We start from the raw sequence: 136,826 nt of genomic DNA, 5'->3' as shown, positions 1-136,826 counted from the left end.
TTGTTTTAGGCTTGAGTGTCTAGTTCTTTGTCACTAATATGTATCCCTTCTTTGTTTAGTTGATGAGATACATCTATCCAGGATGACTGTTGGCAGGATGTGTCCTTTACCCTATGCTAATGTCTTTAGCTTCTGGTTGCTGCTTATGTCTGCTCTCTGGCTTTTGTAACTTCAAGGGATTCACTTGGCCAATGTACCCAGCATCCCTTGCTGTTTGGCCAAATTGGCAATCTGTATTTTAGTAGCCAGGATGCTGCTACACCTGACCTGGGGGGGAACAATTGGTACTTGAACTGGGGAAGCCTGCCAATTCCTCAGGATTGACATCACTCACCCTGATAAGCACAGAATTCACATGAAAAGTGTTAGTATCAGTGAATGGATTAATTTCGAATTTTCATGTTTTTTTAGCCAGGCTACAATGTGGATGCGTTGACGAGAGGTTGATTTGTACTGTTCCTGGTCTGTGACATTCTTCAGGACTGCTGGAATGTTAAAAATGTAAGCAAATGAAAATGTAAAATCCCTGGTGCATGGAGGGGGTGGTGCTGTCTGCAATACGATCCGAGTCACTTGTCAGCACTGGTTATTATTAAACAATGTAACTGTTTAACAGCATTTGCCACTTTTCTCATGTAGCCCTGATGTGTGAGGTGATGTTTGATACCCAGATCATATAGAGTGGGCACCAGTCGCCCATGTAACAAAATCATCGAACCACCATCATGATGTGGTCACATTGCTGATTCCATCTTTGCAACACAGTGAATAGAAATAGCCATAAGTCTAAACTGCTCACAGTTTTCTGTCTTAAATGCACTAACATGGTTTGTGAAGTGGACACCAGTCACTTTCTGGTATCTCATCAGCCAGTCTTTGGTCACCCCAAGCCTCAGTGCTGAATGTCAGTAGATTATTTCACTATGGGTTGGGCTTCACAGTTGAACTTGGTCCTGACCTCATAACCAATCGATAGAAAAATAGAGCTCTTTTGTGGACAGTCAGAGAGAGATGTAGATGCAGACAAGAAGACAGAGATCAAAGGATGCTTGTGAAAAATACGTTAAGTCATACATTGCACAACAAAGAAATAACCGGCATTTGTTGCTTATCCTCCACATGAGCAAAGTCCTAATCCCTCATCCCCACATCGTTGCCTCATCCCCACATCGTTGCCTCATCCCCACACCATCCCCTCATCCACGCTCCATTTCCTCATCCAGCTAATCTTCCCTACAACCATCTACCTGTCCTGAAATGTTGTCATAATCTTTGCTTCATTCACTAACTCAGCCTGCTGCTCAGCAACACAATCCCACATGTCAAAAGGTCTCCTCGCTAACCAACTTTTACATCTAGTTTTCTACCTTTAACTCCTAATTGTAGACATTCAATCATTTCAAACCTTTTGTTTCAATCTACTTTGTTCCTTCCCTTTATAATTCTAAGTGCTTCTATCAAATCGCCCCTTAAGGTTCGGAGGGTTAAGTCTGTCCTGTTCGAATCCCGCCTCAGAGCTGAATACTCTCCCTGTAAGTGTGGATCCAGTGACCGTTATTTCAGAGAATAGCTTGTTGTGCTGGTTGGATGAAGGCTCCTGTATTTGCTGCACTTTTGGGCCAAGGGAATGAGGTCAGGTTCCTGTCAGGAAATGAACAGTGATGCAGTGAGACATTTGGCAACAGTTCAGAAATTGGCCCCAGACAGCCAAGCATTGAGTTGTTTAATAACGGCATAAGTGCTCACTTTTCAGGGCCAGAGATTTCATTTCAAAGAATTTGTTCAAATATTTTTCCAGTGTTAACAGGATCCTTGATCCTCCAGGGAGCTCGCAGTCAAAAAGTGTGGCATTTCTGATGAAGGGCTTATGCCCGAAACATCAATTCTTTTACTCGTCGGATGCTGCCTGACCCATTGTGCTTTTCCAGCGCCATACTTTCCAACTCTGACTTCCAGCATCTGTAGTGTTCATGTTCTCCTCCAGAGAGGTCACCCCTGTAATATGATGGCCTGCTCAGTTTCTGGGCTGCTTGTGGTTGGAATGGGGTAGGTGAGCGCTGTGTGGTTGAGCAAGCAGGGAATGGTGGTTAGGCAAGATGTTACCCAGTGACAACTTCTGCAGAAACAATTGACTCACCTATTGTCCACGTCATGTTTTTGAATATCTTTGTGATACTCATTGTCTACACTCACATGTGGAGAATGGTGTCCTGAACATCTTCACAAAAGGCTGCATGCATTTGTATCCCAGCAACAATCAGGAGAGAAAAGCTGAGAGAAAACAATTGATATTTTTATCACAAGCGATATGCCTGTGCTCAAATCTGTCCCCAGTTCCAAAACACCCTCCCTATATTAACGCTGTAACCTACCCTGTTAGGAAAATAATTTTTACTGCTTTCATCTGAAAAAGGAAGTCAACACTTTAGATATTTTGATGTTTGCCAAAGCTCAAAATCACATTAACTGTTCAAGAAGGACACAGACTCATCGTGAAGCGCTGGCAAGAAGAAACACCAGAGGGGGCTCTAACCCCATCAGTCGTGAGGCAGAACACAAACAGAAAGTGGTTGGGTTTACAAAGGGTTCAATGTATTCACTGGCAACAAGTCAGCTTTTCTTCTGCGATGAACAATTTTTAAGCAAAGCTTATAAACACATTTATAGGGTGTTTGGAATGCAGTTTGTCACCCACACACGTGTAAAAATAGAAAGTAATAACTCGGGTTCTCATCGGTATTCGGGAACAGAAAAGGCAGGTTAACATTTCGAGTGTCAATGTTTCATGAGAATTGAACATATAATACATAATAGAAAGGCATCATTTGGGTATACTGTAAAACCAGAGTTCCTGCCACCCAACCTGGTGATCATTATAGATGCTAAGAGATGTCAGGGCAGGTGTTTACCCAACATCCTGATCAACCTAATTTCCTCTTTTCCTTGGCTGCGCAGCCCTTTGGGATTCCCTGCAATATACATAAAATGATACAGAAGTAGAGATTTTGTTGTTTTATCAGGACATCTGAAAGATGCTGGAGGACATATGCAAATACAATGGTTGAAAAAAGCTGACAGCCTGAAGAGTGGGAACCTTCAGCATAGCTTGGCATTTGTGTTCATTTGATCACACTAGTCTCTCTCACCACGATGCACACAAAAAGATGCTTAAAAGGTAAAATGATAGTTTTCATATTTTCAACAATAAATGCACTAATGAGAATGCTACAATGAATTGCTGTAATGAAGACACAACTGGACGGTGCTTTGGAACATTTTCACTGGAGACAGCATTTAAAAGTAAAAACCTGAATCAAAATTGTGACTGTTCAGAAACAAACCTCCACAGCTGCCAAAACACTTTGTGATACAATAATGGGTACAACAAAAGTGCATTTGTTTTTAAATAGCTTTCATACATTGAAGTTTACCACCTCTTTCCCATTGGAGTATGCTTCAGATTGTGATAACTGTAGGCATGTAGAGCGTTACAAAGTAATAAAGATCTACAAATTTGGACAGTTGTGTTGAACGAGTGCTCATTCTGAAGGCCGCAGCAAAACTTAGTCGTGAGTCCTGTTAGTTTGGAATAACGCAAGAGGGAGTGAATGTATGTTTTCTAACTAAGCTGTTCAGAGACATTATAACACAGGTTGGGATTTGAACATGGGTTTCCTGGCACAGAGGTGGAGACATAATGTCATACTGGGTGACATTCCGGTTTGTTCTTACAACAGGGCAGCTTTGAACAGAGCTCTCTCACCTAAACAGTCTGAGTGACGAGCTACCAGAATGGCTGGCAATGGTGGAATTCAAACCCATACCTTCAAAAGCACTTGAATCTGAACTAAGTTGTCTAATTGCAGCAAACTCTAGTTTCAATGAAACTCATTGTCAATTGAATTCTGTCACATCCCCAGGTTTGATCAAGAAATAAGTTGCTATTGATTATTGGGGATTATTTAACAAGATCTTTATTTTTAGAATGTACACTTTTCAAGCAACTTTATGCATTCTACAGTATTTCTAATTTGCCTCACGTGTTTAGCTGCATGTTACAGGCAGGAACAATGTGTTGTATTTAAATACTTATTTTTGTTTGGGGTGGGAGGAGCTAGTAATTGATAAAGGTCAGCTGCAAAACATCACACAACACCAGGTTATTTATAGTCCAACAGGTTTAATTGGAAGCACATTAGCTTTCAGAGCGATGCTCCTTCATCAGGTGGTTGTGCTCATCAGGTGATGAAGGAGCGTCGCTCCGAAAGCTAGTGTGCTTCCAATTAAACCTGTTGGACTATAACCTGGTGTTGTGTGATTTTTAACTTTGTACACCCCAGTCCAACACCGGCACCTCCAAAACAAAACATCATGTTTACGTAAATGGTGTCATATGCATTTGGTTCAGTTAACATTGACTGATGCGCCATTTGCGCTCAACTTAGAGTGAAAGCCTTCAAGTCAGGTCAACATGAACTCTGTATTCCAGAAAATTACTTGCCGCATCTTATTTTGTATGCCTGTCAGCAGTATCCCGGTTTCTAGAAAATGCAGCTTTCAGTGTTTCCTCAATGCAAGCAAATTGACTTGCAATGCATTACTCTTCTTTCTAAATCTTTTCATGGCATTGCCCACTCCTGTCTGCAGTGATCATGCATTTTACTCAGGCCTCACTGCAACACTGGACAGAAGGTTTCATAAACTCCTTCCTAATCAGACTTACTTCAAAATTACAGAGTTTGAATGAACCTTTCTTTTTAATTATTACCTTCCATAATACCTACGTCCCACTCAGTATCCTCAACTCTCCTATACATTGCACCACTACTTGTATGAAATGGGTTACTACGGTTATTGTGGCAAAACGTAATAAGGTTTGTAGGATAGATTGTGATTCATGCTGGAAAATGCAGAGGAATATGTATGTTGGTGGATCACAAGGTTGATTTAGCAATGCTCCTCCTTTGAGTATATTCTCAGTACTATTTGTCCTCACCCATTAACAAGACCTCAGATGGTAGAGGATGCCAGTGCCCGTGAACTTATACCCCAAAAGCCACAGAGGTCAGCTGAAGATGCTGAGTTTGTATTGATCATCTGAACATGAATAGGTCACTACTTTGTTCCGTGCCTAAATAAAACCTTTTGTGATTTGGTACAGGTCATTGATTGGCACTTTTCAGTAATCAGCTGCATCTCCACAGTTCCTAAAGTGCGGAGCTTCAGAAGTAGTGCATGGCTCCTGGGGAGATTGCAGACCATCAGGAAAATACTAAACTAAAACATAGATCTGCAGATGCTGAAGATCTGATACAAACAAAGACACCTCCTGCACACTTTGTGTCTTGGATGCCAATGAATGCTGGAAAAACTCAGCGAGCCTGGCAGTAGAATTAACATTCCAAGTCCAGTGACCCTTCTGAATACCCTTCTTCTGTGCCAGAGTGGAGACCAACACATCTGTGAGTTTCAACTCAAGCATTGAGGAAGCAAAGGAAGCCACATTAGTTGGAAGCAAGGATACTGCTGACAGATAGGATGCGTGGAACGACTTTCTGGTGTACAGAGTTCATACTGACCTGGCTCCCAGGAGGCCAGAGAGAACATTCCTTGATTGTATGGTGAGAGCAGCAGTGTCATTTAGGTCAACTTGTGCTGAAGCACAATAAGCTTGTAAAAACGACTGTCGGATGTAAAATCAACCTTTGGTATGTGAAGAATTTATATCTTTATGTTAATAAATCACTTCACATCCTGGAGCCGTATGCTTTCAAAATACAGCAGTTGTCTCGGAACGTACAGATATAACACAGCAGGGAAAGGTGACAATAGCAAAATGAATCATCCCTATCAACAAGCACTTGATACACATTGAGGAAAACGAAACATTGATGTGTCTCAGTGATTGATGTTTCTGAACAAAAATGTCTCTCATATGGGATCGACTTCTCACCTTAACTTCTGGTTAAAATCTTTTCTGCTTTTCATTTTAATGATATGATTCATAATGCCTGTAAAATGTCCTCTCTCATTGTGCTGAGATGGCTAATTTCCTAATCATATATACTGTTTTGGCATTTCAAAGTTCATCACCCCATCTCCATGTGATTTCTTTTCACAGCACCTGCAAACAATAACCAGCTAGACATGATCGTATTGGGTGAGCCAATGTGCAAAACCCTCCTGTATTAGACCATCCTGTGCAGCAGGAAACAACTATTGGAGGAAGTCACACTAATTGTAAGAAGTAGAACTGTAAGCAATAGAAATAGACTTTTGCATTAAAGGTAAACAGAAAGCTAAAGTTATAAGCTAAAAACCTTGGTCTGAAACTAATAGAAAACAGAATTGCGGTAGGCAATCAGGGCTGGTAAAATTTACAAGCTGACAATTATTGCCTTGCTCATTCCTGCCATTTAAATGTTTGTTTAAGTATAGAGCAGATGTTTGTGGAATAGTCTGAACAAATAACACCTAACATCTGGCAGACAGCTGGGCTAGGAAATGCCTGAATTAACAAGTGAGTGCACTGGCAGATAACAATGAGGTTAGGTTCTGGTCACAGAATCCTGGGAGAGATAATGGTCTTAGTTTCTCCATTGTTTATGATCAGAGAAGCATCAGTGTTTTCAGTTAGTAAACTTTGAAACTGATATCAACTGCTAGCATCTGCACAAGTACAGTTAAATCCAGACTAATCCATGGTATCCTTTAATCTAACATTTATAAATGGTGTTAATTCGCCATCTAATGTGCATATCCCAATCTTTATTTACTTTTTATCAATTGTACAGAGAGGAAAAGGATAATGACTGCGTTTTACTTTTTGTGTTTTTCATCTATGAGAAATCTTCAATGTGAATGTTTGTTTAAAACGTTTGATGAAATCATACTGAAAGGAACATTGAGGAGGGTGAAATCTCCTCAGGGATGGTTAGATTTTGGTAGGCTGCTTTTACTGATGTGAGCATTACCTCGGTCATTGACCACAAAATCCAGGTCACTATCACCCTTGGAGGATGCAGTTGAGGACATGGCAAAGATTCCAGTATTTAAGCTAGGAGGAAAGGTTAAAGATAATGATGATTAGGAACTACAAGATTTGAAGGAAATCAACTCAATTAATAAAGGAAAATTGATCATTGCGGACGCTGGGCGTAATTACATTTTCCTACATCATCAATAAGTGTCTTTTTAATAATAGTTACATTTCCAGTAACTGACTGAAAGGATCACAAAATGCCCAGAATTAAGACTTTTACTGTAACAAAAAAATTGTCACAAATTGTGTTTCACTAAAATATATTCCAAACCACAGCAATGCTGCCCATTAACTTTTAAAATGACCAATAAAATCTCTCTCGGTGGTTATACTATAAACTATCCTGAAGTGGATGCTTTATTCTCCAGAACATGCTCAATGTGATTTTTACTTTAGACCTGGCTTCGTTTATTTTCCTTTACCAATCTGATAATTCCTGAGTCGAGAATTGACTTTCATGGTGAGGAACAAAAGACCCTTCCTTGTAGTTAAATCTATACAAATCTTCCAGCCCCGTTTAATAGAACATTGGACAATACAGCGCAGAACAGGCCCTTTGGCCCAAGATGCTGCGCCAACCTGTGAACTAACCTAAGCCCATCCCCCTACACTATCCATGTGCTTATCCAAGGATTGTTTAAATCTCCCTCATGTGGCTGTATTAACTACATTGGCAGGCAGGGCATTCCGCGCCCTTACCAGTCTTGAGTAAAGAACCTGCCTCTGACATCTCTCTTAAATCTATCATCCTCAATTTGTAGCTATGCCCCCTCGTACAAAGTGACATCATCATCCTAGGAAAAAGACTCTCACTGTCTACCCTATCTTATCCTCTGATCATCTTGTATGACTCGATCAAATCCCCTCTTAACCTTTTTCTTTTCAATGAGAACAGACCCAGGTCTCTCAGCCTTTCCTCATAAGACCTTTCCTCCAGACTAGGCAACATCCTGGTAAATCTCCTCTGTATCTTTTCCAATGCTTCCACATTCTTCCTGTAATGGGGCGACCAGAACTAAACACAATATTCCAAGTGTGGGCGCACTATCGTTTTGTACAGTTGCATTACAGCTCCGGAAGGCGAAAGTGGGCACTGCAGATGCTGGAGATTAGAGTCAAGATTAGAGTTGTGCTGGAAAAGCACAGCAGGTCAGGCAGCATCCAATGAGCAGGAGAATTGATGTTTCGGGCAAAAGCCCTTCATCAGGAATTCCTGAAGAAGGTCTTATGTCCGAAACATCGATTCTCCTGCTCCTCAGATGCTGTCTGACCTGCCGTGCTTTTCCAGCACTACTCTAATATTGACTATTGATTACAGCTCCGGAACTCAATCCCTCTACCAATAAAACCTAACACACCGTATGCCTTCTTAACAGCACTATCAACCTGGGTGGCAACTTTCAGGACTCTACGTACATGGACTCCAAGATCCCTCTGCACATGCACACTACCAAGAATCTTTCCATTAACCCAATATTCTGCCTTCCTGTTATTCTTCCCAAAGTGAATCACCTCACATTTATCTGCATTGAACTCCATTTGCCACCTCTCTGCCCAATTCTGCAATTTATCCAAGTCCCCCTGCAACATTTTTCCACACTGACCACTACTCCACCGACGTTAGTGTCATCTGCAAACTTACTAAGCCAGCCACCTACATCCACGTCTAAGTCATTTATAAAAATGACAAACAGCAGTGGTCCCAAAACAGATCCTTGTGGCACACCACTAGTAACTGGACTCCAGGCTGACTATTTTCTGTCAACTACCACTCGCTGCCTTCTTACGAAAAGCCAGTTTCTAATCCAAACTGCTAAATCACCCTCAATCCCATGCCTCTGCATTTTCTCCAACCGCTTACCATGTGGAACCTTATCAAAGGCTTTACTGAAGTCCATGTACACCACATCAACTGCCTGACCCTCATCCACATGTTTGGTCACCTTCTCAAAAACCTCTGAGGTGACAAAATCATGTTGACTATCTGCAATCAAATTGTTGCTTGCTAGAAGATTATAAACCCTATCTCCCATAATCCTTTCCTTCCACAGACATAAGGCTCACTGATCTATAATTACCTAGGTCATCTCTACAGCCCTTATTGAACAAGGGCACAATATTTGCAATCCTCCAGTCCTCTGGTACTAAACCTGTAGACAATGACGACTCAAGGATCAAAGCCAAAGACTCCAACACCACCTCCCGAGCTTCCCAGAGAATTCTCAGATAAATCCCATCTGGCCCAAGGGACTTATCAATTCTAGAAAGAGTGAAAATAGACAATACCTCTTCCTCACTAACCTTGATCCTTTCTAGTCTAATATCACGTATCTCATTCTTCTCCTCTACTACTTCTTTTCCTGAGAAATATTCATTTAGCACCTCTCCGATCTCCACAGGATCCACACACAACTTCCCACTTCTGTCTTTGACTGGCCCTATTCCTACCCTAGTCATCCTTTTATTCATCACATACCAATAGAAAGCTTTAGGGTTCTCCTTTATTCTACCTGCTAAAGGATGCTCACGTCCTCTCTTTGCTCTTTTAATCTTCACAATTGTGGTCTCATCAATATGAGTTCGAGCTCCCACTGCATTCTATTTGGCATACAGCACAAACAATGTTGCCCTATTTCTCTGCTCTCTCTCTGGTTCTTGCACACTGCACAAGTTTATCATGTGCAGTGATTTTCTTTATGGAAAATCCACAGCCTGATCTACAATGCCTTTTTGAGGCAAAAGAGTCTACAGGAAGACAATCTCTATCCTTCTATCCAAGTAGATATGCTGCACTCCAAACTCTTGCATTTAAATTACCAGGTCAAAGTACATATGCTTACAAAATCTAATGTTTCTAACATTCCCCAAGTCTAATTTTCTTATTCTTCATGCGAAGCAGGTATCGCTGACTGGTCTAGCACTTACTTCCCAGCCCTAGTTGGCATTGAGAAGGTGGGGGTGAGCTGGCCTCCTGAATAGCTGCTGAGTGGTTTCATTCAGTTTCGTTCCTCGGTTAAGACTTTCTAGTGGTTGGCAGAACGGAGTGACTTGCTAAAAACCAAAAGAACTGGAATAGAAATTGCTGGAAAAGCTCAGCAGGTCTGGCAGCATCTATGACGGGAAATCAGAGTTAGTATTTCTGGTCCGAGGAGGAGGAAAGGTCACTGGACCTGAAACATTAACTCTGATTTCTCTTTACAGATGCTACCAGACCTGCTGAGCTTTTCCAGCAACTTCTGTTTTCATTGGAGTGACTTGCCAGCCCACTTCAGAGGCAAGCACATTGCTGGAGAATCACATGTAGGCAGCCACAGCAGGTAGGGACAGAAAATTTTCCTTCCCTCCAGTACATCAGTGAACTGGGAGCCAGTTGGCTCAGTGGGATGGATGGTTGGTTAGTTTGCGTGACACAGTATTGCCAACAATGTGGGTTCCACTCCTGTACCACCAGAGGTTACCATGAAGACCACTCCTTCCCAAAGTTACACCTCACATGGGGTGTGGTGACCCTCAGATTAAACCAACAGCTGTCATCTCTCTCACTAACTTCGGAGAGTCACCTTTAATCTGCTAGGACTTTATGATAACAACTTTGTGTTTTAGTGATCCACAAGAGTTTTTATGATGGTAGACAATGGTTTTAGTCATCATATTTTTATTAAATTCAAATTTCATCACCAGAGATGGTGGGATTTGAATCAGAGGCTCCAGGAATTAGATTTTTCTGGATTTCTTGCCCAGTGATAATACCATCACACAACTGCTTCAGTAGGATTCAGAAGAGGTTGAGTGACTCCACAGTAAGATGGAGGAATGAAAATGATCACCAAACATAACAATCCTGTAAAGCTTGTATCTGTAACAGAAGAACCAGAGAGGGTATGGAGGCAGGTATTATAGATTAGGGCAGATAAACAAGAGGTGTATATCCGAAATGTAGAAAACAGGAGCAGGAAGAAGCTATTCAGCCCTTTAAGTCTGCTCTGCTATTCAATATGATCATGACTGGTCATCCAACTCAATACCCTATTCCTCCTTTCTCCCCAAGCCCTTTGATCCCTTTAGCCCTAAGAACTGTATCAAACTCTTTCTTGTAAACATTCAAATGTTTTTGTGGCAGAGAATTCCACAGGCTTGCCACTCTGCATGAAGAAATAGCCTATCCTCTACCAGAGGCAGTGGCCCCTGGTTCTAATCATCCCAGTCATCAGGAACATCCTTTGTGTGTTTACTGTGTAGTCCTGCGAGCATGTTCTAACTGATTTGATCTTTCTTTCTACAGCAGTCTTGCCATTCCAGGAATTTGTCTGGTAAATATTCATTGTACTCCCTCTGTAGTCAAAATATCCTTCCTCTGGTAAGGAGGCCAAAATTACAAATAATCCCCAGGTGTGGTCTAACCAAAATCTGAATAACTGCCGCAAGACATCTCTGCTCCTGTAATTTTTTTCATTACGAAAGCCAACATTCCTGTTTTCTTCACCTACATGCTTAATCTCAGTGACTGGTGTACAAGGACACCAGGGTCTCATCATACATATTTCCCAGTCTATTGCTACCCAGATAAAAATCTGCCTTCCTGTTTTCAATACTGAAGTTTACAAAAGTGTTGAAAGAGAATGCAATGAGAAATGTGGTCAAATTCTGATTAATGGAGACTTGGATCTTCAACAAAAATAGGATAATATCTAAAAATGATGCTCCTATTCATTTTGGCAAGCCCATAAATACAAAGTACTTCTAAAACCTGATCCAATTGATCATTCCCAATCATGCTCTGGACAGCTAATCAGCACACAACTCTAATAATAACCATCCCACATTGTAATAGTTTGGTTGCCACATTTAAAAGATTACTTACCAAACACGAGTGAGTGCAGATCAACTTTGAAAGTGCGCACAATTGCAATCACATTTTCGTCTCCATCTTATTATTTTGTTGAGCAAAATCACTCGCCTATGATTGGAATTGTTGGTGTGACTCTTCTTTAACAATAGTCATTGCTTTTCCAGGCTTCCTTCACATTTGCTTTTTGCAATTTTCTTTTTCATGAAAAATCCATCAAAAACTTTGCCTAAGTCAGGTTACCTGTTTTATTAGAACATACCACAATATGTCCTCTGCTGGTGGTGTGCACAAGGTGGAAAATAAGTTAACGTAATTCCTTACTGAAGAAAATTGAAACTAAGTTCATATGGGACGCGGATAATTTTGATCTTCTAATAGAAGCGATGTCATTTGAAGTGCTGCGCTGCAATCTGACACCTAGCATTGCTGTGGTGACAAAGATATTACTTAACTTTAATGCTAGAACAAAGGACCGCACCCACCCACACAGTGAAATTTGGGGCTATTTTGTTTTGGACCTTTTCCAGCAACAACCAGCAACTTCACAATGACCACTTTCTACCTCATCATTCAGGTGAACTGCCTGCCATGGGCTGATGGGTTCACAATAATGACAATAGAAATGACTTAATGATTAGAAAATTAGCCAGGGACATGTCTCTGAGGTAAGTAAAAGCCTCCAGGATACTAAGCATATCCCAATTGTACAAAAGTATTGTAGTCATCAGTTGATTTAGTTTTATGGATGAAAACCATGTATAAGTACATATGGCGGGGAGGGAGATGGGGGAGGTGATGGTGACTATGTCCAAACTCCAAAATGCCTTGGAATCCATCACAGTCACTCTGGTACTTACATCAAATAAATCTGAACTTATCGCATAGGGATCAGTTTTGTGCTCACGCTAAACTGGCAAACACCACACAGAAGCCAAAATGACTGTGGTTTCTGGTCTGGGACCACGTAACAGGAATGGAAAATTATTCAAACCCATGTCATAAACATAGCTTACTTTATAAGCACATTTAATAAATGTATTAGCTGATCCTCTGCCACATTGCACATAGGATCGTGTTTTATAATAGGAGTTTTATTGATAAAATCTGGCACAGAAACATTGCGATTTGGAGCATCAGAATGGTCACCACTCAAACCTTTTCATAAATAGCTTTGCTTGTTGGATTAAATAGATATTTTGGAATTTTTTTTATTTTGGGGAGAGGATCAGGAACCAGCTAAATATAACTCTCCCTTAAATAGCTAGATTAGAATCCTTCATTGTTGTACATTATGAATGGTTAGAAGGTACGTACATGATTTGATCAGTCTTAAGTCAACACAAGCAGTGATAAAATTATATATTGATGACGACATTTTGCACTAGGGCTTCCTTTTCATCAGTCATGAACTGTACCTGTCTCAGATGTGATCTATCTCCACCTGGATCATAAGGCATCCTTTGTAAGATAAAGTTTTCTTGGTTGTATCCCTGTTTGATGCAATTGCACAACAAAACAGTTGTGTACACTATCAAACTTGGCATCTTCATGGCAATAATAGAAATTCCAAACAAGCTTTAAAAGACAAAATTTTAGAATAGCAATGTTTGAAATATTGTTACAGTTATTACTGTTGCACGTCTTCCAAGACAGACTGGTTTTTCTTCTACAGGTCTTGTTTTGGTAAGTAATGAAGAAAAAAAAGGTTCATGTAAGTTCTAGGGTGAAGAAAGATGCAAACATCCAACCTCAATAACTTGCAGCCTCTACATAGCTTAATTAATACCTCTCTTTAAGAAGGTAATAGGGAAACCAAACTTTGATACATGGAAGCAATAGTTGGGGGGGGGGGGGGGGGGGGTAAGATGCCCTGATTACAACCTGAAGGTCTGCATCAAGGTTTGTTTGTTAATGATCCTCTGAGCCATGTGGAAGGAAGTGGCTTCTGCATGAATGGATCAAGTTGTTTTGTGTCTATTGGCTCAGAGGATCATTAACAAACAATCCTGGATGCAGACCTTCAGGTTGTAATCAGGACCCCATGGTCATTGTTGACTTAGATTTAAGTTTTAAGCCAAGAGCTGTCTATGAGTTTGAGGTTTGAAAACAATGTCTCATTTTTCTATTCTTTGCCTCCATTATACCAACAACCAATAGGCAGGGTCGTGCAATGACATTTGAGGCAGAGTGAAAAAGATACCATCTCAAAAACAGGTCCAAGGATCATTGTCATTACCATTTCAATTTCTGTCCAACAGCTCTGCACTTCCCTACAGTGTTAGGCCTTCAATTTGGGAGTTTCGCATCTGTCAAATCCTAATTTCCATCTATCCTGTTGCAATGCCCAAACCACAGTATAGCAGGAATAATGAACTGTCTTAAAAATAATCTGAAAGAAATAAATTTCATCTCTGCAAATCCAAAGATCTGTTGTTGTGAAATATTGCAAATTCACCGACAAAGCTACAGTTTCAATATTCCATGAGAAGTTACCATTCATTCAATTTTCTTTGGGAGGTGGTGGTAATCATTAAGGGAAAAAGGAAGCAAGAAAATCTAACCATAGAAAAGCAAAATGCATAACATTTACTTCCCTGGAATCTAGGGCAAGGGAATTGGTCAAAATGAAAGCATTTTTCACAAACCTATTTTTCTCATGTTTTTAATTCCATCCCTCATAATTATAAGGCATACAGTCTGTAACTTGATAATTGAAGGTTACTTGGCTGTAGCTGGGATTTATGAGGAGCTAATATCAACACAGGTGGAATTGCTCACTTTGTTGGGTCGCTTGCTTCATTAAAGATATTTGCAGTCTAGCAGTCTTCTGATTGTTATTCTGATTGCAACAATGTGTTGGAAGGACTTCAGTGATCCACCTTATTGCAGATGTTGCTTCACTGAAAGTATCTTGCAACGACTGTCAGTTCTTTAAATATCACTGATGCTGCTCTCTTCACAGATGGAAAGCATGTAATTTGACATTGGAGTCATCATTAAGTCCAAATTTTTCAAGTTGGGAAGTACTAACTTTATTCAACATCTGTAGAAACTTTAAAAAATCAAAACACACTTTACAATGTTTCATTGCACGTTTTCCCCTTGACTGTACTTACTGCCTATATGTTACATGCTTTATAAGGAATCAAGTTAGTGGAATACAATCTCCAACCAATGACCTTAAAATTGTGGAACTGTTGATTAGCCTCAGTTAATACTTTGCATGATAAACTAAATGTCTGTCACAACTAATTTGCAGAGTTATTAGTTAAAGCTTGATGGTTACACACTCTTCTCAAAGTAAAAACGATAAGGATTCAAAATACTTTTTTTTTTAGATTACTTAGTGTGGAAACAGGCCCTTCAGCCCAACAAGTCCACACCGACCCGCAGAAGCGTAACCCACCCATACCCCTACATTTACCCCTTTAACCTAACACTACGGGCAATTTAGCATGGCCAATTCACCTGACCCGCACATTTTTGGATTGTGGGAGGAAACCCACGCAGACACGGGGAGAACGTGCAAACTCCACACAGTCAGTCGCCTGAGTCGGGAATTGAACCCGGGTCTCTGGCGCTGTGAGGCAGCAGTGCTAACCACTGTGCCACCCACTTCTTCACTGAGAATATCCCGTTTTGTCAGAATTGAAATGATTTACCAGCTTGCGTTAAACAAAGTTCCACCTGTCTTCTAAAGTGGATATTTTCAAACAGTAGAGTTCTCCCACATTGCCTTGCCAATAATAATCTCCTCAACCAACATCTCAAAAGCCACTTACTCTTTGTTACATTGCTGTTTGTGTAATCTTACTGTGTGAAAACTGGATTTGTAACAGTACCTTTTATAAAAAAGGGAACTCCTTCTCACTGGCTGCAGAGTGGTTTGGAAAATCTGGAGGGTGATACATATGCTTGTGTCTTTCCCCTTTTTAAACTAGCAACCTCACTTAGGCCCAAACTGGCAAAGCAGCAGCATCACAAAACATGCTTCTTGGGGGTCTTCTACTTTAGCACTTCAAACTGGAATAGAATTAATGCCTTATACACAAGGCGGGTAAATTTATTAAACAAGGAGGAACATTGAGACATTCATGTTTATCAGATTTACCATGTTTATTTCAACAACTGAAAATCAAACCCACAAATTCAAATAAAATCTATAAAATTCTACAACAATTTTAATGCAATAAAGAAAATAGTTGAAGTGTAACTATTTAAATACATTGCACAATTCCATACAAGTCCATAAGCAAATTGCTTAGAAAATCAACACAAAGAACAAAATTCTATTTCACATGTAGGTAAACATTGTGATGTTCGGAACATTGCATTGCTAGTTGCTTCTTGCTGTAATTCCTATTGATTTTGTAATACCGAATAAGACTCAAATCTCACTTGACAGTTTGATTCTCCTGGAATGACAGATCAAACAGGGAATCAGGCCTGTGGTAAAAACAATGACTGCAGATGCTGGAAACCAGATTCTGGATCAGTGGTGCTGGAAGAGCACAGCAGTTCAGGCAGCATCCAACGAGCAGCGAGATCGACGTTTCGGGCAAAAGCCCTTCATCAGGAATAAAGGCAGAGAGCCTGAAGCGTGGAGAGATAAGCTAGAGGAGGGTGGGGGTGGGGAGAAAGTAGCATAGAGTACAATAGGTGAGTGGGGGAGGGGATGAAGGTGATAGGTCAGGGAGGAGAGGGTGGAGTGGATAGGTGGAAAAGGAGCTAGGCAGGTCGGACAAGTCCGGACAAGTCATGGAGAAAGTGAGGTCTGCAGACGCTGGAGATCAAAGCTGAAACTTTATTGCTGGAACAGCACAGCAGGTCAGACAGCATCTAGGGAAAAGGAGATTCGACGTTTCGGGCACATGCCCTTCCTCAGGAAGTCATGGGGACAGTGCTGAGCTGGAAGTTTGAAACTAGGATGAGGTGGGGGAAGGGGAAATAAGGAAACTGTTGAAGTCCACATTGACGCCCTGGGGTTGAAGTGTTCCGAGGTGGAAGATGACCTATCACCTTCATCCCCTCCCCCACTCACCCATTGTACTCTATGCTACTTTCTCCCCACCCCCACCCTCCTCTAACTTATCTCTCCACGCTTCAGGCTTACTGCCTTTATTCCTGATGAAGGGCTTTTGCCTGAAACGTCGATTTCGCTGCTCGTTGGATGCTGCCTGAACTGCTGTGCTCTTCCAGCACCACTGATCCAGAATCGGGCCTGTGGGTTTGCTAAAGGTTTCCAATATCAACACTCCTAAAGCGCATTCTCATTAGCATGAGATGTGTCTATCCAATGGATGCAACGAAGATGCCCAATTATTGCAAACAGGGTTGCAACTGTTTTATTTTGGATAAATTGGAAACATGATAATTTACATAGAATTTTTGCCTTCTCATATGCCTACAAACCTTTAACTGAACAGATGTGCATATTCAAAAACCATCTGTTCTGCACCCTTATCCTGTCTTTCATTCCTTAGTCCAGTTACTTTCCACTTTATTTGTATTATAATTTGTACTGGTACTTTGTACCTTCAGACCTCCAAGATTATGATCACCCAATCACCTTTCTAACACTTGATCCCTCTCTAAGGCCCTTTTTACATGCATGGTTTTTGTTCAGGATTTGATCATTGGCACTCTGGCATTAATCATCCTTAGTGCTGTTTCAAGGCTGTCTATTTACATACTCCATCTGATGTATGGATTGTCAGAAATGTTGTGCAAGTGTCAAAGTGTGAAATGAAACGGAGCCATCCATTGAAATTATGTGAATCTTGCAAACATGACCTCTGTTCCTTCAAGAAACTTGGTTAAAACTACCGCAAGAGCCACAAGAGAAAGCAAAGAAAAAAGTAACTTCTCATTAGATTACACATTGTTATGCACAGGACGACAAAGAAACAGATTTACGCTGCCAGTTTGTAAAAGGCTGTAACACTTCCATTAACATTTCTCAACTTCATTCTTGAGTGAATGCCTTTTAGCATGAATAGACTATCATTACAAAGGCACAAGGTCAAACTTCAGGGCAGTTCAATGACTTGAATTGCTTTTTTTCAGTGGCGTGGGTTTCATGGTCAAATAGAAGGAACATTTCCTAAGCAGACACAAGGTAGGTCAAAGGGCACTGCTTCCTTTTTTATATTGCACCCCAGTTTCTAGTGTCCTCAGGCCTAGAAACAAACATAGCAATAAAGATACAAGCAGGCCCCGAAGTCTATCTGCTTGTCCTAAACCTGTTGCTATTTAGTGGCGATGACTCTCTAATGATTCCATTGAGGAATGGCATCTGGCCCCCTGCTCAGTGCTTCTAAATAGTCATATGTAAACCCAGTATTGAACTGCACTTTCAATTGGATTCCATCTGTGTCTATGCAAAAATTGCCAATTGTGCCCCAGGCACAGTGTTTGCCAGGACATTATGTTGGGGTTCAGACTTGCATCCTTCTGTCTGGAGAAATGCACTTGGCAGTGAACAATCTGTGAAATAGAAAGAATCAAGACACTTCTCTTCTAATTCTGTCCTAATATTCCGGGATAGAAATTTTAACAGTATGATAAAACATAGTTCAGATTTGTCTTGAAGATGACATTTATAAATAGGAACAAGGAACAAAACCTGTCACCCATGCAAACACCTGGGTTCAAATCTTGCCCAGAGAGGGAAAACTTCTTCATTGGAAATTCATGGTCAAGTGAAGGGGATTTTGATACAAATCAGTCAACTCTCAACAGAAGAGGCTTACAATTATTTATAGAAAATGCTTCCAACATTAAAGCAAATAAAGTATTGGAAATACACAACTACTGGTCACCAGCCAAAAATGAGGGTGCCCCAATGCTGACTCAGGTGATATGCATATCCTGCTTTTATTGATCAATTTTTGCCATTCATAAATTTTACTTTCAATCCTACAAAATTTAAAACCTATCCATATCCAGAGATGAATATAGCAAGATTTTCATTGGTGTATGCTGAACAAATGCAAATTCTGAAGTTGTGTATAGGTTATACTTGTAACTCAAAGAGGAAGTATGTTAGAAGTGTTCACTGTTGTGGGAAATTCTTCCTTTTATGATGGCATTGCTAAATTATAAGGAGTATTTTACTTTGTCAAAAAATTGTTAGTGGATTGAATTCATGGAGATCTTTAAATTTCCTCTCGATTGTGAATAAAAATTCCCATGGGATTACTTGAAGTGGGTGATGGAGAAGTTCTCTTGCTTGACCAATATTTATCCTTCAATCAATATTACTAAAAATAGATCATGGCAAATGTGGGACATTGCTGTACAGAAATTATCATAATAGAGAGCAACACAGCAGCCAGTTATCACACTTAAGGTACTTCACATGTTGTGAAATGCTTTGGGAACATCCTGAGAACACTAAAGGCACTACTAAAATGTCCTTGCTTTCTACTAAATGTTTGTACGATTTTTCAGTTTCTGGAATTCTACATCTTCAGTACATTTTTTTTGAAGTTCTATTCTGTAACCAGAAAAACAAATTTATGTAGAAACAAATGTTATTTTCTCAAGAAAGGCAAATTGGAATCAGTGGAACAAAATTACAAAACATAATCACTTCTTGAGTGCAACAATTCAACATCAATGCATCGCCTGGTGCATTTTCTAGATTTGCTTTCATCACACTGAACAATAAGAACCAAAAGAAATAGAATATGATTCAACAATAATCTCAGCAAATAGAAGACTGAAAGGGTGTATTAAAATCATTTGTGTGCAATTTCTGCAAACTTAGCCCACAGTATAAGTGCATAGATGGAAGGGAGAGAAAGAAATGTTTAAAAATTCTGTTAACAGAAATTTACACTCTTTTCAATAATAACCAGATTATTCTTGAGAAGGAAGAAACACAAATTTGCCATCATATCTCAAAAATAACTCAAAGTTCTTCTCCCATAATGAATTATGTTTAGCTGTTCTATAAAAACACAGCTTGTTTGTGAGCACAAATCAAAATGAATAGCAGTTAATACGGAACCTTGCTAAAACCATGCTTTAGCGCCAAATAGTGCAGGTATTAGTCCTACTTACCTTAATAACATTTAAAAAATGTTGAAGGGTATTGACACTTTCATAGAGTATTAGTGGTTAACAAAAGATTGTTGAATAAGTTAATCTGTATTACTCTATAACTTTCACATTGCTCAACAAGAATGTGTTGCTGCTTTTAAATAACCGGAGTAAGATTACATTTTCTGATGTGCTCTTAGAAATTGCAATTGCCCTAGCAGAAACGGAAACAGTCTACAACATTATCCAAACAGAAGTGCACATCATCGATAAATTGTGCTTTTATCAAGATGCAGAATTAATTTGGTTGGCATGTGGACATCTAAAAGGGAAGTGTAAAAGACATCAGGATAGGAGTGACAGTGAAGTTCTCAGTACACTACAAACCATTATAAGGCATAAAATATATTTTGGGTTTCTGCTTTATAGTTATAATTGATGGTCTGATACACAGATAGCTAAAAATACTTTCCCTTATTTATTGTAGTAAAGCGGGCAAAGGCACAAAAGAAAAAAAAATTAATTGGACATTCTCTTCAGCTAGATTCACATGATATCTTGACACTGCACCCCATGTTGGCTTACAAATTCCAATCAAATCTAAGCTTTATTATTTGTTAAAACTTAATTAAAATAAGCGTTTAGAATGAAGACCCTCTGGCCAGGACTTCAAAGTTAACGAAGATGTATTCTGCTATTAAACTTCCCTTGAAACTAGTTGGAGCATATTTATGTATTGAGATTTTAAAACCAGCTTTATATTATGTTAATGCTACATCTGCCAGAGTGCAAATCCTCCATAACTAATGGTATTCATGGACTGATGCAGTCGTTTTAAAAACTAATTTATGTGAATAATATTTTCAGTTTACCTTAGTTTCATTTACGAATAAAGTTTGCTACCAATATTAACAGAACAGAGAGGAAGTTCAAAATTAAATATTCACTAGAATAAGGAACAAAATCACTGATATCTTGTTCAATAATTGAAAGTTCCAAGCAAGACTCCAGTCATTACCACAAATGTGAACTAGACCGTATTGCTGTGCTTAAACTGGGATTTATTTGGTAAAAGCACATTTATACTAAAGTGCTTGTTTAGATTAGATTCCCTACAGTGTGGAAACAAGCCCTTCGGCCCAAAACACCCGCACCAATTTTCCGAAGAGTAACCCACCCAGACCCATTCCCCCACCCTATTTTTACCCTAACTAATGCACCTAACACTATGGCCAATTCACCTGACTTGCACATCTTTTGGATTGTGGGAGAAAACTGAAGCATCCAAAGGTAACCCACAGGGAGAACGTGTAAACTCCACACAGACAATCGCCCGAGGCTGGAATCGATTCCCAGTCCCTGGTGCTGTGACGCTGCAGTGCTAACCACTGAGGCACCGTGCCGCCCTTAACGCTCAAAATTCTTCAAACTGCCCCAAGATCGCACATGCACTTTTATATACAATTGGGATTTTAAGGGCATCTTTATCTGGCTTTTAAAATCACAAGATTTAAAAAGATCGATACTATAGATCATGGGCAAGTGAATGCCAGTTCTACTATGCTGAAGACAGATGTTTGTTATAATAGAACAACTCAAATCCTTGCCTCTAATCTTTAGCAACAAGTTTCAAAATAACGATCTTGCATTGGCAGGCTAGTCAAAGACAGGCAAAACTCTCCTCATTCACTTTGTATCTAACTTTTGAGGTTATATGCTAAGAAAAAAGACATAGCTCAACAGTCTCCTAACAACAGAGTTTTTGACAGGTCTAACTTCTTAAAAAACAGTAAAGTGCACTTACAGACTGCACCTTAGAATTGCAGTTCCAAACACAATGCCATGGTGAAATGTTGAAGCCAATGAGGATATTGCAACTGTGAAAAAAGCTTTTAATAAAAAAATTGTTTCAAATAATTAACTCACAGTATTCTTGTTATAAAGGCCAAATTGCATGTTCAATCATGAATATAGCAATATTAGACAAAACCTCACAAAAACAAAATAAAATTACCAGTATACGTCCATGATCTATTGCAATTCATCCTCCAACATGCAGTGAAAACAAGAAAATTCCTATTACAAGGTATTCAGCATGCAACTTTTAACCTGTGTAATAGAGATTAAAATGTGTTGCAGTGAAATGCTCAAAGTCAAAACCACAAAGTAACAAAGGAAAGACAGCATTTATTTTACTGATGGTTATTTATGTTTCTTAAAAACCTCATCTAGTTGCCCAATTATTAGAAAAAGTTGTCAAACTGGCCTTGAGATAATACCAATGCAACATTGTTGAAATTAGTCTCAACTAGTCAAACTGCTACTAACTCATGCTTGTCATTGCATTCATATTTACAAATTGAATGTCAATGCTTGATGTTTGAATGCCATTTAATGCACTGCAGCACGGAAATGATTTGCAGCTGAACCGAGCACAGGAAATGAAGTTGAAGGACCTTTATCCAACTAATGTTAAATTAAACCCTCTTTCTTATTATCCTAAACTTTGTCAAGGAGACTTGGAAAAAGAGATCTTGCATAAGTAGGTTATTCAAACGCAAACAGCATCTAAACATCATTTTGCCTAGCCTAAAATTTGCCAAAATACTCTTTGCAGTGCCAACATAAACCTTCAACAGATAGGAGTGTTTCCTCCGAGTTGGGGAACACTTCAGTGGTCCAGGACATTCGACCTCGGACCTTCAGATGACCATCCTCCAAGGCGGACTTCGGGACAGGCAGCAGTGAAAAGTGGCCGAGCAGAGGCTGATAGCTAAGTTCCATACCCATAGGAAGGGCCTCAACCGGGACTTTGGGTTCATGTCACACTACAGGTGACCACCATTGCACTATACACACACACACACACACACACACACACACACACACACACAGTCACTCCAATACACACACATACACACGACACACATATACACAGACACTCACACTCCCTCCCACAGGCATCCTCTCAGAGACTTAGATGACTCTACAATTCTGCGCACACACATACACACTCTCACAAACACTTCCAAACACCCACCCCAGACACTCACGCACTCTCACACGTGCACCCCCTCACAGACTTAAGACACTCTACACTCACTACATACACATATACACTCTCTCTCACACTCAACCCCCAACCCAGACAGACACAGACAAACACACATGCGCACACATATTTTGTGGGGCGAATTCGTACTTGCAGAGTTACATTATACTTTGCTCAAAAACTGGATGAATTCACGTAAAACACTGATCTCACTTTTTAGATTAGAATCAGTCTAAACATTATAGCACAGACAGAGAACATGGGGGCTGACACCAACATATTGTCTGGCTAATACCAATTGTTACAGTTAACTTGAGAATGTAGTTTTTAAAAAAACAGTTTTGTGATTTACACATGAAAGAAATGAAACTATCATGGTATTCAACAGATGAAAGACTCAACAGACACACAAGGTATTTGTCAATGTATAATTTCAGTTACACACACTAAATGTTTGCTCTAAATTCTATGCCTTACAATTGTGTCCTCCACAATCACCTGATGAAGGAGTGTCGCTCTGAAAGCTAGTGTGCTTCCAATTAACCTGTTGGACTATAACCTGGTGTTGTGTGATTTTTAACTTTGTACACCCCAGTCCAGGGGTGGGGAACCTGCAGCCTTAAGGCCAATTGCGGCCTTCAAGGCCACTGTGTGTGGCCTTTTGAATGAATCCAAATTTTGCAACATGCACGATAAATGCTTTCTTGCTTTTCAACCACTTATTGCTGCGAATCTACATTCTCCTACTTAACCAAAATCAAGACGCCCTTAAGTTCAGAGATGACAGATACCCATCTAGAGGATCAGCTAAAACTGCAGACCTCCATGTTGCAACCAAATATTCAAATTCTTTCCTACAAAAAGCAGTCACAAAGTCATTAAAAGGTTAGTTAACTTTAGAATTAACTTTTTTTTTCATTTTTTTAAGTTAGTTAGTACATAGTAGTTAGAGTTTTACAAAATAATGTGAACGTTGAAGAATATATAATTTGAAATTTCTTGGATGCTGCCTTATTAGATTAGAACTAACATAATGCAGCCTTCCAACATGAAAAGGTTCCCCACCTCTGCCCCAGTCCAACACTGGCATCTCCAAATCATAACATAGACCTTAAGTGCTATTCCTAAATCCGTACCATGTACAAAAAGCTATTCAAATTACAAGTGTCCTAAAGTTCAGATCTTATCATCATATCCTACTTCTCCAGCGCATCATTCAGACGTAGATTTAATAATGAAACTGCTAATCGTGAGATAATGGAGTTATGTTGTCTTTGGCCTTCATTACAGACAGTAGGATTGATGTAATAAGTAAAAATGAGAAGAGACATCCATAAAATGTCACACCGAAAAGAAAGCCAAGTATCAGCAGACCAAGGGCACCCCAAGATATTCTAGGGACTGAAGTCTGACTACAGCATTTTAAAGCTACTGTTTTCCTTCTTTTAAGTAGAAAACATCAAATAAATTGTTAAATGCCGGTAAATCTTGAGAATTGTAATAATTTCATAACGTGATGGGGGCTCACTATTTGCACAAGTTATATTTTCAAGCAGGTAAAATTCAGATTGTAAACATTAATCAATCATCACCCAGATACACAGACAGGTAGAATAATTGATTGCTATCAGGAGCTGGCTGTCTGGATGTCAACTGTATACTGCCTATACTTAAGTTTTCAAGGCACTCATCACCTGATGAGATTTTTTTGTGGTATTAGCAATTCTAACAATAATGCTAAAAGCTTTTCAGTTATCAATTCTTTCCCTCCCCTTTCCTAGATTCCTTATGCACAGCAATAGCATTAACTAATGCATCTATAAACAGATGTTTGCACTATGTTATACAATCTCATAAGGCTAACCTGACAGCCTTGAAAACCAGGGACTGAGAATCATAATCAGTTCTCAAATCTTAAAACAGAGATTCAAATGAATGAGTTTCCTTCTCAAGTTGGAAGCAGCAGCAACAGTGGAGCATTATATATATTTTGAACTTAGTCAAAGAGACCCTGTACCATAAAGACTGCTGCTGGCATGCTGATAGTGACTAAATACAAATGCACTCAACTGTCTTCAGTTTAGTAACTACTGACTTGACCAAACTGTGGTTCATTCTACATGACAGAAAAAAAACATTACTGGATACAGCATAAATTGCATACTTTTGTTACTATAAAATATACTCAAATTAAATTACCATTATAATATCTGACAGAATTTGTGAAACAATTTTGCAGGAGACAATAATTCAAAAATGTAAATTAGTTTCGACTGGATTTCAGCCTTTCCCGTCAATAATCACAATTGTGCACAGGGCTTTGGTTTCCTCACCGCAAAGTTGACCAGTACTGAGTCAAGGGAAAATCACATCTGGAGAATGGAATTGTGTACAGCTTAGTTTCAACTCCAGAGGCAGCAATCTTTTGATTCAAGTGGCAATAGGACTGGTGAGAGTTAAATAAAATCAGTATAGAACAGACATCAATTTGTTTAAAAGAAAAATGGAACCTGGCTATTCTCATGCTGATGTACATCATTCAAAAGGGATAATTATTTCTGTTAACACAAGCTGGTTAGTTTTTCTTTTAAGATACATTGATTTCCTAATAGCTCTACAGAAACTGTTAAATTAAAGTTTTAACTTGAGAATCTTTGATATGAGCTAAGTTGACTCTCTCACCAATATCCTATTGAGGAAGCATTGGAACTCCAAGTCATAATTGGATGTTGAACAAAATCTCATACTCATCCACGGTCATTGGCTGACTAGAATACAATTGTTCTTGGAATGGACAATGAAGGAATGGAAAGAGATGGACCACAAGTTGATCAACAATGGCTCTCCCAATTTTCATCTGTGTGGCACAGATGCGGCACAGTGGCTTAGTGGTTAGCACTGCTGCCTCACAGCACCAGGGTCCCAGGTTCGATTCCAGCCTCCGGTGACTGTCTGTGTGGAGCTTGCACTTTCTCCCTGTGTCTGCGTGGGTTTCCTCTGGGTGCTCCGGTTTCTTCCCACAGTCCAAAGATGTGCAGGTTAGATGAATTAGCCATGCCAAATTGCCCCATAGTATTAGGTCAATTAGTCAGAGGGAAATGGGTCTGGGAGGATTACGTTGGGCCAAAGGGCCCGTTTCCACACTGTAGGGAATCTAATCTAAATGATGCTCCCTCACATTTTCCTGGCAGCAAATACATTCTTAAACCTATGAGTCCATTCCACAATATTAGGTGTTGAGTAGAGTGCAAAAACTGTGGCAGTATGATCAGAAAAGTGGAAGGCAATGTTTTATTTCCAATATCCTTGGAGTCTAGACACCAACTGGAGCATTTCCTATTATTGCTTCCCTAGTCAAAATCACTTAACTCTGTACAGATCATGAATAACTTGAGAAACAGTTTTATAATAGTGACAAGAAATAGGCTTTAAGAACTAATTAATGTTTCAACTAATTTCCCTGCAATTTACGCCAACTCTCAATTGTTTACTTTGAACATATTAAATGGTTGTGCATATACAAATTCCACCAGACAATATAGAACAGTCACCTGACCTAAAAGGATTCACAATTAACTTTGCACTTGCTGGAATGGCTGAGAAGGTATCAGGTTCTCAGTGGAATGATCTCGACACAGGTCAGCATTTATAACCAGAGTAAAAAAAACATTTTTAAAATGATTTTTAAATAAGTGCAGATCAAGTCCAAATTTATGCTCATGGGTCAGTTGCACTTTCCATATTTGAAAAAAATACAAAACAAGTAGAAATACATGGATGTAAGTGGAAATTACTGGGGGTTTTTTTTGCAAAATTATTTCCATAGACATTCCATTGTGTCTGCTTTGAAAAGCTAAAATAGTGGTGATCAAGCACCACAGTAGTAAACACTCAGATTTGAGACTTATTCCAGAGGCAACTTGCATCACACCTGCAGATCATCCAGCTTAATATTGTTTCTGGAATACATATAGACAGCTCTTGTGATGCAGTGGTAGTGTCCCTACTGTTGAGCCAGAAAGCTCAAGTTCAAGTCCCACCAAATCCTCAAGATTTTCAAAACACATCTGAACAGGATGTTTACAATATCTACCTGGAGTACCTTTCCCAGAGGGGCAAACAGAAGTACTAAAATGATGTTGCAAGAGTTCCCCCAACCATACCTCCAAGTGAGAGTTCTAAATTTTGTTTCTCTAAAAAGACAAAAACCAGAGAAAGTCTTCTCTTTGCAAATGTATTTATTTTTTTTTAAACTCAAGCACTTTGCTGCACTTAGTCTGATCAAATGACCAAAACTGAATCTCTTGGTAGGGCAGAAAAATAAACACCTTTTGTCATAAATTAAAAAAATGTAATAGAAGGCACAATTTTTTTTGAAACAAATGAGCTCTTGCAAAGACACGTTTAACTTCTGGAAACCCTATATGTAGCTCATTTGCTCCAAACCTACTGATATCAGCTATTCCTTGGTAAGAGTAACTGTTGTCCCCCGTCTAATAACTACGCTGTTGTGCAAACACAGTGAGTCATCATTTTGTGTGTGCTCCAAGTTGCTTTTGGTGGAGATAGGCATAGAAAAGGGCGTTGCAATCATATTTAAACCTTTGTGATAAAAGAGTTTGATTCTGCTGGTTGAACTACATTAATAGCAGGGATTAGTTTTAAGGTAGTCAAACCCAGGTCAGGAATGTAATAATGATAAGGGCTAAATGATCAGAGTTTTGACACACAGGATTTGTGCAAAGGTTAATCGCTGTAGTCTGAGCAACTCTGGTCTCCAGCTGCCGTACAATGGGGCTTGTTTTTCTCCCAGTGACAGATGGCATTTGTGTATTCTATTATAAGCTTATCCATCCAAGTTAAAGGTTTTGGGAAGAGTACTGCTCCTTCAAAGAATCCAAGGTGGCCACCATGTAGAGTTAACACAAACATGACGTTTTCTTTTTTCTCTGAAAGGAAAATAAGAGAACGTAGTTATAAATTGCCAACTATTCAGAGAACTGAATGTACATCAGTAAACATTAATTATTGCTAGTTCAAAGAAATGCAATCTTGATTCTTTGTTTGCTCATATAAAGAACCATTAAAGCTTCACATCAGATCTATAATTTCCTTGATAGTTCAGTTGGTAAGTGAAGTATGTCAATTGATTAGTGAAGAATGGAGCCACATTGAAAGATTATTGTAGTTGAATTGATTGGCCTCAGTCCAAGGAAGGGTAAAGTTGCTACAACTAGCCCCACTGACCAACGACTGAGGAAGAGAGAGAGGGAGCATGCAAAGGGTGAAAGTGAGGGTCAGAGAAGGCATAACAGGACTGGACTGGCGGCAAGAAATAAGCCAGAAGTTCTTGATCAATACCCACTGACATAAAAGTGTGCATGTTAGACAAGGTCACAGTGAGACCTTGTTTTGATATCCACGCCACAACAGTCAGAAGTTGCAATCCGGTTAAAGATGCACTTAAAAATTCAATTTATACTAATTAAACAAAACATACACTTTGCACAGCTATTTAATTAATGCATCGGATTCATCTGAAACTGTGATAACCCACAAAACATTTTTATTCAACTATAAGCTTGTTTTAGCTCATGAATACATCCACTTTAGAGGATAAGGATAAAGGACAAGTCAGTAAGTGCAGTGTATTTGTTCAGGAGATGGCGCCGTAGCCAAATATTTACCCAGCAGCACCTGCTGTCCAGCTCATTAAACTGCAGCATGGCTTTATGGTCAATTGGCATACTGTGAGTACAAGGTAACCAAACAAACATCAGAGAGCTTCAGATCTCTGCACTGCTGAATGGCTTTTTCACTACACAGGCCACGTTTTCTTGTACATAACAGGAAATCAACAGCTTGACTGATGAAGCTGAGAAGCTTCAATGTCTTTTATGGTGCTTCTGCCCCAAAGGAAGGTTTATATTTACATCAAGCAAAATTAAATCAGTAGATGAAAGATCCAACCAAAAGAGTAAAACTATTTTCCACTAACTTTTAGCAAGGATGAAAATACATGTTTGTGCTACACATGCCAAAGTGTTTTATCCACTAGTTTTCTATAGACCTAATATATCTCAATATGTATCAAATCTATTTCAAACTTCCAGTTTGGGAAATTTTAGCTTACTGCTTTAGAGCAATCATTGATATAAAAAAATGGCAATTATGATACATATTATTATACATATAATAATTTCAGAATTAGAGATTGTCCCATTGTTATATTGGAGAGAAAAACAACACAGATTTTACTATGGTCACTAAACTCACATCAAACCATTGGCTAGGAACACCTGGTCTTACTGCCTCACTATACGTCACACTCTAGACAGTGTTCAGAGTGGAAAAATATATTAATTTTTGTGTTAAAGCAATACTATTTATTATGTTAAGACTGCTCCTTATTTCACAAATATATTGGCAGGTTTTCAAATTCATAAAACTCTTTCAGTTCTGACAAGTGGAAGAGAGCATTCATGTATTTGAATTGATCGTCTGCACCTTTTTAAAAAAGTCAGCCTGCACAGCCAATGGAGGTATACCCTTATGTCAAACATATGTGACTCTCCTCCAGGTATATTTACAGTTCTCTTGATAGTGAAATCTGTTGCGACCAAATGACTCTGTATATCTATCACTGCAGTCTAAATCGGTTTTGTCAATAATCTTTGCACATTTAAGTATTATTTGTAATAAATCCTTTAATCTTTATTGGCTGAAGAATCATGGCTGACTTAAAACCCACAACTTGAAATCTATATAACTGGACATACCATCACTGATTAAAATTAAAACGTATTATCAGTGGAGGAATTGGAAAACAGTATACAGGAATTGATGCACCCCCTCATAACCTCTTAACCTTCTAAGTTTAGGAGAATACAAATTAAGTGTCCATAGGTAGTCTTGAATTTAATCTTTTAAAACCAACATCATTCTGATGAATTTGGTCCAAGGCCAATCAACATTCCTGAAACAAAAAAAACTGCTGCAGCAATCAGCAGGTCTAGCAGCATCTATGGAGAGAAAGCAAACAATATTTTGAGTCCAACGATCCTTCTTCAGAACTAACTGTACCTAGTTAAAAGATATGTATGCTGAAATTTGGTGCTCAAAGTTAAACGCAGTACTCCACATGTAATATGAACGAGTTTGAGTTGCTGCAGTGCATCTTGTAGTTGGTAAACACTACTGCCATTGTGTATCAGCAATAGAGGTGGTGAATGCTGAGGTATTAGATGGAGTAGCAAACAAATGACAAGCTTTCAGTGTTGTAACAGTTGCACTCATCCAGTTAAGTGAAGGGTACTCCTCACTTGTGCCTTGCAGTTAGTGATTAGCTTTGAGTTGTTAGGAAGGATGTTGCTCACTGGAGAATTCCCAGCCTCCGCTCTAGAGACCCAGTGTTTGTACGATTGGTTCAATTCAGTTTCTGGTCAATGCTAACAGCTATAATTTTGATATTGGGGATTCAGTGATGGCAATACCATTGAATGCCAATAGTTGACAACAGCTATTGCCTGCATGGTACAAATGTCACTTGCAGTCCAAGTCTGAAAGTTGTCCTTTTCTTCTGCATTTGGACATGGACTGCTTCAGCGTTGGACATTGAGAGATCATCAGCAAATGAACCCACCTCTAATGTTTTGATGGAAGGAAGGCTATTAATAAAGCAGATGTATTTAGATTAGAAGATTAGATTAGAATCCCTACAGCATGGAAACAGGCCCTTCAGCCCAACAAGGCCACACTGACCCTCCGAAGAGTAACCCACCCAGACCCATTTCCCTCCGACTAACGCACCTAACCTATGGGCAATTTAGCATGGCCAATTCACCTGACCTGCACATCTTTGTGATTGTGGGGGGAAACCAGAGTACCCGGAGGAAACCCACGCAGACACAGGGAGAATGTGCAAACTCCACACAGACAGTCGCCCAAGGCTGGAATCGAACCTGGGACCTTGGTGCTGTGAGGCAGCAGTGCTAACCATTGGACTACCCTGTTCTTTCATAGATTTTGCTGTCATTACCAAGAAAATATCCCAATGATTTTCTCAGATCCAACCCTGACACCTTTCTATTCTGAATTCTGTATTAGTTTTACCTGCTCAGTTAGTCTTTCTATCTTTAATAATAAGTCACAGGGTCATGGTTTGTTATTTAGATGGGAGGAGGAAGTTGCCTGCAAGTTTGGCTATACATGTCTAGCCCTTCATCAAATGTATGAATAGGTATTGTGATAAGTTATGGCCACAAGACTAGTCCCAAAGAGACCACCTGTCACATTCTGCCAAAGAAGCGTCCCTGTATCTCAATTTGTCAACTATCTCCTAGCCTGTGCCTGCAAGTTATCTTCAATTCTTCGCTTAGCAATTTTTGACAACAATCTTTTGTGCAAAACCTCTGCAAATTCCTTCTGGAAGCCCGTACTTACAACCTCTACCAATTGCAACAAAAGATTCAACTAAATTAGTCAGACATAATTGATCCTACAGAAGTCTATGTTGATTATTTTCCATCAGTTATATTGTCTATAATGCTGGATTCCAGTTACTTTATCAGGTGTGTTTTTAGTTTACTGGTTAGACATTTGCTTCCTTAAATATTGGAATGACATTGACAATTTTTTAAACTCAAGAGGCACAATTTAGAATTAACAGTATAATTTCCTTAATCTATTATTTTAGCACTTTTCAGTGTTCACTTTCCTGCTTTCCTCCCAAATCTCACCTGAAACAACTCTTATATAAAATTACCAACACATACAAAACCATTTTACATTCATGCTAAATCAACAGTTGAACCACCAGAGTCAGGTCATGATCCCACTCCTGAAAGTATCTGCAGTTCATTCAGGTTCAATTAAGGATATCTTCACTTCATAATCTTATAAAGAGGTTTTTATTTCAGTGCTTCATGAAAACAGACATGACCATCTGTGCTCTGAAAATACTTCAAATTGATTAACAATCAGCAGAGCTCTGCTTGTGTCCAATGTGTGATTCACAGCTCTTGGTATAATTCTGGCTTTGCTAGCTGCATGGTACTCTGTGCAGCTATCAGGCTCAGACTTATTGTCTAATCTATTGTAATCATAGTACAAACAGACACTCAACCAATGACAAAGAATTGAACAAATTCATCCCATCTGTGCAGAAGGAAAGATTTCATGGCTGCCAAACTTCTCTGGTATTCAGGAGTACACACCTAATCAATTTAACTGCAGTCCAGAACTCTCATAGTTCAGAGGTATGCACCATGCTGATCTTGCAGATCAATCTGTGACAGTTGTGCAAGAAACTTTCCCATAAAGTAGTTGTATATCAAACAAGGTTTTAAAATATTTTTAAAAAGTGGCTTACTGCATATATCATTCCTTCCTACTAGTGCCCTGTATCAAATCATGTTCCAGATCAAGTCACCCAAGGCGTTGCTATAGTCTCCTAGTTGACCTGGTCACAGACTGAATTTAGTGAGAATGACCAAGACTGGCTACTTAAAGTTCTGCTTGATGTCTAATTTATAGGATAATAGTCAAACCATACAGTTTAATTTTCTGCTCAGCTGCATTCCTTCAGGCATTGTTCATTAGCAGAATTTAACATAGATGCAAAACATAATTGATGCTGGGTGTCAAAAAAGTAGAACAGTAAAACACAAATGCAGGTTTAAGAATGGCACAACCGTCTTTAGTTTTATCAAGCAAAAGCCGCGAGCGATGGATAGGTTACAGGGACAGGTATGTAATGTTAGAATTATGTCAAATGTGAATATGACAAGTGCAGATAAACTGCTTTCACGTTGCACAACACCACAGGCTCCCAGCAGAGGTCTTGCACAGTTGGTAGCAATACAGAATATAAACTTGCCAGATTTCAGGAGCTAGACTGCACTTCTGAACAAAATAAAAGCAACAATAAGTCTAATGCAATTTTAAAACTGCAAACAATTTGTTTTTTCACAATCCTCAAAAATGACAGAATTTTAAAATATAAACTGAATCAGAATCAGGCGGTATTAAATTATTTGGCACTAATGTTTAAACAATGTAATGTCAAGCATTTCTAATTTGTTAGGTAGAAAGTACTTGCATAATAAAGGTAAAATTGCCATAGCCTTACCAGACCATAGAGCTGTTTTCTAAGAGTTACTGATGGTGGTTTTAACCTGAGGGTCACATCGCCTCAGGTGAGGGAAAGGTTGAGAAGGAGTGCCCTCATGGCAACCTCAACATTATGGGAGTTAAAACCGTGCTGTTGGCATCACTCTGCATCCCAAAGCTATCCAGTCAATTAAGCTAATGACTCCTCTACTAGTCATTAAAAAGAGAGTAGTAGTTTGCTGTTTGTTTCTAACATATAAAAGGTAGAATTATTAAACTCACCTGCAAGTGAACGGGGAATGGTCAACAAGCTTTCGTGTACTAGGGGATCATCAGAAGCATTCACTAGTAGAAGAGGAACCTGGATCTGCATTAGCAGGTAAAACAGTCATTACATTGCAAACAGATGCCATATACTGACAGAAATAGCAAAGTCAAGCCTTTTAAATACTCCAATTCCAACTGTTTCCTTGCGCAAAGAAATTGCATTATCTTGACCATTTCCTTGAATCTTACTCCAAGTATTCTTACTATACAAACATTTCAGAAATGCTTAATAGCAGGTTTGTTAATGTCTTATTACATTCACTGTATATTTATCTCCTCTTCCTTCCTATAGTTCTACCAAACCCAACCAAAAATATGAATTTTAGTAAAGCCAAATGGTGAATGCTTGAAGATTGTTTTTACTTTATGTCCCTTAGCTATGGAAAACATCCAGCATGCTCAATCTTCTTTAGATAAATTTCTGTTGTCCTGACAGCACATTCTGCGCATAGTACCAGATGTTACAAATCCACATAGATGGGAATAATTTGAGAGAAGACAAACACAGCACTTTAAAGTGAACTAGCCTGTACAATATCTTCTTCTGTTTATGAATAGAAATATGCCAAAATAATCCTAGTATTAATGCATAGTGTTTGAAGAAAAACACAAAAAAAATGCTGTAACTATTTTAAATGACTGATGGAGAATTCACAACTTTCCACCTTCAATACTATGTGTAGATGCTTAAAATGCATCAAGCTCAACTTGGTATCAACAAAGTTGTGGTACACACCCATGGATTAACCTAGATATATTTTGTAAAATACAGATAAAAATAATTGAATGTGGGGAAAACACAGTCTCTTCCCCAACAGCCACGGTAGACGTTTTCACAGGAAGACATGTAGCACTGAATACTTCATCCTCCTGAAGGATATAAATCTCAAGTCCAAAAATATGCTGGAGAGGGACAGATTTGCTTGGATTACTATACAAAACTAGGGAAGGTCTTAATAGTCCTTCTTGCTATGTGTCTCAAAATATAGAGTGGATTTTCAATTTTACATCTCAAAACAAAGAATCTGCACATCTATAATACAATATATTCTTGACGCTAATTATGCTTTGTCGTCATGGCAATGGTTTTAGGCAATGTTAAGCCCTTTTCGATTTCATTAATTTGCACTTTAACAATACAATTCAATAACAATTTGTATTTATCAATGAAACAAGTTTGTCGGATTCCGTTGTTCAAAACGATTTTTCCTTTGAATCTACTTCCATTAAGCTTCAAGGCCTCAAGGACAAACAGCCCTGATGTGGATTCTCCTGCAATTCATTTCAAGTGGAGTAATACAACTCTACGTAGGGAAATAGAAAGCAGTGCTTGATATTTGAATGCACACAAGGCCATTTCCAGCAATGTCAATTGACCACATACCATGTCGCTTGTAGTGACATCTGCTTTTTACAGTCTTTTTAAAAGTGGGTAAAGTTATTACAAACCACTTTGCAATAATTTGTAAAGAAATGGATTATAATTCAAACCTAAATTAAGCTGACTTACATTGTGAAGATAGTGCATACAGCTTTCTTTCTCATAATATTCTTTCAGTGTGTCATACCCATGGAATTTTCTGAAACAGATAGATATTACGGTAAATCCAAAATGTATTTTGGATAAGCTCAAAGGAAAACGTTTTAAAGCTAAACACTCAGTACAATCAAAATATGCATACTGTATAACTATCTTGAAAACACACAATATAAATACAATGAATTACTAAAGCATATCAATTTAACACTTTTTCACTGCCACAATCCATGTATTTGCTAGAACAAAGGTTAAGAGGTGACCAAAGAAAAATATTAAAATTATGACCGCAGATTTTATTGTGAAACCTTATTTCCACAAACTAACAAACCCTTTAGGATTATTGCAACATGCAAGTGGAGGGTTAGAAAGACTTATAAGACCATAAGAAACAGGGACAGGAGAAGACCATTCAGCCCTCTCGAGCCTGCTCAACTATTCAATAGGATCATGACTGATCCAACATTCCTCATGTCCACTTTTCTGGACTTTCCCAGTAACCCATGATTCCCTACTTCTCAATAATCTATCCATCTCAGCCTTAAATGTAAACAGGCATTCTACCACCATGGCCCTCTGTGGCAAGGAGTTCCTCCTCAACTCAGTTGTAAACTGATGCCCCTTTATTCGGACCTCTGGTTCTCGACTCTTCCGTGAGGGAAAACATCCTCTCAGCATTTACTGTGTCAAGCCCCTTAAGAATCCTATACCCTTCAAAGAGATCATCTTTTCTTGCTCTAAACTCCAGCAAGTAGAGTCCCAACACGGTTAAGCCTTTGCTTGCAAGACGATCTCTCCATGAGGTTATCCTAGCGAATCTTCTTTGAACTGTCTCCAGTGAAAAGATATGTTTCTAAATAAGGGGATCCAAACTGCTCATAGTACTCCAGATATGGCCTTACCAACATCTTGTACAGTTGCACTGAGTCTTCCCTACTCAAATATTCTAAACCCCACCCTCCCCCTGCCGAGACAAGTTCCACCATTCCATTAGGCCTTCCTGATTACCTGCTGCACCCGTGTGTTACCTTTCTGTGAGGTCTGCAGATGCTGGTGATTAGAGTTGAGAGTGTGTTGCTGGAAAAGCACAGCAGGTCAGGCAGCATCCAAGGAGTAGGAAAATCGGCGTTTTGGGCCAGACCCCTTCTTCAGGAATGCTGAATTCCGAGGAATGACAGCAGGATAAATATCTGAGGAGCAGGGCTGGACCGAGGTCATTTTGAGTAGTGACAGCAGTAGAAACAGGGTGAAGAACAGTGAACCTTTGGCTGAACAGCAGCAAGATGGAGCTGAAACTAGGGGTGGACCTCAGTAAATGGTGTCTCAAATGAAAACGTGACACAGGCCTTTCTGCTCTGGAGCCAGATTTGCAGACTGAGTAGTTTCTGGACAGAGATAAAGTACTGATGTTTTGTAGTTGTAGACTGCTAGGGATAAAGAACGGGAGTGAGAGACCCGGGTTTGGTGATGAGTGGATAATGCTGTGTAATCAGCTCTTGGACTGTTATCAGTCATTGAGAAGGTTGATTTATTCAATAAGATTTGAAATAGCAGGAGACCTCAACCCTGTTGAATGCTCCTCCTGCAATATGTCGGAAATTAGGGACACTTAGTGTCCATGGTGACTATTTATGCAGTAAGTACATTTAGCTGCAGCTCCTCACTTGCGACATAGAATGCCTGAAACTATGGATGGACTGACTATGGAGCATCCATGAGGCTGAGAATGTTGTGGACAGCATGTTTAGCGAGGTGGTCACATCCCTATATTGGCTACACAGACAGAAGAGTTCGGTGACCACTAGGAAGACAAGTAAGTGCGGGCAGGCAATGTAAGAGTCCCCTGTAGCAATGCCCCTCTCCAACAGGTATACTTTCTTGGATAGCTTGGAGGGCCTTTCAGGTGGGCCTCTCAGGGGAATCAGTAGCACCATGACTGGCACTGTAGTTCAGCATGAAGGGTAGAAGGGAAGCAGTAGTGATAGGGGACTCAATGGTTACGGGCACAGACAGACATTTTGTAACTGTGTGTTAGACTCCAGGATAGTGTGTTGCCTTCCTGATGCCTGAGTAAGCATGTCTTTCTGCGGGCAAGTGACTTTCTGAAGTGGAAGATTGAGAAGCCAGAGGTTGCAGTCCATATTGGCACTAAGAGAGATTTGATCTGTTGCGATTGTAACTTAGTCAGCCAGGTTGACACCATACAATGAGCTGTTCCCTGACTGGACCAGATTAATAACCCCAATCAGGATGCCCTGGCTGACAGATACAAACAGACATCCTGATTCTCTGGGAATTATCTCTGATAAGCTTGTACCATAGTCAAGGACTTTCCATATGTAAATAAAGTTTTCAAGATCCTGCAAGGGAGTTCAGGGAGTGAAGTAGAAAGTTGAAAAGCAGGACCTCTGGGGTTGCAATCTCAGGATTAATTCCTAAGTGCCGATGAGGCTAGGAATAGAAAGACAGTACAGTTAAATACATGACTAAAGAGCTGGAGTAGGGGGTTGGTCTTCAAGTACGTGGACCATAGAGATGTTTTCTGGGGCAGTTGGGATCTGTACAAGAAGGGCAAGTTGCACCTAAACTGGAGGGGCACCAATATCCTGCTACTCGGGAGGGTTTAAACTAGTGTGGCAGGGCGTGGAACCAGAGCAGTAGGTCAGCAAGTAACATGGCAGAGGAGCCATCAGAGATGAAGGCCAGTGAGATTCAGAGGAAGAACAGATTGCAAGTGAAGGACTGGCAGTCTAAGGTATATTTTATTTAAGATGAGGGGTACGACAGGTAAAGCAGATGAACTTACAGCTTGGATTAATACCTATACCTGTGATATTGTATATACTACAGAGATTTGGTTGAGAGAGGGACAAGATTGGCACTTAATGTTCTGGGATTTAGATGCTTTAGGTAAGATAGACAGGGATGCAAAAGAAGTGAGGTGATGCATTACTGGTAAGGGAGAATATCACAGCTGTAGAGGGAGGACACCTTGGAGGGCTTGCCCAAAGTTGCCATTTTGGTAGATGAAAGGGCAAATATGATGGGGTAATACTTTAGGCTTCCCAACAGCCAGCAAGTCAAGGAGGTACAGATACGTAAGCAGATTATGGAAAATTGTAAAAACAACAGAATTCTTATGGTAGGGATTTTAACCTCCCCAATATTAACCGGCACTTACTTAGTACCAGGGCTTGGATGGGGAGGAATTTGTCATGCATGTCCTGGGTAGTTTTTTGAGTCAGTATGCAAATAATCCAAGTAGGGAAGGTGCTATACTCGACCTGGTTTTCAGGGAATGAGCCCAACCAAGTGATCAAAGTTTCAGTAGCAGAGCATCTTGGGAACAGTGGCCATAATTCTATACATTTTAAATTACTTTTAGACAAAGGTAAGAGCAGTCCTTGGATGAAAGTATTAACTGGGGGAAGGCTAACTACCACAATCTAAGGAAAGAACCGGGGAATGTTGATTTGGGGTGGTTGTACAAGGGTAAATCCACATTTGCACCAGATTAAACTGTTTACAGTTCTGGTTGCTGCACTACCAGAAGGATGTGGAGGCTTTGGCCAGCATACAGAAACCAATTACCAGGATATGGCCTGGTTTGGAGGGTATTAGCTATGATGAGAGATTGGACAAACTTTGTTTGTATTCACTTAAATGTTAAAGGATGAGGGGTGACCAGATAGAAATTTACAAAAGTATGAAAAGCATAGATTGAATGGATAGTCAGTCTTTTTCCTCAGCATAGAAATACTGGTGGACATGGGTTTAAGGTAAAAGGGGGTAAGTGTAAAGATGTCAGAAGCAAGTTTTTTTTAAAACAGAGGGTGTTAAGTGCCTGGAATGCACTGCTAGAGCTGGTGAAGGAGGCAATTACGACTGCAACTTCTAAGAGGCATGTTGACATATATATAAATAGACGGGGAACAGAAGGCTATGGACTGCATAGAGGCAATAAGTTTTTAATTTAGAAAGGCATATGTTGGCACAATTTTGGTCGGCTGAAGGGTATGTTCCTGTGCTGTTGTGTTCTTCAGAATCTAACTTGGAGATCCAACTTGTATTCTTGGAAAATTACAAAAATTACAACCAATGCTATTTGTAAAGATGTCCTCTTTTAAGATCCTAGCATACAGACCAGAGGGTCAGGGGACTTACTTGCTTTTTGCCCCATCAGTTTGTCTAATATTATTTTGTTAATGGTGGTTATAGTACCTAATTTTTCCCCAGTATTCTTCAGTAATAATGGAATGTTTGAAGAACCTCCCAACGTAAAGAATGTTAAATAAAATGTTTAACTCCTCTACTATTTCCTTGTTTCCTAAAACGGTCTCCCCAGACTCATTTTTTAAGGGGATTATGTTCACTAGGACCTCTCTCTACCAATTTAAATATTTAAAGAAGTTCTTATTGCCAGTTTTTATATTTCTTGTTAGTTTGCCTCGCAGTTTATTTTCTTTGTCTTTATTTTCTTTTTAGTCCTCCTTTGATGGATTTGGAATTTGTCCTGAAGATTGGAATAATCAATGACTTTGGCTTCCTTGTATGTCTTTTCTTTCACCTTAATACGCTCAACTTCCTTGGTTCGCCATGGTTGATTTATCTCTCTCTTAGAATCTTTCCTCCTTACTGGGATGTACTTTTGCTGAGAGTCATGAATTACCTCCTTAAATATCTGTTACTGCCTTTTGCTGACCATTTTTGCTGACCTATCTGCCCAGTTCACTTTAGGTAACTGTATCCTCATTTCATTATAAATCCCTTTATTTAAGTAAAGACAATTGTTTCTGACCTAAGTTTTTCACTCTCAAACTAAGTATTAACTTCTGTCATGTCATGATACATGTTGTTGAAAAAAAAATTCTATTTTATAGTGTCTTTACTCAGTAAACATGCTGGTGTGCTGCACAGAAGTGCTATCAAACAAAATTTGACACTAGGTCACACAAGGAAATATTTGGATAGTCCAAAAGCCTTGTTAAACAAGTAGACGAATGCTTTAAAAGGAAAAGTGATTTGGAAGGAAGGTCTAAAGCTCAGCGGCTCAGTAGTTGAAAGTATTTCTGCTAATGGTGGTCTGTTTAAAAATCAGCAAATACAAACACGGTGGCTCAGTGGTAAGCACTGCTGCCTCACGGCGCCAGAGACCCGGGTTCAACTCCTGCTTCAGGCGACTGCCTGTGTGGAGTTTGCGCATTCTCCCAGTGTCTGCTTGGGTTTTCTCTGGGTGCTCTGATTTCCTCCCACAGTCCAAAAACTGCGCAGGTTAGGTGGACTGGCCATGTTAAATTGCCCGTAGTGTTAGGTGAAGGGGTATATGTAGGGGAATGGTCTGGGTGGGTTGCGCTTCGGCAGGTCAGTGATGACTTGTTGGGCCGAAGGGCCTGTTTCCACACTAAGTAATCTAATCTAATCTAAAAACAAGACTGGATTTTGAGAATCACAGAAATTTTGAGAGATTGCAGATCTGGCACAGACCATAGGCATAAAGAGGTGCAAGATCACAGAGAGATGTGAAAAAAGTATGAAGATTTTAAAATTGAGGTGCAACTGGAACTAGGCCAATACAAGTCAGGGAGGTGATAGGCGAATACGATTTGACACAAGATAGGACGTAGGTAGTAGAGTTTTGGCTGTGCTCCTGTTGAGAGTTAGAAACATGGTAGAAGAATACACAGTCAAGCCTAGAGGTAAAAGACACAGATGAGGGTTTCAGCAAAAAACTGAGGCTGACGCAGGACAGTCAGGCAATGTGGTACAGGTGATATAGTAGTAAATCTTGGTGACGGCATTGATATGTGGTAAGAAGTTCATCTTGGGGCCAAATAAAGAATAAAGGATGGAAAAAAAATCAACCTTATAAAGTCACCAGGAGAGTGGTTAGAGAATAAATTTGTGTCAGGAATCATAGACATAGCTTAGGTTTTTCTAGATTCATTACACTGTGCTCTCTGTCAGCAACACACTTATGTTAAACAATTTTTTGTCCTTCTAAGTTAAATTATCACCATGAGTTGTGCAGTATTTCTTCAAAGTGAATTTTAGACACATGCATAAATTTCCTGCCTCCAACCCCTCCTTTTTAATTTTTTTATGTTAAATAACTATGATTGTAGTTCACCCAATTGCTAAGCTCCAATACTACAAACACCCTCCTGAATTCATCAGGCCTCTACTCAGACCTCTTGACTATATCACATTTAGAAGAAAGCTCACAAAAAAAAAGCATAGGTAAAGCACTTATGTTTTTGATTTCTATTAACCAAAACACTTCCACAGGAAAAAAAATTGTATAATTGAAACGATTTTGAATTAACACAAAATGGAGAAAAAGATGATTTGTTCTGAAAACAGCCAAACAAGCAACTCTGAGGAAACATCCTCGCAAATGTTTATGGATTTAAATAGAGTAATCTGTTAAACACAAGTACATTTTAAAAAAAGGCATGGACCATCAGATCTCTAGCACCTTTCAACATGGTGATACCAGGAAACCTTTTGAAACACCACTAGAGACAAAAAAAAAGCTGCCTATTCAGGATTGGAAAGAGCAATGCCAATGACACACTAGGGAAGTCTTCAGATCTTCACTGAAAAGGACTTGGGATCTTTTATTTCCATCTAAATAGTGTTATTTGAGTACAGCTGCTGTGATAAATCAGCATTTCCGCAATGCTTTGCTGCTGTGTTAACTCAGAATAAAAAAATTAAACTCTTAGCTGGAAACCACAACTTCTAAGAAGCAATACTGCTCACACAAACTAAGATGGCAGACTACTACTTACCTCATGATGTTATCATCGATATGCATCAGGGAAGTTGCTGTATAAAGTTTGCTAAGGTCTACATCTGCCAGAGAATTTGGAGCTTTGCATTCATTTTCTCCAAATAAAATTTTTCTGCAACATATAGAATGCAAACACAAATCAAAATGTTACCCATTTCTTACTAATATCGACCAATACCAATTGACAGAGAATCTTGCATTATGAGAAGGAGACCCAGGAAAACACATGCACTATTCCTTAGTATTATACTGAACTTGAAAATCTTAATTCAGTTGCTCTCTCCACAGATGCCACCTGCTGAGTTTCTGCAGCACTTACTGTTTTTATTTCAGATTTCCAGCTTGCCTCTATTCTATCCCTTGATGTAGTACGCTTATATAATTGAGCATTAACAGCAATATCTACATTAAAATAGTTAAGATAAACATCGGCCCCACATAGTTTATGGAAACAAGTCATACAACCCACATAGATGAAAAATGCAAGAATGAACAAAGTAAGCCAATATTCCTCATCTTCACTCTGCGGAATTCTGATCTGCTAAATTCAAAGTAATTGCGACCCAGAGTATTTTATACGGAAGCTAAAACTACAGTGCTAAGAGGACTTCAGGAGAGTAACAGGAGCACAACTATAGATTTCGCAGATGCCATGAAATATTGGCTCGAGAAACTGTAGGATATGCATTTTTTATTTTAGTACTGGTTTCTATGGCAAAGTTATCTTCTACCTACTATTAGCAATGCATCAATAGAAAGGCAACATTCTAAGTCTAAAAAAAAAGTTCAAAAAATACAAAAAAAGTTGCCTTGACCAAACAACAAGTGTTACTTTTACTACATATGGTTAGGAGTGCTAGCAACCCCCAGGCAACAAGGATACCAGTACCAAAGTAAACTTTCCTGGGTCAATGACTAAGCAATATGTAAGTGTTAATTTTAGCAAATCCAACATATTTGCTTTGACATTATTGATTTACTAAGACCTGTAATACAAGGACCCAGGGAACTACAATGATAGACAGCAAAATATTAAATCAGTTTACATTTTCAAGTGCGCACTTTAATAGATGAAGAGCTACATTAAGTTAGATTAAGAAACCACACACAGGTGCATTAGAAAGTAAGAATGAAAAGAATTAAAGTAAATGGTTTCTTATGCCTCAAATAGGTTAAAGATTGGTCATTACAATTAGAGTTTATCTGGTCAGTCTTTTCTCTAAAGAAATTTCTGAATACTCTGCAACTCTTATTAATTAGAATATATTGAATAATCACAATAAACATACAAATAACCAACATAAATGTAACATAATCACCTGTGAAATAAAATAATCTTTTTCATGTTGTCTGCCATCAGGAAGTTGTAAAACCTCCGGCATTGATCCCATTGGAGGAATGTTTCTTGTGCCCTAAGCAAAAGAAATTATTTTAGGCAAGAGAACATGATATCAGAATATAAAGCACAAGTTAAGCTACTGTTCAAACCTGTATATAACATTGAGTTAGAGTTCAGAATTCCAAAGGTAAAACAAAAAGCAGTAATAACTTATCACCACTACGCTTGCTCAAGACATGAATCCCACATCAGGAAATTCTTGAAAATACCGGAGACAGACAAGTAGCAGCTTCTTGTTCAGTCGGCACCAGTTTCTAGCCTTCAAACTCTCTCCCTCACATACTTATTCTACTGATTCTAATGTTAACATTAGCAGTCCAAGTGCGTTGCACCTTGTAAACTGTATTATTTCAAAATTATCATCCAGTATTCACTTGCAACTAATTCTTTCTGGAAGCTTAAAAACTATGGAACCCTTTTCATATCATCCTTTCCCACACTACTCTAGCCCTTCCCCACATAGTATACAGGAAATGTGACCTGCAGATTTGCATTATTTTGTCACTAGAATTCCATTAATCTCATTTTTTTTGACACAGGTGGTGTACTGCATAACGATTGACCATCAATATAGCACAGTACTGGGAGTATCACAACAGGCTTAATAAAACTCAGTAAAAGGTAAAAACAATGACTGCAGAAGCTGGAAACCAGATTCTGGATTAGTGCTGCTGGAAGAGCACAGCAGTTCAGGCAGCATCCGAGGAGAAGTTAGGTTCAGTAGGTACACTCACTAAATGCCTTGCAACAGCTCCTCTATAAATAGTCACAATTGCTGTAATTGTCTAAGAATGTGCAAGTGAAAAAATAAATTAAAATATCTCGTTAATTGATTAATGATGTAGCAGTGATTTTCATAATTAACCAAAAAAAAAGTTTTATTTGAGGTAAGTACCTAATGAAACCAACAGAAGGCTGTTCAAAACTTCACACCCTCCCCACATGACATAAATCTGGCAGTGGTCAAAAGTCAGACAACAGAGGTTCATATGCGGCCTCTGAAGTAGAGTCATAGAGATGTACAGCATGGAAACGGACCCTTCGCTCCACACTATCCATGCCGACCAGATATCCCAACCCAATCTAGTCCCACCTGCCAGCACCAGGCCCATATCCCTCCAAACCCTTCCTATTCATATACCCATCCAAATGGTTGCAATGGTACCATCCTCCACCACTTCCTCTGGCAGCTCAGTCCATATCCACACCACCGTGTGTGAAAAAGTTGCCCCTTAGGTCTCTTATATCTTTCCCCTCTCACCCCAAACCCTCGAGTTCTGGACTCCCCGACCCAAGGGAAGAGACTTTGCCTATTGACCCTATTCATGTCCTTCATAATTTTATAAACCTCTATAAAGGTCACCCCCTCAGCCTCCGACGCTCCAGGGAAAACAGCCTCAGCCTGTTCAGCCTCTCCCTGTAGCTCAAATCCACCAATCCTGGCAACATCCTTGTAGATCTTTTTTGAATCCTTTCAAGTTTCACAACATCTTTCCGATAGGAAGGAGACCAGAATTGCACGCAATATTCCAACAGTGGCCTAAGCTAATGCTCTGTACAGCCGCGACATGACCTCCCAACTCCTGTACTCAATACTCTGACCAATAAAAAATAGCATACCAAACGCCTTCTTCACTATCCTATATACCTGCGACTCCAATTTCAAGGAGCTATGAACCTGCACTTTAAGGTCTCTTTGTTCAGCAACACTCCCGAGGACCTTACCATTAAGTGTATAAGTCCTGCTAAGATTTGCTTTCCCAAAATGCAGCACCTCGCATTTTTCTGAATTAAACTCCATCTGCTAATTCTCAGCCCATTGGCCCATCTGATCCAGATCCTGTTGTAATCGGAGGTAACCCTCTTCGCTGTCCACTACACCTCCAATTTTGGTGTTATCTGCAAACTTACTAACTCTACCTCTTATGCTCGCAACCTAATCATTTATGTAAATGACAAAAAGTAGAGGGCCCAGCACCGATCCTTGCGACACTCCACTGGTCACAGGCCTCCAGTCTGAAAAACAACCCTCCAACACCACCCTCTGTCTTCTACCTTTGAGCCAGTTCTGTATCCAAATGGCTAGTTCTCTTTGTATTCCATGAGATCTAACCTTGCTAATCGGTCTCCCCTGGGGAACCTTGTCGAACGCCGTACTGAAGTCCAAATAGATCACATCTACCACTCTGCCCTCATCAATCCTCTTTGTTACTTCTTCAAAAAACTCAATCAAGTTTGTGAGACATGATTTCCCACCCACAAAGCCATGCTGACTATCCCTAATCAGTCCTTGCCTTTCCAAATACATGTACATCCTGTCCCTCAGGAGTCCCTCCAACAACTTGCCCACCACCGACATCAGGCTCACTGGTCTATAGTTCCCTGGCTTGTCCTTACCACCCTTCTTAAACAGTGGCACCACGTTTGCCAACCTCCTGTCTTCCGGCACCTCACCTGTGACTATCAATGATACAAATATCTCAGCAAGAGGCCCAGCAATCACTTCTCTAGCTTCCCACAGAGTTCTTGGGTACATCTGATCAGGTCCTGGGGAGTTATCCACCTTTAACCGTTTCAAGACATCCAGCACTTCCTCCTCTGTAATCTGGACATTTTGCAAGATGTCACCATCTATTTCCCTACAGTCTATATCTTCCATATCCTTTTCCACAGTAAATACGGATGCAAAATACTCATTTAGTATCTCCCCATTTTCTGTGGTTCCACATAAAGGCCACTTTGTTAATCTTTGAAGGGCCCTATTCTCTCCCTAGCTATCCTTTTGTCCTTTACGTATTTGTAAAAACCCTTTGGAATCTCCTTATTTCTCTTTGCCAAAGCTTTCTCATGTCCCCGTTTTGCCCTCCTGATTTCCCTCTTAAGTATACTCCTACTTCCTTTATACTCTAAGGATTTACTCGATCTATCTTGTCTATATGTGACATATACTTCCATCTTTTTCTTAACCAAACCCTCAATTTCTTTAGTCATCCAGCATTCCCTATACCTACTAGCCTTTCCTTTTACCCTGACAGGAATATACTTTCTCTGGATTCTCGTTATCTCATTTCTGAAGGCTTCTCATTTTCCAGCCATCCCTTTACCTGCGAACATCTGCCCCTGATCAGCTTTCAAAAGTTCATGCGTAATACTGTCAAAATTGGACTTTACCCAATTTAGAACTTCGACTTTTAGATCTGATCTATCCTTTTCCATCACTACTTTAAATCTAAGAGAATTATGGTTAATGGTCCCAAAGTGCTCCCCCACTGACATCTCAGTCACCTGCCCTGCCTTATTTCCCAAGAGTAGGTCAAGTTTTGCCCCTTCTCTAGTAGGTACGTCCACATACTGAATCAGAAAATTGTCTTGTCCGCACTTAACAAATTCCTCTCCATCTAAACCTTTAATATTATGGTAGTCCCAGTCGATGTTTGGAAAGTTAAAATCTCCTACCATAACCATCCTATTATTCTTACAGATAGCTGAGATTTCCTTACAAGTTTGTTTCTCAATTTCCCTCTGACTATTAGGGGGTCTATAATACAATCCCGATAATGTGATCATCCTTTTCTTATTTCTCAGTTCCACACAAATAACTTCCCTGGATGTATTTCTGGGAATATCCTCCCTCAGCACAGCTGTAATGCTATCCCTTATCAAAAATGCCACTCCCCCTCCTCTCTTGCCTCCCTTTCTATCCTTCCTGTAGCATTTGTAGCCTGGAACATTCAGCTGCCAGTCCTGCCCATCCCTGAGCCATGTTTCTGTCATTGCTATGATATCCCAGTCCCATGTTCCTAACCATGCCCCGAGTTCATCTGCCTTCCCCGTTCGGCCCCTTGCATTGAAATAAATGCAGTTTAATTTATTAGTCCTACCTTGTCCCTGCTTGCCCTGACTGTTTGACTCGCTTCTGTTCTCAACTGTACCAGTCTCAGATTGATCTCTTTCCTCACTATCTCCCTGGATCCCACCCCCCCCACCTTACTAGTTTAATTCCTCCCGAACAGCTCTCGCAAATTTCCCTGCCAGTATATTAGTCCCCTTCCAATTTAGGTGCAATCCGTCTTTCTTGTACAGGTCACTTCTCCCCCAAAAGAGATTCCAATGATCCAAAAATGTGAATCCTTCTCCCATACACCAGCTCCTCAGCCATGCATTCATCTGCTCTATCCTCCTATTCCTGCCCTCACTCGCTCATAGCACTGGGAGTAATCCAGATATTACTACCTTTGAGGATCTCCTTTTTAAATTTCTGCCTGACTCTCTGTAATCTCCCTTCAGAATCTCAACTTTTTTCCTTCCTATGTCGTTGGTTCCAATATGGACAATGACTTCTTGCTGGCCCCTCTCCTCCGTGAGAACATTCTGCACCCTCTGGGACATCCTTTATCCTGGCACCAGGGAAGCAACACACCATTCTACTTTTTTGCTGCTGGCCACAGAAACATCTGTCTGTACCTCGGACTACAGAATTCCCTAACACAATTGATTTCTTGGAAACCGATGTACACCTCATTGCATTAGAGCCAGTCTCAATACCAGAAACTTGGCTATTCATGCTACGTTCCCCTGAGAATCCATCACCCCCTACATTTTCCAAAACAGCATACTGTTTGAAATGGGTATATCCACAAAAGATTCCTGCACTAGGTGCCTACCTCTCTTACCTTTCCTGGAGTTAACCCATCTATGTGACTGTATTGGAGACTTTCCACCTTCCTATAAGTGCCATCCATCATATACTGCTGCTGTTGCAAATTCCTCAATGCTTCTAACTGTGTCTCAAACCGATCCATATGATCTGATAAGATTCGTATCCAATAGCATTTATGGCAGATATAATCCGCAGTAACACTTAAACTCTTACCTTGGGAAAAATTACTTCTACAAACCACGATTTAAAATCCATTCATTCTCGGAAACCTTCCCATTTACAAGCTTTTCCTTATTTACTCAATCACTCTCAAGACTGTTCAGATTACCCTACAGGGATGGATCTGTATTTCTATACATGAAGCCAATTTTGGTGATTGGAAAGTTTCAAAAGGGGTCAACATTTCCATCTGCATTCGGTCAGTGCCCGACCTTTGGTTTTATCCCAATCTATAGAAAGTCAATTACCACAGAATAGAATCCACCTTGTAGCAACGACTCTTGTTCATAATGATTTTGAGTTCATAATTATAGGTGTCAACCCAGAAACATTTATAATTCTGGAACAGTGTGGAGACTGAGTAAAGGTGTTATCACTGTTCTGCATCAAGCAATCTAGCTACTTAAGTGTAATGCGTTAGTCTCCAAGTTTTGTTGAAACAAAAGGAAATAAACTCTGCTTTTAGGTACATTTTGATATAATATTTTCCATGTAAACACAAGAGAACTACAGTCTAAAGTTAAAATTATGTAATCCAACATGAAACAGAAACCTTATTCTCAAGTTGTGCCCCTAGTATATGAATGTTTGTTAAACCAGTCATTATATTTTAATACAATGTTAAATGATTTTTTTCCCCCTGCTAATCTTCTGACTTGTGACATTGAATTGTTCTGTCTACCTACAAGGGCAAACGGGGGCATCAACTTAATGCTCTTCAAAAAGACAGTGCCCTTGAAAGTTCTTTTTTTATTTCACATGTGGGACATGGGCATCACTGGTTGGTTGCTCCTGAGCTGGTGGTGGTGAGATACCTTCTTGAACCACTGCAATTCACATGTTATAGGTTGATCCATAATGCCCTCAGGGAGGGAATTCCATTAATTTGATCCAGCAATAGCAAAGGAACGGCAATATATTTCCAAATCAAGATGGAATGTGGCTTGACTAGGAACTTGCAGATGGTGGTATTTACATAAAATTGCTACCCTTGTCCTTCTAGGTGGAAGTAGTCATGAGTTTGGCTGATGTTGTCTCAGGACCTTCAGTGAATTTCTTCAGGGTATCTCATAGATAGTACACATTTCTGCCAATGAGCATTGGTGGAGGAGGGAGCAGATACTTGTGAATATGGTGCCAGTCAAGCAGGCTGCTTTCTACTAGATGGTGTCAAGCTTCTTGTTGCACCCATCCAGTCAAGTGGGAGTATTCCATCACACTCCTGACTTGTGCCTTGTAGATGGTGGCAGACTTTGCAGAGTCACAGAGGGGCGTTACTCGCCACAGTATTCCTAGCCTCTGACTTGCTCGTGTAGCCACTGTTCGGCAAGTCCAGTTGAGTTTTCGGTCAATGTTGATAGCGGGGGGGGGGGTTCTGTGATGGCAACATCCTTGATTGTTACGTTAAATTGGTTAAATTGTCTTTTATTGGAGGTGTTCATTGCCTGGCGTGTGTGTGTTGGGAATGTAACTTCTCACTTGTCAGCTCAAGCAAATGTGCCAACACAATGGCATCATGTTGGACAGTGGATGCCAACAGAACGAGCTGGCAGGAGAGGTAAGCTTATAAATTGCATAATTCAAGAAAGCACATGGGTGGCACTGCAGAAGGAGATTGCTGATGAACATGCCCTATATTTGAATACCAGCCTTTAGAAACCATACTGGTCTTCCTCTGGAGGCAGTTTTCTCATTTTAAACAGGAGCATTGTAGAGAATGAGCAATAAGTAATCAGGACAAATCTATTTCAAGACTGTATGTGCTTTGCAAAAACAACAGATTTGCAGTATTTCCAGCTAGTCACATACCACACCATGCTATTCCTCCCACCTGCACTATTCCAGTTTTAGCCTATTCTCAAGTTGCCAGCCCTGGTTAAGTGACATTATGTTGTTCATATGAACTTTTTTTAACCTATTCCTTGCTCATTTCCTTATGTCACCCCTTATAACCCTGTCTTGTTTCCCTGATCCCAGGCAAAGGACCCAGCTGGATTGCCAGTATATTTATATCAAACAGATGTTGTATTTGCTTATCTGGAGTGGTTCTGGAAGCCGGGTTGAGCGCATGTACGACCACTGACCCATGGCTGGCACAAGAACAAAACTGGCAAAAGTTTGGTACTAGTTAGCAAGAATTTGAGATGACTAATATATTAAAGTGGAAATCATACATGGAGTTAAATATTGACCATAATCTGAGAAAACCGGGGGTAATTTGTCTTGAACATACACCTTACTGATACTTTAAAGGAATACTAGTGTAAAGAATGAAAAATTCCAGTTTTACAAGGTGTATGGATGAGCAAAAGAGAAAGCAATGCCTAAAATACCACGTCTGAACAAAACTGAAACTGTACAAACATGTATATTATTAGAGCTGAAGAGTGGGGTGCTGTAAAAGCTCAGCTGATCACATAGCATCAGAGGAGGAGAATTGACATATCAGGCATAAACCCTTCATCAGGAATTAGGCTTGTGGGCCAAAGGGGCTGAGAGATAAATGGGAGAGGAGGTGGGGCTAGGGGATGGTAGCTGCAAATGAGATAGGCAGATGAAAGTGGAAGTGATAGGTCAGAGTGGAGGGTGAACACATAGATGGGAAGGAAAATGGACAGATAGGACCATTCAAGAGGGCGATTGTCATGAAGACTGGGACTGGGATAAGGTTGGGGGGAATGGAGAAACTGGTGAAATTCACATTGATTTCACCAGATTCCCCAATTCCCTTTCCCCCCACCTTATTCCAATCCCAACCTTCAACATGTCACCACCTTCTTGAACAGTCCTACCTGTCCATCTTCCTTGCCACCTATCTGATCCACCCTCCTCACTGACCTATCACTTCCACCCCCACCTTCATCTGCGTATCGCATTCCCAGCTACCATCCCCAGCCCCACCCCCCACTCCCATTTATCTCTCAGCCTCACCGGCTCACAAGCGTCATTCCTAATGAAGGGCTTATGCCCGAAATGTCAATTCTCCTGCTCCTCGGATGATGTGATCAGCTGTGTTTTTCCAGCACCACACGGTTTGACTCTGATCTCCAGAATCTGCAGTCCTCACTTTCTCCACGTATATTATTACAGGCCAAGCAAATGCACAGGAAGAAAGTTTTATTACATTGTTATAAAGCACTGAATTATGTTGAAATAAAGTTAAAGCCAAGTATAATAGACCAACTGTTCAATAAAGATACGAGCTACAAAAGTGCTATTGCTTGGTTTTCATATTGAATCACAAAAGTGCTGTAAGCAGGTATTTCCCCAGGAATTCATCAAGTTTAAAGTCAACGATTACAAATTAGAGGGACAAACCACTCCTTTATAATGTCTAATCTTTCCTTGTACAAATGAAGGTAGTTTCTCAGTGTAACGGCAACCCATTCAACATGCATCACAGGAGAGGAAAAAAAATGATCTTGGGAACAAAATCACAGGCATATATGGATTTCAAGGATGCAGTTCACTCATGCAATCACTAGAGGTCACATCCTGCTTTGCATGATACTGTGCTGAGCAAAAATCTCTAGGAAAAATGAATAGGAGGTAACAGCTAGGAAGTATCCCAACCTGAAAAATTTCAGTACGACTATTGGCTAAAATGCAGCAAGTTAAATTCAAGGAATAAAAAGTCAGCACTTTAAGAATCTGAGGGGTAAAGAAACAAAGTTTCAAGTGGAGAACTTAGTTGGCATTACTGAGAAGAGGAGAATGGGACCTGGATGTTTTGGCAATAGTCGAATGAGAAATAAAATTCTTATGTTGTATAATAAAAGGTTATTCTTAGTTTAATAAAGATTTGCATGTTTGAGACACAAGTTGACATCATGTCTTCTGAATTCTATCAGATGACTTTATTTTAGCAGTACATTGTCATTGTTTCCTTGGAGGAACAAAGGTGGAGAGAAGTCATTATAGATACAGTTATACAAGATTGGGAGGGACACAGTGGACAGGAAATTTTTTTTTCCCCATTCAGTAAATGCATCAATAACCAAGCAGAATAGATTTAAGACACGAGGCAGAAGGCCAAATGGAGAAGTTGAGGATAACTTTTTTTCAGAGGGTGGGGGAAGTCTGCAATTCTCTGCCTGAAAGGGTGGCTGAGTCTGAAACTGTCAAATCATTTAAGCAACGTTTACATATTCACTTGCATTACCATAGCCTCCAGGGCTCTGGGCCAAAAGCTGCAAATTGTGATTCGTATTGCCAGATCCTGGTTAACTGGCATGGACACAATAGGCCAAATAGCTCTTTCTATGCTGTAAATGTCTATCAGTTTTCATCAAAGGAAAGCAATCAATCATTGTATGATATAATATATGCAAAGTCAGAGTTTTTGCTTTCTGGCCCAAAGAATTACTGTACCACCATGATTCCCCACTGTACACTTTCTAAAGTTAAATCACCTAATTTGCTGCTTTCATGTGGATCAACCACAAAGTCAATACCTTTGTCACTTTCATACAGGCTAAGTAACTCCTAGTTGCCACGTAAAATATTGTCTCAACCAAATTCAATTAAGCTTCTGATGAATCAAATAATCTTAAATACAACAATCCACAACACTCCAAGGAACAGCTGGGATGTAACTTTAAATTAAGTGTCACCTCAGCAGGGATTGAAGGTTAGTGCTGAAACATAATTCTACTTGTTCTATACTTGTCTTAAATTAACAAGCGTTCATTTCATGCCTCACTTTGAGTGAAATAAACACAGTTTAATTAGTTGGTATTCACCATCTCCCTTTTCTACATTAAGACATGGCTTGTCTCAGTGTTTTGGTCCCGCACTAGTGTTAAATACCGAAATAACACACATTCAGTGGAAAGACTCAATCAGAAGGACTGAATTGAAGCCTCAATCTAACAGCGTCTGATATTTCAGTCCAATAGTAGGTGCATTACTTTGCAGGAGTAATCAGAATTCAAAGTTTGAATGTTGCCTGACAGTTCCAAATTGTAAAAGACGCCACTGTTCACATATGACAAATTATTGTGAGATGCAACGATGGTCATTTAAGGAGTCATCATTTGGCACGTGGTAAAATCTCTCAGAACAATTTGAAATAGTGTATTGTGTTAGTTGAGAGAACAATGTGGTCACCAAAGCAGGATAACCATCTTTGTGAAAGAGCAGCAGAGAATCTTTTAACATCTACTGCAACAGGAATACAGTTTAGCATATCAATGAAAGAACTGCACTGAAGTTGCAGCCAAAATTGTGAGAGACACATAAACCTGAACCTTCTGAATGCAAAACATGTATGTTCCAGGATACAAATGCTACAGGAAGGATAGAAAGGGAGGCAAAAGAGGAGGGGGAGTGGCATTTTTGATAAGGGATAACATTGCAGCTGTGCTAAGGGAGGATATTCCTGGAAATTCATCCAGGGAAGTTATTTGGGTGGAACTGAGAAATAAGAAAGGGATGATCACATTATTGGGATTCTATTATAGACCCCCCCAATAGTCAGAGGGAAATTGAGAAATAAACCTGTAAGGACATCTCAGCGATCTGTAAGAATAATAGGGTAGTTATGGTAGGGGATTTTAACTTTCCAAACAACGATGGGACTGCCATAGTGTTAAAGGTTTAGATGGAGAGGAATTTCTTAAGTGTGTACAAGACAATTTTCTGATTCATTATGTGGATTGTACCTACTAGAGAAGGTGCAAAACTTGACCTACTCTTGGGAAATAAGGCAGGGCAGATGTCTGAGGTGTCAGTGGGGGAACACTTTGGGGCCAGTGACCATAATTCTATTCGTTTTAAAATAGTGATGGAAAAGGATAGACCAGATCTAAAAGTTGAAGTTCTAAATTGGAGAAAGGCCAATTTTGATAGTATTAGGCAAGAACTTTCGAAAGCTGATTGGAGGCAGATGTTCACAGGTAAAGGGATGGCTGGAAAATGGGAAGCCTTCAGAAATGAGATAACAAGAATCCAGAGAAAGTATATTCCTGTCAGGGTGAAAGGGAAGGCTTGTAACTATAGGGAATGCTGGATGACTAAAGAAATTGAGGGATTGGTTAAGAAAAAGAAGGAAGCATATGTCAGGTACAAACAGGATAGATCGAGTGAATCCTTAGAAGAGTATAAAGAAAGTAGGAGCATACTTAAGAGGGAAATCAGGAGGGCAAAACGGGGACATGAGATAGCTTTGGCAAATACAATTAAGGAGAATCCAAAGGGGTTTTACAAATATATTAAGGACAAAAGGGTAACTAGGGAGAGAAAAGGGCCCCACAAAGATCAGCAAGACGGCCTTTGTGTGGAGGCACAGAAAACCGGGGAGATACTAAATGAATATTTTGCATCAGTATTTACTGTGGAAAAGGATATGGAAGATATAGACTGTAGGGAAATAGATGGTGACATCTTGCAAAATGTCCAAATTACAGAGGAGGAAGTGCTGGATGTCTTGAAACGGTTAAAGGTGGATAAATCCCCAGGATCTGATCAGGTGTACCCGAGAACTCTGTGGGAAGCTAGAGAAGTGATTGCTGGGCCTCTTGCTGAGATATTTGTATCATTGATAATCACAGGTGAGGTGCCGGAAGACTGGAGGTTGGCAAACGTGGTGCCACTGTTTAAGAAGGGTGGTAAGGACAAGCCAGGGAACTATAGACCAGTGAGCCTGATGTCGGTGGTGGGCAAGTTGTTGGAGGGAATCCTGAGGGACAGGATGTACATGTATTTGGAAAGGCAAGGACTGATTAGGGATAGTCAACATGGCTTTGTGCATGGGAAATCATGTCTCACAAACTTGATTGAGTTTTTTGATGAAGTAACAAAGAAGATTGATGAGGGCAGAGCAGTAGATGTGATCTATATGGACTTCAGTAAGGCGTTCGACAAGGTTCCCCATGGGAGACTGATTAGCAAGGTTAGATCTCATGGAATACAAAGAGAACTAGCCATTTGGATACAGAACTGGCCCAAAGGTAGAAGACAGAGGGTGGTGGTGGAGGGTTGTTTTTCAGACTGGAGGCCTGTGACCAGTGGAGTGCCACAAGGATCGGTGCTGGGCCCTCTACTTTTTGTCATTTACATAAATGATTTGGATGCAAGATAAGAGGTACAGTTAGTAAGTTTGCAGATGACACCAAAATTAGAGGTGTAGTGGACACCGAAAAGGATTACCTCAGATTACAACAGGATCTTGACCAGATGGGCCAATGTGCTGAGAAGTGGCAGATGGAGTTTAATTCAGATAAATGCGAGGTGCTGCATTTTGGAAAAGCAAATCTTTGCAGGACTTATACACTTAATGGTAAGGTCCTAGGGAGTGTTGCTGAACAAAGAGACCTTGGAGTGCAGGTTCATAGATCCTTGAAAGTGGAGTCGCAGGTAGATAGGATAGTGAAGGAGGTGTTTGGTATGCTTTCCTTTATTGGTCAGATTAGAGTACAGGAGTTGGGAGGTCATGTTGCGGCTGTACAGGACATTGGTTTGGCCACTGTTGGAATATTGCGTGCAATTCTGGTCTCCTTCCTATTGCAAAGATGTTGTGAAACTTGAAAGGGTTCAGAAAAGATTTACAAGGATGTTGCCAGGGTTGGAGGATCTGAGCTATAGGGAGAGGCTGAACAGGCTGGGGCTGTTTTCCCTGGAGCGCCGGAGGCTGAGGTGTGACCTCACAGAGGTTTACAAAATTATGAAGGTCATGGATAGGATAAATAGGCAAAGTCTTTTCCCTGGGGTTGGGGAGTCCAGAACTAGATGGCATAGGTTTAGGGTGAGAGGGGAAAGATATAAAAGAGACATAAGGGGCAACTTTTTCACAGATGGTGGTTAAGTGTATGGAATGATCTGCCAACGGATGTGGTGGAGGCTGGTACAATTGCAACATTTAAGAGGCATTTGGATGGGTATATGAATAGGAAGGGATTGGAGGGATATGGGCTGAGTGCTGGCAGGTGGGCCTAGATTGGGTTGGAATATCTGGTCGGCATGGACGGGTTGGATGAAGGGTCTGTTTCCATGCTGTACATCTCTATGACTCTATAAATACAGAGGAACCTCAATTAGCTGAACAACACAGGCGGGAAGTATTTTGTTCGGGTAATCAAATGCCTGATAATGATTTAGTCAAGCGTTGTGATATCGCTATCTTGTCCGAAAAATCCGAAATTCGGATAAATGCAAATTAGGCATGGACTGTTGCAACAAGTCAGTTGGATGGACCAAATGTTAACATTATATTTTATATCTTGACAAAACATCCATTGAACTTACCACTACTGAGACAGAAATATCTGTACAATCAGGAGACACTAGACAGAACATCTATTAATCATTCCTGATGAAGGGCTTTTACCCAAAACATTGATTGCTCCTCAGATGCTGCCTGACCTGCTCTAATCTAGAACATCTAGCTCAGTTCTAGTACCCAAAGTAACAAAGCTACTTTACTGCTAAATAAAGGAAAGGAATGGGACTTGCAATGCAAGTGTTGATACAGAATTAGTTGCCTTGCATAATCCTTGTTTTATTCCATCTTCAAATTTTTTTTGAGGACAATTACAAAGGATCTTATATCTAATTGAAAAAGAAATCTAGGAGTAAAGGCTCAGAAAGAGAAAGGGAGAACAACAACAGAAATTGTATCTTAAATTACTGCACTTTTCAGATACACAGAACAAACACTAAAATTGCAAATACCACAAATCTGAGGAATGTTAATCTGAATTGAGCAGACTATAAATCTGCAATACTCCAACGATTAAAAAAAATTACTTTGGATCCTCCTATCTGCACTATCTTAATACACTTTGTCATTCCTATTGTTACATTTACGATTTTTATAACATAATACTGCTTTAGGGCTGTTGTTTTAATTTTCGATCTTTGAAGGGAATAAGTTATCAGTTCTGAAGTCTGCTCAACAGTTAAGCCTGTGAGTGGTTTGACTGCTAAAGATCAAAAGGAGATTCAGATTGCTTTGCTGGGACAGTATCCACATTCAGATTCAATGGCAAAAATTTAGAGTTTCTTAAATTATGAGGAGACCTCAAGTTTCCCAATGCTCCAGAATGTTCTTATACGCATTGGATTTGATCCAATTTACCTCTTCCCTTTAGAAGTGAAGACAGTTAAATAACAATTCTACCCGAATCCATGTTAATGCGATTCACACGGTAATGGGGAAGAGGGTACCGGAACACATTTTAAAATCGGGTTATAAACTGCCATTATAATAAATGAACATCACAGTTCAAAAGATTTCTGTGCACAGAGAGAAAAGGCTCCTTGGTTATGTGTTTATCATAACCAGGTGCAGGAGAAAGACTGCCTATAGTTGAAGATGCACGTTTTGTAATGTTCTGAGGAGTCAGGGAGATTTGCTCTGGCATGGCCAGGCAGAAGAATAATCAGAACAAGAGTCATGTGAACAGGTGGAATGAAGGAACCCATTAGAAGTTGAAGCAACTGCTCAGATGACTGCAAATCTGTGGAGAGTAAGAATACAAGAGGAATGAGCCAAAAGGTCTGGGTTCAACAACGACTCGTTCCAAAGATAGATCCTCATGTCTGAAACAGGTTGATTAAAAATATCTACAAGGGAAATGCCACTTACTGCAGTTAAAATATGAACTACAGAAAAAAATATGCTCAGTCAAGTGCAATGTCATTTGTTACAGTAAAAATGCTTTAAAATGTGAAATCTTGATGAGTCATTGTTTTGGTTAATAAGTGGAATATTGAATTTTTAAAAGTAGTTATCAATTTCAGATATATTGGAATAAAATGCTTCCACAACACATTATATGCCAGAACTTTCAACTGTGAAACACTTCACTAGTCTTAGCTCCCTCTATCAGCTTGCTCAACATCCAAACACCCGGTCACTTTCCAACCAGGAATTTTCTATTCTACTCAACCTCAGAGCATCCAATAAAATGTTTGGCTTTCTGCAAGGTTTTGCAAAAAAAAAAAGCAAAACGTACCTGTAATAAACATAAAACCAAATGTGAAATGCAAAAGTAATGTACATTTTCTCTGCTGGCCAGTTAATTTATAATCAAAACAAAGGTTTCAAAAGAATCATCGTCTGTCATTTTTGCCACCAGCCTGATGTCACCACCAAACACATTTTCCTCTCCTCTGTCAACACTGCCATTCCTCTGTTACACTCTGGTCCACCAAACTATCACCCTCAACCTCCCATAGCGATTGAACACTTGCTCTTTCACCTCCTCCCTCGTTACAATCCATGGCTTAAAAACATGGAGGTAAAGCAACATTTACTTCTGCTTCTTTCAAATCTAGTTTATTGCACTGATTACCCACAATATGATCTCCTCTTCACAAGCAGATCAAATGCAGAATACCTCCACTTAGTCCACAAACATGACCAGAACTTCTGATATCTTTTCATTTTCAATATATCACCTTGCTCCCATACTTATGCTTCTGTCCTAGTTGTCCTGTTGTGTTTCTCTGTGAAGACAAACTCAAGCAGAAGGAACATCATTTCATTTTCTGTTCAGATACTTTACATACTTCTGAACTCAACATTTAATTCAACTTCAGATCAAAACTGTATCGTGTATTTGATTCACACCTGCTCAGAGAGAGTCTGGTTTTCTTGGCTTTGCTTTCAGCAGAACCGACCTATGTTCTGCAATTAACATCTATTATGAACCTCTTCCTCCTCTATGACTAGTACCGCTCACTTTACCTTTTGTTTTGACATTTGTGATCTCTAATCTCTTGTTGCCGTCTAAGTTTCTCTCACCTTTTCATCAGTTTCACTTGCTTCTCCCCATCTTTCTCTACTGAATAAACCTAGTCACTTCTCTCTTTTGTTCTGAATAAAACTCATATTAAACCTGAAACATCAATGTTTTCTCCTTCCACAGATGCTGCGAAACTTGCTCAGCTTTCCCAGCATTTTACTTTTATTCAAGTTAATTTATAACTTCAGTGTTCTTATCTGAGGTTCTATTGCAATATCTAATCAGTAGTGTAAAGTCTTTAATTTAGTCCTAAGTGTCTAAGACACGCTGACGCTAAATATACTGTCTTTAACTACAGTTCTTTGATTTACCAAAAACTTTGAATGCCAAGCATTGCTCATTTTTGATTACAGACAGCAATTTTATTTACGGGCTAAGAAGTAATGTTAAAAAATTGATCCAACACAACATAGGAGTTCTGGTAGACCAATTAACTAGAACTTACGAATTTGCAACTTATGAATCTTCATAACTTGCTGAATGAGCCTTTTAAACAACTAACTGATAAAGTCTGGAAAAATTGATGTTTAAAGTATTACAATTTAGAGCAAGCAGTCGTTCGAATTTAACAGTTTACATAAATTTGGATTCCTATGAAAAATACATATTTTAAACGTTTGTTTCTTTTCCCCCTCCTCCTAAAAGGAAATACGTTGTAATTCCAGAGTGCTGGAAGCCACATGGTTCTTTCTATTCATTATGACTGGCCTTAAATACAAGTGTAAACTTGCTATTCAACAGTGTAGAGCACCAAAGCGAGCCCTGATCTTTTACTTACCTGGTATCTTCAGAGTCCTGTCATACAAGAGGCTTGTTTTGTTTTCTTAAATTCTTAGTTATTCAGTTATAGCCAGGAAATCACTTGCAGAGGCTTATTTTCTCATTCACCATTTGGTCTAGTGTTTTTCCAAAGATCTATTCTTGGCTCCCTACTATTTCTCAAATACATGTTGCTTCTCCTCATAACATCATCCAAAAATAAATAGCTTCCACATGTCTGCTGATGACACCCAGTTCTACCTTATCATCAACTTTGTACACCCCTCCACTGCTTTTCAAATTGCCAAGACCTCCTGTCTGAAATGCAGTAATAATAAAATGTTTACTTAAACTAAATTTTGGAAAGATCAAAGCCATTGGCTTTAGTGTCTTTTACAATTTGTTTCTTAGTTATGAATTCTACCCCTTCGTCAGCAACAGGGCAAGGCTGAAACAGATTGTTCATAATCTTAGTTCCTAATGGACTGCCAGAAGAGCTTCTGGATCTATGCTGCCACTTCAACAACTTATTTCCATCTCTGTAAACTGGCAAATAAGCCCCATCTCCTCCAAACATTCACCAGCGCCCGATCCCAAGTCACATTTTACCCTCCATAAACTCAATCCAAAATATTGCTACCCATATTCTAATACTGCCCATTACCCTATGCTAACTGACCTACACAGTCTTCCAGCCAATCAATATCTTGAGTTTAAAATTTTTATTTAAGAATACTTCTATGGCTTCATTCCTTCTCATCAGCAAGTTCCTCCAGCTTTGCAGGTCTCCAAAATACCTGCCCATCACTTTGAATTCTGGCTTCTTAAGCACCCCAATTTTAATTCCTCAAATCACTGTTGCTATTCCTTTAGGTGACATAGCCTAAGACCTTGAATTTCCCCTCTAAATCTCCAACTCTTTCCTCCAAGATACTTCTTAAAACCTAACGTCTTGGTGGGCTTTTGGTCATGTGACCCAATATCTCATCTGATTTGATGCCAAATTTCATTCAATAACTGTACAATCACTTTTTTAAAAAGAAAATCACTCATAGAACGTGGGTTTATATACCCAGAGAGCAACTGAGATTGATTGCCATGGTGATATTAAAACTCATATCCCTAGAACATTAACCTGGAGTTCTGAATGACCATTACACTTTTGTGCTCTCTCTAAGTCAATGGTCAGAGATTAAATGCTACTTTGGCTGAACATTTGACATAGTAAACATTTGGTTTAGTACCACACCATATTGAATATTTAGCTTTGCTGAATCAATTTAACACTTCAAACTAGATTTTTTGCAATAAAGAAATGAATAGATATATATTTCATTTTGAAAAACTCACCGCAGTGCACTATAGCCTTGGCAGACACTAATGCAACAAAGAACCTTCTCTTGATTGGCTCGATTCTCTCCAAGATATTTGCAAACAATGTTTCCACCAAGACTAAAACCCACAACCACCAGCTGGGTCTGAGGAAAGGTTTTCTTTATGTAATTTACCATGGCACCAAACTCCCACGTACAACCTATAAAAAAAAATTCAGTTAATTTTCAAAGCACCAAAATAATTGAAAGAAGAGCAGATTTTAAAGTAATTTGTATGAACATTTAAACTCCTATTCATTCTATTCCACCTCAGTTATTTTATAGATTCTGCTAGCTGCACACTGTGCAATTTAGAAACTTAAACGGTATTCTGAAGTTTAGAAACATAATTCAAGGAAACCCATTCACTGTCAGTTATAATACTATTCAACTTGGGAATTCGCTTTTTTCAGGGGATTTTGGCTCTGCTTATTACAGATGACCAATAAATAAACTCATACCATCAGCAGCATTTGTTCAATCTTTCAACATTGTTCTAATATTGGAAGCCACACAGAATGCCCCAGTTTGCAGACCAGCTCTTACCACATTATTCTTGAGCAAATATTTTCCCTGTTAGTAATGGCATTCAAAGAGTTATTACTCAAGATTGAAGCCTGTGCTGCTGATAAAGGGCAGATCCAAAGTTTAGGAGAAAGTGAGGACTGCAGATACTGGAGCTCAGAGTCAAGACTGTAGTGGTGGAAATGCACAGCAGGTCAGGCAGCATCCAAGGAGCAGGAGAATCGACATTGAGCATAAGCTCTTCATCAGGTCTGAGACTTGTGGGTCAGGGATGAGAGATAAATGGGTGGGGGTGGGGTTCAGGAGCAGGTAGCTGAAGGTGGGGGAGAAGGCGATAGCTCAGACAGGGGAATGATCTTTCTATAGTAATGTACACACAGTAATTAGCCACAGTCCACCATAAGTAATTGTTTTCTTGGTTAGATAGGGAAAAGTGACATGCGGCTGAGGGGGTACCACTATGCATCGAGCACAAGCAAATAAAGGAGGTGGTTGTCCATGAACTATCATAACTGACCAAAGATGGAGGATGGGAAAAATTTCTGGCTGTAAGAGCTGCTCCTTTTTGTTTTTAAAAAGAGGTATTTTAGGTGCTGGAGGTGATTTCCTTGAACTCCAGGAGCAGCAATTACTGTTTGATATACTGTTGCATTGTTTTGGAACTTTGGAAAAAAAAGTCAAAACAACAGCAGTTTTAAAAAGGAGAAAACCAGACAAAGGAAGTACATGGTGAGGACAGTGCAGGGGAGAGAGGGGGAGGGGGAAGAGAAGAGGGGGGAGAAGAGAGGTGGGGGGGGGGGGAGGAGAGAAGAGGTGGGGGGGGGGAGGAGAGAAGAGGTGGGGGGGGGGAGGAGAGAAGAGGTGGGGGGGGGGAGGAGAGAAGAGGTGGGGGGGGGGAGGAGAGAAGAGGTGGGGGGGGGAGGAGAGAAGAGGTGGGGGGGAGAGGTGGGGGGGGGGAGAGGTGGGGGGGGGGAGAGGTGGGGGGGGGGAGAGGTGGGGGGGGGAGAGGTGGGGGGGGGGAGAGGTGGGGGGGGGGAGAGGTGGGGGGGGAGAGAGGTGGGGGGGGGAGAGAGGTGGGGGGGGGAGAGAGGTGGGGGGGGGAGAGGTGGGGGGGGGGAGAGGTGGGGGGGGGGAGAGGTGGCGGGGGGAGAGGTGGCGGGGGGAGAGGTGGCGGGGGGAGAGGTGGCGGGGGGAGAGGTGGCGGGGGGAGAGGTGGCGGGGGGAGAGGTGGCGGGGGGAGAGGTGGCGGGGGGAGAGGTGGCGGGGGGAGAGGTGGCGGGGGGAGAGGTGGCGGGGGGAGAGGTGGCGGGGGGAGAGGTGGCGGGGGGAGAGGTGGCGGGGGGAGAGGTGGCGGGGGGAGAGGTGGCGGGGGGAGAGGTGGCGGGGGGAGAGGTGGCGGGGGGAGAGGTGGCGGGGGGAGAGGTGGCGGGGGGAGAGGTGGCGGGGGGAGAGGTGGCGGGGGGAGAGGTGGCGGGGGGAGAGGTGGCGGGGGGGAGAGGTGGCGGGGGGAGAGGTGGCGGGGGGAGAGGTGGCGGGGGGAGAGGTGGCGGGGGGAGAGGTGGCGGGGGGAGAGGTGGCGGGGGGAGAGGTGGCGGGGGGAGAGGTGGCGGGGGGAGAGGTGGCGGGGGGAGAGGTGGCGGGGGGAGAGGTGGCGGGGGGAGAGGTGGCGGGGGGAGAGGTGGCGGGGGGAGAGGTGGCGGGGGGAGAGGTGGCGGGGGGAGAGGTGGCGGGGGGAGAGGTGGCGGGGGGAGAGGTGGCGGGGGGAGAGGTGGCGGGGGGAGAGGTGGCGGGGGGAGAGGTGGCGGGGGGAGAGGTGGCGGGGGGAGAGGTGGCGGGGGGAGAGGTGGCGGGGGGAGAGGTGGCGGGGGGAGAGGTGGCGGGGGGAGAGGTGGCGGGGGGAGAGGTGGCGGGGGGAGAGGTGGCGGGGGGAGAGGTGGCGGGGGGAGAGGTGGCGGGGGGAGAGGTGGCGGGGGGAGAGGTGGCGGGGGGAGAGGTGGCGGGGGGAGAGGTGGCGGGGGGAGAGGTGGCGGGGGGAGAGGTGGCGGGGGGAGAGGTGGCGGGGGGAGAGGTGGCGGGGGGAGAGGTGGCGGGGGGAGAGGTGGCGGGGGGAGAGGTGGCGGGGGGAGAGGTGGCGGGGGGAGAGGTGGCGGGGGGAGAGGTGGCGGGGGGAGAGGTGGCGGGGGGAGAGGTGGCGGGGGGAGAGGTGGCGGGGGGAGAGGTGGCGGGGGGAGAGGTGGCGGGGGGAGAGGTGGCGGGGGGAGAGGTGGCGGGGGGAGAGGTGGCGGGGGGAGAGGTGGCGGGGGGAGAGGTGGCGGGGGGAGAGGTGGCGGGGGGAGAGGTGGCGGGGGGAGAGGTGGCGGGGGGAGAGGTGGCGGGGGGAGAGGTGGCGGGGGGAGAGGTGGCGGGGGGAGAGGTGGCGGGGGGAGAGGTGGCGGGGGGAGAGGTGGCGGGGGGAGAGGTGGCGGGGGGAGAGGTGGCGGGGGGAGAGGTGGCGGGGGGAGAGGTGGCGGGGGGAGAGGTGGCGGGGGGAGAGGTGGCGGGGGGAGAGGTGGCGGGGGGAGAGGTGGCGGGGGGAGAGGTGGCGGGGGGAGAGGTGGCGGGGGGAGAGGTGGCGGGGGGAGAGGTGGCGGGGGGAGAGGTGGCGGGGGGAGAGGTGGCGGGGGGAGAGGTGGCGGGGGGAGAGGTGGCGGGGGGAGAGGTGGCGGGGGGAGAGGTGGCGGGGGGAGAGGTGGCGGGGGGAGAGGTGGCGGGGGGAGAGGTGGCGGGGGGAGAGGTGGCGGGGGGAGAGGTGGCGGGGGGAGAGGTGGCGGGGGGAGAGGTGGCGGGGGGAGAGGTGGCGGGGGGAGAGGTGGCGGGGGGAGAGGTGGCGGGGGGAGAGGTGGCGGGGGGAGAGGTGGCGGGGGGAGAGGAGGCGGGGGGAGAGGTGGCGGGGGGAGAGGTGGCGGGGGGAGAGGAGGCGGGGGGAGAGGTGGCGGGGGAGAGGTGGCGGGGGGAGAGGTGGCGGGGGGAGAGGTGGCGGGGGGAGAGGTGGCGGGGGGAGAGGTGGCGGGGGGAGAGGTGGCGGGGGGAGAGGTGGCGGGGGGAGAGGTGGCGGGGGGAGAGGTGGCGGGGGGAGAGGTGGCGGGGGGAGAGGTGGCGGGGGGAGAGGTGGCGGGGGGAGAGATGGCGGGGGGAGAGGTGGCGGGGGGAGAGGTGGCGGGGGGAGAGGTGGCGGGGGGAGAGGTGGCGGGGGGAGAGGTGGCGGGGGGAGAGGTGGCGGGGGGAGAGGTGGCGGGGGGAGAGGTGGCGGGGGGAGAGGTGGCGGGGGGAGAGGTGGCGGGGGGAGAGGTGGCGGGGGGAGAGGTGGCGGGGGGAGAGGTGGCGGGGGGAGAGGTGGCGGGGGGAGAGGTGGCGGGGGGAGAGGTGGCGGGGGGAGAGGTGGCGGGGGGAGAGGTGGCGGGGGGAGAGGTGGCGGGGGGAGAGGTGGCGGGGGGAGAGGTGGCGGGGGGAGAGGTGGCGGGGGGAGAGGTGGCGGGGGGAGAGGTGGCGGGGGGAGAGGTGGCGGGGGGAGAGGTGGCGGGGGGAGAGGTGGCGGGGGGAGAGGTGGCGGGGGGAGAGGTGGCGGGGGGAGAGGTGGCGGGGGGAGAGGTGGCGGGGGGAGAGGTGGCGGGGGGAGAGGTGGCGGGGGGAGAGGTGGCGGGGGGAGAGGTGGCGGGGGGAGAGGTGGCGGGGGGAGAGGTGGCGGGGGGAGAGGTGGCGGGGGGAGAGGTGGCGGGGGGAGAGGTGGCGGGGGGAGAGGTGGCGGGGGGAGAGGTGGCGGGGGGAGAGGTGGCGGGGGGAGAGGTGGCGGGGGGAGAGGTGGCGGGGGGAGAGGTGGCGGGGGGAGAGGTGGCGGGGGGAGAGGTGGCGGGGGGAGAGGTGGCGGGGGGAGAGGTGGCGGGGGGAGAGGTGGCGGGGGGAGAGGTGGCGGGGGGAGAGGTGGCGGGGGGAGAGGTGGCGGGGGGAGAGGTGGCGGGGGGAGAGGTGGCGGGGGGAGAGGTGGCGGGGGGAGAGGTGGCGGGGGGAGAGGTGGCGGGGGGAGAGGTGGCGGGGGGAGAGGTGGCGGGGGGAGAGGTGGCGGGGGGAGAGGTGGCGGGGGGAGAGGTGGCGGGGGGAGAGGTGGCGGGGGGAGAGGTGGCGGGGGGAGAGGTGGCGGGGGGAGAGGTGGCGGGGGGAGAGGTGGCGGGGGGAGAGGTGGCGGGGGGAGAGGAGGCGGGGGGAGAGGTGGCGGGGGGAGAGGAGGCGGGGGGAGAGGAGGCGGGGGGAGAGGAGGCGGGGGGAGAGGAGGCGGGGGGAGAGGAGGCGGGGGGAGAGGAGGCGGGGGGAGAGGAGGCGGGGGGAGAGGAGGCGGGGGGAGAAGAGGCGGGGGGAGAAGAGGCGGGGGGAGAAGAGGCGGGGGGAGAAGAGGCGGGGGGAGAAGAGGCGGGGGGAGAAGAGGCGGGGGGAGAAGAGGCGGGGGGAGAAGAGGCGGGGGGAGAAGAGGCGGGGGGAGAAGAGGCGGGGGGAGAAGAGGCGGGGGGAGAAGAGGCGGGGGGAGAAGAGGCGGGGGGAGAAGAGGCGGGGGGAGAAGAGGCGGGGGGAGAAGAGGCGGGGGGAGAAGAGGCGGGGGGAGAAGAGGCGGGGGGAGAAGAGGCGGGGGGAGAAGAGGCGGGGGGAGAAGAGGCGGGGGGAGAAGAGGCGGGGGGAGAAGAGGCGGGGGGAGAAGAGGCGGGGGGAGAAGAGGCGGGGGGAGAAGAGGCGGGGGGAGAAGAGGCGGGGGGAGAAGAGGCGGGGGGAGAAGAGGCGGGGGGAGAAGAGGCGGGGGGAGAAGAGGCGGGGGGAGAAGAGGCGGGGGGAGAAGAGGCGGGGGGAGAAGAGGCGGGGGGAGAAGAGGCGGGGGGAGAAGAGGCGGGGGGAGAAGAGGCGGGGGGAGAAGAGGCGGGGGGAGAAGAGGCGGGGGGAGAAGAGGCGGGGGGAGAAGAGGCGGGGGGAGAAGAGGCGGGGGGAGAAGAGGCGGGGGGAGAAGAGGCGGGGGGAGAAGAGGCGGGGGGAGAAGAGGCGGGGGGAGAAGAGGCGGGGGGAGAGAGAGCCTTCACAGTTACTGCCTTTGCTGCTTTTGAATTCATGTGTCACTGGACATCGGAGTGCATCTGGGAAAATTAACAAATAGAATCAGATAAGTTAATTGTTGTTTTAAGTCTGTCCAAGAGAAAGGCTGTATTAGTGATTACAGTGGGTTCTTTCTTGATTATATGTTTTTGGAAATAAGTCTCTTGATTAAACTTAAAATATAAGCCATCGCTATTAATTTAATCTGGTGCAGTGTTTTGTAGAGGAATAAGAGGGTGTTATTTTTTCTGGGTCTGTAGATTGTGAAGGAGCAAAAGTGGCCTTTGCAGTGATATGTACTTCTTGTCAGATGTGGGAGTTTAAAGAGAGTTTAAGAGTTACTGCGAATTATATCTGCCATAAATGCTGTTGGATGCGAATCTTATCAGATCGAGTGGATCGGTTGGAGAGACAGATAGAAGCGATGAGGAATTTGCAACAGCAACAGTATGTGATGGATGGCACTTATAGGAAGGGGGGGTGGGGGGGGGGGGGAAGTCTCAGATACAGTCACATAGATGGATTAACTCCAGGAAGGGTAAGAGAGGTAGGCAGCTAGTGCAGGAGTCTTTTGTGGATATACCCATTTCAAACAGGTATGCTCTTAAAAAATTGGAGGGGGTGATGGATTCTCAGGGGAATATGGCACAAACAGCCAAGTTTCTGGTATTGAGAGGGTCTCTAATGCAACGAGGGGTACGTCGGCTTCCAAGAGGTCAGTTGTGTTCGGGGATTCTGTAGTCCGAGGTACAGACAGACATTTCTGTGGCCGGCAGAAATAAAGCAGAATTGTGTGTTGTTTCCCTGGTGCCAGGATCAAGGATGTCTCAGAGAGGGTGCAGAACGTTCTCACGGGGGAGAGGGGCCAGCAGGAGGTCATTGCCCACATTGGAACCAATGACATAGGAAGGGAAAAGGTTGAGATTCTGAAGGGACATTAGAGAGAGAGTTGGGTAGAAATTTAAAAAGGAGGTCCTCAAGGGTAGTAATATCTGGATTACTCCCAGAGCTGAGGAGCTGGTGTATGAGAGAAAGATTCACATTTTTGGAACATTGGAATCTCTTTTGGGGTAGAAGTGACCTGCACAAGGACAGATTGCACCTAAATTGGACGCGGACTAATATACTGGCAGGAACTTTGCTAGAACTGCTGTGGAGGATTTAAACTAATAAGGTGGGGGGGGGTGCACGGGGGAGGTGGGACCCAGGAACACAGTGAGCAAAGAGATCAGAGACTGGTACAGTTGAGAACACAGCTGAGTCAAACAGTCAGGGCAGGCAGGGACAAGGTAGGACTAATACATTAAACTGCATTTATTTCAATGCAAGGGGCCGAACAGGAAAGGCAGATGAACTCAGGGCATGGTTAGGAACATGGGACTGGGATATCATAGCAATTACAGAAACATGGCTCAGGAATGGACAGGACTGGAAGCTTAATGTTCCAGGCTACAAATGATATAGGAAGGATAGAAAGGGAGGCAAGAGAGGAGGAGGAGTGGCATTTTTGATAAGGGATAGCATTACAGCTGTGCTAAGGGAGGATATTCCCAGAAATACATCCAGGGACGTTATTTGGGTGGAACTGAGAAATAAGAAAGGGATGATCACATTATTGGGATTTTATTATAGACCCCCCCCAATAGTCAGAGGGAAATTGAGAAACAAACTTGGAAGGAGATCTCAATTATCTGTAAGAATAATAGGGTATTTATGGTAGGAGATTTTAACTTTCCAAACATTGAGTGGGACTGCCATAGTGTTAAAGGTTTAGATGGAGAGGAATTTCTTAAGTGTGTACAAGACAATTTTCTGATTCAGTATGTGGACGTACCTACTAGAGAAGGTGCAAAACTTGACCTACTCTTGGGAAATAAGGCAGGGCAGATGTCTGAGGTGTCAGTGGGGGAGCACTTTGGGGTCAGTGACCATAATTCTATTTGTTTTAAAATAGTGCTGGAAAAGGATAGACCAGATCTAAAAGTTGAAGTTTGAAACTGAAGAAAGGCCAATTTTGACAGTATTAGGCAAGAACTTTTGAAAGCTGATTGAGGGCAGATGTTCACAGGTAAAGGGATGGCTGGAAAATGGGAAGCCTTCAGATATGAGATAACGAGAATCCAGTGAAAGTATATTCCTGTCAGGGTGAAAGGAAAGGTTGGGAGGTATAGGGAATGCTGGATGACTAAAGAAATTGAGGGATTGGTTAAGAAAAAGAAGGAAGCATATGTCAGATATAGACAGGATAGATCGAGTGAATCCTTAGAAGAGTATAAAGGAAATAGGAGTATACTTAAGAGGGAAACCAGGAGGGCAAAAAGGGGACATGAGATAGCATTGGCAAAGAGAAATAAGGAGAATCCAAAGGATTTTTACAAATATATTAAGGACAAAAGGGTAACTAGGGAGAGAATAGCACCCCTCAAAGATCAGCAAGACAGCCTTTGTGGGGAGCCACAGAAAATCGAGGAGATACTAAATTAATATTTTGCATAAGTATTTACTGTGGAAAAGGATATGGAAGATAAAGACTAGAGGGAAATAGACGGTGACATCTTGCAAAATGTCCAAATTACAGAGGAGGAAGTGCTGGATGTCTTGAAACGGTTAAAAGTGGATAAATCCCCAGGACCTGACCGGGTGTACCCGAGAACTCTGTGGGAAGCTAGAGAAGTGATTACTGGGCATCTTGCGGAGATATTTGTATCATCGATAGTCACAGGTGAAGTGCCGGAAGACTGGAGGTTGGCAAACGTGGTGCTACTGTTGAAGAAGGGTGGTAAAGACAAGCCAGGGAACTATAAACCAGTGAGCCTGACCTCAGTGGTGGGCAAGTTGTTGGAGGGAATCCTGAGGGACAGGATGTACATGAATTTGGAAAGGCAAGGACTGATTAGGGATAGTCAACATGGCTTTGTGCATGGGAAATCATGTCTCACAAAGTTTTTTGAAGTAGTAACAAAGAGGATTGATGAGGGCAGAGCAGTAGATGTGATCTATATGGGCTTCAGTAAGGTGTTCGACAAGGTCCCCCATGGGAGACTGATTAGCAAGGTTAGATCCCATGGAATACAGGGAGAACTAGCCATTTGGATACAGAACTGGCTCAAAGGTAGAAGACAGAGGGTGGTGGTGGAGAGTTGTTTTTCAGACTGGAGGCCTGTGACAAGTGGAGTGCCACAAGGATCGGTGTGGGTCCTCTACCTTTTGTCATTTACATAAATGATTTGGATGTGAGCATAAGATGTACAGTTAGTAAGTTTGCAGATGACACCAAAATTAGAGGTGTAGTGGACAGCGAAGAGGGTTACCTCCGATTACAACAGGATCTGGACCAGATGGGCCAATGGGCTGAGAAATGGCAGATGGAGTTTAATTTAGATAAATGCGAGGTGCTGCATTTTGGGCAAGCAAATCTTAGCAGGACTTATACACTTAATGGTAAGGTCCTAGGGAGTGTTGCTGAATAGAGACCTTGGAGTGCAGGTTCATAGCTCCTTGAAAGTGGAGTCGCAGGTTGAGAGGATTGTGAAGTAGGCGTTTGTATGCTTTTCCTTTATTGGTCAGAGTATTGAGTACAGGAGTTGGGAGGTCATGTTGCGGCTATACAGGACATTGGTTAGGCCACTGTTGGAATATTGCGTGCAATTCTGGTCTCCTTCCTATCGCAAAGATGTTGTGAAACTTGAAAAGGTTCAGAAAAGATTTACAAGGATGTTGCCCAGGTTGGAAGATTTGAGCTGTAGGGAGAGGCTGAACTGCTGGGGCTGTTTTCCCTGGAGCGTCGGAGGTTGAGGGGTGACTTTATAGAGGTTTACAAAATTATGAGGGGCATGGATAGGATAAATAGACAAAGTCTTTTCCCCAGCATCGGGGAGTCCAGAACTAGAGGTCATAGGTTTAGGGTGAGAGGGAAAAGATATAAAAGAGGTCTAAGGGGCAACTTTTTCATGCAGAGTGTGGTACTTGTATGCAATGAGCTGCCAGAGGATGTGATGGAGGCTGGTACAATTGCAACATTTAAGAGGCATTTGGATGGGTATATGAATAGGGTTTGGAGGGATATAGGCCGGGTGCTGGCAGGTGGGACTAGATTGGATTGGGATATCTGGTTGGCATGGACAGTTGGACCGAAGGGTCTGTTTCCATGCTGTACATTTCTATGACTCTTACTGACATGTGATTGAACCCATTCTATTGGTATAATTGTGCATCATATTATAGCTAACCAATACTAAATTGTAATAAATACATTTGTGTTAGTGTGGAATAAAGAAAAAATTGACCATGCACTTCAGGCAATTTTGTTCCAGTCACAAACAGTGCACGTGAACCACAATTTTTACAGATTGCAATGGAAACTAAATTCCTTTTGAATCTTTTTGAAGTTAACAAAACATTGAAGAAATACATATACAACTATAAAGCATATTATGACATGCACAAACTATTCATTTGACTACTCGAGAAAGTCTACTCTAGAGAAAGCCTTTTCAATTTCAAAATGAATACCCAGAACAGATTAGTCAAGTTTCCAGACATCTGTGCAAGCCTGCCAAGCTGCCTTGGTGCAGAGTGCCTTATCACATCGATAGTAAAAGTGTTTCACATTATCATTTTCACCCTTACAATGGTGACAATCATAAGAAATGAAAATACCCTCATAAAGCAATGAGGATCAATTTGTTTTGGCATATATAGAGAATATAATTGAACTGAAAGTGGTATTGAAATGTCTCCCTGTTTTTTGCTCAATTGGGTTATTGCATTCATGCAGAGTTGATAGTACTGATAGTCACAAACAATTTATTATGGGACAACTGGTCTGGTAGAAATCATGCAAAAACAGCCCTCAAGATATCCACACATCTTTAGTAAGACCTTTCTTTTGAAATAATTAGATTAAGAATTTAGCCAAAGCCCTTGGAGCAGGACACCAGGCTAAGAGATAAAAGGACAACCAAACACCAATGTTAATTGTAGAGTTGAAAGCGTAACAGAGGAAAAGCAGGCTAAAGCTAGGGCTGCAGATGCTTAGTTCCTTGAAAGTGGAGTTGCAGGTCGATAGGGTGGCGAGGGTGGTGTTTGACACATTTACCATCATTACTACGTGCATTGAGTAAAGGAGTTGGGATGTCTTGTTGCGGCTATACAGGGCATTATTTAAGCCACTTTTGGGATACTGTGTTCAATTCTGGTCTGTCTGCTTTGGAAAGAATTGTTGAACTTGAAAGGTTTCAAGAAAGTTTTAAGGATAGTGCCTGGTCTGGTGGGTTTGAGAGGTCGAATAGGCCGGGGATGTTTGAAGGCTAAGGGGTGACTTTTTAAAGATGTATAAAATCATGAGGGGCATGGAGAGGGTCAATAGCCAAAATCTTTTTCCCAGGAGTCGAAAACTGAAGTGTACAGTTTTAAGGTGAGAGGGAAAGATTTAAAAAGGGACCTAAGGGGCAACGTTTTCATGCAGAGGGTGGCACATGTATGGAATGAGCTGCCAGAGCAAGTGGTAGAGAAGTGTTCAATTACAACATTTAAAAATCATCTGGATGGGTACATGAATAGGAAGGGTTTAGAGGGAAATGAGCCAAATGCTTGGAAAAGGGACAAGATCAGTTTAGGATATCTAGTTGGTTGGCATGCATAAGTTGGACTGGCCAGTCTGTTTCCATGCTGTAAAACTCTGAGGAGCTCAAACATTTTGAGATATTACGAGTAGGAACAATACCCTCCGTGCCTTTTCTTTAATGCTACCCATGCGCTCAACTATCATTGCAGAAGGAATTACCAAGAAAAGTTATGCTTACATTTTACTCCCATCCCCGAAAGCAATAGCAGGCAATTCTCAATACGATGTCAAGAGAACCAAGAATAAACTTAAGAATGTTAGTTCAGCCAATTCCTAGATATTGGAAAAATAAAGTGCACTGGACCTCGAGACATGGATTCCACGGAACACTGGTCTGTCTATTTTTATGCCACATTTATTTCAATCTTTTGAATATACTTACGATGTTGCACAATTTCACAAATTATTAGTATCTTACTTAAGTAACTATTTTAGAGTCATAGAGCCATACAACATGAAAGCAGACCCTTCAGTCCAACTAGTCCCAAACTAAATTAGTCTCACTTGCCTGTATGTGGTCCATACCCCTCCAAACCCTTCCTATTCATGCACTAATCCAAATGTCTTTTAAATGTTGTCACTGTATCTTCTTGAACAATGTACAATTGACAGTGACTGAAGAGTTATCTAAAAACTAATCTGCTGCAAGAAAAACTGCTTAAATGGGCATCTGTTCTAAATTAACAACATCATCAAGGGGGTCTGATGACAAACTATTCAAGGCTTTGTATTGTATATTAGAGTCTTACAATTATCCAGAAGCTTTGTATCATAGAAATGAAAACAGCAAACGTGCAACGAGTTCCCAATTGCTAATTTTGATTAAAGAAATTTCATTTGATCCAATACTCATCCATCAGCTCTCTGTTTCTCTGCTGCATATTTACACTTACCAGTTCTCCTAACATCTGTAATAGAAATATGTACATTATTGTGGAGGTGTAGAGATGGGGGTATGCAGTTGAGAATTTAAAATATCTGAAAATAAGAAGTTGAAGGTGGTAGGGGTTGGGAGAGGGCCCACATTGGAACAGCATTGTAACTTCAAAGACACAACTTCTCTTCTCTAATTCTAATCAGAAGGTCCACTGAACACATCAGAATCACATCAATATAATTATTCACCTGTTAAGAGACATTTGATTAGATTTGCCAAATACCAATCTGGACAGAGTATAAACAGGTTACTGAAATGTAAATGTTTGTTCTTAAAAAATCAGAACAGAGTACTAAGTCATTTGCAGGAGACAAAAGCAGCTGGCAGGACTTTGAAATGCAGAAATATATGCAGAAAACGAAGTAAAAATTAAATATGCTTCAGGCACAAAAGATAGAGCATCACTCTTCCAATCAAGTGCTTTGCTCCACATGCAAGCTAATATATTTAGGCCATTTCATTGCCAGCGGTTATTGACCATTTGGTTAGGAAAGAATACAAAGCTGAACACTGATCTTGTTTTTTTATTATTTATGTTAAGTTGGTCCCAGCAGTGCAGAAGGATAAAAACTGATGAGTTGAAACTTGAACAACCGACCAATGTTAGTCCTTCAAAAATTAATAATTGAACTTAACATCAAACTAAAGTTCAAACAGATGAGAAACTATGGGGGGTTTTCAATTAGTGAGGTATTGCCAGTATTGGAAGCATTAACTAGATAGCTCCAGCACTTGATGATAAATTACACCTCAAGTAGCATCAAAAATTCAAATGTTCTTGGACCTTCACAGTTGTCAAAGGTTGAGAATACATAGGGTGTTTTACTTTAAGTAAACATTGTTTACAAGATGTGGGCATCACTTGGAAGGACAGCAGTTTCAGTCAGTGCTGCATGAGCTCGCAAAACTCCAACAGCAGTGTCTCTGCCATCGACTCCAAATCCAATGGGGAAGTGGTCAAACAAACAGTAGTGACCTTCTTTAAGTCAGGTTCACAAACATTCAGGCAAAATTAATCTGAAGCGAACTTTGACATACTGAACTATATTCAGATGGCTGAAAATCTTCTCCCCTGCCAGGTCTTTTTATCCTCAACTTTCAAACTGCCAACATTCCAGGGAGGATAAACAAAAGTCACACCATTAAGCTCTCCTCAAAGTTCAGCAGCATTGACCTTAAATAACTAGGAGGAGCTTGCTGACAATCATTGAGAATGGTGACAACTGCGTAAAGCTGCATCATGTTTTGAATCCCATGTCTTAATAATGAAACAGTCAAGCAACAGAGAAGGAAACAAAAGAAAGCAAATCTTGTACTCCAGATCCCACTGTCACAAGGGATATCGTGCCCAGAGTAACCAACCATCTCAGATTTTGAGAGCTCATCCCATATTTGAGGTGGATGCCACAGGTTCTCTTTTGTCAGGATGTTGTTTATCCCTTCTTTTTAATTGCCAAGTTGCTCATATATTCGGTACACACCTACTCTCAAAGATTCAGCGATTTGTTATCACGCCATCCCCAAACCTCTGGCCATATGGCCTCATATGCACATGTCCTTAAATTCTCTCCACCCTCTCCCTGTCCAGCAATGAAAAAGAATACTGGTCATGCTGATCCCGCTGCGTGCGCCCAAAGTTTGCAAGTTGAGAACTGATCCAGTCATACAAAGGACCCATGACAGAACATGCATACTAGAAGAGGTCATCCTCGAATCAATGGACCACCACCAAATATACAGTACATCCAAAAAGTTGTTAGGCAGTCAGTTCCAGGATTTTTATCCACTGACAATTAACACACAGTAATATTTCCAAGTGAAGGTATGTGAACTGGATGAGAATTTGCAATTGGGTGTGCTTCACTGTTGCCCTATTTTTCTACGCAAGAGAGATTGCGAGATACCTATGGAGATTAGCATTTCATAAACTGTTGAGGTATATGCTTTGGCTTTAAAGACATGCCATCTTTCAGACAAGTTCAAATTTGGCAGTAATTGTATCCTCAACTCTTTCAAGAATCAACAAAACACTTAGGTTTGGAGTATCATTGCCTTCTTACAATTGTATTCTACTCATGGTCACACCAGACATTTACCACGTTGGCAAAATTTCAAACAATCATGATCTCACTTTAAACAGTGAAAGTTTATGTACAAGGTTTAGATTTTGGGTTAAATTATGCCTCAAAAAGAAAAATTGAGGAGCCCAAGTGAAGAGCCAAGCATCAGAATATAGGACAATACATTTAAAAAGATAGTAAGAGAAAGGAGCAACTGGTACTAGCTAAGTAGTAGATATTGAGAATCTTGCGTGGTAAAAAAAATCACATGGTTTACATTGCTTGAGCCAGACATCCGCCACAGCAATCCTAAACAAATGAACCAGATCCCTTCTGTCTATTTCTTTTTAATTACTAATGCTATAAATATTTACTAATTCTTGAAAAGATGCACTATTCTCAGCTTATTTACCCTATAAAATACATGATCCTTTTCTCAAAAAATCTTTTATTAAATCATCTCCAAAGTCTTTATTGCAGTAGAAATAGTTACAGTATTTCAAGATTGTCCTCAACTACTTTCAATCCCTGGAAAGTATACGCTGAAAACTTTGTAGTTTTAGTATTGTTTGCACAAAACTACCTTAAAACTGTTCAATCTTATCTGCCTAATAATTGGTGTGTACAAATTTACAATTATCCTGATGTTATCGAGTTGTACACCAGTTTTATCAAACCTAAAATGCTGTTCATGCTTATATCCACCTGTAATTCCACTTCCAAAGAGTTTTGAAATCAACCTCACGATTTCTTGCTGTCTATGCCCTTTTCATTTCCACTCATTTCCCTCTCAAAATGAGTAACCTTATTTTCTTTGCAAAATTATATTGTAATTACGTCTTTCTAATGTCCAGTCCTTGTCCTCATTTTCCGAACTCCTTACTTTTGTGCTAGCAACCAAGCTTGGGCTTTAAAAGGCTGTAGGATTGTAGCATTCTTCTGGGAAAGAATAAAATAAAATTAGAGCAGCAGATTAGATTTCTGCGATGAGTCTTAGTTTCAACACGAATGCAAGGAGGATTAAGAACATACAGCAAAGAAAACAAATTCAGAACATGCAGAAGAGAAGCATAACAGCAATACCATTCAATATAGGTATAAACAAGGAAGAGAGATTGTGGTAACACCTTTAGTGTATTTGCTCGGGGGGAGCAAAAAAACAACCACATGTTGAAGGATACATGTCCTGCATGGAGTAGAGCCTCCAAAGACAATTTTCTATTAGAAGAGGCATTGTCAACAAAGCACCCACTCTCCCTCATGACCGAAGTTCAAAGGTCAATCTCTTTTTAATTCAATAGTGTCAGATACCAAAATTTTGTGCCAACTTGTCATCAGACCTTCAGTTACCTCTGGTCTCAGGTATCTTCATCGCAATTAAAAACACAGAAAAAAAAGAGACAGAGGTCACTTTTCTCCATTTGCTCATCACTCACCTTGAATTGGGATTCAAATTAGAAACTGAACTATCATAATACAAGCACACAATTGACGGTCCATTGGGCATAAATTCTAGGGATTGCCTTCAGTTTGGCAATCTTGAAAAGTTGACTATGATTTTTAGGAACAAGTAATGTAGCCAGAGCTTTTGTCAACTCTTTCAATGCAAAGCATTATGGACTCCTTGCTGTGCAGCAAGATTCTACACAAAAATACTGAACCAATAGAAATGGGCATTAAATTCACTGCTACTATCTTATTGCATTCCATTATACCATTTCTAATTGTTAACATTCAAAAGCTCCAGCTTTCCTGCTTCAGCTGTCCAAAGTGCAGCCTACAAATTAAACACAGCCAGTTAAATTCTTCCCAAAAGAGGCTAACCAAAGAAAAAAAACATAATTCTAAAAAAATGCAAACACGAACTAAAGTTTATGCTTATTGTGTAACTCCTTTTATAAGGCAATACATATATAATTAATTAATTGTGAAGGTAGCACTTTGAATACTTGCTAAAGGCGATCTCTGAACACTAATAAACAAATTTATGACAATGATAAACAGTTTCTCCCCTCTGTACTTGCTCAGACACACCTCTGGTACTTCCTCCATTCTATGTGTAGTATAAACCTGTACAATTGAACACAGTGAGATTATTCTACTAGGGAAGAGGTCAGAGCAATTGTCTCTGCCAATGTCAGAACATTTCTAATCTACTCAAACTTTCAGAAGATGGAATTTCCAGCAGGACAGCAGTCAGCTTAATGACTTGAGGCTGATGTTCTCAGTTTTATTGCACTGACAGGGACCAGTTATAGCATCCTGACTCAGCTGAAATCATCTCGCCCCGAACTGATTTGGGATAGAAATTTTAAACTTTCAAATATATTAATTCTACACTGGAAATTATCCGAGTCACTGGCAAGCTACAGCCGAGATTCAGGCCACGTTTTTAGAACTTAGAATTCAAGCAAATCACCCCTCGTCTTCTGCTTCAATGCCTTTGTCACAGCTTCTAGTCAGTAATGTTGCTCCAAGCATACAACAGCAGTCCCTATCTACAGTGTGCAGTTGTGTTTGATTTGCCAGAGAAGCAGGTAAAAGCTAGAAATGGTGGTGAACAGCAAATCAACTTGGTCAGGAAAATGGGAACTGAAAAGATAGGAGAATCCAGGATTTGGGAAGGAGAGTAGAAAGGAAGGAAGGGAGGGAACGGCACCAGTGTGAACCACAGCAGGAGAAAGTGGGGATGCAAGGTAAGTAGGGAAGAGAAGAGAGTTATTCCATCAACTGGCAAGAAAAGGGATGGCTTCCTCTTTCAAAAATCTATTTCGTTAAATCAAGCTTTAATGGCAAAGAATACAAGTTCACAAACACTCCACCTGCAAGGAATGGAAATTAGCAGCAAATTTTAATCATTGGATGTGGCACTTCTGTTGAATTACAGGAAATAGATTTATAGAATCCTTATTGTGCATAAAGAGACCATTCAGCCCATCGAGTCTGCATTCCACCCGGACTCTCAATGCCCATTCCATCCTGCAACCCCACATATGATTTTTACCATAACTAACCCAACTAACTTACACCTCCCTGGACAGTACAAGGCAATTTTTAGCATGGCTGATCCAACTGACCTGCATATCACTGGATCATGCAGGAAACCAAATTGTCCAGAGGAAAACCATGCAGACGCAGGGAAAACATGCAAAATCCACACACACAGTCACCCAATGCTGGAATCGAATCTAGGTCTTTGACACTACAAGGCAGTAGTCCTAGCCAAGGTGCCACAATAACACAAATCATTAAGACTTATGTTTTTTCCAATATGGTCTACAAACTTCATTTTAGCAGTACTCTCAGCTTAGTACAAGATTAAATGGGATATTAGAATTATAATAAATGTAGCCTGACAAATGCAATGATCTACTAAAAAGATTTAATTAGCTCAGCATTTTTACTGCACTATATTTATTTTATGCACAATCCAAGTAACAGAACCTGGTATCAAAATCCCGTGTAAAATTCAAATAGGAATTAACATCACATTGGTGGGAAAAATAGCACCAGAACAACATAACCTTGTGTTCACTACAGGAATTTTCTCAATAAAACCGGGCTCTCAGCTACAAAACCACCATGCAGAAAATCACAATAAAAAACTTTAAACATCACTGAAGGGAAGCAGCCAGAGATTCTCAACAGCTTACGAAAAGCCTCTTCACATTCTATCCACACCAACAAATAACAGAATACGTGCTACTGGTGAATTACAAAATCTACTAGCTGGTTGCATTTCACCAAAGTTGACGAGATCAACTTTGTTGAAAGAAGTGGCATCCAGTTATCTGTGATAGCATCAGAAGGTCTTAATGGTGAATACGCTCAGAAGTGGCAGCTCGGACCACTTTAGTAAGCTAAAGTCATAATATAAATGCCAACGTTTGTTGCTATTGACATGAAGGAACAGTGAAATAACTCATTTTCAATGGAATGGAAAATTCAATTTACATAGATGAATGCTTGGACAAAATGTTTCACACATACTGTTTTATGGTTATGTCCATTAGTTTTGTATACCTCAAGATCATTGTGTAAAACATTTCTCTCCTAAACAAAAAGAAAATCAGGATGGAAACTTCCTTACCGTATGTAAACATACGAGGAGAGGTGAGCTCAATATTCGGCAACGCGCCAAGATGATTAAGAACAGCACATCGGTAGCCATGCTTCTGCGCATAGTCGACAAATGTTCGGATATACTGCTTTTCACTGTGATTAGCTATCCCAGGACAAATCACCATAGTAATGTCCTCTAGCAAACATAGGAATGCAGCAACATGAGATTATATACAGTGAATTTTATTTAAATGTCATTTCACAATCATTTTATCCAACGTATCAATTCTTAACAGATTTTATTATTTCAACCACAAATGTCTCTTTTAATTCTACACTAATTTAGTTCCAATGTTCCTTCTCTAAACCTTATTTGGACCTGGACACCCGTCAAAGGTGAATAATTCCGCAATTGCAGCACCATTGTATGAAAATATTCTGCTCTACTTCCCTCACCTCAAGGAGACAGAGATGGTCTAATGACATTTTTGTCAGAGACCCAGGTAATGTTCTGGGAACCTTGGTTCAAATCTTGCCAAGGTAGATGGTGGAATTTCACTGCAATAAATCTCCGGATTTAAGAGTTTGATGGTGACCGTGAAACCATTGCTGACTGTTAGAAAAACTGATCTGCTTCATTAATGGTCTTCAGGGAAGGAAACTGCCATCATTACCTGGTATGGTCTCCAGAGGTTGACTCTCAACTGCCCTCTGGCCAATGAAACAGGTGTACTTAGCCAGTGAAGCCCACAACTAATGAATGAATTAAAATATCTCAATAGCTTGGTCTCAAAAATAATTTGAGATGAGTAATAAATGTTGGTCTTGTCAGCAGTTTATGAATGAAAGAAGAAAAAACCCAATTTTAAATATGTGTTCTTGATATTTGACAGAGCAATGAAAAAAAAATCAGTCTGCATCAACTTTACCAATTTCTTTTGCACCCTTGCAAGACCTAATGTTAGACTTTGCTTTCTATGGCATATAAACCCAAGTTAATTACATTTCTCTTCTAATTGAATGTTCTGCTTTCATTATTAAACTTTTGATTATTCATGAACATTAGCACCTTGATTAGGTGACCAGAACAGTATACAGTTGTTTAGGTGGGGCCTGGACTTATGCAGCACTACACGAGGCTAACATGCACATTTTGTTTTCCTATAAGGGCAACACCAGTGAACAGATTACTGTCCTTCACCCAATGACCCTATGTGAACTGTTCACAAGAATTACTGGACAAAAACCAGGAGGAGAATCTCATGCCCTTTGCTACTGCTGCAAAGATCAACTAACAAAAATAGAATTTGAACATTTCATTTTCCTGCCTTTGCATACACATACAAAAGGCAGTGCTATGTAAGCTTAATTGAAGTAATCTTTGCCAATTTTCCCATTCATTTCACTTACCTCCAGTGTTATGCTCTGCCAAAGGCTCAAAAAGATCCCATGTCGCAGTCGCTCCATCAGGCATAGAGAGATATTTGCGGAGACCATAAGGATGAGGAGAGCTTACACGCCCCATTTTACCATATAATGCTGTCTGTACATGTCCACTCTTGCCCCAGATCAGGGGTGGGATATATCTATTAATTAAAGCATATTTCAAAAAACCTTTAGTTATATAATTGTATGTATCAACAAGTCACTTCAAAAGCATTTTATTCCCTCACCCTGCTTCCTTCTATTAGAATTTCTACCGTTCCCCATCTATCATCCAAACCAAACCCAAAGACTCTGACAGGGTGCGAATCATACTTTTAAGAAAAAGCTTCCTATTGATCTGAAACCCTCCTCCCATCACAGCAGCTTGACTGAAAACACAAACTAACACAAAAAACAATCACTAAAACACTGCATATACATTCTTAACATTTACATTTCTTCAGTTTCCACTCACTCAGTTTTTAAATTAATCTTAAAACCCTTCTTTTCCTGTTGGTTACACTACGTTATGCATTGGAAGACCAAACCCAGGATAATGCGCAATGTTTTAGTACATTTATTTAAAGAGGATGTGGAGATGGTGCAGAGACAGTTCACTAGGTTGACTTCTCAGATGAAGAGGTGGACTTATTGGGAAGGCTGGCAGATTGGGCCCATATACCATGGAGTTTAGAGGAACTCAAAGCATTTAAAAGACAAAATTCTGAGGGGAATTGAGGGGTAGATACTGAGATGATGCAGAAACCTAAAACTGGGGCACAGTTTAAACATAATCGATCAACCACTTAAAACCAATAGTGGGAGAATCTTCTCTCATATGGTCAACCTTTGGAATTCATTGTCCTAGAGAGTTGTGGGCGCCCAGTCTCTGAAGATATTCGGACCAGAAATAGACAGATTCTGTATCTATAGGGGAATAAAGGGAAAGTAGAATTGCACCAAGATTAGATCAAATGCCTTGTCACATTGATTACTCATTTCACTGGCAAAGTTTTCATCCATTTAGAGTCATAGAGATGTACAGCATGGAAACAGACCCTTCGGTCCAACCCGTCCATGCCGACCAGATATCCCACCCCAATCTAGTCCTACCTGCCAGCACCCGGCCTATATCCCTTATTCATATATCCATTCAGATGCCTTTTAAATGGGGCAATTGCACTAGCCTCCACACTTCCTCTGGTAGCTCATTCCATACATGTACCATCCTCAGTGTGAAAAAGTTGTCCATTACGTCTCTTTTATATCTTTCCCCTCTCACCCTAAACCAATGCCCTCTAGTTGTGGACTCTTCCACCCCAGGGAAAGGACTGGGTCTATGTACCCTATCCATGCCCCTCAATTTTATAAACCTCTATAAAGGTCACCGTTCAGCCTCTGACACTGCAGGGAAAATAGCCCCAGCCTATTCAACCTCTCCCTATAGCTCAAATCCTCCAACCCTGGCAACATCTGTGAGAATCTTTCTGAACCCTTGCAAGTTTCACAACATCTTTCCAATAGGAAGGAGACCAGAATAGCATGCAATATTCCAAAAGTCCTGTACAGCTGCAACATGACCTCCCAACTCCTGTACTCAATACTCTGACCAATAAAGGAAAGCATACCAAATGCCCACTTCACTATTCTATCTACCTGCGACTCCACTTTCAAGGAGCTATGAACCTGCACTCCAAGGTCTCTCTGTTCAGCAACACTCCCTAGAACCTTACCATTTAGTGTATAAATCCTGCTAAGACTAGCTTTCCCAAAATGCAGTACCTCGCATTTATCTGAATTAAACTCCATCTGCCACTTCTCAGCCCATTGGCCCATCTGATCAAGATACCGTTGTAATCTGAGGTAACCAATTTGGTGTCATCTGCAAACTTATTAACTATACCTCTTATGCTCACATCCAAATCATTTATATAAATGTTGAAAAGTAGCGGACCAAGCACTGATGCTTGTGGCACACCACTGGTCACAGGCCTCCAGTCTGAAAAACAACCCTCCACCACCACCCTCTATCTTCTACCTTTGAGCCAGTTCTGTATCCAAATGGCTAGTTCTCCCTGTATTCAATGAGATCTAACCATGCTAATCAGTCTCCCACGGGGAACCTTGTCAAGCGCTTTACTGAAGTCCACAAAGATCACGGCTGTCGCTCTGCCCTCATCAATCCTCTTTGTTACTTCTTCAAAAAAATCAAGTTTGAGAGACATGATTTCCCACACACAAAGCCATGTTGACTATGCCTAATCAGTCCTTGCCTTTCCAAATACATGTACATCCAATCGCTCAGGATTCCCCCCAACAACTTGCCCACCACTGACGTCAGGCTCACTGGTTTATAGTTCCCGCTTGTCCTTACCACCCTTCTTAACCAGTGGCACCATGTTAGCCAACCTCCAGCCTTCCGGCACCTCACCTGATACAAATATCTCAGTAAGAGGCCCAGTAATCATTTCCCTAGCTTCCCACAGAGTTCAAGGGTGCACCTGATCAGGTCCCTGGGGATTTATCTGCTTTCAAGACATCCAGCACTTAGTCTGTAATATGGACATTTTTCAAGATGTCACCATCTATTTCCCTACAGTCTATATCTTCCATGTCCTTTTCCACAGTAAATACTGATGCTAAATACTCATTTAGTATCTCCTACGACTCCACACAAAGGCCGCCTTGCTGATCTATGAGGGGCCCTATTCTCTCTCTAGTTACCCTTTTGTCCTTAATGTAATTATAAAAACCTTTTGGGTTCTCCTTAACACTATTTGCCAAAGCTATCTCATGTCCCCTTTTTGCCCTCCTGATTTCCCTCTTAAGTATACTCCTACTGCCTTTATACTCTAAGGATTCGCTCGATCTATCCTGTCTATACCTGACATATGCTTCCTTCTTTTTCTTAACCAAACCCTCAATTTCTATAGTCGTCCAGCATTCCCTATAGCTACCAGTCTTTCCTTTCACCCTGACAGGAATATACTTTCTCTGGATTCTTGTTATCTCATTTCTGAAGGGGCTTCCCATTTTCCAGCTGTCCCTTTACCTGCGAACATCTGCCCCCAATCAGCTTTTGAAAGTTTTTGCCTAATACCATCAAAATTGGTCTTTCTCCAATTTAGAGCTTCAACTTTTAGATCTGGGCTATCCTTTTCCATCACTATTTTAAATCTAATAGAATTATGGTCGCTGGCCCCAAAGTGCTCCCCCACTGACACCTCAGTCACCTGCTCTGCCTTATTTCCCAAGAGCAAGTCAAGTTTTGCACCTTCTCTAGTAGGTACATCCACATACTGAATCAGAAAATTTTCTAGACATACTTAGCAAATTTCTCTCCATCTAAACCTTCAACACTGTGGCAGTCCCAGTCTATGTTTGGAAAGTTAAAATCCCCGACCACAACCACCCTATTATTCTTACAGATAGCTTAGATCTCCTTACAAACTTGCTTCTCAATTTCCCTCTGACTATTAGGGGGTCTACAATATAATCCCAATAAGGTGATCATCCCTTTATTTCTCAGTTCCACCCAAATAACTTGCTTGGATGTATTTCCAGGAATATCCTTTTGCAGTACAACTGCAACGCTATCCCTCATCAAAAATGCCACTCCCCTCCTCTCTTGCTTCCCTTTCTATCCTTCCTGTAGCATTTGTATCCCGGAACATTAATCTGCCAGCCCTGTCCATCCCTGAGCCATGTTTCTATAACTGCTATGATATCCCAGTCCCATGTTCCTAACCATGCCCTGGATTCATCTGCCTTCCCTGTTTGGCCCCTTGCATTGAAATAAATGTAGTTTCATTTATCAGTCCTACCCTGTTCTCTGCTTTGTCTCTGCCTGCCCTGACTGTTTGACTCACCTCTGTTCTCAACTGTACCAGTCTCAGATTGATCTCTTTGCTCACTATCTGCCTGGGTCTCACCTTCCCATCATACTTGTTTAAATCCTCCCCATGTTGTATGCCCAGCTGTTGCTGGTCCACAAAACATCTTTTTATCATTTTCCACAAAGCACTTCAAACTCACATTATCTATAAACCAAAACCACAAAGCAGTTCAAACCCATTGAACAAAGAGTCAAAAGATTGTCGATTCTCCAGAGAATTCCCTTTATTATTCGGCTTAAAGACATGGTAAGCTACAATGAAGCTGAAAAGAAATTCTCTACCAGTATTGCCATTTTCCAGGCATTGTTTGTGTGCAATGTATATAATATTCAAATGTTTGCTTTGTGGAAGCCATGGCGACAGATATAGTGACTTATATGAAGGATTCCTTTCATTTGGCTTGAAGTACAGAGATTCCTTGACATATTGGCCTTTCAATGTATTGTATCAGGAAGATTTTCCCCATGGATGTAAAACAATCAAGTCACAACATACTTAGGATAGAACTTGGTCTTCAACTCAATGACAACAAATTAAAAAGCATTTTTTGAACTCTAGATGAAATGACTAACAAAGTCTTCTACGCATTAGGTTTTAAATAATTTTCTAGAAATATCTTCAAATACAACTTTGATTGCACTCAGTACAAAAGGCTGAACATCAATAAATCACATTATATGAAAGATTAGAATCAAGCAGTAGTATCCAATGCTGTTTGTCGAATCAATTTGAATTCAGGTCATGCAAACACTGTACATCAGACTATTTTAGAGCTTGTAATTGCTCGTCTTTGGGAGTTTTTAATTTGTGTTATACTGTGAGGACATTATCCTTTTCTGCACTAAATAATAAATGTTACATTGCATACTGTTGACAGAAGCAATGCAATTAACCTTAATTTAAAACACAAGTACAGTGCTGTCATCAGTTAGGTACATACTCTAATTTCCGTCCAGTGTAAAGTAAAGCAGGGTTGACACATTACATTGCTGACTTTTTTTTATATTTCATTCCTGGACAACACAGGTGTAGTTAACCACTTATGAACGCAGATTCAACTGCAATATTAGGAGAGACCTGATCATTTGATGGCTGTATAAGATTAGAAAAAAAACAAAATGTAAAGCTTGAACGAAGTAAACATGGACTAATATAAAGAATGGCTCTGCAACCCGTCATGTACTCAGTCATACAGCATGGAAACAGACTCTTCAGTCCAAACGGTCTATGCTGACCATAATCCCAAACAAAACTAGTCCCACCTGTCTGTGCCTGGCCCATACCCCTCCCAACATTTCATATTTATAAACATTGTAAGTGGACCCAAATCTACCACTTCCTCAGGAAGTTCATTCCACACATGAAAAAAAATGGCCCTCATGTTTTTTTTAAATTCTCCTTCTCTCTCCTTAAAAATATGCCCCTTTATCTTGAAAACCCCCATCCTCGGGAAAAGACACCTGCCATTCACATTATCTACACCCTTTAGGATTTTATAGATCTCCAGTGAAAAAAGTCCCAGTCTACCCAGCTTCTTCTTTTCACTCAAACCCTCCATTCCCAGCAACATCCTGGTAATTCTCTTCTGAACCCTCTCCAGGGCGACTAGAACTTGCTGTAGTGCAATCGTCTATTATGATAGATATATTTGTTTAATTAATGTGGTCAACTAAGCAAAATCAGAAAATGCTAGATATATTTGGTTAGCACCTTAAAAAGATGGAAAACTTTGTAGGTTGAGACTGAGCTTTGAATTGTGTATTGCATTATTTTCTATTCTTAAAAAGGTGATTTTTTTTTTCCCAGTTATATCAAATGCTTCATCAGAATGCATCATTTCCAATGACAGAAAATAATTAAGTCACCAGTAATTCACGGCCAATTGCAACAGAAACAACACAGCACAAATTAAAAATTGGCTAGTAAATTACTATAATAATTACACAATTTATGCTGTCAAGGGTTAAGTCACTAAGAGCAGCATTAAAATGTCATTTGTCAAATAGTATGAGATTTAAAGAAAAAAGGGAAAGCTCTTCAATTACAACATGATTTTGAGCTTAAACAGGAAATACTCTGGTTCATGGTAAAATACACAATCAGCACATAAAGTTAATGACAAAGGATATTAAAAATTCAGCCAGCCATGTGGGACTGTTAACAGTACTCAAAGATCACAAAGTTCAGTGACCTGTCTCCCCTTTTCCGAAAATGAACATAATCGGGGCAGAGGGTGAACAGGAAAACAAGGTTTCAGATTTTACAAGGCATCAGGTTAAATTGCAGCATAACTGGACCTTTACTTTCACAAACTTAGAAAGTTAAGTTTGCAGTATGTCACAGAAAATTGAGGACCTGCGTATTTCGCATGGTCTTAGAATGGAAAGAATAGGCACCTTTAGGAGAACATCAGGCTGATCTTTACCAGAAACCAGCTGCGTCAATTTTAGAGAGTTTCACAGAATTTTCTTCCCAGACCTTAATGTGTTTTCTCAAATAATCTTCCCATTCTCACCTTATTGCCTATGCACCACACCTCTATGATGCCCCGTTTGCTGTATTCTCCCATTCCCCATAGGTGGCAACTCCCTGATGGCATTAGTGCCATCTTTGACACATCTAGGGCAAATGATAGCTACCCTGTGCAGTTCCTACGGACTGCCAGATTGATGGCAGGGGATGGATGCTGTTACTGTCCATGGAACAGGATGGTGATGTTCAAGATAAAGCACTGGAGGAGCAAGCAGATGTTGCCAAATTACTGTTCTGACTTTCATGTTGGAAATTGTTGCCATCTAATTTCTACCTGCGGATGAGGAGAATAAAAAACTGTGTACCAATGAGGTGAAACAATCTAACATTTATGACATGAATGCATGCAAAAAGGCCCTTCGCAACACATAGTGGAAATCTCATCTTGCCATTCAATACTTGACTTTCTATTTTGTTCCTGGATGTCAGGAATCTCCCGACATCAGATCTCATGCAATTCATCCAACTTTTTCAACAACGCCCAAGATGTTCAGCGGCTAGCAAGACTCTGCCCATTATATTTCTCAGGATTTAAAGAATGAAAATTGGCTCCTCCATTACGTGAATTATGGAGAACACAGGTGTTATTATTTAAAAATTAAAGCACACCAGTGTGCAATCTAAACAGGGTGATTACAAAATATCCAGACCCTGCTAGAAAATGAGAATGTATTATTGGTCATGATTAAGCTCATATTTAAGGGAAGACTGACATTAAAATTAAAATCACAGATGATCATGAGACAAACCCACTCTTGGGTTTTAGTGAAATCCACAGTTACAGATTTGGTCCACTTAATCATGGATCATTTATACAGCATTTTGCTCTCTGCATTTGTAGAATTACAAGTCAACCATTACTAACTAGCACTATTTGAAATGGTGAATGAACGATACATTGCAAGAATATATATGGAATTTTACAAACAGTTTGTAGTACCAAAAAATAAAACTTAGGAATTTATGCCAAATCACTTGCATTATTCACCCAGGTTTGTTCAACCCAGACTCTGAGCTATGATTGCATTTTCAATTGTCAGTTATTGCTCACGTATTTAAGGTACAATAATATGAATTCATCTCGAATATATTTTTTTGCAACCATAATAAGTCTGGGAAAGCAGTTTAAAACACCTAATTATCTCTGCCTTTTTTGCAAATTACATAAAACAAAATCCATCACTAATTACGAAAGCCATCATGAAAAAGAAAATGTTTCCCTCTTTGGCAGATTCAGTTAAACCTTCTTATTTCACTTTTCATCTGGTCCAAAACTTGGGAAGCCAGATTTCCCAACAGGAACTAATCTTGTTATCATAGCACACACATTTCTGACACAATTACAGACCTGATTAGGAGGAATTAATCTCTTCATGAAGACATTGCAGTAATTTTTCCACTACATTTCACCAATACCAGACAGTATCCCATGGGGCAGTTGGAAACCAACATTTGCATGCATAATTATCTTCATGACTTGGCTAATATAGGCTGACCCACTACCAAATTTAATTTTTTTTCCTCAACCACTGTATTTTTATGCAAATGTAGTCCTCAAAACACAATTTTAGGTTGTGGCGTTATTTATGACACAGGAGGCTATTTGGCTTAATATCAATTGAACTGTTTTAAAGACTGGCATTTACACAATTTGTGTTTGTCAGGAAGACTAAAGTTTTACATATATTCTGTGTTACTTTGGGCACTACTACAGCAAGTTAAGTATTTCACAGCCATTTTGCATGCAGGGGAGGTGATGGCCTGGTGGTACTTTTGCTGGACTATCAATCCAGAAACTCAATCAATGCTCTGGGGACTCAGATTTGAATACCACCATGGCAATGGAATCAGAATTCAATAAAATATCTGGAATGAAAAAAATCTAATGATGACCATGAAACCACTGCCCATTATCAGAAAAAAAAATCCTCATCTGCTCTACTCTACTGCAAAGTCCTCCTTGCTAACATCTAGGGGTTAGTGTCAAAACTGGGAGAGTTGCCTCTCAAGCTAGTGAAGCAAAAGCCTGACACTGTTATACTCACAGAATCATATCTTAAAGAAAATGTCTCAGGCTACACTCTCAATCCCTGGATATGTCCTGTCCCACCTGCAGGACAGACTCAACAGAAGTAGTAGCATAGTGGCATGCAGTCAGGATGAAATTGCATTGAGAGTCCTCAACAGTGACTCCAGACTCCATTAAGTCCCATGGTATCAGGCTAAATACGGGGAACATCCTAATGATTACCATGCATTGTCCTCCCTCAGATGATGCATCAATACTCCTCCATATTGGAGGAAACACTGAGGGTGGGAGGTTGCAGAATTTACTCGACATAGGTGGATTTCAATGTCCACTAGCAGTACTGATAGAGTTAGTCAGGGCATGCTTCCTTACTGACCTTCCTCCCATGATTGCAATGTCCAACACTGTGCGAAACTCATCAGGTACTGAAGCAGTTCATGTTCAAATGTAACAAGGCCTGGACAATATCCAGGCTTGAACTGGCAAGTAACAAATGCCAGGCAAAGACCATCTCCAATAAGAGACAATCTATTGCAAACCCTTGACATTCAATTGTGTTACCATTGCTGAATCCGGAACTATCAATATCCCGGCAGTTACCATTGGCCAGAAACTCAACTGGATTTGCCATATGAATACAGTGACAACACAAGCACATCTGAGGCTAGGAGTACTGCAGACAGTAACTCCCCTCATACCTCAACATCTGTCTACTATTTACAAGGCATGGAAAACTCCCCACCTACCTGGATGAGTGCTGTTTCAACATTCAAGCAGCATGACAACTTCCAGGACACTGCAGCTGGATTGACTAGCATCATATCCGTAAACAAACTCTCTTTACCAAAATCCTTATGATCAGCAGCATCGACAAGGTGCACAGCTGCAATTCACCAAAAGTTCTTCAGCAACACCTTCCATACTCATAACCACTTCTATCTAAAAGCCCAAGGGCAGCAGATACATACGAACACCAGCACCAGCAAGTTCCTCTCAAAGTCACTCGCCACCCTCTCTTAGAAATATTGCTGTTCTTCCACTGTTGCTGGGTCAATATCTTGGAATTCCCTCCCTGATGGCATTGAGAGTCTACCTACAGCAGTTCATGATCTGCAGCAGTTCAAGAAGAAAGCTCACCACCACTCTCTCATGGACAACTAAGGACAGGTAATAAATGCTGGCCAGCTAATCCCATGAGTACATTTAAAAAAAACAAATAGTCTAATTACATTTTAATGAAATGATTAATTTGCCTGATCCTGAAGGCAATGGTTGAGCAAATAATGTTGATGACAATACAGAACACCCCCTTCAGAAATCTATCCAAAAGTAAACGGGCACATTCGGCCTTAGTTTACCTGCCTCAAGAATAAAACTTCTGACAGTCCTCATCACTTAATAATCTACAAAATAAAATTATGCAGATTATGAGCTCAAATTGTAGACTGGATTCTGACTTCACATAAATGCAATACACATACAGATTAACTTAAGAAAAAGAAACTTTGAAATTGTTTCTGGAGCACAATATGTTAGATTTTTGATTTGGAAGGGAGTCAAGGATTATTGGCAAACAGGCAAGTGGAGTTAAGGCCATAGATAAGCAAGTTGACATGGAGTCAGATGTACAACTAGGAAACAGACCCTTCGGTGCAACCCGTCCATGCCGACCAGATATCCCAACCTAATCTAGTCCCACCTGTCAGCAGTTAGCCCAGATCCCTCAACTCTTCCTATTCATATACCCATCCAGATGCCTTTTAAATGTTGCAATTGTACTAGCCTCCACCACTTCCTCTGGCATCTCATTCCATACAGGCACCACCCTCTGCATGAACAAGTTGCCCCATAGGTCTCTCTTTTATATCTTCCCCTCTCACCTTAAACCTAAACCTATGCCCTCGTTCTGAACTCCCCCACCCCAAGGAAAAGACTGGGCCTATTTATCCTATCCATACCCTTCATGATTTTAAAAACCTCTATTTGGTCACCCCTCAGCCTTCGACACTCCAGGGAAAACAGCCTGAGCCTATTCAACCTCAAGTTTCACAACATCCTCCCGATAGGAAGGAGACCAGATCTGTATGCAACATTCCAAAAAACCAATGTCCTGTACAGCTGCAACATGACCTCCCAACTCCTCTACTCAATACTCTGACCAATAAAAGAAAGCATACCAAACGCCTTTTTCACTATCCTATCAACCTGTGACTCCACTTTCAGGGAGCTAAGAACCTGCACTCCGAGGTCTTTGTTCAGCAACACTCCCTCGGACCTTACCGTTAAGGTATATAAATGCTGCTAAGATTTGCTTTCCAAAAATGCAGCACCTCGCATTTATCAAAATTAAACTCCATCTGCCACTCCTCAGCCCACTGGCCCATCTGATCAAGATCCTGTTGTAATCTGAGGTAACCTTCTTCGCTGTCCACTACACCTCCAATTTTGGTGTCATCTGTAAACTTACTAACTGTACCTATGTTTATATTCGGATAATTTATATAAATGATGAAAAATAGTGGACCCAGCAACAAACCTGTGGCACACCATTCGTCACAGGCCTCCAGTCTGAAAAACAACCCTCCACCACCACCCTCTGGCTTCTACCTTTGAGCCAGTTCTGTATCCAAATGGCTAGTCCCCACCGTATTCCATGAGATATAACCTTGCTAACCCGTCTCGCAAAAGGAACCTTGTCGAATGCTTCCCAATGTCCTAATCCAGTTCCTATTTCATTGGGTCTTACAGTCAATAAACCCAAGTGACTACACTGCATTTTGATTCAGGCTATACTGAAGCTCAAAAATTACACACATTACACACTAGCTTCAGCTATACTCTACACAAATAAACATCACACAAACATTGCCTATTGAAACCATTACATCATTCACACAGACAATGGTTCCACAGCATTTTCTGTTATTAACATCTGAAAAAAATGCAGACAGTAAAGAAAAACAACATTATAGATAATTTCAATTTGGATGCCAAATTAATCGATTATCAACTGTGTATGAAATGCTAGATTAGAGTTTTGCTGGTGAATCAGTGTGTAAGCAAACAATGTAGCACACTCATTTAAACTACATATTCAAGAAGATCCCACCTCACACCTGTGCTGAATTAACTAATCTAATTTATTTATTAGATGTATACATGAGGTATACTTGTTTTTGAAAGAAAAAAATTCTTATCTCTAAATACAGAGCAGCCAGTAAAACAAAATGGTAGATGTAATAAGTTATGACCTTGTATGCTATTCAATGTATTTTACTGATGATTTAAACATTTCAAGAAGGCTCTCTTAAGCCACCATTTTAAAAGCAAATATTTATATAAACTCTAATGTAATACAAACAAAGTAACTGTGTACATAAGGTTCACTGAACCATCAACATCACCAATGCAAATAGTGGCTGGCTGCAAGAGAGAAAAATCAATGGGAGGGGCACCACCTCTGAAAGACAGACTTGAATTCTGATAGTGCCTTTCATGTACTCTGGACATCAAAATTGCTGCAAAACCAAAGTAACCTTTTGAAGTAAAGGCAAAAGACAAGGCTCCACTACCAGGAAATTAGATAAATTACCAGTTAAACTATGTCAGCTGAGACACACACATTGCCTAGGATACTGGGAGGATTGAAATATTAAACTAGATTTATATACTCAAATCCAAAGTACAGCAAATTCAAAGCTGAATCATCTATATAACAATCCAATCTGAGACATCATTGGGCAGGTTGCTTTGTCATTAATGCAGTGTCCCACCCTGCAGCCAAGAGTAAACACAAGATTTCTGGTCAAGAATTCAAAACATCTGAACCACATCCATAAATGGTTTCATACAATACTCGAGGGGTTTTACTGGCTGTCCAGTTGTATTAAACACCACTACTGCTATTGTACTGCAGAATGTCCATCATTCTTCTGAATTTCAAGTCTAATTAAAAATAAAATTTAAGAATCTTTCCGAAGTATTTCACTGAAACAAACTGCTACACTAGCTTTCAAACTAACTCAACTCAAATTTCCTTCACAACTCTCCGTAGTTACAGATTTTCATTCAAAATAAAAAGAAAATGTAAAAGATTATCACAATTCTTTTGAGAGTGGAGGATTGAAGTTCCTGAGCCCAGATATGCAAGTTGAATCCATCCAACATATCCAATCCACCAAAGCCTCTCCTGTTAGGCCAACATGGTCCATATTTACTTAGTAAAGGCTAACTACATGCCAATGGTAGCCTCAATATACTCTTTCTAAAACAATCAACTGTATGGTTAATCCTTTCATGGTCTTGTTGCTCTTTATTACTAAGTTTCTCCATTCCTACAACATTTCAAGAGTTCTCGTCTCTTGCTCATGCTCCAGTGCCTTTGCTTCACCTTCAGAAGCATGACTTCAACTTTTCAGCTCTATTCTCTGGATATCCCCTCTCTAACTTCTCCACATTTAAAGAACATTACTAAAATTGATTTCTTTGTCCGAGCTTTTAGTCAAGATCTTACAATTGCTTTGACTTGGAGTCATTTCCAGAAATAGCCTAAAGAAAGTTGAGTGAAACAGCTAAACTCAACAGAACAGCAATTGCTTTCAAAAAATGATACAGCATGAAGTTGCAGCTACAATTTACCACATTAAGTTCCTTACGTTAGTCTTCCATGAGATGAATATATTAAATGAAGGTCAGGTACTTTGGCCAAGGAAGGGAAGAACATTGGAAAACTGCTGGAGCCTAGGGTTCTCACATTTTGCATACAAAATCACATATAGTATCCCATTTACTTTATAGTATTGACTGTGACAACAGCATCAATGTTCAAACCTTCCTTGGGAGTGATTTAAGGATAAAATAGTAAATTCAACTATTGTGTTGAATTTACACATTTAATTTCAATACAGTGTGACAGCTCATACTGTATAGTTTTTACATTGCTCATCTGTTAGAATAAGCATTTGTAAGATTACAAGAAACCATATAAAAAGGTACTTATGGTGTGAAAACATAAGTTGATAAAGTATGGGTTAGATTGATAAAACTCCTGTGTCAGAGTCCAAAGAATGAGAATGAACACGTAAACAGGACTGTTACACCAGTGCCATGTTGAGTGTGCTGCCCTGTTAAAGTACCACACTACAGATGAAATGCTGAGCTAAATGTTCCTGCTCTCAGTGGAAGATTGCTTGGTGCTATGCAAAAGTTTGCACTGTGGCTGGCATAACTATCAAGCTATTCCATCACAGCAACAAATCATTCATCTAATTGCAGGTTAAGAAACCTTGCTATGCAATAAATACCTCTGAGTATTTGCTGCCAAGTGCTTTCTTTTGTTGAGTTAATAATCCAAAGGGCAATAAGCCCTGGTGTAAGTATACCATTAATAAGATATTTCAGTTTCCCATCTCAATTTAAGGGAAATTTCTTAAACAGCATCTTCAATTGTCTATTTTTTGTTGAGTAATTTTGTCTCTGCCTCTACAACACACATTTCTTTAAACATACATAATTTAAAATTTAAAAGTTGAAGCATCCACAAAGTTTAAAAAAAAACACCCAGGATTAAACCTATGATGATCTAATTGACAACAAAGCCCAGAACAGATAACACCAGTGAGAGAACTTGCATCACCAGAGACAACAGGCCAAATGGATTACTTCTACATCAAATGTATCAAAATTAAAAAGATCAGATATAAAACTGAGTAAAACATAATTTGGAATTCAATTCATAGCTGCAGAGTTTAAAATTAAAATTGAGTAACAAAGCAAAAGAGAGATACATGCTATGAGTGCCACAAATCTGAAATAAAAATTGACAATGCTGGCCAGATAAAGACAATTTCTCCTGCTGTGTATGTGCAACATTTATGTTTTCACTAAGATCTATAAATAGATCATATTCAACACTGAAAAATCCTGCATTACATATTTCTCCACCAAAATGCCAATGATCCTCAAAAATGTAAAACCAAAGTCCCTCACATAAACATGAATCATTACAACATTGAACTCTGCCCTGGAGCAGAGCTGAAATTAGAGCAGTTGAGATGCTGAGTCACTGTCATGATAACAGAATTCTACAAACAGACAGTCAACCATGGTTACAGAATTACTGATTCATATAGCATGGAAACAGACCATTCAGTCTAACTAGTCTATGACGGCCATAATCCCAAACGAAACTAGTCCCACCTCCCTGTGCTGGGCCCACATCCCTGAAAACAATTCTTATTCATGTACATATCCAAGTGCCTTTTAAATATTGTAACTACCTGTGTACAACACTTCCTTTGGAAATTCATTCCATATACAAACCATTGTGTGAAAAAAATGTCTCTTGTCATCTTAAAAATATGGCCCACAGTCTTAATTTCCCACCCGAGGGAAAAGACACCTATCAATCATCTTATCTATACCCCTCATGATTTTATAAACCTCTAAGATCACCCCTCAACCTCCCAACACTGCATTAAAACAAAGTCCCAGTCTATCCAGCTTCTCCTTATAACTCAAACTATCTGTGCCTGGCAACATCATGGTAAATCACTTGTGAACCCTCTCCAGCTTAATTATATCCTTCCTGTAAACAGGGCAACCATAACTGGACACAGTACTCCAGAAGACACTCACCAATGTCTTGGACAACTCCAACATGACTTCCCAACTCCTATACTCAAAGGTTTGAGCAATGAAGGCAAGCATGCGGAGGTGGATAGGACCCTTAGCCATGCCTGACCCATCATCCGCACTTCTGCCTTACTCCTTTCCTTCCCTCGCACAATAACGATAGAGTTCCCCTGTACTCACTTACCACCCCACCAGCCTGCACATCCAAAAGTTTGTAAGTCACCATTTCCCTCACCTTCATCGGGATGCCACAACAAGATACATGTGCATATTACACAGGTGGTGCTGGACATGTTAAAACACAAAAGGTGGATAAATTCCCAGGACCTGATCAGGTGTACTTGGAATGTTATGGGAAGCTGGGGAAGCGATTGCTGGGCCCCTTGTTGAGATATTTGAATCATCCATAGTCAAAGTGTGGTGCCGAAACACTGCAGTTCGGCTAACGTGGTGGCACTATTTAAGAAAAGTGGTAAGGAAAAGCCAGGGAACTATAGACCAGTGAGCCTGACATCAGTAGTGGGCAAGTTGTTGGAGGGAATCCTGAGGGATAAGATTTACAATTTTAGGAAGGGCAGGGACTGATTAGGGATAGTCAACATGACTCTGTGCATGGGAAAGTGTGTATGAATAACTTGATTGAGTTATTTTAAGAAGTAACAAAGAGGATTCACGAGGGCAGAGCGGTGGATGCGATCGTTATGGACTTCAGTAAGGCATTCGACAAGGTTCCACATGGTACAAGATTACATCACATGGAATACAGGGAGATCTAGCCATTTGGATATAGAACTGGCTTGAAGGCAGAAAACAGAGAGTGGTGGTGTAGGTTGCTTTTCAGAATGGAGGCCTGTAATCAGCGGTGCGCCACAAAGATCAGTGCTTGGTCCACTGCTTTTCACCATTTATATAAATGATTCAAATGTGAACATAGGAAGTGTAGTTAGTAAGTTTGCAGATGACACCAAAATTGGAGGTGCAGCGGACAGCGAAGAAGGCTACTTTGGATTACAATGGGACCTTGAGCAGATGGGCCAATCGGCGGAGGAGTGGCTGATGGAGTTTAATTTAGAAAAATCTGAGCTGCTGTATTTAGGAAAGGCAAATCAGGGCAGGACTTGTACACTTAAGGGTAATGGTATTGGGGTGTGATGCAGAACAAAGAAACCTTGGAGTGCAGGTTCATAGTTCCTCAAAAGTGGAGTCCCAGGTGGACAGGATAGTGAAGGCAGCATTGGTATGCTTGCAATTGTTGGTCAGTGCATTGAGTACTGGAGTTGGGAGGTCATGTTGCAGCTGTCCAGGACATTGGTAAGGGCACTTTTGGAATACAGCGTCCAATTCTGGTCTGCTTGCTATAGCAAGAATGTTATGAAAGTTGGAAAAAGTTCAAAAAGATTTACAAGGATATTGTCAGGGTTGGAGGGTTTGAGCTATAGGGAAAGGCTGAATAGGCTACGGGATTTTCCCTGGAATGCCAGAGGCTGAGGGGTGACCTTATAGAGGTTTATAAAATCATGAGGGGCATGGGTTGGGTCAATAAAGTTTTTTTTTCCCCCTAGGGTGGGGGATTCCAAAACTGGAGGGCATAGATTAAGGTGAGAGGGAAAAAATTTAAAAGGGACCTAAGGAGCAACTTTTTTTTTTAAAAACACAGAGGGTGATGAGTGTATGGAATGAACTTCCAGAGGAAGTGGAAGAGGCTGGTACAATTACAACATTTAAAAGGCATTTGAATTGGTATATGAATTATACCAATTCATAGACCACCATGGGCAGCACGGTGCTGCCTCACAGCACCAGGGTCTCAGGTTCGATTCCAGCCTCGGGCAACTGTCTGTGTCAAGTTTGCACATTCTCCTAGTGTCCAAAGATGTGCAGGTCAGGTGAATTGGCCATGCTAAATTGCCCATAGTGTGAGGTGCATTAGTCTGAGGGAAATGGGTCTGGGTGGGTTACTCTTCGGAGGGTCGGTATGGACTGGTTGGGCAGAAGGGCCTGTTTCCACACAGTAAGGAATCTAATCATGAGTAGGAATGGTTTAGAGTGATATTGGCCAAATACTGGCAAATGGGACTAGATTAATTTCAGATATCTGGTCTGCATGGATGAGTTGGACTGAAGGGTCTGATTCTAGCTATACAGCTCTATGGCAGTATTCAGTGACAATACTGCTCCTTTAACAAGGTTATTAGGTCTTTGGGTTATTTTTTTGAGAGACTTCGTAAAGACAGAGGTGCCGAAATGTCTGAACTGGCTACATTAATAATAGCTAACAGATGCTGCCAAAGTCAACACTCAGGAAAGGTTTTCCGTTTTTTAAAAAAATACTTGTACAATGATAGAGGAGTGACCAGTTCTCCCAGTTCCGGGTTTTGTCTCGTTTTGGGTTAGTTTTTAGTTGGGAACCCAAAGAAACAGCCCCATGCTGATCCTCTCTCGGAGACATCTCTCTCTTTTAAGAGCCTGTGTTTGACTTTACCTTTTTGCCCTTTGTTAAGTTGCGTCATTGTGTCGGTTCGGTTTTGAAATAGTTATGCTATTCTAAATTTGGTTTTCTTTTGTGTGCGTGTTTTTGAAAACAGTAGTTTGACTAGCTGCATTACTCCTGGAAATATTCATCTGCTTAAAACATATAGAAAAGTTAGGTTCTGGGTTACTTTCATAAAATATTTTGAGGGGGTTTGGCGTGGTCCATAACAATTCACCTCCCCTCCTTCATTAACATTCTGCAGGGACCATTCCCTCGACGATACCATCATCCATTCCTCCTCCATTTCCGACACCAATCTACACCCCATTGGCATCTTCCCACACAATCACAGAAGGCGTACCATCTGCCCATTCATCTACTCTTTCCTCACTACCCAAATACCTGCTAGGCAAAGCAATTTACCTGTACTTCATTCAATGTCATTTACTGCACTCACTGTTCACAGTGGGGTCTCCTCTAGACTGGGTGACACCTTTGCAGAATAGCTACATTCTATCTACAAAAATGACCCTGAGCTTCCAGTTACCTGCCATTTCAACAGACCGCTGTGTTCCTACATCATCATATCTGTTGTAAGCCTGCTGCAAGTGTTTCAACAAGACTCAGCGGAAGCTCAAAGAACAGCACCTCTATTTTCACTTGGGGATCCAGCAGCCAGTAGGACTCAGCATCGAGTTCAATAATTTTAAAACCAGATTCTGTCCTTCCATGTTTTAGGCTTTCTTCCCCACCATTTATTGCCCATCTTTAAATGCCCAGAAGGTCATTAAGAGTCAACTTTATTACTGAGAGTCTTGAGTCACATGTAGGGAAGAGCAGGTAAATACAAGTTACCTTCCCTAAATGAATACTGTAACTCATAATTTAGTTTATTTTATGAAATAAAGGACAGCTACAGCCCACATAAGTGGAGGTAGTCACAAAGGGGAGAGAGCAGACTGGAGTTTGTACTGAACTATGAAATGCAATAAGTAGTTGTCAAAGACAGAATGACTCTGCCAAATCTCGCACTTTTTTTTCTTTAGAAGTTGCCTATTTCTTCAGCATGTGCGATGCATATCCCCTCATGGGCATATGGCATATCTTTCCAGCTGTGTTCAACATTACAGATTAACCAAAAACACAGACTGCATTGGTTCAAGGAGGCAGCTGACCATTGCCTATGCAATTAGGGAAAGTAGTTAAGTGCAATAAATGCTAGCATTGGTATTGACGCACACATTATATGATTAAATAAAATTAGCATTACAAAAATAATAGTGGCCTCAATTTTTAAAATCTGTATAATTGAAGAAGTTTTGTTCAAGTCAAAATTTCACCCAATGCCTCACTAGTATGCAAGGATATAAAACCACTAAATTGTCTTTTCTTCAAAAATAGCCTTTCTTCTCTTTACACATTTTGTGCACCAATTATGAACATAGTCATGTGACATGCTGTCACTGTAACCTCAAATATGGTTGGTACAGCCTTTAAGGGTTAGTGCAAAGATTCACAAAGGTAATGAGTAAAGGTGGATCATTTACACAGGTTGGAGAGGTGAAAAGGAATTTCCCTTTAGGGTGTAAGTTTGCTCGCTGAGCTGTAGGTATGATATCCAGACGTTTCATTACCTGTTTAGGTAACATCATCAGTGGCGACCTCCAAGTGAACATAGAACAATACAGCACAGAACAGGCCCTTTGGCCCACGATGTTGTGCCGAACATTTGTCCTAGCTTAAGCACCCATCCATGTACCTATCCAATTGCCGCTTAAAGGTCACCAAAGATTCTGACTCTACCACTCCCACAGGCAGCGCATTCCATGCCCCCACCACTCTCTGGGTAAAGAACCCACCCCTGACATCTCCCCTATACCTTCCACCCTTCACCTTAAATTTATGTCCCTTGTAACACTAGCGAAGCTGTTGTCTCCTGCTTTCTATTTATGTTTGTCCTGGATGGGGTTCCTGGGGTTTGTGGTGATGTCATTTCCTGTTCGTTTTCTGAGGGTTTGATAGATAGTGTCTAGATCTGTGTGTTTGTTTATGGCGTTGTGATTGGAGTGCCAGGCCTCTAGGAATTCTCTGGCATGTCCTTGCTTAGCCTATCCCAGGATAGATGTGTTGTCCCAGTCGAAATGGTGTTTTTTTTTTCCTCCGTGTGTAGGGCTACGAGGGAGAGAGGGTCGTGTCTTTTTGTGGCTAGCTGGTGTGGCAGTCTGCCACAAACACTACGTAGGACAAATAAGAAGCAAGATAGCCACCAGGATATATGAACACCAGCTAGCCACAAATAGACAGGATCCTCTCTGCCTCGTAGCCCTACACACGGAGGAAAAAAACCCACCATTTCGACTGGGACAACACAACACATCTATCCTGGGACAGTCAAAGCAAAGACATGCCAGTGAATTCCTAGAGGCCTGGCACTTCAACCACAACGCCATAAACAAACACACAGATCTAAATACCATCTATCATCCCCTTGGAAAATGAACAGGAAATGACATCACCACAAACCCCAGGAACACCATCCAGGAAAAACATATAAACAGAAAGCAGGAGACAACAGCTTCGCTTCACTTCACTTGGAGGTCGCCACGATGATGTTACCTAGCCAGGTAATGAACGTCTGGATATCAAACCTACAGTTTAGCGAGCAAACCTACACCCTAAACCTCAACCTGAGCTACAAACCTTCACAAACCTTGCAGGAATTTCCCTCTCAGCAAAGAGAAAGTTGTAAGTAACATATACATTTTATGTACATAAATACACACACACATATAGAATATATATGAGTCAGTTGCATGAGCACCGATGTAGGAATAAGATTTCCAATTTGCTTCATACGAAAAAAATAGCAATTTGGGGAACTTGATAAAGGATTTTTCTTGCATCAATGGCAAACAAATGCCCAATTATAGTGTGAAAGGTCAAAACCTTTAGCCACATAGTTCTCATTAAACTTATAAACAAATGGAACTGAAGGATTTAGAAAGGAAGTCACTTGTTGAGTCTGATAATAATGCAAGGTCTGGAATTTTAAGACAATAGACTGTCCTTACAAATGAACAGATGTGCCTTGTTTTGACTAAGTCTCTTTCTTAAAAAGAAATAGAATGTTTAACACAGAGGAACTGCATTATTTTGGATGAAATTTGATGATGTATTGAGGGGTTATCATGTGCTAGGTTTGAATTAACTGGAAGTGCTTTTTGTTTATCCATAGGAAATGATGGTTCTGTTAGCTGAACACAAGAAAGTCTATAACCAACAAACATACACAAAGAATGTTAAAATCATTTCAGTACATGCACAGTGTTATGCCATGGTTCAACTCCAAAGAGAACAAGTAACTGAGCTACAGGCTAGGGAAAGTGGAGAACTTTTTTTTCCAAAAGAAAAGTCATTGTTCCATAGTTTCCAAAAAAACCGTCACTGCCCATCATGTGAAACATTTATATCAAAAGTGGTTTACACCTGACCAAAAGACAGAGCTGCATGAATAAACCTGTTAACCTCCCTAAGCATATTATCCTCAACATAGTGCTGTTCACTACTGACCAATGTTGAAAGAATTCAGTACAGGAGCTCTATTTATGGACAAATCTAAACCAGATGGTTGATATTTTTCAAATATTCAATTTTAATCCAAGCAGGTTTCTTTCAATTATTTTAAAGAAAGCTTTATTTTTTAAGAAATCAAAAAAGGCTCCCCTCTATCCAGTGGTAACAAGTTTCAGTCAGTCTCACAATAATCATCCACAATAATTGAAATCAAAAAGTGGAGCTGTATAAATCCAAAGGGCAGAATTTGTTTAGTTTCTTTGAAATAAATGTTGGCTGGACTGCAACAACAGTTTGAATATTAAGAATAAATTACTGGCATTATGACTTTGTAGAGTATCATTACATTAGTCAAATTACAGTTGTTCTTATTTTTAAAAACAGATCAGCTGAAAGGCTTGGAGAAAACATTGTATTTCAATAAAGTTTATATAGAACAAAAAAAAGAGTATGTCAAAATGATTTCAAAAACCAGAGATTTGCATCATCCTTTTTTGTCAAGGAGAGGAGAATATAATGGATTTTTCCATTTAGATTTTCTTTAAAAAGTAAAGAAAATGCATAAGAAACAAAATCCAAATTGATTTACTAAGTTCAAATTTGTTTAAGTAAAAAGGATGGCACCAGAAACAGCTATTAAAAGTAAGTTTTGAATAAAAGAGGCTTTGTCCAATATCAAAGCTGATTTTATATCTTTAACAATCTAAGTGGTACGAGTCAGAAAAGCTCCTCCAGACCACAAGAAACTAATGTCCTCCCTTTCTGTTCTCATCTGCCACAGCCTAACTATTAACATTTCAACTATTAACAACTCAAATTTCAAAATCAACTAGTTAACAATACATTAATCTGTGCTTTTTAAATGCCAGATATACCATCTTAGCTATTTTATAGTTAAACTTACACAGCCTATTCAGCCTCTCCCTATTGCTCAAATTCTCCTGCGCTGGCAACACCCTTACAAAACTTTTCTGAACCCTTTCATGTTTCACAATATCCTTCCGATAGGAAGGAGAGACCAAAACTGCACGCTATATTCCAAAAGTGGCCTAATCAACGTTCTGTACAGCCGCAACATGACCTCCCAACTCCTTTACTCAATACTCTGACCAATAACGCAAAGCATACCAAATGCCTTCTTCACTATCTTATCCTCCTGCGACTCTACTTTCAAGGAACTATGAACCTGCACTCCAAGGTCTTTTTGTTCAGCAATACTCCCTCCGACCTTACCATCAGCTGATGCAAAATACTTGTTTAATATCTTCTGCGGGTTCACACAAAGGCTGCCTTGCTGATCTTTGAGGGGGCCCTATTCTCTCCCTAGTTACCCTTTTGTCCTGAAATGTATTTACAAAAACCCTTTGGATTCTCCTTAACTTTATTTGCCAAAGCTATCTCATGTCTCCTTTATACCCTCCTGATTTCCCTCTTAAGTATACTCCTATTGCCTTAATATTCTAAGGATTCTCTCAATCTCTCTTGCCTATACCGGACATATGCTTCCATCTTTTTCTTAACCAAAACCTCAATTTCTCTAGTCATCCAGCATTCCCTACACCTACCAACCTTTCCTTTCACTCTAACAAGGATATACTATCTCTGGACTCTCATTATCTCATTTCTGAAGGCTTCCCATTTTCCAGCTGTCCCTTTACCTGTGAACATCTGCCCCCAATCAGCTTTTGAAAGTTCTTGCCTCATAGCATCAAAATTAGCCTTCCTTCAATTTAGAGCTTCAACTTTTAGATCCGGTCTCTCCTTTTTCATCACTATTTTAAAACTAATAGAATTATGGTCACTGGCCCCAAAGTGCTCCCCCACCGGCATCTCAGTCACCTACCCTGCTTTATTTCCCAAGAGTAGGTCACGTTTTGCACCTTCTCTAGTAGGTACATCCACATACTAAATCAGAAAAGTTTCTTGTATACACTTAAATTCCTCTCCATCTAAACCCTTCACGCTAAGCCAGTCCCAGTTTATGTATGGAAAGTTAAAACCCCTATCATAACCATCCTATTATTCTTACAGAGAACTGAAATCTCCTTACAAATTTGTTTCTCAGTTTCCCACTGACTATTAGGTGGGTCTATAATACAATCCCAATAAGGTGACCATCCCTTTCCTATTTCTCAGTTCCACCCAAATAACTTGCCTGGATGAATATCCTCCCTCAGTACAGCTGCAATGCTATCCCTTATCAAAAACGCCACTCCCCCTCCTCTCTTGACCCCTTTCATCCCAACCTATTTAGCCTTTGTTCATAAAGCAATCCCTCCATACCAGTGAACTGTCTCTGTCAGGGTGAGCTTGCAAATTTATTACAAAATTGGCTTCACGACAGGAGACAAAGTGGTGGTGGAGGGTTGTTTATTGGACTGGAGACCTGTTACCTGCAGTGTTCCACAGGATTGGTCCACTTTTTGTCATTTAAAAAAATGATTTAGATGAGAACATAGAAGGCATAGTTAGTAAGTTTGCTGATGGCACCAAAATTGATGGTATTGCAGACAGTGAAGATTACAAAGGAGGTCTTGATAAATTGGGTCAATGGGCTGAGGAATCGCAGATGGAGTTTAATTTGGATAAGTGTGAGGTATCACATTTTGGTAAGAACAAACAAATGAAAAGTAGCGCCTTGGGTAGTATTGCAGAGCAGAGACCTAGGAGTTCAGGTACCTAATTCTTTGAAGTTAGCATCACATCTCTATGACTCTACATAGACAAGATGGTTAAGGCATTTAGCACACTTGCCTTCATTGCCCAAACCTTTGAGCACAGGAGTTGGGGCATCATGTTGTGTTGTACAGGACATTGGTGAGACCGCTTCTGGAATACCGTGTGCAGTTCTGGTCACCCTGTTATAGGAAGGATATTATTAAGCTGAAGAGGGTTCAGAAAGTACTTACCAGGATGTTGCTAGGAACAGTGTTTAAGTTATAAGGAGAAGCTGGATAGGCTGGGACTTTTTTCCCCTTGAGCATAGGAGGTTGAGGGGTGACCTTATGCATGTTTATAAAATCACGAGGGGTATAGATAAGGTGAATGGCGGGTGTCTTTACCCTGGAATGGGGATTTCAAGACTAGGGCATATTTTTAAGGTGATGGTGGTGAGGAGAAAGATTTTAAAAAACTCAAGAGATGAGGGACAATGTTTTTTTAAACATAAAAAGTATTGTGGGTGTGAGATGAACTTCCAGAGGAAGTGGTGGAGGAGGATACAGTTCCAATATTTAAAAGACATCTGGATAAGTTCATGAATTAGAAAGGTTTGGTCCAAACGCAGTCAGGTGGGACTGGTTTAGATTGGGATTACAGTTAGTGCGGACTTGTTGGACTGAAGGGTCTATTTCCATATTATATGACTTTATAATTGCCTCCAGTGAAATGATACCTTTCCTTAAATAAAGGGTTCAAAACTGTTCAGAGTACTCCAGAAATGATCTCATCAGCACCAGTACAAGAGAAATAATTTTTACAAAAAAATGTGGAGTGCAATAATTGAAAATGACTTCCAATCAACTTAGCATCTATGTGCAAAATTTCCACAAAAATTGAAACCATTGAAGCGATTGATAAGTTAATGTTAAAATAGAAGTTTGGGAAAACCTCAGCAGGTCTGGGGGGAGAGACAGAGTTAACGTTTCAAGTCCAATAACTTTACTTGGGATGTAGAAGAGAAAAAACATGCACCTATGAGTCTTCAAAATGGCATTGTACACTACCTTTTGAATTCAAAATGCAGATAACACAAGATTAAATATCAGCTGTCAATCAACAGGAAACTGATTCAATACCATATCACAAATGTTGAGAACCAGACACAAACTGGAGTCCTAGAATCTGAATTACAAGACGAATATGAAAACGGCTTAACAGTCAACTTGACCAAAAAAGAAAATTATTCACTTCTATCAATTCTTCCAACACACAAGCAAAAACAATTTGTTTGAGCAAAAATGTTGGAAAGACGCAGCAGGTAAAGACAACAGTTCTGATGAAGAGTAATAGCTGCAATATTAACATTCTTCATTTTCTAAAGATGTTAACTAACCTGCTAACAACCACATTATCTGTTTTGGTTTCATCATTCCTACATTTGCACTATTTTACATATTGTTACAATTGAGTTTGAATAAAATTCATTGTTTAGTTAATAACTACACATCACATTGCTATCCTCAGTAATACATGTATCTCTTTCCTATCCACTAACTGCTGGAAAGCAATTTGTTTACTTACTCTTTGGTCAGCAGTGAGCATGACTTCAGCAAGAATCGTGAGAGTGCGTTATCCTGGAAAGTCAGCTCTGGAGGAGCAGTTGGACTCTTAAGATTGAGACATCTTACAATGATGTATAGCACTGCAGCGACTGCAGCCAGCTTCATCCCATCAAACATTGCTGGCATTTCAGGCGCAATCCTTACACCCTCGGAGTCTGCCATTGTTGCCTACAAGTATTTAAAAAGATAAAATTGATTAAGTATAAATATCATTAAAACAAGAGCTCGTTGCTGTGGAGATCATGAGGCTTTAACTACGACAAACTTGCCCAACTCAAACCAGCTCAGTCGATTCCAAAACAGCCACAGAAAGGAGTTGGTGGAAATACAGAGAAGAAATGGGAAAATATGCAGTTGACTAATATTGATGTCAAGAATAGATTGGGAGAGGAGTTGGGCAAGCACAAAGATGGAGCTACAATGCAGTTAGACTAAAATGTTCACGTTCCATTATGCATGCAGTATGTCTGTTGTGAAAAGGTGCACATGCAATCTGTTTGTTTGTAACTTAGAGAGAATGGGGGATGGGGGAAGGTTTGCAGAGTCCTTTATACATCATATGCAGTTGTAGTAAATCATGATAGTGGACAACTAAACAACTGAAATGGAGCAGGCTCAATGAGGGGAGATGCCAAGTACATTACTGCGAAACATATGCCCTTGGTTTAGCATCCATCTTCAGCAGAAATGCCAAGGAGATGATCCATCTAGGCCTCCTCCCAAAGTCCCCAGCTTCACATTCATTCCACATGATGTCAAGAAAAGACAAGATATTGGATACTGAAAAGGCGTTGGACAGTGACAATTCTCTGCCAATATTACCAAAGATCTATAATATGGAAATAGCCATGCCCTTAGCCAAGCTATTCCTGTTCTGTTACAACACAGACAAGGTAAAAATTGTCTGGGTATGTACTATACACAAAAGGCTGGACAAATCCAACCCAGCCAATTATTTGCTTGTCTACCCTCATCCATCTGCAAGATGAGAGAGATCAACAGTACTATCAAGTGCACTTGCAAAGGAGTCATCTAATCAATGCTGCTCACTTTGGATACCACCAGGGTCACTGAAATCATTATAGCCTTGGTCTAAACATAGATGAAACAGCTGAACACCATAGAAGCAAGTGACCAGTCTTTCGATCAAAGCAGCATCTGACCTGGTAGAACATCAAAAAGCTCGAGCAAACTAAAATCAATGAGAATCATGCAAAAGGTCTACATTGGTTGGAGACATATCTAGTACAAATGAAGGCAATTGTGGTAGAGTCAGAGAGATGTACAGCATGGAAACAGACCCTTTGGTCCAACTTGTCCACGCTGACCAGACACCCCAATCTGACTTAGTCCCATTTGCCAACATCCCTCTTCCACATGCTTTATAAATGTTGTAACTGTACGTGCCTCCACCACTTCCTCTGGCAGCTCATTCCATATATGCACCAGCTTCTGCCTGAAAAGGTTACCCCTCAGATTTCTTAAATCTTTCCCCTCTCACATTAAATCTACGCCCTCTAGTTTTGGCCCGAGGTAAAAGCCCTTGACTATTCACCCTTTGTCCCTCATGATTTTATAAACCTCTATAACATCACCCCTCAGCCTCCGAAGCTCCAAGGAAAACGTTCTAGCCTACTAGCCTCTCCCTAAAACTCAAGTCCCAGCAACATCCTTGTGAATCTCTTCTGCACCCTCTCAATCACCCCTATAGAAGGCTGACATGGTGGCTCAATGATTAGCACTGCTACATCACAGCACCAGGTACCTGGATTCGATTCCAGCCTTGGGCAACTGTCTCTGTGGAGTTTCCACAATCTCCCAGTGTCTGCGTGGATTTCCTCCAGGTGCCCCGGTTTCCTCCCACAGTCCAAACCTGTGCAAGTTAGGTAGTTTGGCCATGCTAAATTGCCCATAATGTTCAGGGACGTGTAAGTTAGGAGCATTAGTCAGGGAAAATGTAGGCGAATGGTTCTGGTTGTGTTACTCTTCAGAAGGTTGTTGTGGACTTGTTGGGCCAAATGGCCTGTTTCCACACTGTAGGGATTCTACGATTCTATCTCAGTTTCAGGCCATCATTGCAGGGGTTCCTCAGAGTAGATATTTCTAAGTAACCTGCTCCGAGATATTATTACACACATCTGGAGCAGGTGAGTTCAGGCCTCCTGGCCCAGTAGTAAGGGCATTATCACTGCATCACAAAGGCCCTTCTTGAATTCTTCAGTATACTAGACATCTCAGATACTGATGCAGTGTGTGTTAATATGCCGCAAGATCTGAACGATATCCAGGCTTGGGTCATAAGTGGCAAGTAACATTCACATCATACAAGTGCCAAAAAAAAACCCATCTCCAACAAGGGAGAATTTAACCATTATTTTGACATTCAATTGATAGCTGTTTTCATTCGATTTCTGGTCAATGGTAACCCCTAGGATATTGATAGTGGGAGATTTAACAATAGCAATCCAATTGAATGTCAAATGATGGTTAAATTCTCCCTTATTGGAGGCAGTTATATTTTGGCACTTGTGAGATGTGAATGTGGGTCATAAGCCATGAATTATGTGGTGAGGAACTGAACTCCTGTCTCCCAAAGTCTGTCCACCATCTACAAGGTGAGTTTGACAGAATACTACTCACTTGCCTAGATAGGTGCAGATTCAAAACTACTGAAGAATTTTGATACCATCCAGGACAAAGCATGATTTGAAGACAACAGACAATTAAGGTATTTTTCAATGTATAATTTCAGTTACATCACACTGTAAACTTTTGCTATAAATTCTGTGTCTTACAATTGTGTCCTCCACAACCACCTGATGAAGGAGCGGCGCTCCGAAAGCTAGTGTGCTTCCAATTAAACCTGTTGGACTATAACCTGGTGTTGTGTGATTTTTAACTCTGGACAAAGCAGACTGCTTGATTGGCACATGTCCACCACCTTCAAAATTCAATTCCCTCCCCACTAAACGCACAATGAAGGCTTCATGCACTATGATTCCTTTGAGAACATCTTGTAACCTCTGACCTCAACCAGTAAGAAGGACAAAGACGACAGATACATGGATACATCACCACCTGCAATTTCCCCTCAAGACACACATCATCCTTACTTGGAACTATTACTGTTTCTTTACCATTATAGAGTGTCTTAGGGATATAACAGCACGGAAACAGACCCTTTGGTCCAACTCATCCATGTCAACTAGATATTCTAACCTAACCTAGTCCCATTTGCCAGCATTTATTGATTCAAAACCTACAGCTCCCTCCTAAGCTGCACAGAGTTCTTACACCTGCAAGGGCTGCAGTGCTTCAAAAAGACTGCTCACCACCACATTCCTCAGAGCAATTAGGGATAGGCAATAAATGTTGGGCTAACCAGCACTACCCACGAATGAGTTTAAAAAAAAATCTTAAATTCCTGATTGAAAGCAGCACTTTGGAAATTAAAAGATGACATAAACCACTTTTTGCCCACATACCTTTAGGAGATAGATTTTAGAGTCATAGAGATGTACAGCATGGAAACAGACCCTTCGGTCCAACCCGTCCATGCCGACCAGATATCCCAACCCAATCTAGTCCCACTTACCAGCACCCGGCCCATATCCCTCCAAACCCTTCCTATTCATATACCCATCTTAAATGTTGCAATTGTACCAGCTTCCACCACTTCCTCTGGCAGCTCATTCCATACATGTACCACCCTCTGCGTGAAAAAGTTGCCCCTTTAGGTCTCTTTTATATCTTTCACCTTTCACCCAGATTAATATGAAAGAATTTGAACTTTTGTTCAATTTGGAGTTACCAAACCAGCATTTCATAAATTTCTCTCCCTTCTTATTCAACTCTTTTCAGTTTTGGTGTCCCGCATGAGGGACTTTGCTCCTTCATCTGATTTTCTCAAGTGAACCACAAGAATAGAAACTGTCCCAAGCAGATCCACATCCACTTTTGAGAGAATGTCAAGAATGGGTTAATCTTAAAATCAATTTATCTAAATTTCTAGCAACCCCCTTCCATATTCAGTACAAACGTAAAAGAAAATTAAGGATTTGACAGAACTTATAAATTTCGTTATTTACTCTTGTAAAAACAAAATTTCAGTAGTCATGTTAATTCAGTTCCGGCAACAAGGTTCAGTTCTTGAACTCTGAACCTAAAATCAAGCAAAAGCTATATTACTTCATATCTAAACCAAAAATGCAAATGTATGCTAACTGTAGAAAATTCTCTAACACGGAGGTTAAAAATACCTGTGAATTACCGAATCGGATCAAGGTATCCTCACCCATTTTAAATTTTAGACAATGGCTGTGGTTCAGCTTCAGATTTAAATAAACTGCAAATTAAGTTACGTCTTTTGTTTTTGTGACCACCTTCCTATTGACTTTACATTGGATATTTTCTAAAGCTAAAGCGAGCAAAGTTGCTGAAAACCCTTTAACAATCCAGTGGGTTGAAAGTGCTGGCCTAATCCAGCACTTATGGGTGGCACGGTGGCTCAGTGGTAAGCACTGCTACCTCACAGCACCAGGGTCCCAGGTTTGATTCCAGCCTTGGGCAACTGCCCGTGTGAATTTTGCACATTCGCCCCGTGTCTATGTGGGTTTCCTCCGGGTGCTCCAGTTTCCTCCCACGATCCAAAGGGTCAGGTGAATTGGCCATGCTAAATTGCCCATAGGGTTAGGTGCATTAGTCAGAGGGAAACAGGTCTGGGTGGGTTACTCTTCGGAGGATCGGTGTGGACTGGTTGGGCCGAAAGGCCTGTTTCCACACAGTAGGAAATCTAATCTAATGCAGAATTGCTTTCTTCTTCTTGCCATGAATATTCCTAAATTTTGTTCTAGAAAAATGTCCCAAGGTATTTTAAAGTTCAGGTCACACTAAAGTGGCAAGAGTATTATGGGAATTGGTTGAAAGCACTATTGATAAAAGGCTGGAATTAAAAGGGGGATTTTCAAAAGTGTGGTGAAACCTCTTAAGACAAAAGGTTAAAAGAGGCAGTTGCATAGTGCTGAGGCAAGATATCTAAAAAACACTGCCATTGATTATACACCAGAAAGAATAAGGTACATGTCTAAGATGGGATTTGTCAGTTCAAGGGTCTGAAAGACAATGCATTATTAAAAAGGAGTGTTGGCAGTTGTAAACAATTTTTTAAAAATGGCTTGCCACAACATTTATTCTTTATGCAAAGACCTTGCAAACCAACAAAAATTCAACCACAGGCTTTAAACAAACCTAACACACTTTGGTTAAACTCTGAATGATCAACATGGTTCTTACACACTCCTTTCCATTGGTGTGGTCATCATTTAGAGCAGCTTACCTCACCCATGTCACAACTTGACTGCATCAATGGAGACAGTTAAACATGATTCATACATTACACAGTGTTTGCTGATACTGAGAATAAACTTATATTATTTGATCAGCTCTACAGTCAGGCTATTAAATGGACAAATGGAAATTAAACTAAATAATTTTTTAAGAATTGCGAGCCCGTAACAAATCTGAATGTCAACTGCAATCTCAGAAGAAGGAACACTGAATGCAAAGTATGTTGCACACTGACACCAGTTTCTTAAATGTGTCCACGTCTCAAAGAAAACACATGAGGTGGGAGGATAGACATAAGTGAAATATGCTTTCATACTCAAATTTTTAAAAGCAGTTTTTATGATATATATTCAACACTAGTTTTTAATGTCAGCAGACAGACTGGTCTCCATTTGTTGATTTCTTAAGGAAAGATTTTCTTCTCAAAATTAATAGCTTCTGCCAACATCAGTTGCTTTGTCACAAGTACAGAATATAATAAAACCATAAAATTAGAGCAGAGAAAATGTCACGCAGCTCTTACCTTCCATGCTAACAATTGGAGCAGCCTAATATAAATCTTTCAAACAAACACATCCTTTAAAATTCTTTTTCAAACACTTACTAATAATACAATACATAAAATTAATACGAATACGAGACACTAATTGCCATTTCAGATAAACACTGCATGATTTAGACAGCCTTTTGTCTGAAAATATTTCAACTTCCTCCTTCATTGTTCAACATAATTACTAATCGACATTTGTCAAATAGTCCAACCAAACTTACACAATCACCATTTCAAAATCATTCACAGATTTTGAAATCCTTTTGATAATTGTTCACAGCAAAAGACCATTTAAGTTAGAGCAATAGAATCTTAAAACAGCAATGTATTAAAATCTTTATAATACCATAAGATGCAGAAGCAAAAGTAGGCCATTTAGCCCATCAAGTCTGCTCCACTATTCAATGAGATCATGGCTGATCTGATAAGCCTCAAGTCTACTTTCCTGCCTTTTCCCTATAACCCTTAAATCCCTTACTGATTTATCCCGTGCAGTAATCTATGAAAATTCGACAGGCCAAGAACTATTTAAAGTAAAAATAAACAACTTTATTTCCTAAAGTATGACAGAGAATAATTAACTAACAACTCCTTCCTCGAGCCTATCTTTTACCTTTCCTTTTATAATACCAGCCTGATAAAACCCCGGATTAAGATTTACAAAACAAAACTTCTCAAAACCAGACCGCTTTCAGTCTTCTCTGGATTCCTGTCGTCTTTTCTTCTTCTTGTGGATTCTGCTTCACAGATTACTGATCGATAAAGGTACCTTTAAGAAAGCTTTCTTTTGGGCAGTCTCTACATGCTGGTGGTTTGACAGTTCTCCTCCCAACTGTTCCCTGGTCTTATACCCTCAAAGCATCAGATTGTGTCATTGGCTTTTAAGACTGTCAATATACTAAATTCAAACTGGATTGGAGATAGGTTTTTTTGGGGGGTATAATTTAAACTGATTGGCCTAATTCGTATCTTTTTTTCTCCAGGCAACCAGCTACCCTAGCTACCCCAGAAGCTGGACCACATGTTACATTATATCTTATTCAGAACATTTAGTGCTGTCAGGTCATTCTGCTTGCTTTTAACCCTCTTAAAAAAAAGGTACAAAACACCCACATCTTCAAAACAAACAAGTGGTAATTTATGAAATACCTTCTGAAAATCCAAAAGTTATAACCAATGTTTCCCCTTTTATCTATCCTGTTTTTTAATTTGTAAAACAATTCTAGTAACTCCATTTCATGACTTCCTCTTTATAAAAGATACTGACTCTACTTGATCATATTATGCATTTTAAATGCTCTGCTATTACATCCTTTATAATAAATTCTGGTCTATACTTTTTTTTTGTTTCCTTCCCTTTTAAACCTTTTTTTCAATAATCAAGCTGTTCAGAGATGTTGCTACAGGTAGGATGTTACCACTGCATCACAATAGTTCTCTTTTTAAATGAAGATGCTACATTGGCAATTTTTGAATCCTCTGCAACTTTTCCAGAATCCAAGGAAGATTATCACCTGTGCAACAACTATCTCTGTAGCTACTTCCTTTAATATTCCAGAGGGCTAACTCATCAGGTCCAGGCAACTTAATTGTCTTTAGCCCTAGTATTTTCCCTAACACGTTTTCCACCGTGTTTGTTGTGTTTATTTCTCCTCCTCCTTTTGCCCCTCAATTATTTAGTAATTTTGGAAGAATACCGAGAAGTATTTATTAGGTTTCCCTGCCAATTTCTGCTTCCCCATCACTCCTTCCCCAATTCTAAGAGGAGTATGTTCACTTTATTAGATTTTTAATAGATTCTGTACAGCATGGAAATAGGCCCTTTGGCCCAACAAGTCCAAATCAAACTTCTGAAGAGTAACCCAAACCCCTACATTTACTTAACTACATATGACTAACGCACCTAACACTATGGGCAATTTAGCATGGCCAATTCACCTGGCCTGGACATCTTTTGGATTGTGGGAGGAAACTGGAGCACCCAGAGGAAACCCACGCAGACAAGGGGAGAATGGGCAAATTCCACACAGGCTGGAATAGAGTCTTGGTCCCTGTGAGGCAGCAGTGATAACCATTGAGCCACCATATTTCTCTCTTCCCTTTTATATATTGAAAAGAAGCTCATGCTGTCTGCCTTGATATTACTTGCAAGTGTACCCTCAAAGTTTAACTTCTCCCTCTTTATTCTTTTTGTTTTTATTTGGCTTTTAAAACTCTCAATCCTCAGACTTACCACTAATCTATGCCACATTGTAGGTTTTTCCTTGCAATTTAATGCTATCCTCAACTTTCCAAGCTAACAATAGTTGGCCAATTCTTTTCAGTTCACTATGAACTGTTTTCTTTAACTTTTGCCATTGTTCCTCAACCTTCTTTGCTAATAAACTCTCTTCCCAGTCTACTTTTGCCAACTTTACCTCAAATTTTTGGAATTACCCTTACTCAGACTTCTGTTTAGATGTCTTTATACAGACGTATTTAAGGCTAGCACAGTCATTTCTGATCCAAGTTGCTCCCTCTGTCTCTCTAAATTATACTTTGTTGTGGTCACTGTTTCCTAGAGGATCTTTTTCTCTGACATTTATTTAGACTGCTTTATTAGACATCAGATTAAAAATGAGATTAGAGTGGTGCTAGAAAAGCACAGTCAGGCAGCATCAAAGGAGCAGGAAAATCGACGTTTCGGGCAGGAGCCCTTCAGTAGGAATGAGGGGTCAGATTCAAAGTGGTCTGATCCCTGGTTGGATCACAACATACCACTCCAGGAAACTGTCCCAAATACATTCCATAAATCGTTCTTCATGGCTACCTCTGCCAATGTGACTATTCCAAGTTACATGAAGATTTAAGTCACCCATGATTAATATACATACTGTCACTATCTCTAGATTTTATTCTCTGTCCCATGGTATGGCTACTGTTAGGGGATCTAAAGACCATTCTTAGCAGTATCTGTTTTCCCTCTATTCCTTACTTCTGTCATTGGACCCTAAGTCTTTCAATCCACGATCATTAAAATTAATGCAGTTACTTATGTACAACTACAATACTGCTATTTTAAAATGGTTAAAATCTGTGGCTGATTTCTCCACCTGGAGAAGCAAACAGATTAACTGTTTCTGGGTCCAGAACCTGCCTTCAATGATTAGGGTGGGAATGGAGAGAGGAATTTCCCCTCATGTCCTTTGACTGGTATAGGAACAGGTTTCATTGTGGGAGAGCCAGAGGCCTTCCAATTTGAGAGTGGCAGGCTGTGACTGCAGTTAGGTAACAGTGACTCAATAATTTGTAACATTGCTTAAATAAAGTTCCTCCTGCTAACTCTTATATATAACACTAATCTTCCCCAGTACCCATCAGAATTTATCTTCTCCCTTTACACTCCATCCATTCAGTTTGATATCTTCTTGGGGTCTTATTTACTGCATACTTTAATAATCACTTCTCAAATCAGGATCACTTCTCCATACAATAAATAAGAACAGGTCCAAAACTTGATACTTCCTTCTAATCCAATATCCTTTAGTTTGGTCTTATTCTCCAACCACCCTTGTAACACCAGCATCATGTTCTTTTTAACTTTAGTGTCGTAACTGTTGCTTGAAAATTCTCATGGGACCTCACAGTGAGCCTTTTTTCCTGTTAAGTCAGAACACTATTCACAAGTCCCATGTTTGAGAGTCAAGAAAGGAGTTAAACTTTGCAACAATGTTAAGAGTCAGAACTGCTTAGGGGAAACAATATCACTGAGACTGCATGCTCAAGGGAGATTTGCAGAAATATTATTCACTTCTTACACCTGTACTTGTGGGAATCTCAAGCTGAGATACTTCTGTTGAATTAGGACCCAAAGGCGATTATGCCTTCAGCTCCAAACTACACATATGGTACAAGAGAGAACAGAAACTACCCAAGGGACAGCTCAGTTCCAACAGCTGTACTTTTAGGAAAAACAAAGCAACTAAGATGGCTATCATGTCAACAATTTCCCTCTTCATTGGATCTGCAGACTTATTAGTTGCTTTTGAAGCAAACTAGGAAAATTGCACTGGTCAACAATATTTAAACATGTTCTCAAATCTCAAGTTATCTTGTTTCCATCAGATTAACTCATCATAAAATCAGAGTACAGGAGATAGGCATGTCATGCTGGCTTTTGAAAGAGCAAGTCACATAGTCCAACTGCCCTGCAGAAACTTTTCCTTGCAAATATATACATGATATTTCCTTTGAAAAGTTATATAGGATCAGTTTACAGTGTTCTTTCCAGTAATGCATTTGCAACTCGCTGAAAAAAAAGTACTCATCTCCCTCGCTTTTTGCCTTGGTCTTAAAATCATGTTCTTTTAACTATCTTGCCAATAGAAAGGGTTCCTCCCTGTTTATTCTGATCAAAAGCTTACAATACCTTTTTCCAAATCTCCCCTTAACTTTCTTTGCTGCAAGGAAATCAACTGTAGTTCTCCACATAACGGTAACTAAAGTTTCCTACTTGGTATCCTAATAAATCTTCTCGACATCCTTTAGAAGCCCTTGACATCCTTCCTAAAAATGTGCTCTCTTTAATTGGACAAAAGATTCCAGATAAGGCCTAACCAATGACTTATGAAGGTTTAACTCAAGTTCTTATTTTTGTAGATTATGCCTCTACTTGTTATTTCTATTTATCTTTTCTCAACTAAATAATGCAGCATATCAACTTGCCGTCACTTTCAAAGTGTAAACTACTAGGTCTCTGTCCTTGCAGCCTTTTCAAGACTGTCCATTTAGTTTCTATCCTGCCTAATTTTTAATCTCAAAATATCTATTGAGAAACTATGGTTGTAGAGAAATTATTACACGATCCTTTCTAAATTCTACTTTGCAACTATGATAGCTTCTTCATAAACACAACATCCTCAGACAGACCAACACAAAGAAAAACAAAAATAGTTTACCAACTAGAGTCAAAGTTAGTACATGAAGAATGATTTCATAATTTTTGACTATCCTCATTTGAGGCCACCTGTCATTTTTATCTACAATTTTAATGTACTATTTAGTAATTATTAGATTGCTAAAGTCAAAAAAAAATCTTGTGCTGTGCAAAGTTGAAGAAAATCCCTTACAGAAAAGCTCAACACATTTGTGGGATTAAGCAAGATATTTCAAAAATGTCTTTAAATACACTAAATGATCTGTGATACCACACTTGTATCTGCTGATTGTTGTTACCCAAAATTGGAGATTAAAACTCAACTGGCTAATGGTAAGATTCTTGATAGTGTGGATGAGCAGAAAGATGGACAGAGCCCTGAAAGTTGCCACCCAGGTCAATAGGGCTATTAAGAAGGTGTACGGTGTGTTACCTTTTACTGATAGAGGGATTGAGTTTCGGAGCCACGAGGTCACATTGCACCTGTACAAAACTCCGGTATGGCCGCATTTGGAGTACTGTGTACAGTTCTGGTCGCCGCATTATAGGAACGACGTGGAATCACTGGAAGGGGTGAAAGAGACGATTTACCAGGATGTTGCCTGGTATTGAGGGGAGGTCTTATGAGGAAAGGCTGAGGGACTTGAGGCTGTTTTTATGAGAGAAGGTGGTTGAGAGATGATTTAATAGAGACATACTAGATGATCAGATGATTAGATAGGGTGGACAGTGAGAGCCTTTTTCCTCAAAATGGTGATGGCTGGCATGAGGGGACATAGCTTTAAATTGAGGGGTGATAGATATAGGACAAATGTCAGAGGTAGGTTCTTTACTCAGTAGTAGGGGCATGGAATGCCCTGCCTGCAACAGTGGTAGACTTGCCAACTTTAAGGGCATTTAAATCGTCACTGGATAAATAAATAGATGATAATAGAATAGTGTAGGTTAGATGGGCTTCAGATTGGTTTCAAAGGTTGGCGCAACATCGAGGGCCGAAGGGCCTGTACTGTGCTATAACATTCTATGTTCTGTAACTGATACTGTATGTTGGGAGATACAAACTCCAGATTCTTGGCATACAAAATACCTAAAATTATTTGCATTTATCACAGAGAGCAAGCAGAAATCAAGTACTTTCCTATAGGAAGAGCTATCCCCCGAAAATTATTTTGCTTTTCATAGCTTCAGAAAAGTAACTGTAGTCAAATCTGCACTCCCACACAGGTTAGAGCACAGCAACATAAAATAATACCTGCCATCTTTGCCTGCCCACCCTATTGTCAACTCCCATCCCCACAAGTCATCTTGAACCACATTCATTTCTAAAATGCAACCACCTGAATCCTTTCAAGCAGGAATGCCTTTACTCCTACGAGTTTCTTCTTTCCACCCACACAGTTATTTGATGCGAGGATCCTTTACATCAAACCAGAGACTGGGTTCCCAGGGACAACAGGAAAAATGCATAGAAAAATGAATAAAACGTGGAGAATAAAATTACTTGGAATTCTCAATCTAAATTTAAAAACAAAAGGACAAAGTTATTTTTTTAAAAGAGCTCCTAATTTACAGAACTTTCAGGAGCCTCAAAGAGAAATCCTTCATTGCTGGGTTGTCCAAGTATCCTTTGGATCACATCTGGCATGCAAACCATCCAGCTAAAACCCATTCATGTTCACATTTCTTCACTGTTTTGTTTCTTTTGAATTTCTCAGGCCTGGATGTTTGACAGGGTTGTGGTGGATGAATACTAATCAGATCCTGGAGGTCTGTTATTATCAGTAAGTTATGTGCATGTTTGTTAGAATATTCATTTGGTATGGTCCTAAGCAAGCTAGTGAAAACAAAGAGACTTAGGAAACATGTATAACAATTATAAATTCATTTTACACACTTCTGGCACCCTGTTCTTAAAGCAGAAATCTGAGCCTTGGAATTAGCAGAGGTTTTATTTTCATGCTTAAATTCATCTTTTAAAAAAAACTACTTAAAAAAAACTATCCTCGGGCAACTGTGTGTGGAGTTTGCATATTCGCCCAGTGTCTGCGTGGGTTTCCTCTGGGTGCTCCAGTTTCCTCCCACAGTCCAAAGATGTGCAGGTTAGGTGAACTGGCCATGCTAAATTGCCCATAGTGTTAGGTGAACGGGTAAACGTAGGGGAATGGGTCTGGGTGGGTTGCTCTTCGGAGGGTCTGTGTGGACTTGTTGGGCCGAAGGGCCCGTTTCCACACTGTAAGTAATCTAATCTAATCTACTTTGTGTAGAATTGGCTCAATCTGTAACCAACCAAAACAAAATGATAAATTCAGTTTATATAAACTGAAGCTGTTCCTACATAGAAAACCACTGCTTTTATATGTAACCTCAATTTGCTGTAGTCCATTAATTCACCCTTGTTTGTGTTGTTCAGTATTAATAAGTTAGAACTGCAAAGCAATATACAGTAACTGCAAATATTAACAGATATTTACAATTGTCAAGTAGGTACCCAACAGAGGTCTTCAAAATCATGAATAGGTTCAATAAGCTAGACATAGCAAAAGGTGCTTCTACATTGGACAAGACAGAAAGACACTCACTAATAAATCCAATAACTATTTCTATACAAAATGTTTTCATTCAGAGGATTGAAAAATGTTAACTTAGTAGTTCTGAAAAATAGCACAGATGGATTTAAGCTGAAACCCATGCAAACCTCAGAGACAAATGAATAAACAGAATGTGATGGAACAGCTTGATGAATTTGGGATAGAAGGGTTTGTTGGAACATATGCACCAGCACAAACCAGCTGGAGTGAATGGCCTACTCAAATGTTGTAAATTAAGCATAATTCAGTGGTTTACTGCCCTGAAGTCTCTCTCAGGTATCCATTATGCTCTGTGCAATATACAAAATCATTACATTTTTTAATAAGAACCCAAAGGGTACAGAGTTATACACTAAAAAATAATTAACAACAGAGACTTTCGAAAGCCATCACAGCTGACATGAAATCTCCAATTTCATTTGACAATACCAACTGATGATTTCACTTCTGCAATCAGACATACATTCAAATAAAAGGCCTCAGGGCAAACTAGAGAGATTGTGTTTTAAAATCCACCTTGCCCCACAAATCATGGGCATGTCGAACAGGCATCAGCACTAACAAATGGCAGTGTTACTTATTTCATTAAAGATCTAGTTGACAACTGAAATGAAATTACAAAGATAGATCTGTATCTATGATTAAATACTCCATGTAGACAATATGAGTCAGTTGCTTGTGAAGGGGTCCAGACTAAAGGCAAGTGCAAGCAAGAGATGCTTTAGAATTTCTCTTTCGGGATAAAGTTTAATATATGCAAAATTTTCTTGGAAAATGCTAAATCGAATGTGCTAAGTGCACCTTAATTTATTTCAAACCCATAAATTGTTACAACTGATGTTGAGGAAGTGCACTACTATTCTCATCTCAGTACTCCATAGGCCATGATTCAAAACAAAAATACTTTTCCCAATCAAAACGGCCAATTAATTCCTTCAGGTTTTAAATAAAAGTGACTACCAACCAGGTTTATTGAATGAACACAATTACTGGATTATCAAAACAAAAAAAAAACTTATTTCAATGAAGATGCAATAATTGCTTTGCACAGATAGTTGGTAATATGTAAGCATAAACGTTTATCTCTTTAAAATTACCTGATATGCATATTATGGGGTTAAGGGCAAAAAAAAATCTCTCTACTGAGGTTCATTTAAAAAAAAATTCCTGCCCACTATCCCTTTTGCCTGCAAGAATAACTTGAAAGCATAGAATGTCCTAAAGACTGCTGCTCTGATGTTCTAGCATGTGCAGTCAAGTCAATCATATGCTGTTGTCTCTGGAGGTTTAGCAGACAGCTTACTCAGGAAATACAATTGAGAAGTTCCTTCGATCACTCCGTCAGAAGAACAAACAGGCTTCCCTCTGAACACAGGATGGGTTCTTTTCAGACATAGCAGAGAACTATTGAGCAGCTCTTCCTCATAGACCTCTCACCCAACTGGTTCTAGGTTCCAAAGCACTCTCCATCCAGTCATGGTTTAAATAGCCCAAGCACGGTCTAAAACAGATCAGTTATCACCAGTCATGTCATTTCAAGGAAGCAATGCTATAATAAAAAACTTCAGAGTCCTTTAATGACTTATTTCACAAAAATCACTCCAGGTATTTCAACAAAACTTGCAATCATTCATTTTTTCCACGACTCTTCAGAAGTTGTCAGTCAAGAAATTGTTTTTTCCATTTATTATGGGATATGTGCACTGCTAGCTTGGCTAGCATTTACTGTACAACTGCTTGGAATAGATGGCGGTGAGCTACCTTCTTGAACAATTGCAGTCTGATTAGATTAGATTAGATTCCCTACAGTGTGGAAACAGGCCTTTCGGCCCAACAAGTCCACACCGGCCCTCCGAAGATAACCCACCCAGACCGATTTCCCTCTGACTAATGCACCTAACACTATGGGCAATTTAGCATGGCCAATTCACCTAACCTGCACATCTTTGGACTTTGGGAGGAAACCGGAGCACCCGGAGGAAACCCATGCAGACACTGGGAGAATGTGCAAACTCCACACAGACAGTCGCCCAAGGCTGGAATCAAACCTGGGACCCTGGTGCTGTGAGGCAGCAGTGCTAACCACTGAGCCACCGTGCCACCCCCCAAATAAGTCCTTAGAGTGTAGACTCACCCACAGTGCTGTTTAGGAATTCCAGGATTCTGACCTAATGACAGCACAACAATAGCAATTTGGATCCAATTAAAAGGGGTATTTGAAGGTATCTGTTGTTCTTGAAATTTGTTTGGAAGGTACTTTGAAGGAACCTTGGTGAGTTAGAGTGATAAATCTTCTAGATGGAGCACGTGAATGCCACTGTGCATCGGGAGTCAAGGAAGTGAATGTTGAAAGTGGTGGACAGGATGCCAATCTACTGGGCTGCTTTTTTTTGGGCATGGTGTGAAACTCCATCACACCATTATGTTGGGCCTGCAGGTGGTGGACACGTGTTGAGCAGAAAACAAGTGAATTATCACTATAAAGTCCAAAGACCCTGACCTGGTCTGACATTTGCAATGTGTACATAGTTAGTCCAGTTCAGTTTCTGGTCAATAAAACCTCTCAAGATGTTGATCGTGGGGGACAGAGCAACAGTTACATTTGCTCTCGTTAGAAATGGTCATTTCCTGACACTTGTATAGCAAAAATGTTACTCATTACTTATCAGTCTTAACCACTATGTTGTTCAGGTTTTGCTGTATAAGAACACAGAAAATCTCAGGATGAGATAAAGTGAACAACGCTAACCATTGTGCAATCAGCAAACATTCCCTGACTTCTGACCTTATGATAGAAGGGGTGAGGACTCATCAATGAAGCAGCTGAAGATGAGTTTGGATCTAGGGTATTATTCTGAAGATCTGCTGCAGTGATGTCTTAGGGCTGAGATGATTGACCTTCACATCCATCATCTTCCTCTGTGCTAGGCATGACTCCAACCAGCAAAGAGTTTCCTCAACTCCCATTGTCTCCATTCTCAGTCAAATACAGTCTTCACCTCACAGGCAGGCATTCTCTCTCACCTCATTTCTGGAAATCAGCTCTTCCATCCATGTTTGGACCAAAACAATGAGGAATGATCTTAGCAGAACCCAAACTGCATTAATGTAGAAGTTATTCAGTTGTACATGCTGCTTGATAGTATTTCACTTATCTAATAATTGAGAACAAATGAATTTGGGTAATAATTAGTTGAGTTGGAATTGTCCTGTTTTGTCTGCACAGAACAAACTTGGACAATTTTGCATTTTGTTGATAGGTGGCAATGTTGTAATCGTACTGAAACAGCTTGACCAGAGGTACGGCTAGTTCCGGAGCACAGGTATATATTGTCATATGTTGTCAGGGCCTTTGGAATAACCAACGTTTTCATGTGTTTCTTGATGGAGTGAAACAAACTGATTGAAGACTTGGCGTGGAGAAGCTGGTGTTATAATCCAATAGGTTTATTTGGAAGCACTAGCTTTCGGACAGCTGCCCCTTCATCAGGTAGCTGACATCCATGAAGCTGGAGACTTGAGGCGCAATCCAAGATATATCAATCATTTGGCACTTGTGGCTGAAGACAGATGCAAATGCATCCACATCGACATTTGCACTGAAGTGCTGAGCTCCCCCATTATTCATGATGGGGGCATCATGGAGCCTCCTCCTCCAAGTTGTATAGTTGCTCACCATCATTCACCACTGAGTGTGGCATGACTACAGAATTTACATCTGACCCATTAGTTCTCGATTGTATATGAAGCATCATCACACCAATATACATTCATTTGACTTGATTAAATCTGTGCTATATATCCAGCTAGTGTATTTATATAGCATCATTCACAGCAAAGAAGAATGCAATAAGATGATGGCAATGCAATTTCTTCTTTGGCTTCTGGGTGAGAAGCGTGAAGTAAATTATCTTTGAAATGATTTTACTACTCAATTTTTAAATTTCCCACTCACTACCATTATCTACCAGTTTTAAGCATGCGAGTACTGGATGCTGTTACTCACTGAAAATTGTCTTGCGAGCGGGGGCTAGGAAATTTCCAAAGTGGAAAAAAAATCAAAAATCACTACATAGATCATAGAGATGTACAGCATGGAAACAGACCCTTCGGTCCAACCTGTCCATGCCGATCAGATATCCCAACCCAATCTAGTCCCAGCTGCCAGCACCCGGCCCATATCCCTCCAAACCCTTCCTATTCATATACCCATCCAAATGCCTCAGGCGACTCTCTGTGTGGAGTTTGCACATTCTCCCAGTGTCTGTGTGGGTTTCCTCCCACAATCCAAAAATGTGCAGGTTAGGTGAATTGGCCATGCTAAATTGCCCATAGTGTCAGGTGAAGGGGTAAATGTAGGGGAATGGGTCTGGGTGGGTTACGCTTCGGCGGGTCAGTTTGGACTTGTTGGGCCAAAGGGCCTGTTTCCACACTAAGTAATCTGATCTAATCTAAAAAAATGTTGCAATTGTACCAGCCTCAACCTTTTTCCTCAGATGGTGATGGCTAGAACAAGGGGATGTAGCTTTAAATTGAGTGGTGATAGATGTAGAACAGGTGTCAGAGTTAGTTTCTTTACAGAAAGTAGTAGGGGTGTGGAATGCACTACCTGCAACGGTAGTAGACTCGCCAACTTTAAGGGCATTTAAATAGTCATTGGACAGTCGTAAAGATGAAAATGGAATCGTGCACGTCAGATGGGCTTCAGATAGTTGCACCGACCTGTGAAACCATCGAGGGCTGAAGAGCCTGTACTGTGCTGTAATGTTCTATGTTCTAGAGGAGAAAGGAAACATAAGGAACCCTTCCAAGTGATTTTAATTATCACATTGAGGAGAGACCCTTAACTTCAACACTTTTAATAGCATTAACTCAGTTAAAATAAAGTCTTTCCTTAATATTTATGGAAGCATTTTAATTTGTATGCAGTAAAATGAAATTTGTGCAGTGAAACAAATTTCAGGTTCAGACACATGGGTTTACATACCATTTAAGCTTCCATTCGAGTTTAAATAAAAAAATGTTTTGAAATAATTAGCAGAATATGTACTATCCTGTATGTGGAGTTGATAAGCTACATTTTGAGCAACAGAAATACATTTTTAACCACAGCAGCTCAAGGAAATGGCTCATCACCTTTTCAAGGGCATCTAAGGATACACAATCAATACTGACCTTGCTAACAATTTTAAAACAAAATTGGCACCATTTTTATAAAGATATTACAAACCTTGTTCACTAACCAGAAAAGCAAATTAAGGACTTAAATATGATAAATATCCCAACCATTTAATTCAGATTCCATCTTTTTAAAGATTTAATATGTCTTTCCCTTCTTTAAATAATTTCTATACTTAAAAACAATTCAAGAATTAAAATGAAGGATGTTTGGTAATTCACCAACAGATTAACTTTCAAGGCATCCACAGTCAGAAAAGTGGCACCTAATTGTTGTAGATCATATATTTACTTCAGTACTGTACATCCAATTCCATTAACAAAATATTTGACAGTTAACTTACTAAAAAATATTAATCCCAATGAGGCAAACTTTATTATGTCAGTGGTAAGACATGATTAACTTTTGTTTGTAAAATTTCCACAGCAAAAATGGAGCACCTACAACAAAACATGAAAGGGTAATATCTTTTCTGCAACTTCAATAACTTTAGTGCTCAGAACAACACCCTGAATAGCCATAGCAATCCCAATTATACTTGACATTAGACTCAAACAAGCTTTAGAAAAAAATAAATCAACCAGTTTACGCTGGGTTCTAGAGACTTGGAACTAGACTTTTACAAGCAACTACAAAATGGTCTCAGATTAACTTCAAAACGTTGGCAAAACAAAAACCTCTGCTATAAGGAGACAACTTTCCCAGAAAGGTGTGCACCGAAGCAGTGGCTGTAAAGCAGCAAGCCAAGGTCGGGGTTTCCTCCCTCAAAACTTGACAAGTCACCATCACCCACCTGCTGACTTTGACAGGCAGCAGTAAATTTTGGGTTCACAATAAGGCGCAAATCAAAAATGGAGTAAAAACCTGAATTGCAGCATTATGTTATAAAGGATCAGTACCCAAGGGGGGGGGGGGGGGGGGTCTACTGTCACAAGGAAAATACAGTTATATTTTTAAACACAAAGGAGAAAAAAATACTTTTGATAAAATAACCATACGAGGAAAGCATTACAATATTACACCCTTACTTTAAAAATTCCAGAAATATGACATCAAAAGATAGAGACGGATGTAAAATGGCGAGTTCTGTGGCAATTATTGCACCTAAATCATACTGTTACTATTCTGCAAAGTTGTTGTGAGGGGGTGGGGGAGGCTCCACACGGTGGCTGCGGGAGAGAGACGCGGCGCTTCCTCCTCTTGACAACCCACAGGCCGCTCCATCCCCGCCCGGCAGCTCCACCGGGAGAAGAATCACTCCCCGAACCCCTCACCCCTCACCCCTCACCGCCCGGCCCCCTCCCCAGACGCGTTGCAGCACTTTCCTCACCTCCAGCGACACCGAGCATCAGGCGGTACCACCAACAGCACCTTCCCCTCCAGGCAACCGCTAGATCCCGCCCCCTGACCGCCGTCTCCCGCAATCACCGGCCAGCGCCCACCCACCCGTCTCTGTGTACTATTGGGTACTATGCACATCGGTCATCCTGTCTGCGCCCGTCTATTGGATATCATGCACATTCATCATTCCGCCCGCTGCGTTTGTGCACGTCGCCTCCTTACGTCCGCAGACGCAAGCGTAGGTCCCGCCTACCACCTTTCCCCATTGGCTGCACCGTCGCCATGACCATAACCAGGCATCAGCATAATTGACAGCATGGTCTACCAATGACACGTCAGGTACCTGACAACCTTCAACCTGAGAACATGTACCTTGAATCTTTATGTGTCAATTGTTTCTCCATGAAAATATAATTGTTTTAATATAGCAATTTGAATGATTGATCTTTAATCGTGAAAGCGTAGTTCCTCAAATCATGATTGCTCAATCCTTTAAAGAACACAATGAATTCCAAACGTTTACATTGTAATGAAAGCAAAAAATGATGGAAATCAGAGCAGGTCAGGCAGCATCCACCGGAGATGAGCAAATGTTTCAAGTCCATATGACTGTTCATCAGCTCTGATGAAGACTCATCTAGATTCGAAACGTTAGCTTACTTTCTCTCTCCTCAGGGATGCTGCCTGACTTGCTGTGATCTCCAGCATTTTTTGTTTTGAGTACATATTCCAGCATCTGCAGTAATTTGTTCCTACACTGTGTTCAAATTGTAATATTGCTCCATTAATCCACAATTCAGTCCAAATGGTGTCCAGCAGCCACATAATGTTTCACGCATACTGATGGAACACTGTGTGGCGGGGTAGGCCAATCTTTAGTCCAGGCTTGGGCATCATACTGTAAAAAATGTCAAGAGATTGTAGAGGATGCAGAGTGTGTTTATTAGAATAATGTCTAGGATTAGGGATTTCATTTATTTTGAGAAAGAAAATAGAACTATTGCCCTCAAAGTAGGGAATGTCCAGAAGATTTTAGAATATTGTTTCAAGTTATTAAAAGCTTACAGGGTGTGCAGGAGTAGAGGAACCTTGGATGAAAGTATGCAAAGATTATTGAGGGTGACAGGATAGGTGAAGAGATGAGTTTACAAGGCATATAGTATCAGCTTTATCAATAGGGCACAGAGTAAAAGAGCAAAGAGGCGATGCGGAACTGTGCACAGTGTTATGACAGTCTTAAGCAGGCAGCCCCAGACCATGACTTTGTAATTTGCTTCAGTAAGTGTACCCAGAATAAGACAGCTAGGTTGACTACTATTCAAAAAATTACACAATGAAACACAAAGAACAGAATAATGAACCCCTAGGGAACTCAACCTATCCAAGAAGACTTAATTATGCTGTTCCAAATATACACAACATTCCCAATAAGCAAAGGTCCTCTAAAATCCAGTATAAATGGAGCACATGCTTACAAGTTGAAGATAAAGGGCAGAAAAGAGAGAGTTTCCGCACAGCTCCCTGTTGAACTTCCCAGTTCAAGACTGAACTAAAACTGCTCAGCCCAGCTAAAGATCGGACCACTCCCCTTTCATTACACAGGTCACTTCTAAAACATGACCACTTTGGTGTGAAATCTCATCTGTTTACATATAAACAAAAGGCCTCTCAAAATCCTTTTCATCTCTGTACTAAACCAGACTGATCAGAGCATGGTCCAGTCTATGGCCCCTCAGAAAAAAATCAAGGACAGAATCTCCTTGAGCCAAGGAACAGCTTTTAGAAAAAAAAGGGGCTAGCTTTGTGACAGCACAGAAAAGATTTACAAGAACTGTTCCAGGGGTGAAGGACCTCAGTTATGAAGATGGATTGAAGAAGTTGGGATGGAACCTTTTGGAGAAAAGAAGACTTGGCAGGATATGATAGAGAGTTTTGTGAAGATTTGTAGGTCAGGTTGAGGTTCTGGATGTAGGTCTGCTCGCTGAGCTGGAAGGTTCATTTTCAGATGTTTCATCACCATACAAGGTAATATAATGAGTCTCTGGATGAAGCGCTGGTGGTAGGGCCCGCTTTTTATTTATATGTTTAGGCTTCCTTGGATTGGCAATGTCATTTTCCATGGTGATGTCATTTCCTGTGGTGATGTAATTTTCTGTTCCTTTTCTCAGGGGGTGTTAAACGGGATCCAAGTCAATGTGTTTGTTCATGAACATCAACTAGGCACAAAAAGACATGACCCACTCTCACTAGTATCTTTAAATACAGATGGGGAAGGACACCACTTCAACTGGGACAATGTATCCATCCTAGGACAAGCCAAACAGAGACATAAGTGAGAATTCCTAGAAGCATGGCATTTCAAGCAGAACTTTATCAACAAACACATTGACTTGGATACCATTTAACACCCCCTGAGAAAAAGAACAGGAAATGACATCACCACAGGATATGGCGTTACCACAGGAAATGGCATCACCAACCCAAGGAAACCTATACACATAAATAAAAAGCAGGCCATATCACCAGTGCTCCATTTGGAAGCTCACTGATGATGCTACCTAGTATGGTGATGAAACATCTGAAAACTAACCTTCCAGCTCAGTGAGCAAACCTACATCCAGGATATGATGGAGATTTTCAAAATTACAAGTGAGTTGGATCGAATGGATAGGGAGAAACTGATCCTACTCATAAAGGCAACAAGAAGCACAGGGCATACATTTAAAATGATTTGCAAAAGGACCAAATGTGATGCAAAAAATATTTTCTTCACACAGTGAATAGTTAGGATTTGAAATGCACTGCCTGAAAGTGTGGGGGAGGCAAGTTCATTGGATGATTATTTGAATATAAATAATGTGAAAAATATGAGGAAAAGGAGGAGGCTGTTACTAGGCAATGACATCATTTACTGCATCCGCTGCACCCGATGTGGCCTCCTCTATGTTGGGGAGACAGGCCACCTACTTGCGGAACGTTTTAGAGAACACCTCTGGGACACCCGGACCAACCAACCCAACCACCCCGTGGCTCAACACTTCAACTCCCCCTCCCACTCCACCAAGGACATGCAGGTCCTTGGACTCCTCCATCGCCAGATCATAGCAACACGACGGCTGGAGGAAGAGCGCCTCATCTTCCGCCTAGGAACCCTCCAACCACAAGGGATGAACTCAGATTTCTCCAGTTTCCTCATTTCCTCTCCCCCCATCTTGTCTCAGTCCCAACCCTCGAACTCAGCACCACCTCCCTAACCTGCAATCTTCATCCTGACCTCTCCGCGCTCCCACCCCCACTCCGGCCTATCACCCTCACCTTAACCTCCTTCCACCTATCGCATTTCCAACGCCCCTCCCCCAAGTCCCTCCTCCCTACCTTTTATCTTAGCCTGCTGGACACACTTTCCTCATTCTTGAAGAAGGGACCATGCCCGAAACGTCAATTCTCCTGCTCCTTGGATGCTGCCTGACCTGCTGCGCTTTTCCAGCAACACATTTTCAGCACTAGGCAATGATACTCAATTGAATTGGTGGTGTAGACACAATGAGCCGAATAGACTTCTTCTGCTCTGTAGCACTTATGGTTTTCTCAGGTTTTGATAGAGAAAATAAAGAAAACCTTTTCATTGGCATGAGTGTACCAGAACATACCAAAGAAGGATGGTAAAAGTTCCTTATTTGGTATATTCATTTCAATTAAGCTATTCTAATCATACTACCATGACTTGTACATTTAACTTAGTTGTGGAATAATGTTGTTTACAATTAGAACCAAACTTGTTCAGTCTTCCTTTAGAGAGTCTGAAGGCACAAATGTGCAAAAAAGACAATTGTGACTAAATCAGATCACCAGAGGATGCTATTGTTAGTCTCAGATTTTGCTTTCATAAAAATAAATGTCATACATTGTGAGCTAACTTTCATAAGCAGGGTGTTCAGACCTCATAGGGAGGAACTAGAGCCATTGAGTCTTCAAAGGAATTTCACTTGAGATATTTAAACTTAAAATTGTAACATATCCCTTCATTCTACCCTTTAATTTTTAAAAATCTGGTCATCTTAATTATTTCCATTTTGTTATTGTCATACTAACCATTGGAAACAAATTTATCATTGCTTCATGTAACATGATATTTCACTATCTTGAAAGTTTGTCAGTTCTTAATTTATCCTTCTCAGTTTTAGATTAGATTAGATTACTTACAGTGTGGAAACAGGCCCTTCGGCCCAACAAGCCCACACCGACCCGCCGAAGCGCAACCCACCCATTCCCCTACATTTACCCCTTTACCTAACACTATGGGCAATTTTGCATGGCCAATTCACCTGACGTGCACATCTTTTGGACTGCGGGAGGAAACCGGAGCACCCGGAGGAAACCCACGCAGACACGGGGAGAATGTGCAAACTCCACACAGTCAGTCGCCTGAGTCGGGAATTTGAACCCGGGTCTCTGGCTCTGTGAGGCAGCAGTGCTAACCACTGTGCCACCATGCCGCCCAGAAAAAAATGTCATACTTCCCTCCTGTATTATAAATATGCACAACACTTCCGTTGACTTTAAATCTTTTCCCTAATGGAGTGTCTACGGGTATGCACAAGATACTTCAACTGGAACCTAAATGGGTTTTGAACAAGTTTTAAATCATCTACTTGCGTCACTATTCCTTGCATCTAGGTACTAAACCAATGAATTCTATATCAATGGCTTCAGCTGCTTGCAATTTTATTGATCTGTGTATTGACCCATCAATGTCCATTTTCTTGACTTCATTTAAAATCTTTCAATTTAATTTTTATGTGCTTTCTCTGATCTTTCTTCCAGAAATATTGCTTCACTTTGAAATGTACTTGTAACCAGCCTGTCTGTCCTGCTATGTTGTCGAATTTATCATGAAGTTTTTCATAAACCTCATTAATATACTGCCATTTACAATAGTTGGTGCTATTCACAAATCTGGGTACAATTCTGTCAATTTGTAAGCGATCACCTTACTACCTATAGTAGTATCCACAACGTCCAGAGGATGGCGCTTTCATTAGAGAGATGACTGATGGCGAGTTTAAAGTGAGGATTACCATGCCTCAGGCAAAAGGCAAGATTGAGAAGACAGCAGGGCCTTCATGGTAACCTCAGCTGGTGAGGAAATTGAACCTGTGTGGTTGGTGTCTCTCTGCAATGTAAACCTGTCATCCAGCCAACTGAGCTGACTCTCTCTGATACCTGTAAATGTAATATAGTAACTTATGCAGGAAATAAAAGGGGGCCCAATATTGACTTACATGACTATAGTCTTCTAAGTTCTATAAATTTGCTAACATGCCTATCCTTTGCTTTCTACACTCCAATAATTTCTGGATCCATATAGCTCCAATTCCCCTAAATCAATGACTCATTATTTTGACACATCTCTTTAGGTGGAAACTTATTAAATGCTTTTGGAAGATCTATATACTCGCCATTTCATTTGTCTGTCATCCTTATTTTTCTTTAAAGATGTATATTCAGTCAGGCATGACAGCCTTATAGAAATTAACCTGAATACCACTAATTAACTTGATTCACAAAGTACTTAGTAATTTGACATCTTTTATAAATTTCAGTAGTTGCTTAGCCACTGAAGTAAGACTGAATGACACATAATTTCCTGACCTACTTGTGTCATTTTTCACAGAGAAGTTGCTGTGTTTTTCACTTTCTAACATTTTGTCATTATTTTCATTTCCACATACCGAATGTTTCAAATTTATAGGCCAATCCAATGTCCTTTATCTGGAAACATCTGGACATTTGGGTAACTTCTATCATCTGATTTTAATAATAGCCACTTTTCTACACCTATGTCATGGGCTACAGCAATCTCAATGTCCAACACTTCAGTGAAAATGAAGGCGAAATGTATTGGTCTGGATGCTACAATAATAATAGCTACAAAAATACTAATCTTCATTGTCAAAACACCTATGATGCAGACTCTGTATGTATTTGCGCAGTTAAACTCAAAAATCTAGAAAGTTAAATCAATAATTCCATACTTTTATTTTTACTGGTGAGGTCTTCAAGACTGTAATGAATTAAAACAATTAAACCGGTGAGAACTTTGACTCTCAAGATTTTAATCTCATTGTAAAATGCCATGAAAACATACACCATGTTGAAATAAGGTGTCACTCTGTTTTTAATAATTAGCTATTTTTATAATTATTGCATAAGAGCCTTACTTACTCTAAAAAGGGCTCTTGTGGTGCATTGGTAGTGTCTCTACCTCTGGACCAAAAGGTCTGAGTTCTAGTCCCAAGGAGATGGGTCACCTGTCCAATACAATGAATATGCAAACAGACTGGCTAAAAATGATTGATAAGAGACAATGGCTGTAGAATTGATTGGTTATACCAAAGTGAAAGAGCTGAACATCTGGAGTTGTTTGCATAGGATTTAAGTACAAGCATAGTGATAACCTGCTTCAATTACATAGGAACTTGGTTAGAGCACACCTGAGTGCAGTTTTGGTCTCCTTATCTAGGAAAGATATTATTGCTGCAGAGAGAGTTCTGCAAATGTTCACCAGACATGTTATTGGGTTGGCAGGAGTTTCCAATGAAGAGAGATTCCGAAAACTGAAGTTTCAATGAGGGTATAAGGTGATTTTAATGAAAGCTACAAACTAGTAAGGGAATACACGGGTAGATGCAGGTAACATGTTTCCACTAGTTGGGAGTTGAGATCCAGAGGACACAATTTAAAAATAAGGAAGGTAGTGGATATATTTTCCTGGAAATTTTGACCCTATTGCAAACTAGTCAAACGTTACTGTGTTGTTTCAAATCCTCACAAATTTGAGTTTTTTCAATCTGAGCACAAGTTACAACTTACATTCCTGTGTAGTGAACCAGAAAAAATTTGCTCTCTAGCTGCCTCTCTTTCCTGAATACTGGTGGATTGCCTATGTGAGTAAATCTCTGAAGATCTCAAAGCTCATCACTATGGCAATGAAAATCACATGGATCTTGTATCCAGGTAGAAATGCTAACAGTTCTGTCACTCTGTCATTGTCCATGATAAGCTTACTTCTTTCATCTCTTAGTACTTTTAGATTCATTAACTTCTTACTATCTATGTGCTTATTGAAATCTTGTTTCTTGTCCTTTATGGACACTCCCTATTGCTGTGCAGTCTCAGCTAATCAGCACAGACTAAATATTGAGCCTGGAACATTCTTCACAAGTAACAAATGTATGTCACAAAACTGATAAGGGGTCATGGAAAATTGTGATGGGGATGTAATCGTAGAATTTGGCCTGATGAGAAATTGGACACGGGTAAGTCTCATTGTCAGACCATTGAGTATGACCTTAAGACTGAATAATTAGTTTCTGGGATCTCACATTCATCCTACAAAACTAAACTTACCTTCTGTTTGAATTGATCTAATTTACAATCTAAATTGAATTAAGGCAGCAAGATCTAGATTAGATTACATTCCCTGCAGTGTGGAAACAGCCATTTGGCCCAACAAGTCCATACCGACCCTCCGAAGAGTAACCCACCCAAACCCATTTCCCTACCCTACATTTACGTCTGACAAATGCACCTCACACTATGGACAATTTAACATTGCCAATTCACCTGACCTGCACATTTTTGGATTGTGGGAGGAAATCAGAGCACCTGGAGAAATCCCATGCACACATGGGGAGAATGTGAAAACTCCACACAGACAGTTGCCTGAGGCTGGAATCTAACCTGGGTCCCTGGCACTGTGAGGCAGCAGTATTAATTACCTAGCAACCGTGCTGTTATCTAAATCAATAACACCTCCCCTAACCCCACCCTATAACCATAGGCTACAATTTAGTTGATAATTACAGACATCTTTATAAAATTTTTATTCTTTCACACTACATAGCCATCACTCTCAAGGCTAGCATTTGTTACACTTTAACTATGTAGCTGGCTAGACCATCTCAGGGGACAGTTAAGAGTCAGCTATATTACCGTGGACCTGAAGTCAATTGTCGCCTGAACTGGGTAGGGATGGTGGCTTCCTTTCCTTCAGGATATTAGTGAAATAGATGTGTTTTTATAACATTTGGTGGTAGTTCCACAATGCCAATACTGAAACTAGAATTCAATTCCAGATTTATTATTTGAATTAAGGTTCCACCAGTTGCTGTGGTAGATTTGAATCTGTGACCCAAACAGCATTAGCCTAGTGACAGGGTCATAATTTCACCCATAGCTTAGATAAAATACAAATAAGTTTCACATCAACTTGTTGAGATTTTGCCATTTGTTTTCTTACTGACACTAGTCATGCAATAACTTAATCTTAATCTATTTATACTAAATCTGTGGGTTTTATTTAAGATTAGATTACTTACAGTGTGGAAACAGGCCCTTCGACCCAACAAGTCCACACAGACCCTCTGAAGAGCAACCCACCCAGACCCACTCCCCTATATTACCTAACACTTCGGGCAATTTAGCATGGCCAATTCACCTAACCTGCACATTTTTGGACTGTGGGAGGAAACCGGAGCATCCGGAGGAAACCCGTACAGACACAAGGAGAATGTGAGAACTCCACACAGACAGTTGCCTGAGGTGGGAATTAAACCTGGGTCTCTGACACTGTGAGGCAGCAGTGCTAACCACTGTGCCACCATGCCCCTTGCAAATTTGAATCATTTATAACTTTGGCATAACCCAAATTAAGTTAATAATGCATTAGAAAGCATTAAAAAATTACAATTTAAAAAGGCATTTCCACAGCATTTATTGAAACATTTTGAATTAAGTAATACAGTTGATAGGGGAATTTTCAATCACTTACTAAGTAAAGAGACATTACATGAAACAAAATGTTTGCTATGCTTCTTTTGTTGGATAATGAAGAAAGGTTTTCCATTGCTTTAGTCATTATGGTTGCAAGTTTCCCCTTTGCAAATAACATACAAAAGTTGTAAATACATTATTGCGTTTGTCACTAATAAACTATGGAAATCTTACTCTCAATGTTTGAGACTGAGAATATATTCAGATGTAATTTACATCACTGAATCAAAAGCTCATGCTCACAGAGAAATTATAACAGCACTTTTTCAGTGTTTATTTAAAAATCAATATTTAAGTGGAACAGCCAATATAAAGGGGAACCAGATGACTGTGGTTGTTGAGGCCAATAATTTCAGTTCCAGTGAAGGAGTTCTTCGTAATAGGTACTTTTTAAATCAACCTGTTCAGAGATGTTCTGATGCACTTTTAGAGTAGGTGGGACTTGACAAGGAGCAATTAAGAGTCGATCACACAAAGTGCCAAGCAGTGAACATCTCCAACATGTGAGAATGCAACTGTCACGACGTTCAATGGCATTACCATTGAGCAGAAACTGAACTGGACTAGCCATGTAAATACAGTGGCTAGAAAAACAGCTCAGAGTCTAGGAATTCTGCAGTGGGTAACCCACCTCCTTACTTCCCAAAGTCTGACCTACTGCTCAAGGCACAAGTCAGGAGTGTGATGGAATATTCCCCACTTGTCTGGATGACTTCAGCTTTAACAACACTCAAGAAGCTTGACACCATCCATGACAAAGTATTCCTACATTCAGTCTCTCCCCCACTGATGCTCAGTAGCAGCAATGTGTGCCATGCTCCTTATCTAACACCTTCTAAACCCACAGCCATCACCATCTTAGAAGAAGGACAGCAGATACATGGGAACACCACCACCTGAAAGTTCTCCTCCATGCCACTGACCATCCTGATTGGGAAATATGTTGGTATTCCTTTGTTGTCAATGGATTAAAATCCCTGAAGTACCTCCACAATAGTATTGTGGATCGACCTACACCAAAAGGACGACAGTCATTCAAAAGGAAATTCACATACGAAAGGGAATTGAGAGAATGGAAACTGAGAGATGGGCATGAAATGCTGATGTAACAATTGAAGCCCATATCCCCATAGCCCATTGCCCATGGGGTGGCATGGTGGCTCAGTGGTTAGCACTGCTGCCTCACAGCACCAGGGTCCCAGGTTCAATTCCAGCCTTGGGCAACTGTCTGTGCGGAGTTTGCACATTCTCCCCGTGTCTGCATGGGTTGCGTCTAGGTGCTCTAGTTTCCTCCCACAGTCCAAAGATGTGCAGGTCAGGTGACTTGGCTATTGTAAATTGCCCATAGTGTTAGGTGCATTAGTCAGAGGGAAATGGGTTTGGGTGGGTTACCCTCTCTGGAGGGTTGGTGTGGACTGGTTGGACTGTTTCCATACTGTTGGGAATCTAACCTAATCTGAAAAAACTGATGCAATGACCTTGCGGGAGGAATAGAGTCAATATTGCAAGGATACAGAATTTGAAGTGTGGGTTGAATACAACGGCTTTCATGTTTCTAATTTGTTTAGCTGGAGAAAATTGTAGCTCATCTAAGCCTGGATGCCAGACAAACAGTCTGGTCAAATAAAACTAACACAGTTCCAGAGGAAAGAAAGCTAACTGCTAATCATCTCAATCCTGTTTGAGGGATCTTAAATGCAAAATAGCTGCCATGCTTGCCTGCACCACATTATCACAAAGGTAATTCAACGTGAGAAGTTTTTAAAGTAATTTTGGTTGTGGTACGATACATTAGAAAATCAAATATATTATTGACTAAAACATCATTTTTAATACAATTGGTTCTTACCTCTTTAATAGAAATGATACAGAAATACCCTTATAATTTTATCACATTAGTGATGACTAAAATATGTATATATTGTTTCCAGACAGAAGGCTAATTCTATGAATTGGCATTACCTGTGGGAATGCACTTTCCTGGGGAATGCAGGTTAG

At 40.9% G+C, this 136,826-nt stretch overlaps 1 protein-coding gene across 3 annotated transcripts; it reads right to left on the bottom strand.

Annotated features, from left to right (window-relative positions):
* Positions 1-19,989: 19,989 nt before the first annotated feature.
* LOC122540931 (monoacylglycerol lipase ABHD2-like) lies at positions 19,990-126,046 on the bottom strand. 3 transcript variants are annotated; one of them, XM_043677248.2, is made up of 10 exons: positions 125,983-126,046; positions 106,034-106,242; positions 80,641-80,816; positions 79,259-79,426; positions 60,892-61,075; positions 43,076-43,168; positions 41,755-41,868; positions 34,937-35,006; positions 33,382-33,466; positions 19,990-27,938 (listed from the first exon to the last, which is right to left on the bottom strand). In XM_043677248.2, the coding sequence occupies exons 2-10, from the start codon at positions 106,234-106,236 to the stop codon at positions 27,736-27,738; spliced, it is 1,296 nt and encodes a 431-aa protein (XP_043533183.1). In that variant the 5' UTR covers positions 106,237-106,242; positions 125,983-126,046; the 3' UTR covers positions 19,990-27,735. The 3 variants fall into 3 exon arrangements, with proteins under 3 accessions (XP_043533183.1, XP_043533184.1, XP_087837524.1); XM_043677249.2 differs by lacking the exon at positions 125,983-126,046 and adding an exon at positions 125,681-125,838; XM_087981398.1 differs by lacking the exons at positions 33,382-33,466; positions 125,983-126,046 and having other exon boundaries at positions 27,757-27,938.
* Between the last annotated feature and the right edge of the window lie 10,780 nt (positions 126,047-136,826).

The sequence above is a fragment of the Chiloscyllium plagiosum genome, unplaced genomic scaffold (genome assembly GCF_037043375.1).
Source record: "Chiloscyllium plagiosum isolate Xiang-an unplaced genomic scaffold, Cpla_swu_hap1 HiC_scaffold_39, whole genome shotgun sequence".
Classification (NCBI taxonomy): Eukaryota; Metazoa; Chordata; class Chondrichthyes; order Orectolobiformes; family Hemiscylliidae; genus Chiloscyllium; species Chiloscyllium plagiosum.
Note: the sequence above shows the minus strand (reverse complement) of the source record. Positions and strands in the feature narration are given on the sequence as shown.

Bases quoted from the DNA above. Each gene is read 5' to 3' on its own strand.
- LOC122540931 (XM_043677248.2), bottom strand. From the start codon at position 106,236: ATGGCAGACTCCGAGGGTGTAAGGATTGCGCCTGAAATGCCAGCAATG. The intron at 43,169-60,891 runs GTGAGTTTTTCA...TCTTTTGCTTAG, and splicing joins CAAGGCTATAGTGCACTGCG to GGCACAAGAAACATTCCTCC. The intron at 33,467-34,936 runs GTAAGTCAGCTT...CTGCTAATGCAG, and splicing joins GTATGCACTATCTTCACAAT to ATCCAGGTTCCTCTTCTACT.